This window comes from Magnolia sinica, chromosome 8 (assembly GCF_029962835.1).
Source record: "Magnolia sinica isolate HGM2019 chromosome 8, MsV1, whole genome shotgun sequence".
Taxonomy (NCBI): Eukaryota; Viridiplantae; Streptophyta; class Magnoliopsida; order Magnoliales; family Magnoliaceae; genus Magnolia; species Magnolia sinica.
In genome coordinates this window covers 37,159,019-37,303,197 of record NC_080580.1, presented here as the reverse complement: position 1 = coordinate 37,303,197, position 144,179 = coordinate 37,159,019, and the positions used below count along the sequence as shown (strand labels likewise).

The 144,179-nt window shown below is 39.1% G+C and overlaps 2 protein-coding genes and 1 long non-coding RNA gene across 11 annotated transcripts in view; 2 read left to right on the top strand and 1 right to left on the bottom strand.

Moving 5' to 3' along the window:
* The first annotated feature begins 55,821 nt into the window (after nucleotides 1–55,821).
* LOC131253250 (uncharacterized) lies at nucleotides 55,822–113,799 on the top strand. Of its 9 annotated transcripts, XM_058254181.1 has the most exons (9): nucleotides 55,907–56,048; nucleotides 56,219–56,356; nucleotides 57,186–57,633; nucleotides 58,746–58,863; nucleotides 83,646–83,764; nucleotides 112,389–112,474; nucleotides 112,880–112,989; nucleotides 113,083–113,112; nucleotides 113,404–113,799. In XM_058254181.1, exons 2-9 carry the CDS (start codon nucleotides 56,260–56,262, stop codon nucleotides 113,458–113,460), a joined length of 1,065 nt encoding a protein of 354 aa, XP_058110164.1. In that variant the 5' UTR covers nucleotides 55,907–56,048; nucleotides 56,219–56,259; the 3' UTR covers nucleotides 113,461–113,799. The 9 variants fall into 9 exon arrangements, 8 of the variants coding, with proteins under 8 accessions (XP_058110168.1, XP_058110170.1, XP_058110169.1 ...); XM_058254180.1 differs by lacking the exon at nucleotides 56,219–56,356 and having other exon boundaries at nucleotides 55,843–56,048; nucleotides 57,144–57,633; XM_058254182.1 differs by lacking the exon at nucleotides 56,219–56,356 and having other exon boundaries at nucleotides 55,847–56,048.
* LOC131253251 (uncharacterized) lies at nucleotides 80,991–82,775 on the top strand. The gene is made up of 2 exons (XR_009175059.1): nucleotides 80,991–81,852; nucleotides 82,254–82,775. It is a non-coding gene; the product is annotated as an uncharacterized LOC131253251 (long non-coding RNA).
* Nucleotides 113,800–134,914: 21,115 nt separating the features above from the next.
* LOC131253248 (nuclear transcription factor Y subunit B-like) overlaps nucleotides 134,915–144,179 on the bottom strand; it is a 16,591-nt gene continuing 7,326 nt past the window's right edge. Inside the window, exon 7 of the mRNA XM_058254179.1 lies at nucleotides 134,915–135,322. Within this exon, the coding sequence (XP_058110162.1) occupies nucleotides 135,278–135,322 (45 nt within the window). The 3' untranslated portion in view covers nucleotides 134,915–135,277. The remainder of the gene's footprint in view (nucleotides 135,323–144,179) is intronic.

Below are 144,179 nucleotides of genomic sequence, written 5' to 3'. Positions count from 1 at the left end.
GATAGATCATTCTACTCTAAGAGTTCAATATAAAAATACAAGACAAAAAGAGAGTAGAGAACGTAGTGGCTGACTATCTCTCTAGGCTTGATCTTCCTGATTCCCTTGAACTGACACTGATAAATGACATGTTCCCTGACGAATAATTGTTTAAACTCTCCCAACTACCTTGGTTCGCTGACATTGTAAATTATCTTGTCACGGGTTTCATGCCAACATATTAGAATGCGCAAGATAAAAAGAAATTCTTCGCCGAAGTACGTAAGTTTTTCTAGGATGATCCTTATTCGTTTAAATATTACCCAGACCAAATTCTAAGAAGATGTGTGCCAGACAATGAACATTAAAGTGTCATCTCCTTCTGTCACTCTCAGGCCTGTGGTGGTCACTTTTCTACTAAAAAGATCACGACCAAAATTCTGCAGTGCGGCTTTTATTGGCCCACAATGTTCAAAGATACTCATGAGTTTTGCAAAACTTGTGAGTGTTGTCCGAAATTAAGAGGATTGTCCCATCAAAATATGATGTCACTAAACTCAATTCTTATCATTGAAGCATTTGATTGTTGGGGCATTGATTTCATGGGGTCATTCCCTCAATTCTTTGGAAACATGTACATATTGTTGGCAGTAGACTATGTCACTAAGTGGGTCGAATTGATTCCGGTCCAGAATAATGATCTTAGAATGGTCATTAGATTCTTAAAAGAAAAGATCCTTTCCTGGTTCGGTACACCTTGAGCCATCATTAGTAATGGAGGTTCACACTTTTGCGATGGGCCATTCAAGAAGTTAATGAAAAAATATGGCATTTGTCATAAGGTGAGCATCCATACCACCCACAGACTAGCGGGCAAGCTGAGATTTTCAATAGGAAAATTAAGTAAATTCTAGAAAAAAAATGTTAACCCCGACCATAAGGATTGGTTAATTGGCTTGACTGATGTTATACGGGCTTACCTTACAACTTTTAAGACCTCATTGGAATGTCTCCCTTTAGACTCATCTATGGGAAAGCTTATCACTTTCTTGTGGAGTTGGAGCATAGAACCTACTAGGCTATCAAAATTTTGAATTTTAACTTGGACAACGCTGGCTCGCTACACAAACTTCAATTAAATAAACTCGAAGAAATCCGAAACGACACTTATGAGAACTCAAGAATTTACAAGGATAGGATGAAAGTGTTCTATAACCAGAACATCCTTCGGAAATCATTCATAACCGGTTAAAAAGTCCTTATGTACAATTCTTGGTTACATCTTTTCCCAGGTAAGCTTCGATGTCGTTGGACTGGACCCTTCACTGTTACGAATGTTTATCCTCATGGGGCCATCGAGATAAAGAATCTGCGATCTCATTGGACTGGACCCTTCATTATTACGAATGTTTATTCTCATGGGGCCGTCGAGATAAAGATCTGACAAATGGCAATGTTTTCAAGGTTAACGGACATTGTTTCAAGCCATTTGTTGAGAAGTTCGATTCAGAGGATATGTTCATGCCTCTGATTGATCCTGTGTATCAGGATTGACCTCCTAGTCTGATGGAGGAGTAGTTAGGTTTGTTGCTTTCATAGGATTTAGGATTAGGATAATTTCCTTTCAGTTTGTTTATTTTTCGTGCATTTGATGTTGAGAACTTTGGAAAAGTTTCAATTCTCCTTATTCAGGTACTACCTTTTCATCACATCTCCTTTCTTTTCGTTGCCTCATGTGCAATGCATGCTCATATCTTTTACATTGAAGACAATGTAAATTTTAGGTTGGGGGGTGTGGATTAGGTAAACTAATAAGTATTTTCTTAGTCTTTGAGCAAAATTTTTCAATTTTCAAATTAGTAACTTGTTTGGAAGGCGATAGTTTGTGCACTTAAGAATGCCTTAAGTATAATGATAAGATAGAGATTGAATTTTTGAATTGTTGGAGTTTCATCAACTAAGTAGAATATCACCTAAGTTCTCTCATCTATTTGATTAAGAGAAAGTTTGAATATCATGTTGACTTAAATTACAAGACACATTCAATTTTTTTGTGAATAATGCTAGAATTTTTTATTGTTAATATGTGAATCATTGATAAATATTGAGAATTAAGTCTAGAGAATTTTATCTACCTTAAAAGGATGAAAAGAACCAGTTGAAAAAATAGAGAGATCGACAAAAAGGTCATGTATGATGAAAAGACTGGAAAATAATGAAAAGAATAAAAAGTCTAAAAAGAATGAAGATGAAAGAACAAAAAGAATGAAAAAATAGAAGTGACTGTCGATATATTAAAAAATTTTCAAAAAGAAGAAAAAGGGCATAAGTTCGGAACCAGTACTTGATTATTCAATCAATCTTAAGGTGATGAGCATGGCTAACATTATGAAACAATAGTATTTTTATGGAAAGTAAGTTGGAATTCACTGAGCACATTAGAAAAACTTGATATATGAACTTATGCTTCTAAGTGATTGATAAAGAACCTATTTGATTGATTGCTCATATGATTCGGCTCTAGGTTTTCAGATTTTCACTCTTACTTCTTTGAATTATGCTTATTCACTCTTGTTTGCACAAAAGATTATTTTCTAAAGGTGATTTGAACATTGAGAATTGAAGATTATGTCAAGCATGTTTTACTCGAGACTAGCAAAATGCTAGTTCGGGATGTGTTAAGTGTTAAATGTTGCATATTTATCTTTGTTTATATCTTGGTTTTATGAACATGATAATGCTTAGTGGGTATATTTTATACATGTTTGTATTGCAAGGTAAATCTGAGAACTTGGATTGAAAAGAATGTTAAAAGCATGGAATTGATGCTCGAGAATCACTGAGGCAATGGATGGATCTTAAGAGACCAAGATTGAAAATTTCAAGACCCCAAGATTCAAGGAAACCAAGTGGAGAAGGAATGAAGTCGAAAGTGCAAACTGCAAAAATTCACAGAATCTGAACTTCACTATCTATGTCATCGATCGGCATTGAAGCCAGTGTTCGATGACATCGACCACTAGTCGATGACATCAAAGAATTACATAAAAATCAAGTTGGTTGCTAGACAAATTGGATGCAGTACTCGATGACATCAAAGCCCTATTCAATTGCTCGTTGACATCGAAGGCAGTTCGATGACATCGAAATTTTTTATGAATTTCTGGACCAACTTGGTGGAACACTCTAGACACATTCTCGATTACTCAAACACCCTTCGATGACATTGAAGACTGTTCGATGACATGAAGAGTTACGCAATGTGAAAGGCATTACGCTGTGTGAAATGGCGCGACTTCCGGATTCAAGTCATGTTCGATGACATCGAATGCGTTACACAGAGTGTATAAATTTAAGGCAGTTTTCAAGGACGTTCGGATAAAAGCTATAAATATGGGTTCTTTGAGGATTTTTAAACATGATTTAGGTTTTTATAAGCAGAGCCAAAGGGTGGAGTAGCCTCCCAAGAGTTTTTCTTCCTTCCTTATTTATTTTTAATGCTTTCTTTTAGGGTTGTAGAGCCAATCATTGAAACGGCCTAGCTATATGTCCTAAGAGGGGGTGAATAGGACTATGCCAAATTATAATTATAACAGTAAAATAAAATAAAGAGATAGCCAAATAAAATAAATCAATTCACAATGCTGAAATAAAATCAACCTCAATAACCAAATATTGAGAGGTTGATTGGAATTCAGTTCTAAGGATAACCTTACACCATAAAAACCAAGGGTTTATAGCAGGACAACCTTATTTCTATAACGTCCTTTATATCAAAAACTCAATCTGAAGAGAAATAAATAAATAGCAAGGAATTGAAATAAATTGCAGGAATTTAATCCAAAATTATTACAACATTCCACACACTTGCTTGAAATGTAAATTTTACAACATTCACATCCACACATACATCCCACAAACTTGAATGATAAAAGATATAAAACTTAAGCAAGCATTAAAACCACAAGACAAAGAATTATAGTGGTTCACCTGTGTATACACCAACTGTTTCACAACAGCCACACAGAATGCTACTCCACTCCTAATATCCTCACACAGGGGATATTAGCGTTCACTAACAAAATAGGTTTCATAGGTTCACCTAAAACCTTCACAATTGTGTCTTTTTAACTTGGGCTTACACAATCCAAAAACCCACACTTTCTGAGTTTTCTGGCTCTCCTCAGATAACCACACAATGAGATTTTTCTAGCGAATCTCAAACAAAAATCAAAAGAATGAAAATTTTACATAAATGTAAAATACCTGGATTCTCCTTTCGTAGCAGCCCGGAAGAACCAATCGAAGTAGAAGTTCGAATCAATGTTTAATGTCCAATACTCACTTAAAATGGTTCTAAGTTCTAATTGATTTTAAATTAAATCAAATGGGCTAGCTCTATTTGATTTTGATTCCAAGAAGAAGGAATTACAGAATTTTTCCTTTTCTAATCAGATTGGAATGTAGATCAAAATCAAATAAAAATAAGCTAACAAAAGGAAATATTAATTATGCACGAAGTAGCTTAAAATGAACACTAACTTATCTCAAAGTGGAGCTTTGAATTTCTTTGAATTGAGTTATGAAACTCTGAGATTCGTGCTCAATTTATAGAAGCAGAAATCACGTCTACGACTGGTCTTAGGGAAACTTCGACTGGTCGGAGCTTCAACGGCATTTTGAATTTTTAAGCGTGATCTTTGAAAACCGTTCTACGGCTGGTCGTGGGGTGTCTACGACTGGTCGTGGACCACCTACGACCGGTCGTAGATGACCCAGGACTGGTCGTAGGCAGCATGAGTTGGTCACTGTAGTTTGAGTCGAGGACCCACGACTGGTCGAAGTTCGAGTCGTGAACACACTTACGACCAGTCGAAGGACCTCTAGGACTAGTCGTGGGCTAACTAAAAAATTTCAAAAATCTTCAAGAACTTAAGACTAATCGTGGAATTTCTTGAACGGGTTGAACCAGTGCTAGGACTAGTCGAGCAAGGTCCAGGACTAATCTTAGAACAGACTAAATTCATGTATATACATACAGTTTGAATTATGTATCCGAAATGACCTAACCTAAGGTCAATCTAAGATCAATCATACCTGGGACATGAAGTATGGACATTGAAACTCTATTCTATCAAATGATTGTTAACCTTTGAACTTTACAAAGTTTGAGATCTCTACTTGATGTAGCTTGATCTTGAGATCTTCGATAGCTTGACATCAAACTTCAACTTGAGTTGCTCTTAAGTCTTGAAATGTACTTGAGTCTTGTACTCTTTATTGATGTAGCTCTGAACATTGATGTTTACAGTACATGGCTTGACTTGGCTTGAAGTCGATCATTGTACTTAACTTGAAGCACTTGTAAAACAGTGTCTGGAACATATATAACAACATACAAACACAAGACACAAATAGAGTTTTGGCACAACAAAATTTGACAACCAAAGAAGCATGAGACCATAGCACTTACAATCTCCCCATTTGTCAAATTTGTGACAAAACACTCTCGAAGAGATTAAGAGAAGCACAACATGTTTAACAAAGAATCATACACCAGTTATCATAAACTAGCACACACATTCATTTAGAGGCAAGTCTCCTCTATACTCCTCTATACTTAGTACTCCTCCTAAGTAGCACACATAGATATTCAAATAAAAAAATGTTACTTAATCCTTAATCCATAACCAATTAGCTTCAAAAAGTCTTCTCTCCCTTTTTGTCACAAAATGACAAAGGAAGAACAAAAGGATAAGAATGATAATTAGGAGAGCAAAGTAAGCAAGAGATGAAATAAAGTCTATATATCCAAATATCAAAAACCAGTCACGTCCAAAGACAAATAAAAACAGTCATACAAACTAAGATAAAGCAAAATAGTATATGAGTTATTACAGACCAGCAAATAAAAACATTCAGTCAGATCCTGAAGAAGGAGCAGGAATAGATGGATCAATTTTGTGCAAACCCTTAGTAACGCGCCGCATATACTTGCGCATATAAGCAAATTGAGAAGTTTAGGTTACACGTATTTCAGTCACCTGTTCCTCAAGAGAACGCAATCTCTCATCAAAGCCAGATGACATAAAGTCAAGATCATTTCCAGAATCAGATTCTATTTCATCAAATATATCATCCATATTAACATCGTCTGGAGGAAGATTATCACCCTCATCTTCATTCACACCTGCTGCTCCACCTTCTCCAACATCCACTTGGCCCTCAGCCAATCACAGCTTCATTTTGTTTAAGTTGGAGTTGTTGAAAATGAGGTGTTGGATAGGAGCCTCTCCAACTGGCATAACGACTAGCATATGAGTAGCTAACACAGTCATTAAGTAAGCAAAAGGAAGATCACTATGACATGGATGGATACGAAACTGAATGATGGAATGACATATCAAAGAGGGCAGACAAACATTTGCACCAGTGATGATAGAATACAAGATACGAACCATGAATATAGTCAGTTCTGTTTTGTTACCAGAATGAGGATACAGATTAGAAGTAAAGATACGATGCAAAACTCTGTATCTGGGTAACAAATATTTGGTTGCGAGGGCCTTCCCGTTCTGAGTCCATTGAGCATCCATGTTACAAAGTGCTCTAGTATAAATATGTTTTTCAGATTCAGAAACTTTCTCAGCTAGAGTGCTAGGTGGAATACCATCATCATTAACAGGTATATCCATAAGGCCTGAAATTAAATGACGATCAATAAGAAAAGGCCCTTCTCTAGTAGCAATAGAGAAAGTTAATTGTTTAGTAGAAAATTTAGATATGCATGCAAACATGCTCTGCGCAATGGATTGGTATTTCGCCTCGCCCCAACGTAGGATGTTATCCCAACCTACAGATTAGAGAAGTGGAAAGACCGAAATGAGTGATGTGATCTAAATCAACGGCTTTTTCCACAATGGCATTACGTAAATGCAAATAATGCACATAAGATGGATCATCTTCGAGAGACCGAAGATGGCGTCTTGTAATAGGAGTTGATCTGGATGACGAGGGACCTCTAGTATTTTTCTTTTTCCCTCTAGAGTCCATATTCTTGAATAAAAATAAGAAATCTCAAAGAAGTATAGATGGATTTTTTTAGATTAGCAAATGGAAAAGAAAACCCCAAAAAGCTCAAGGCAAACTTGAAATCAACTACTCCAATGAAGAAATTGAAGAAAATAAACCATGAATCTGTAAGAAAGACAAGAAAAAATGCTCTGACCTGGTTGAATCGAACACTAGGGTTCGACTAGTCATAGCTCGACTTAATGGAGAGAAAAGTGAAAATGAGGAAGAAGAGAGATTTTCCCAAATTATAGAGGTCAGCGCGCTCCACGACCAGTCTTGAGAAATACACGATCGGTCATACCACGACTAGTCATGTATGACCACGACTGGTCGAGTACCGGCCAAAAATTAAATTTTTCAATGAATTTAAAATTATGTTACAATTATGCAAGAATATTCAATAAAAAATACATATGCAAGAATATTCAATAAAAATTGCACATACCGAGGTCAAAGTTTAATTTATTGAACCTGCTTTTATCAAGTGGTTTAGTAAATATATCAGCAAGTTGAGTCTCGGTTGGAATGTATTCCATAGATATTGTTTTTTCTTTCACTAATTCACGAATATAATGATACCTAATGTCAATGCGCTTGGTACGTGAATGCTGGATTGGATTTTTAGAAATATTTATTACACTGAAATTATCACAATATAAAACCATTGAGTCCTATGCAATTCCATAATTGCTTAACATACATTTCATCCAAACAAGCTGAGTACATGCATTTCCTGCTACGATGTATTTAGCCTCAGCGGTGGAAAGTGATATAGAACTTTGCTTCTTGCTAAACCAAGAAACCAAGTAATTTCCAATATAAAAACAACCATCACTGGTTGATTTTCTGTCATCGATATTACCAGCCCAATCAGCATCTGAGTACCCAGCCAAGTAAACACTAATATCATATGGATACCAAAGATCCAAATTAGCAGAGCTTGCGATGTATCGCATAATTCACTTAACAGCAGTTAAATGAGATTCTTTAGGATTAGACTGATATCTAGCGCAAATACCAACACTAAAAGCAGTATCAGGTCTACTAGCAGTTAAATAAAGCAAACTACCAATCATGCTACGATACAAATTAGGATCTACATCTTTACCTGTAAAGTCATTTGAGAGTCTTAAAGTTGTACTCATGGGAGTATCAAAATTCTTAACATTCTCAAATCCGAACCTTTTAATTAAGTTCAAAGCATACTTGGTTTGAAAAATAAAAATTCCATCAGGTTGTTGTTTTACTTGCAACCCTAGGAAATAAGTTAATTCTCCAACCATGCTCATTTCGAAGTTAGATTTCATTAAATCTGCAAACTCAATGTCATGTTAGTACAAGTTAATCCATAAATAATATCATCAACGTAGATCTGAACCATTAAAATATCATTGTTGTGTTTCTTAACAAAAAGCGTCTTATCGACACTACCTATTTGAAAATTATGACTGAGTAAAAACTTAGTCAATTTCTCATACCAAGCCCTTGGAGCTTGTTTTAGACCATAGAGAGCCTTTTTAAGACGATATACATGACTAGTTAACTTAGGGTCTTCAAACCCTGTAGGTTGTTCAAGATATACCTCTTCATGTAAATCGCCATTCAAAAAGGCACTCTTTACATCCATTTGATAAATCTTAAATTTTCTATAGTATGCAATGGATATAAAAAGTCTGATTGATTTAAGGCGAGCAACTGGGGCAAAGGTTTCATCATAATTCATGCCTTCAATTTGAGTGTACTCTTGTACAACCAGTCTTGCCTTGTTTCGAATTATATTTCCAAGTTCATCAGACTTATTTTTAAAAATCCACTTTATTTCGATAATGTGTTTATCTTTAGGTCTAGGAACGAGATACCAGACATCATTAGAAATAAATTGATTAAGTTCTTCCTGTATGGCAACTATCCAGTTTTCGTGAGAAAGAGCTTCTTTTATGTTAACCGGTTCAATTTGGGATGTAAAGCATACATAATTACATATATCTTCTAATTGTTTACGAGTGCATACACCAGTGAGAGGGTTTATAAGAATCTGAGTAGTTCGATGATCTTTAACAGTCCTTAATTCAGAATTAACTTGATTTGATGAATTTTCTGGTTTGTCAATTAAAAGAACTTCATCATTATCTAAACTAAAGGCAGGTGTATTCAATTAATCATCAATGACCACACTAATGGACTCTTGAATCACACCAGTCCTGTTGTTTAGTACACGATATGCACAACTGTTTAAAGAGTATCCTAAAAAGATCCCTTCATCACTCTTAGTGTCAAACTTTTTCAAATTTTCATAGTCACGTAAAATATAGCACTTGCTGCCAAAAACTCGAAAGTGTTTGACAGTGGGTTTCTTATCAAACCAAAGTTCATAAGCAGTTTTATTATCAGACTTACATGTATACACTCGGTTGATAATATAGCATGCAGTATTTACGGCTTCAGCCTAAAGATTTCTAGGGAGCTTCATACTATCCAACATTACGTTTCCCATTTCTTGAAGCACTCTATTTTTCCTTTCCACAATCCCATTTTGTTGTGGTGTTTTGGGTGCAGAAAATTCATGTGATATTCCCTGATCGATAGAGAATTTCTCAAAACTACTATTCTCGAATTCAGATCCATGATCACTACGGATCTTACAAACTTGTGAGCCTTTTTCAGTTTGGATCCGTTTGAGAATCTTTTTTACTTCATCAAGGGTTTCTGATTTATCCCTTAAGAAGCCTACCTAAGTGAATCTAGTAAAATCATCCACGATTACCAGTATATATTTTTTGCCTCCTCGACTGTCCATCCTGGTACGTCCTATAAGGTCCATATGGAGAAGCTCGAGTGGTCTTAATGTAGCATTGGAGTTCACCTTTTTGTGAGAGCTCCTTGTTTGTTTGCCAATCTGGCATTCGCCACATATTTTGTCTACTTTCTGTATTTTAGGTAGACCTCTTATTAGTTCTCTTTTGCTCAATTTATATGGATTACGGTAGTGTACATGTCCAAGGTGTTTATGCCATAATTCAGTCTCATCGGTATGGAACATGTAGCACGATTGATTAGATGAGCTACCATCGCTTACAATATAGCAGTTTTCAGAAGTTCTGCGACCAGTTAATATAACAGAACCCTTTTTTGTTTATTATTTCACAACCTTCACACAATGGTTGTTATCGCATATTTGAGATATGCTTAACAGGTTGTGTTTTAGCCCCTCAACATATAAAACATTCTTAAATACGGGGAGGTTAAAGAGTTGAACCGTACCTTGGCCAATAATCTTGCAGTTGCTACCATCACCAAATGTGACTAATCCATTAGTGATATCTTTTAGATTGGTGAATAAAGTCTTGTTGCTTGTCATATGCCTGGAACATCCACTATCAAGGTACCACTTCGAATGACTTGTAGCTTTAAAAGCAGTGTGGGCAACCAAGCAGGCAACTTTAGGAACCCATTTCAGAACTGTTTTGGGTTTAGGAGTATAGTTGGTCTTCTTCTTTCTGTTGTTGTAAGAATGACCTACTGAGTTAGATTTTAAGAGCTCCTTGAGTAAATCAACTATCTTTTCAGCAAGTGGATTTCGGTTCTGATTTTTAAAGTTGACATAGCTGCTTTTAGGTTTTTGAAAAGTTTTTGAATTTTTAGAAAAACCTTGATAAGTACTTTTCCCTTTTAAGTTTGAGGTCTCTCCTTTCACAAACTTAGGAGAAGTATTCTTTTGTTTAGGAGGTATATTCTTATCATAGCCCAACCCGAATCGATCGCCACATTTTCTTGATCCGGATAATAGTTTTTCTAATGTTGGATCACCTTGGGCATATCTCCATGTGTCCTTTAAACTCAGAAGAGAAGTTACTTCAGATTTAAGTTTCTCATTTTCAGATTGTAGATTTTCAATCAAGGAAGTTTTGAAATCCAAATCGCATTTTGATTTTTCAAAACTATCTGAAAAGAGGGATTTTTCTAAAACAAGAGAATCGAAATTTTCCTTAAGCTTCAAAAACTTTTCTTTCTGAAGTTTTAATTGTACTGCAATTTCACAACTTTCCTTGTATAGGGCATTGTAAGCATCTTGAAGATCTTCTTCATTGTCATGATCACTATTCAGATTTTCTTCACTAGTTGAATCATCATTATTTAAAAAAGTGAACTTGGCTAGAGTCATAAGAGCCTTATCATTGGCTGACTCGATTTCAGAATCTTCTGATTCAGAAGTAGCTTCAGATTCAGAAGATTCATCCCAAGTAGCCAACATTCCTTTCCTTTTAGGTTTGTCCTTTTTAGGACACTTGTTTGTTAAATGCCCATATTCTTGGCAATTGTAACATTGACTATCTTTTAATGATTTTCGAGGCTTAGATTTCAATCTCTTATCATTAGATTTTTGAAAATCAACCCTCTTTTTACTTTTGAAAATCTTGTAAAACTTTTTAGCAAGAAGAGCCATATCAACTTCAGAATTTTCTAAATCAGAATCTTGAGAAATACATTTAGAAGATTTAAGGGCAATAGATTTGCCTTTAGGAGCTTTAAAGTTTAACTCATAGGTTTGTAAAGAACTAACTAGTTCTTCTACCCTCATATTGTCCGAATCACGAAGTTTCTGGATCGCGGTTACCGTAGAGTTAAACCGTTCAGGAAGTGAGCGTAGAATCTTTGCATACACTTTACTTTCTGGGATTTTATCGTCAAGACCCCACATAGAGTTTACAATGTCATTTAATCTTGTATAAAAGTCCATAAACATTTCATTCTCCTCCAGATGAATTTCTTCAAATTTGGTTGTGAGGAGTTGGACTTTAGATTTCTTGACACTTGAAGTACCCTCATGTGTCATATCTAAAATATCCCAAGCTTACTTTGCAGTATAACGGGATATGATTCTTTTGAACTCATCCGGTGATAGTGCGCAAGTGATTGCATTTAGTGCTTTTGCATTGGCACTACTCTCATTTTTCTAAAGGATGGTCCAAGAGAAATAAGGAGTTACCCTCATACATTTTGAACCATCGATTCCAGTCACTTCAGTGGTAGGTGGGTTCCATTCAGTCAATGTGGCTTGCCACACACTCTCATCCATTGATTTGAGGAAGATCCTCATCCTGGCTTTCCAATAAGCATAGTTAGAGCCATCAAATGGTGGAGGCCTAGTGACTGATAGGCTATCAAAATTTGACATCTTTTATATAGCTTAGATCGTTAGCTCAGGAAATAAATCCAAATAAAAAGCAATAAGAGCGAGCTATTAGGCTCTGATACCACTTGAAATGGCCTAGCTATATGTCTTAGAGGGGGGGTGAATAGGACTATGCCAAATTATAATTATAACAGTGGAATAAAATAAAGAGATAACCAAATAAAATAAATCAATTCACAATGCTGAAATAAAATCAACCTTAATAACCAAGTATTGAGAGGTTGATACAAATTCAGTTCTAAGGACAGCCTTCCACCATAAAAACTAAGGGTTTATGGTAGGACAACCTTATTTTTAGACGTCCTTTGTATCAAAAACTCAATCTGAAGAGAAATAAATAAATAGCAAGGAATTGAAATAAATTGGAGGAATTTAAATCTAAATTATTATAACATTCCACACACTTGCTTGAAATGTAAATTTTACAACTTTCACATCCACACATACATCCCACAAACTTGAATGATAAAAGATATAAAACTTAAGCAAACATTCAAACCACAAGACAAAGAATTATAATGGTTCACCTGTGTTTACACCAACTATTTCACAACAGCCACACAGAATGCTACTCCACTCCTAATATCCTCACACAGGGGATATTAGCGTTCACTAACAAAATAGGTTTCACAAGTTCACCTAAAACCTTCACAATTGTGTCTTTTTAACTTGGGCTTACACAATCCAAAAACGCACACTTTCTGAGTTTTCTAGCTCTCCTCAAATAACTACACAATAAGATTTTTCTAGCAAATCTCAAACAAAAACCAAAAGAATGGAAATTTTACATAAACGTAAAATACCTGGATTTCTCCTTTCATAGCAGCCCAAAAGAACCAATCGGAGTAGAAGTTTGAATCAACGTTCAATATCCATTACTCACTTAAAATGGTTTTAAGTTCTAATTGATTTTAAATTAAATCAAATGGGCTAGCTCTATTTGATTTTGATTCCAAGAAGAAGGAATTACAGAATTTCCCCTTTTCTAATCAGATTGGAACGTAGATCAAAATCAAATAAAAATAAGCTAACAAAAGGAAATATTAATTATGCACAAAGTAGCTTAAAATGAACACTAACTTATCTCAGAGTGGAGCCTTGAATTTCTTTGAATTGAGTTATGAAACTCTGAGATTCGTGCTCAATTTATAGAAGCAGAAATCACGTCTATGACTGGTCTTAGGGAAACTTCGACTGGTCGTAGCTTCAACGGCATTTTGAATTTTTAAGCGCGATCTTTGAAAATCGTTCTACGAATGGTCGTGGGGTGTCTATGACTGGTCGTGGACCACCTACGACTAGTCGTAGATGACCCAGGACTGGTCATAGGCAGCATGAGTTGGTCACTGTAGTTTAAGTCGAGGACCCACGACTAGTCGAAGTTCTAGTTGTGAACACACCTATGGCCGGTCGAAGGACCTCCAGGACTGGTCGTGGGCTAACCAAAATATTCTGAAAATCTTCAACAACTTAGGACTGATTGTGGAATTTCTTGAACTAGTCGAACCAGTGCTAGGACTAGTCGAAGAAGGTCCAGGACTAGTCTTAGAACAGACCAAATTCATATATATACATACAGTTTGAATTATATATCTGAAATGACCTACCCTAAGGTCAATCTAAGGTCAATCATACCTGGGACATGAAGTATGGACATTGAAACTTCATTTTATCAAATGATTGTTGACCTTTGAACTTTACAAAGCTTGAGATCTCTACTTGATGTAGCTTGATCTTGAGATCTTTGATAGCTTGACATCAAACTTCAACTTGAGTTGCTCTTGAGTCTTGAAATGTACTTGAGTCTTGTACTCTTTATTGATGTAGCTCTGAACATTGATGTTTACAGTACATGGCTTGACTTGGCTTGAAGTCGATCATTATACTTAACTTGAAGCACTTATGAAGCAATGTCTGGAACATATATAACAACATACAAACACAAGACACAAATAGAGTTTTGGCACAATAAAATTTGACAAACAAAGGAGCATGAGACCATAGCACTTACAATCATGTCTATAATTGGCTAAACATCTTAGCTAGGGCTAAGAGGTGAAGCTTGTAGTATGTTGAAATGATTTTCTTTATTTGATTCTTATTTTTCCTGAACCTTATTGATTTCTAGTTTGAATTTAAGGAATATTTTTAGTTTTCTATGATTTATTGTGACTCAAATTACAATAGATGTTGTGATGGCTTTGAATATCTTCTTTTCCTATTTTGAGATTATGAGATTGGTAAATTGTATTGTTCACCATCATCTCCTGGGCATGGTAGGATGATGGAATCCCTTCTAATCATGACAATACTCCTTCATGTGTGGCTAGGTCAATGAAAAGTTCAAATTTGGTTTAATTGCTTCATCTTCCAATTGGATAGGATAGGACTTCAATTTCAATTGTGTCTCTTGAATCAAAGTGAGGTAGCATCCTGATAGATATAAGTGGACCCTTGGCACCCTAGTTCCCACCTTTCAATTGATAGTTTTAATCGATATTATTCGCAATTAGACGCTTTTATTCCAGATTTAGATTTAAATCTTTTTCTAGTTCTAGTTCTATTTATTTTCAAAATATGTACAAGTTTAGTCCCTGTGGATTCGACCTCAGTCTCACCAAGTCATTACTACATCGCGACCCTACATTTGGGGTTGTAAACAATTTCCCTATTCGATATTTCATCTTGGCCACTCGTTTGTGGCTGATAAGGGGTGCTCTCTTATGCGAAATAACATATTTCTTCATTAATGTTTTAAATGGTCTATTGCAGAAGTGAGATCCTCCATCACTAATGATGGCTTGAGGCATTCCAAACCTAGATAAAATATTTTCTTGCAGAAACTTAATGATCATGTGATGGCCATTATTTTGACATGGAATTGCCTCAACCAATTTGGAAACATGGTCAATGGTGAGGAGAATATAAAGATTTCCAAAAGATGGGGGTAATGGTCCCATGAAATCGATGCCTCAATAATTGAATGCTTCTATGATTAAGATGGGATTCAAAAGCATCATATTTTGATGGGATATTCCTCCCAATTTCTGACATCTCTCTCATGCTTTATCAAACTCATTTGTGTCCTCACTACACCAAAATCATAAATTTGGAATGGCTAGGATTTAGTTTAACAACGGCTGAAGTCCGTACCAAATTTAGAACGATTTTCAGTTATTTCAAATCTGAAAAAAAAAGGCATTTATTACCTCATTTCTTATGCACTCTCTCAGCCGATACCTAATTTTGACACCCGCGCCCCATCTTCCTCTCTCTCTCTCTCTCTCTCTCTCTCTCTCTCTCTCTCTCTCTCTCTCTCTCTCTCTCTCTCTCTCTCTCTCGATCTGTGTAGCACCCCATACTTTTTAGTACTCGGGTGTTACCATAAAAACCTAATTTAGTAAACACAAACTCGATTTGCGTGAACGTTCACGCACTGTAGCCTAAATCGAACCGTTGTTAGTGATTTAGGACCATGAATCAATGCATCTATCTGTCAACTATCAAGATGGACCATTATACCACCAAATAAATCTACTCTTATGGTTTCAAATACCCTAATGGACAAATCAAACTGTCCATTGTCAATATCAAACGCTAGATCCTCAAATCCATCGTTCATCAGGCCATGGGACCAAGAACTTTTAATCCAGGTTGATCATAACTTAAACACATAAGAAACTACCATGTTTCTTCTAAATGTGGTAGGGAATGCTAGGGACCACTGATCATCAGGTTTAGATTCGATCTAACCATTGAATGGATGGGAGTCATAGTTTGAACCCAAAAGCAAACCTTGTGTGACCCATCTGGTTAAAATAACATCAATTTAAAATAAATAATGGCCATGGGTGCTAAATAGTTAGATAAACGGTTTGATCGCATGATTGGACCAAAGAACGCCATTGGATTGATGGTGATTAACACTCACAGGCCATATTTTAGTTGAGATGGCCCACCTGAGCTATGGAGCCACCTCATTCTCTGGGTTGGGCCCTAATTTGATCTGACAAGACAAATGAGCGGAGTCGATTTTGTCAGGACATCTCTGTGGGCCCAACCTTTGATGCGTGTGCACGAACCACATGTGCACTCGCTGCGCACTTGACCAAGAGACCCAGTCAACAAGGTCTGACCCGACCTTCTTTTGAAAAATTGTCTTGCCTGCGAACGTTTAAAATGGACAGTGTCTGTTTGGCAACATTGTGGCCCACCTTGATCATCCGACTGGATGATCCGAACCGTCCATCTCGTTGGTCAGTATAACACAACCAAAACTAGGGTAGATCCACCCATTGGATTGCATAAGCGTGCACACAAGCTCAAGCACAAACTGAGTGCATAAGGCTGAATTTTTCCAAAAAATGAAAATTTCTCATTTTCTTTCTCTTTCCATGCTAGCAACCCACGTGCGTTGCCTCCTGACCATCCCAGCCATCCATTGTAGTCCATCTCAGCCCTTCAAAGTAGGGTTTCCCTCGGCTATGCTTAAGTCTCTCTCCCGCCGCCACCGTAAGATGAAAACGAAACCATTAAGTGAAAACACCAATGACCGTCCATCTGGTGGATCCCGTGTTTAGAGGCCCAATCCAAACCCTCCAGACACCTTAGAGTAGAAGGTGACCCACCCGATCAAAATCCACCATGATTTTGGCCATCATCCTCTCCGTCGGCTGGAAAAACCCACCACCTGTACATGGGTCCCACTAGTTTATCTAAACCATCCATTAGGTGGACCATGAGCCCAGAAGATCACTCCTGGCATCAGATAGGAACCATGTGAGCCATTCATGGTAGCCTGAATCGAATCAGCGAGTTTTACTCGCATTACGTTAAGGACTAAAACTGGCTTAGTTTAACTAATCAGTGATTAGTTGTGATTAAAATTTCGGGGAGGGGATTAACATGGTTTATAAATGCAACCCTTTTAGGGTTTCCTTTCAAAAATAAAAGGAAAGAAAGAAAATGAGAAAGGCATCACTTCTTGTTATCGCACCGAGTTTCGCTGGGTTATCGAGCAAGTCCACTCAAGCCTAGTCTAGAGAAGAGGAGACAGAGGTAAAAAAAGGAGAGACACGAGGGTGAAGATAGAGAGAGATTGAAAAGGCCTAGCTATGAGTCCTGGAGGGGGGATGAATAGGACTATGCCAAATTAAAATGATAATAGCAGAATTTAAATGAATAAAGGAAAGATAACACTCTAAGAAATTCACAATACAGAAATGTAAAGCAACCTCAAAATTCAAGTCTTGAGAGGTTGATACAAATGTTGTTCTAAGGACAACCTTATACCATAAAAGCCAAGGGTTTATGGCAGGACAACCTTACTAGAACGGTTTAAGTATCAATATCTCAAATTGAAGAGGAATGAAAGGAAATAGCAAGAAATAGAAAGTCTAAACTATTACAACATTCCCCACAATGCTTGAAATGTAAATATTACAACATTCACATTCACACATACATCCCATAAACTTGAATGATTAAAGATATAGAAAATAAATCACACATCCACAAAACACAAAGAGTTATACTGGGTCACCTATGTGTACACCAACTGTTAAACAACAGCCACATAGCTTGCTACTCCACTCCTAAATCCTCACACAAGGGATATTAGCATTCACTATGAAAATAGGTTTTTCTCAGGTTCACCTAAAACCCTCACAATTGTGTCTTTCAAATGGGCTTACACAATTCAAAAACCCCACACTCTGAGTTTTTTGGCTCTCCTCAGATAACCAACACTTAGAGATTTTTCTAGCTTAATCTCAAAGAAACCAAAAACATAAAAGATTTACACATATGTAAAATACCTGGATTTCTCCTTTTGTAGCAGCCTAGAAGAACCAAATCAGAGTAAAAGTTCGAATAGAGAAGTTCAATGTCCAATACTCACTTTGAAATGGTTCTAAGTTCTAATTGATTTTAAATTAAATCAAGTTGGGCTAGCTCTATTTGATTTTGATTCCAAGAAGTAGAATATTACAATTCCTCTTTCAAATTCGATTGGAATGCAGAAACAAAATCAAATATAAAAAGCTAACAAAAGATAATATTAAATATGCACAATGTAGCTTAAAAAGAACACAAACTTATCTCTTAGAGTGATGCCTTGATTTTACTTAAATTGAAAATCAAACTTTGAAAATCGTGCTCTATTTATAATTGCAGAAATCGCATCTTCAACTGGTCCTATGGACACTACGACTGGTCGTGGGACCAACAACATTTTAAAATTTTGAGGGCGATTAGATAAAACCATTCCACAACTGGTCGTGAGTCCTCCACGACTGGTCGTGACCTACCCACGACTGGTCATGAGGAGCCAGGAATAGTTGCTGGAGTTTGAGTCGTAGCTGCTGGACTGGTCATGAATGAGTCGTGCATTGTTCACACGACCGGTCAAGCAGACTCTAGGACTGGTCGTAGCTCAACTAAAAAATTCTGAAAATTTGCAACAACTTAGGATTGGTCTTGGAATTTCTTGGACTGGTCGAGCCAGTTCTAAGACTAGTCGAATAGCGTCCAGGACTAGTCTAAGAACAGACCAAACACTTATAAAATGATTCAATTTGAATTATGTATACAAAATGACCTACCCTGAGGTCAATCGAAGGTCATTCATACCTGAAATGTGAAGTATGGACATTGAACCTTCATTTCTTCAGATGATGAATGATCTTTAAAGTTCATGAGACTTGAGATCTCGACACATGATGAAGCTTGAACTTGAGATCTTTGAAACCTTAAACTTGTAGTTCTTGAGTTGTATTTCATCTTAAGTCTTGAACAAGATCTCTAGCTTTAAAACTCTGAAGCTTTAGAGAAGAGAACAATGTACTTGACCTTTCATTACTTGAAGTAGATCATTGTTCTTGACTTGAAGCATTATCCTTGTACATGTGATGCATTACCTTAAACAGATATATCAATGTGCTACACAAGACACATATTGTGGTTTTGGCACTACAAAATTTGACAATCAAGGTAACAAATAACCATTGCACTTACAATCTCCTCTTTTGTCAAATTTGAGACAAAACACACTCCATTAAGAATAAGAGTAAGAGTAGCATCACATGCTCAATAAAGAACCATGCACTTATAAAAGAAAACCAATTATAGCCTGATTAAAGAATCATGCACCAGTTATCATCAACTAGCACACATCATCATGAAGTAGGCAAAACTCCTCCTTACTCCCTACTACCCCACATCCATATCCATAAAAAATCAATCCAAAGAAATATTCTCCCCCTTTTTGTCACAATATGACAAGGGAAGTAAAGAAGAAATGGAAGAGGAAGACTTAACAAGAGAGTAATAAAGGAGTTAATTAAGCAAGATATGAAAGATATATAAGCAAATTTAAAGTTCACATATCATTAACCATCATATACCAAAGTCAACCAAAGTAAGTCTTGCAAACTGAAAGAAAGAAAAGTAGTATAAGGGTTATTATAGACCATAGGATAAAAACACCTAATCAGATCCTGAAGAAGGTGCAGGTATGGTAGGATCAAGTTGATGAAGGCCTTTGTTTAAGCGCCTAAGATACTTGCGCATATATTTAAATTGTAAATCATGGGCAACATTCATGTTCTCTACCTTCTCCTTAAGTGCACGAAGATGAGCATCAAAATTGGATAGCTCATAGTTAGGATAATTTGTAGAGTCTGATTGAATTTCATCAAAAATGTCATCCATATTTATATCATCAGGAAGAAGATCGCCACCTTCTTCTACATTCCCTGCTTCAGCTCTACCACCAACCACATCCACTTGGCCAGGAGCCAGTTCCAATTTCATCTTATTTATATTTGAATTGTTGAAAATAAGATGATGACTAGGAGCCTCTCAACAGGCATAGCAACTAGCATATGAGTAACTAACACAGTCATAAGATATGCAAATGGAATATCACTATGTCTAGGATGGAGACAAAATTGAATGATAGAATGACAGATCAAAGAAGGAAGATAAACTTTAGTACCAGAGATGAAGGAATGCAAAATCCGAACCATGAAAGAGGTGAATTTGGTTTTGTTACCTGAACGCGGATACAGATTTGAAATAAAGATTTTGTAAAAAACCCTGTATCTGGGTAACAAGTACTTGGAAGCAAGCGCATTCCCCTTATGAGTCCATTACACATCTATGTTGCAAATGCTCTAGTGAGCATGCATTTTTTCGATTCCGAAGGTTTCTCAACTAGAGTGTGAATAGGAATACCCTTGTCAATAACAGGTATGTCCATTAGAGCCGAAATCAGATAACGGTCAATTTCAAATGGACCTTCTCTAGTCGCTATTGTAAACGTTAAATTCTCAGTCGAAAAATCAAAAATGCAAGCAAACATAGCCTGTTCAATAGACTGGTATGCTGGCCCACCCCAATGTAGGATGTTATCCCAACCTACAGATTGGAGAAGTAGAAGGAGACCAAAAGGAGCAATGTGTTCAATATGCACAGGTCGCTCAACAATAACATTGCGTAATCGTAAATCTCGCACATGTGATGGATCATCTTCGGGTGACTAAAGATTGCGCCTTGTTAAAGGAGCCGATCTAGATGAGGAAGCACCATGGGAAGTTTTCTTTTTCCCTCTAGCATCATTTGCAATAAGAAAATCAAAGAAGTAAGTTGTAAAAGATGTGGAATGGGTTTCTTAAAAATAGATTTGGGTGAAGAAAACTCCAAAATCTTCAAAGAAACTTGAAATCAAGCACTACAAGGAAGAAAATGAAGTGATATGCATTTAAATCTAGAAGGAAAATGAAAATAATGGACTAACCTTGAAGAATCAACAAGTTGGGTACAACTAGTCGTGCTATGGCCCGTTGGAGAAGAAGGAGGAAATGAGGAAGACAAGGTTTTTCCCTAAATAAAAAAATGTCCAGTACACTACACGACATGTCGTGGGTCATCCTCGACCAATCGTGCCACGACTTGTCGAGTACGTCCTCGACTGGTCGTGCAAAGACAAAAACATGCATTTTTCTTATAATTTTAAAATTTAATCAAATAAATTAACAAATATATAGACTATAATACAGAAATGCATGATTAATCAATTTAAATTGCACATACCAAGATCAAATTTCAATTTATTAAACCTGCTTTTGTTGAGCGGTTTATTGCAAATGTCAGCAAGTTGAGTCTCGGTCGGAATGTACTCCAAAGAGATTGTCTTTTCTTCCACTAATTCACGAATGTAGTGATATCTAATGTCAATGTGCTTGGTTCGTGAATGCTGGATTGGATTTTTAGATATATTTATTGCACTAAAATTATCACAATATAAAACCATTGAATCTTGTGCAATCCCGTAATTGCTTAGCATTCTATTCATCCATACAAGCTGAGTACATGCATTTCTAGTTGCGATATATTTAGCCTTAGCAGTTGAGAGTGATACAGAACTTTGCTTCTCGCTAAACTAAGAAACTAAACAATTTCTGATATAGAAACAACCATCACAGGTTGATTTCCTATCATCGATATTTTCAACCCAATCAACATCAGTGTACCCTGCTAACTGAACACTAGTATCATATGGATACCAGAGATCGCATAATCCGCTTAACATCAGTTGGATGAGACTCTTTAGGGTCAGATTGATTCTAGCACAAATACTAATAGTAAAAGCAATATCAAGTCTACTTGCAGTTAAATAAAGTAAACTGTCAATCATACTACGATATAATTTAGGATCCACATTTTTACCTGTAGAGTCTTTTGAGAGTCTTAAAGTTGTACTCATAGGAGTATCAAAATTTTTTCCATTCTCAAATCCAAACTTTTTAATTAAGTTTAGAGTATATTTGGTTTGAAAAATAAAAATACCATCAAGTTTTTGTTTTACTTGCAACCCTAGGAAATAATTCAATTCCCCAACCATGCTCATTTCGAACTTAGATTTCATTAAATCTGCAAACTCAATAGTCAATTAGTACAGGTAGATCCATAAATAATATCATTAACATAGATCTGCACTATTAAGATATGATCATTATGTTTCTTAACAAAAAGAGTCTTATTAACACTTCCCATTAGAAAATTATGACTTAGTAGAAACTTAGTCAATTTTTCGTACCATGCCATGGGAGCTTATTTCAAACTGTAGAGAGCCTTTTTTAGGCGATAGACATGATCAGCATTCTTAGGGTCTTCAAAACCCGTTGGTTGTTCAACATAAACTTCTTCATGCAGATCGTCATTTAAGAAGGCACTCTTTACATTCATTTGATAAATTTTAAATTTTCTAAAGCAAGTAATGGATATAAATAGTCTGATTGATTCAAGACGAGCTACTGGGCCAAAGGTTTCATCATAATCGATGCCTTCAATTTGAGTGTACCCTTGTACAACTAGTCTAGCCATGTTTCGAATTATATTACCAAGTTCATCAGACTTATTTTTGAAAATCCACTTAGTTCCAAGAATATGTTTATCTTTAGGTCTAAGAACAAGATACCAAACATCATTTCTCAGAAATTGGTTAAGCTCTTCTTGCATCACTAATGTCCAGTTTTTGTCAATAAGAGCTTCTTTTACGTTAGCCGATTCTATCTGGGATATAAAGCACACGTAATTATATATATCTTCTAATTGTCTACGAGTGTGCATACCAGTGAGAGGGTTTCCAAGAATCTAAGTAGTTGGATGATCTTTGACAGTCCTCAGTTCAGAGTTATTTTGACTTGATGAAGTATCTGGTTTGTCAATTAAAAGAACTTCATCATTATCTGAACTTGTGGTAGGTGTATTCAAGTGATCATCAATGACCACATTAATGGACTCTTAAATAACACCGGTCCTCTAATTTAGTACTCGATATGCTCGACTGTTTAAAGAATATCTTAAAAAGATCCCTTCATCACTTTTAGTCTCAAACTTGCCCTGATTTTCATGGTCACGTAAAATATAGCACTTGCTGCCAAAAACTCGAAAGATTTGACAGTAGGCTTCTTATCGAACCACATTTCATAAGCCATTTTATTATAAGTTTTACTTGTATAAACCCTATTGATTATATAGCATGCAGTATTTACAGCTTTAGCCCAAAGATTTTTAGGGAGTTTCAGACTATTCAACATTACATTTGTCATTTCTTGAAGCACTCTATTTTTTCTTTTAACAATTCCATTTTGTTGTGGAGTTTTGGGTGCAGAGAATTCATGTGATATTCCCTGATCACAACAGAATTTTTCAAAACTGCAATTCTCAAATTTTGATCCATGATTACTACGGATCTTACAGACTTAAGAACCTTTTTCCGTTTGGATTCGTTTGATAACTCTTTTCACTTCATCAAGGGTTTCTGATTTATCCCTTAAGAAGGTTACCCAAGTGAATCTAGTAAAGTCATCCATGATTACCAATATATATTTTTTGCCACCTCAACTCTCCGTTCTGGTTGGTCCTATAAGATCCATATGGAGAAGCTCGAGCAGTTTTGATGTGGCATTGGAGTTCACCTTTTTGTGAGTACTCCTAGTTTGTTTGCCAATCTGTCATTCGCCACATATTTTGTCTACTTTCTGTAATTTCGGTAGACCTCTTATCAATTCTCTTTTGCTTAATCTATATAGATTGCAGTAGTGTACATGTCCAAGACGTTTATGCCATAACTTAGTCTCATCGGTATGGACAATGTAACACGATTGATTAGATGAGCTAGAATCACTAACAATATAGCAGTTTTCAGAAGTTCTACGACCAGTTAATATTACAGACCCTTTTTGTTTAAAATTTCACAACCTTGGTTAGTAAATTTTACGCTATGATTTTTATCGCATATTTGAGAAATGCTTAACAAGTTATGTTTTAAACCTTCTACATATAAAATATTCTCAAATAAAGGAAGGTTAAAGAGTTGAACCGTACCTTGGCCAATAATCCTGCAGTTGCTACCATCGCCAAATGTGACTGAACCATCAGCCATGTCTTTAAGATCAGTGAATAGACCTTTATCACCAGTCATATGCCTTGAGCATCCACTGTCTAAGTACCACTTTGAGTGACTTGTAGCTTTGAAAGCCATGTGGGCAACCAAGCAAGTAACCTTAGGAACTCATTTCATAACTGTTTTGGGTTTAGGAGTATAGTTGGTCTTCTTATGTTTGTAGTTGTTATAAGCATGACCTACTGAGTTAGATTTTAAGTGCTCCTTAAGCAAATCAACTATTTTTTCAGCTAAAGGGTTTCGGTTCTGATTATTATAGTTGATATGGTTACTTTTAGGTTTAAAACATTGAAATGTTTTGGTATTTTTAAAAAACTTTTGATTAGAACTTTTCTCTTTTGAGTTTGAGGACTCTCCTTTTACAAACTTAGGAGGAGTATCGCTATCGTAGCCCAAACTGGATCGGTCGCTACATTTTCTTGATCCAGATAAAAGTTTTTTTTTTAATTTTGGATCACCTTGGGCATACTTCCATGTATCCTTTAAACTCAAAAGTGAAGAAACTTCAAGTTTAAGTTTTTCATTTACAGATTTCAGATTTTCAATCTGGGAGGTTTTGAATTCTAAATCGCATTTGCATTTTTCAAAACAATCTGAAAAATGGGATTTTTCTAAAATAAGAGAATCAAAATTTTCTTTAATCTTTGAAAACTTTTCTTTTTGAAGTTTTAATTTAACAACAATTTTACAACTTTCCTTGTAAAGGGCATTATAAGCATCTTGAAGATCTTCTTCATTTTCATTATCACTATTTAAATTTTCTTCACTAGTTAAATCATCGTTATCTGAAAAAGTGAACTTGGCTAGAGTCAAAAGGGCTTTAACTTCATTGCCCGACTCGGTTTCAAAATCTTCTGATTCAGAAGAAGCTTAAGAACAGTAAGATTCATCCCAAGTAGCCAACATACTCTTCTTTTTGGGTTTGTCCTTAATAGGACACTTGTTTGCCAAATGCCCATATTCTTGGCAGTTGTAACATTGACTGTCTTTAATGATTTCCAAGTTTTAGACTTAGATCTTTTCTTCTTATTAGCTTTTTAAAATCAATCCTCTTTTTACTTTTGAAAATTTTGTAAAACTTTTTCGCTAGAAGGACCATATCATCTTCTGAGTTTTCTAAATCAGAATTGCTATTGTTTTCTTGAGAAACATTTTTAGAAGATTTAAGGGCAATCGATTTACCTTTAGCAGCTTTAAAAGATAACTCATAAGTCTGTAAAGAACCAACTAATTCTTCTACCCTCATATTGTCCAGATCACGAAGTTCCTGGATCGCGGCTACCTTAGGATTGAACCGTTCAGGAAGCGAGCGCAGTATCTTTGCACATACTTTACTTTCAGGGATTTTGTAACCAAGACCCCACATAGAGTTTACAATGTCATTTAATCTAGTATAGAGGTCCATAAACATTTCATTTTCTTCCATATGTATTTCCTCAAATTTAGTTGTGAGGATTTGGACTTTAGATTTCTTGACAATTGATGTTCCCTCGTGTGTCATTTTTAAAATATCCCAGGCTTGCTTTGCAGAATCACAGGATATAATTCTTTTAAATTCATCCGATGATAGTCACAAGTGATTGCATTTAGTGCTTTTGCATTTGCACTACTCTCACTTTTTTGAAGTGTGGTCCAAGAAAAATAAGGTGTTACTCTCATTCATTTTGATCCATCGATACCAGTTACTTCAGTGGTAGGAGGGGCCCATTCAGTCACTGTGGCTTACCACACACTCTCATCCATGGATTTTAAGAAAATTCTCATCCTGGCTTTCCAATTGGCATAATTAGAGTCATCAAATCGAGGAGGCCTAATGACTGAAAGGCTATCAAAATTTGACATCTTATAAATAGCTTAGATCGATTAGCTTAGGAAATAAATCCAAAAAATATAATAATTAAGGTGAGCTATTAGGCTCTGATACCACTTGAAAAGGCCTAGCTATGAGTCCTAGAGGGGGGTGAATCGGACTATGCCAAATTAAAATGATAATAGCGAAATTTAAATGAATAAAGGAAAGATACAAATGTAAAGCAACCTCAAAATTCAAGTCTTGAGAGGTTGATACAAATGTTGTTCTAAGGACAACCTTACACCATAAAAACCAAGGGTTTATGGTAGGACAACCTTACTAGAACGGTTTAAGTATCAATATCTCAAACTGAAGAGGAATGAAAGGAAATAGCAAGAAATAGAAAGTCTAAACTATTACAACATTCCCCATAATGCTTAAAATGTAAATATTACAACATTCACATTCACACATACATCCCACAACTTGAATGATTAAAGATATAGAAAATAAATCACACATCCACAAAACACAAAGAGTTATAGTGGTTCGCCTGTGTGTACACCAACTATTAAACAATAGCCACACAGCTTGCTACTCCACTCCTAATATCCTCACACAAGGGATATTAGCGTTCACTATGAAAATAAGTTTTTCTCAAGTTCACCTAAAACCCTCAGAATTGTGTCTTTCAAATGGGCTTACACAATTCAAAAACCCCACACTCTGAGTTTTCTAGCTCTCCTCAGATAACCAACACTTATATATTTTTCTGGCTTAATCTCAAAGAAACCAAAAACATAGAAGATTTACACAAATGTAAAATACTTATATTTCTCCTTTTGTAGCAGCCCGAAAGAACCAAATCCGAGTAGAAGTTCGAATAGAGAAGTTCAATGTCTAATACTCACTTTGAAACGGTTCTAAGTTCTAATTGATTTTAAATTAAATCAAGTTGGGCTAGCTCTATTTGATTGGAATATTACAATTCCTCTTTCAAATTCGATTGGAATGGAGAAACAAAATCAAATATAAAAAGCTAACGAAAGAGAATATTAAATATGTACAATGTAGCTTAAAAAGAACACAAACTTATCTCTTAAAGTGATGCCTTGATTTTACTTAAATTGAATATCAAACTCTAAAAATTGTGCTCTATTTATAGTTACAGAAATCACATCTTCGACTGGTTCTGTGGACACTACGACTGGTCGTAGGACCAACAGCATTTTGAAATTTTGAGCATGATCGGATAAAACCGTTCCACGACTGGTCGTAGGCACTTCACGACTGGTCGTGAGTCCTCCAAGATTGGTCGTGACCTGCCCACCACTGGTCGTGAGGAGCCAAGAATAGTTACTGGAGTTTGAGTCATATCTGCTGGACTGGTCATGAATGAGTCGTGCACTGTTCACACGACTGGTCAAGCAGACTCCAGGACTGGTCGAGCCAGTTTTAGGACTAGTCGAACAGAGTCCAGGACTAGTCTAAGAATAGACCAAACACTTATAAAATTATTCAATTTGAATTATGTATACAAAATGACCTACCCTAAGGTCAATCTAAGGTCAATCTAAGGTCATTCATACCTGAAATGTAAAATATGGACATTGAACCTTCATTTCTTTAAATGATGGATGATCTTTGAAGTTCATGAGACTTAAGATCTCGACACATGATGAAGCTTAAACTTGAGATCTTTGAAACCTTGAACTTGTAGTTCTTGAGTTGTATTTCACCTTGAGTCTTGAACAAGATCTCGTAGCTTTAAAACTCTAAAGCTTTAGAGAAGAAAACAATGTACTTGACCTTGCATTACTTGAAGTAGATCATTGTTCTTAACTTAAAGCATTGTCCTTGTACATGTGATGCATTACCTTGAACAGATATATCAATGTGCTACACAAGACACAGATTGTGGTTTTGGCACTATAAAATTTGACAATCAAGGTAACAAATAACCATTGCACTTACAAAGATGGAGGAGTGGTGCTACACTAGGCTGATGCCCGAGCCGCAACCCACTGACTCACTGGTGCGAGCTGGTATCGAGTTGGTTTGTCCAAACCACTACTGCTCATTGCAGTAGAAGAAAAGAAAAGAAAGCAGAATAAGAGAAAGAAAGGAGAAGAAAGAAGGAAAGGAGGGAGAGAAAGAGACAAAGTGGGGTAGACTCACTGCCAGTCGAGTCTAGACCAAGTCCAAACCAAGTTGGGTGCAGGTCTGGTCTAGTCCAGACACCATCTGGTCCAGCTGCCGAGGAAGAAAAGAGAAAGGAGAAGGAAGGAAAGGAAAGATGAAGAAGTAGGAGTGATTAGTTTGCTGCTTCAAAGGTATTGAGCCGCATTTGACTCAATGTTGAGTCATGGTGCTGAGTCGTTGAATCGGACCAACTTGTTATTGAGTCAGGGAAGGTAGGGCAAGTCTAGTTCAGACCTAAGGTTGCTAGATGCCCCATCACTACGAGAGAAAAGAAAATGAAGGGAGAAAGTGAGAAAGAAAGAAAGTGAGTTGAGTCGGTACGTTGGTACTGCACCAACCTGTCTCGGTTGAGTTACTGATCGAGTTGTAACTTGATCTTGGTCTAGCAACCTTGCTCGACAAATCAAAAGAAAAGAGGAGTCGCTGAGTCGACTTAATTTAAAACCAAGCCAAGTGCGAACTAAGCTTATAAGGTAAGATCCCCTCTCAAACCTTTTTAAAAGTAGAACCTAAGTTTATGTATTTGTGCTTCTAAATTAGATGCAAGGATCTTGTTCTCCCAACCTTTCCATTTGAATCCGCGCTTCATCGAGTTGAATCCACTCTTAGTCGATCTAGGTCTAATCATGCAACTTTAAGCTAGGAGGTTAGTACGTTATATGTCTTTGTAGAATTCATATTCGGTTGCATAACTAGAGGTACCTCATGAAACTTAAATTTCCAAACCTTAACCCTAGGATCGCGGCTGTGAAGTTAACTACATAAGTGTTCACAATTAAAACTCTAAGGATGATTCTAACTATTCATTGGTGATGATTTTGGTTAGGACTTATGTCTAGAGTATAAAAAAGTTCATTCTAAGGACCTGAGAAGCGAACCCAGGTTTATAAGGTGAGGACTCACCCTTTGAACTTCCCACTTAAGTTCATCAATTTGGACATAGATGATGATATGATTTCTCTCATTAAGTTACTTACCTCAGTATTGAATATGTTAATTTGTTGCGCAACTATTTCATATGTTTAATTATAACAAGCATAAATGGTTTGAAGATAACAAGCTATCTTTAGTTGTACACTTGTTAATTAATTATATGTTTGCCGCTTACGATTAAGTAATGAGATGAATGGAACCTGTCATGTACTTACCACCTTGTGGTCCATATTTGACATATGCGGCTTAGATCGCATATTGCCTTACATGGCTTGGATCACTTATTTGTCCTTCGTGGCTTTGATGGATATTGGCGCCCCTTGTGGCATTGATGGTTATATTTGTATAAACTCATTAATTTTCGGGTCATTATGTGGATTTTGATATGATTTTCGAGTAGAGCTGAAGTTCGTTTGTCGATTTGCTAGCCATCTTGTGGAGTTTATACGATTTCCGAATGATGCCGAAGTTCTTATGTTGATTCTCTCTTCATCTTGCGACATTCATTCGTATGGCAATTTCCAGGTGGAGCTGAAGTTCACTTATCGATTTTTTAGTCATCTTACGAAGTTCACATATGATATGATTTTCGAGTGAAGTAGAGGTTTGTATGTTGGTTTTCTAACCATCTTGTGGTGTTCAGTCGTACCATAATTTTTGGGTGAAGCTGAAGTTCGCTTATCAATTTTCTAGCCATCTTATGGAGTTCACGTACAATATGATTTTTGGTGGTCTAGAGTTTGTATGTTGATTGTCTCTTCATCTTACGGAGTTCAGTCGTACTATAATTTTCGGGTGGAGCTGAAGTTCGCTTATCGATTTTCTATCCATCTCGCGGAGTTCACATATGATATGATTTCTGAGTGAAGTAGATGTTTATGTGTTGATTCCCATTATATAGAGTTTGTTATGATTTTTGGGTGGAGCAGGAGTTCGCTTATCAATTTTCTAACCATCTTGCGGAGTTCATATGATTTTCTGATAATGTTTGAATGCCCTTGTTGATTCTCTATTCATCTTGTGGTGTTCAGTCGTACCATGATTTTCTGGTGGAGCAGGAATTCACTTATCGATTTTCTAGCCATCTTACAAAGTTCACGTACGATATGATTTTCGGGTGAAGTAGAGGTTTAAAGGTTGATTTTCTATTCACCTTGCAGAGTTCACTTGTACCGTGATTTTCGGGTGGAGCGGGAGTTTGCTTATCGATTTTCTAGCCATCTTGCGGAGTTCACGTACAATGTAATTTTTGGGTGCAATAGAAAGCTATATGATTGATTATTGGACTATCTGAACACATACACTTACATTGCGATTGCTATTATATTTTACTAATGATGGGATTATGTTGATTGACTTGATTTTTAAGTATATGATCATGATTTTGAATTGCGCTATTTAATATGTCCATTCTCATGACTTGCGATCTATCCTAGGTTGTGAATGATGAGTGTGTAATCTTAGAGGGTACTCCTCACTACGATAGCCATTGATACTATCAAACCATATTAGTTGGTGCAGGTGTAGAGCAAGCCAATGTTGTTCACTAGGTTGCTAGAGTAAATCGGGTACCTGAGGAGCTAGATGGGGTCTCTGCAGCCCATATTGAGCTCCATCATTAGATGATAGATTTCTATTTTTATTTAATGAACTTTATTATATTTAAATTTGGACCGAATTTGAAAGGCTAACACTTGGGTTTTTGAAAAACGAGTCATATACTCGGGTTTCAAAAACCGTGGCATTACAATATGCCTCTCCCTCTCCCTCTCTTGATTTGCCTCTCCCTCTCCCTCTCCCTCTTAATCTCCCTCTCCCTCTCAATCTCTCTCTTGATTTGCCTCGCCCTCTCCCTCTCTCTCTCTCTCTCTCTCTCTCTCTCTCTCTCTCTCTCTCTCTCTCTCTCTCTCTCTCTCTCTCTATTTTGCAATTTTTTAGGTTATACTTTAATTGGTGCTTCTTGGTGAAAGGGTTGAAGGCCTGATTTCTCCTATAGGGAACCAGCATCTCTATAATGTGTGTTTTTTTTCTCTTCTCTTTTTCTTTTTCTACACAATCACTTTCAGGTTTTATACATGTTTGTTTGGTAGGATATAAAAAAAAATAAAAAATAAAGAGAGAGAGAGAGAGAGAGAGAGAATATAGTATGTCTTTGCAAGGTGTATTGCCTGATATTCATGCTATTCAGATCTTTATGTGTGCAGTTTAATGCTTTGCATCTGCCTTTTGTATATGCATCTTCATAGTTCCATGCTGATATCGTTTTTGGGTAGTTTTTCATAGGCTATGGAAATGAATATTTACTGATATGTTTTTGGTTAAATTTTTGAAATGCTTTGAATGCAAGGAGATAAAATGACTGTGTATTTATTCCAATACATGGATTCAAGTCTCCTAGGGTGCCTTGAAGGTATCTTATGTAAGGCCGCTAGGTCTGCAAACACCATTGATGCTGAGGTTTTCTTTATAAGGTAGGGCATCAGATAATTAGCATGTGAAAATTACCATGCTTCTCTACAATTAGGAAGTCTAGAATGTGATTGATTGACAATCAGTGGTTCGCTCTTCTTTTGGGTCTCCTTCACATGTTTAAGTTATGACCTTATTGACTATACTAATGCTTCAAGAATATGTAAATCATGAGACAAATGTTGTGGTAGATGATCTTGGTTCTTGTCACTTTCATACCTCTCTTTCTCTCATTCAAAGGAATGTTCAGGTGAGTGAAAACCACTAAAGAGAGACCGTAAGATTATTATTTTTTTGTAAAGGAGCATAACCACAAGTGTACCTAAGTCGTAAAACATCATCACAACATATCCACTAATATAATCTTTGAGTACAATGCTAAAAGGAAAATACATGATATAACAAAACTCTAAAAGATCGGCCACATGCTCCTACCTCAATGCTGCTGTGGTCTAGCATAACCTACACATAAAGAACGTGCATAAGCTTACTACGAAGCTTAGAGAGTGCGTGCATGTGTGCACAATGCATGTGCCAAGCATACAGATGTTAGAGTAAGCGAAAATGATGGAAGGCTAAACTGGCAATTCCATAATTGATGTTAACCATACCAAGGCTATGCAGTGCAAGGCCTAGATGGTTGAATGCCATATGCTAGAGATGCAACATAAGTATGTTAATCCTTAACTAGTCCATATATCAGTACGGTTCGTCACTGGAAACATCACCGGGGTCTAGTACACTCCAACACTAGTTGTCGCCCCATCGCGCGTATGACCAAGTGAGTGGAAGAGACATCACTATCCGCCTTGCTAGTGGTATGCCAATGCCAAATCGGCTTGTCGATAGCAAACCCATTTATAAGCTGGTCAAACTCAACCTAGCTTAAAGCCTCCTACCCTTGAGGGAATAAGAGCACACTCCTTTTTAACTGACCACGACACAGTGGGAGATGCGGCGTACTGGTATTCGGCACTCAGGCGCTCATGTTATCCACTCAGTTTCAACGTTGAAGCATCCTACTGGTACCACAAGTGTTTAGGGACTTTCACCTAAGGACATCTATAGCGCCCTAATGCTAGAACAGATATTTTCGGTATCCAATCTAACCATCCACGATATACCTGTGGAGGCCATAGCCCTAATGTCGCTAGGGCATAACGTGATCATGATATACTGTCAAGATGTGAAATGCATGAGTTATAACATCCAAGTCATGCATCGAACATGCGTGTACCGCGCGATCATGTGGGGCAATCCTATCTCATATGGGGGTCCCCTAAGTATGTTAGCCCAATGGCATATGCTATGATCAATCGCCACCCACAACATGTATATAAATGATGCGTATGGGCATATGTCTGGGCATAATGTCATTATACTAAGCATGTTCTTTGTGTGTCCTACCAGGTCAAGTACACTAACATGTTATCAGACATATCAGATAACAATTGGCACATCATATATAGATAGTGGGAACTGAACGACATGCCCCACTAGAAATATAGAAGTCTATGTGGTGTGGCCCACGTTAGACTAACATCAGCTCCTCATGAAGCTTGCAAGGCATGAATAAAATATATATAACAAGGCGAGGTCCACTAGGAGTGACCCGGATGGACACCCGCATGTATAACACGTGTGTCACTAGGCTACCAATCCATTTGGGCACATGGCCCACTAATGATGTCCTAAAATGATCAGATTATCAATGACATCACTATAATTACTTTAGTAGACTAATTTCCACCATCTGATCATTGCTAACGTAAATCGACAGTTACAGATCATTGGTTAGTCATTAAGATGTGATCCTATGCTTATAGCTCATCTGAGTCTTGGGATTTCATCAGTTCAGGTAAAGTATATGCTTAAATGGATTTAATAAAACCATAGTTTCAACATTCACAAACCAACTAATTTATGGATTTGAATCCAAGATGTCAAACATAACCAAAGACCTAAGGGATCTCGATTACAGGGATTCCCAGGTCCAAGGGATCCCAAAACTAGGGATTTTCAAGTCTAAGGGATCCCAAAAACTAAAAAATCTCAAGTCGAAGAGGTTTCTACCCCCACATTACCCTATGGTGTGGCCTACTTTTAATCTGGATCAGCCTTACTTTTGGGCCCATGGCCCAACATGATCTGACAAGACGGATGAACGGAGTGGATAGGATACATACATCATGTAGGGTCCTACATGTGGGGTAGCCCAAGGAGACTTTCGCCCTCACGTCACTTATAAAACCGCCCAGTAACACCTTTCTTTTTCTTTGTTTCTCTTTTTTTTATACACTATCAGTGTGGGCCCCATGTGGATCTTCTACTCCATTCACCGCGTAGTCCATCTCGAGCAGGTCAAATGGGCTTTGATTTGGGTTGATTTGGACGAACAGGGACTCCACAGTGGGCCTTGGAAGATTTCAACAGCAATGGTTCGTTTCCCTCATTGCGGCCCACTTGAGACCCGAATCTGTCTCATCTTTCGGCCCATGGCTTAAAATGATCTTGAGAAATCAGTGGATGGTGTGGATTCAATATAAACATCAGAACAGGGTCCCACTTGTGAGAGAGACCCAAAATTGGCCAAGAATGGGTTACCACCCACGTGTATGGCATTCATATATTTTTTTTTATATTATTATTATATTCATTATATGTTTTGCATATACTATTAAGGTGAGCCCCAAGTGGATGATTTAATCCCTTCATCGTCTTGACTACCTCGAATGAGGTCAAATAAACTCTGACTAGGACTAGTTTGGATGATCAGGGACTACATCGCAGGCCTTAAAAGGTTTCAACAGATAGGCATTGTTCTCCTTAGTACGGACCACTCGAGACTCAGATCTGCCTCAAATTTTGGCCCATGACCTGAAATTGTCTAAAGTAGATGGTGGATGATGTGGATTAAACATATTCATCATGGTGGGGTCCACATGTTGGGCAGCCCAACGAGGCTTTTGCCCTCACCGTCACTGGACAATAATGCTCAGCGACATCCTTTTTGTTTCTTTTTGTTTCTTTATTTTTTTCTAGCATGTGGGGTCCACAAGTGGATAATCCATTCCATTCATTATATCAGCCAGCTCTCTATGGACCAAAGGAGTCCAATAATGGGTAAGTCCACCACCTACACACACAACAGTCGGCCTAAGAAAGTTCCAATAGTGGGACTTTGTTTCCCTCGGTGCTGTCTATTAAGAACTCGAATTTATCTCAATCTTTGCCTTATAGCCTAAAATGACATGGAGAAGGTGGTGGATGGCATGGATTAAACAAATACATCAAGGTGGGGTCCATGGTTGGGATGCCCCCACCCCATGTTTACATGACTGGCATGAGGGGGTGCTCCCACTCCCACCATCGGTTGTGGTGTGGTCCACCTGATGGTTGGATTGGCTAGATTTTTGGGTTTTACGGCTAAAATGAGCCAGCAGATGGATGGATAGTATAGATTTAAGAAATACATCAATATGGGTCCCACGAGTGAAAACTCACTCCAAACCTTCCATGCAATGTAAGAAATGACGTTGGGTAACCTAACCCTTAGTATTTGTGGTATGGCCCACCTTGGATTCAGATTAGCTTCATTTTTTAGCTCAATGCCTAAAATGAGAGGGGAAATAGGATGAACGGTGTGGATGATACACACACACACACACACACACACACACACATCATGATGAGGCCCACGAGAGAAGCCCACATGGTAGCTTTGGAAGGTGAATGGTGCCAGAGACATGTCTCTGGATATTATTGTGTTCAGCGATGACGGTGCCACTACCCCTCTCCCTCTCTTATGTTTTAAGGGTGAGGTAGGGCCCACCTAGGAAATCCACTCCATTCATTTGAATGTCTAACTCATGGTGGGGCCAAGAAGCTTTGGTTCACATCCATTTTTGGTGTATTTTCACCATACAAGTGTGTTTACACAATCAACTGGTTTAAATAGAAATTAAACATCATGGTGTGCCACACAAGGTGGTTCATGCTATGTAGCGTGCGGGACATGCTCTTCAATACTGTGGCCCACTTGTGGTCTCATAACACCATGAGAATAAGAAAAGAAATGGAAAGGAAGGAAAATAGATCCAGCCATCGGGGTGGCCCCCCGCCACTATTGGGTCCACCACATACTTAATACATGATCAAGGTAAGTGTCACCTTTATGGGCCCACCAAAATAGAGAAATCACAAAGAAGGGGAGGATTTTGACCCTCCATGCACTCACTTAGAAGGATGGACGGTTGGATCGGCTTGAATCAGCAATTGAACGGTCCACCAAGCTCCTCTCCACCCCTAACCTCCTCTAATCACTCTTTTCTCTTTTCTCTTACTCTTACTCTCTTGATGTTTCCTAATCCTCTCATAAGCTCTCTCTCTTTTCTCTTAATCTCTCCCTAATCATTCTTTCTTTTCTCTCTTTCTCTCTTAATCTTTCCTTAATATTTTTAATATTTTTGTCTCTCTCTTAATCCCTCTCTACTCTTGTTAGAAAATGGTAGAAATGAGAGGGAGTTAGAGAGTTTTTGTGGTAGAGATTTTAGGATAGAGAGGGAACAAGGGGAAGATAGAGGGGTAAACTTAGGAGAAAATGAAGAAAAGAATGATGGCTAGCATAAGTAGGGGTATGGGTTGCATGAGAATGGCATAAGTTTGTTTAACTAATGAGGAGAGAGTGATGTGAGTGATGGATGACTTGATTAATGGATTGACTGATTTGACAACATGGAGATTTTTGCAAGCGGGGCCTGCGTGCATTGCGCAGCCCACTTCAGATTGTACTAAAATTGTAACTTCTAATCTAAGGATCAAAATGGGGCGTACTGCACGGCATTGGAATCATAACGCCCGCGTAGTCACTAGGGTACAAGTCTTGAGGTATCGCGGTACAAAAGTAGGGTAATGATCAAAACTCGTTGATCTGGACCACTAGGAACATGTCGTTATTTAAGTAGAAGTGTATGAAAGGTCTTGCGAGGTTATGGGTCTTACATGGACTGCGCAAGATAAAAAGAAGTTCTTCACTAAGGTTTGCAAGTTTATTTGGGATGATTAATATTTATTTAAATATTACCCAGATCAAATCCCTGGGAGATGTGTTCCTGATAATGAACAACATATTGCCATCTCCTTTTGCTATTCTCACGCATGTGGTGGCCACTTCTCGACTAAAAAGATTATAACAAAAATTCTACAATATAGCTTTAACTAACCCACTATGTTCAAGAATACATACGAATTTTACAAAGCATATGAGCATTGTCAAAAATTGAGAGGATTGTCATGTAAAAATATGATGTCGTTGAACCCCATTATTATCATTGAAGCATTTGATTATTGGGGCATAAATTTCATGAGACCATTCCCCCAATCCTTTAAAAATATATATGTTTTACTTGAGGTAGATTGTCTCTAAATGGATCGAGGCAATTCTGTGTTGGAATAATGACTATCACACGATCATTAGGTTCTTAAAGGAAAATATTTTATCCTGGTTCAGAACTCCTCGAGTCATCATAAGTGATGAAGGATCTTACTTTTGTAATAAACCATTCGAAGTATTAATGAAGAAATACGGTATTTCTCATGAACTGAGCACCCCCTATCATCCTCAAATAAGCGGCCAAGATAAATTTTTAAATAGGGAAATCAAAAATTCTTGAGAAAATGGTTGACCCGAATTGTAAAGATTGGTCAATTCGATTGATTAATACATTCTGAGCGTACCATACCACATACAAAACCCCTATTGGGATGTCTCCCTTTAGACTTATCTTTGGGAAAGCTTACCACTTGCATGTTGAATTGGAGCATAAAGCATATTGGGCGATAAAGAATTTTAATTTCAATCTTAGCAATGTCAGCTCGCTGCGTAAACTATAATCGAACGAACTTGAAGAAATTTAGAATGATGCATATGAGAACTCTAGAATATACAAGGATAGAATGAAGGTGTTTCATGACAGGAACCTTCTTCAGAAATCTTTTATGCCAAATCAAAAGTCCTTTTGTATAACTCTAGACTTCATCTTTTTTCTGGTAAATTGAGATCTCGTTGGACCTGTCCCTTTAAAGTTAAAATGGTCTATCCTCATGGGGCTATCGAGATAAAAAAAACTTGATAAATGGTAACATTTTTAAAGTGAACGATCATCATCTCAAACCATTCATTGAGAAATTTGAATCAAAGGATATGTCCATAACTCTTATTGATCTTGACTATTAGGATTAACCTTCTAGTCTGATGGAGGTCCATTTATCCATTTATTGTTTTCTTAGGTTTAGAACTAGATTAGTTAATTTTGCTTTTACTAATCCCTTTAGATGATGAAAACTTCATACCATTTCACTTATCTTCCTCAAGTATTATCCTTCTTATTCACTCCTCTTTTACTTTCGTTATCTCATGTTGATTTGATTGCATATTTTTTACATTGAGGACTTGTAGATTTTAGGTTTGGGGTGAGATTAAATATATCTAATCAATATTTTCTGTGTTGAACAAAAAAAAAATTATTAAAAATTTCCAATATTTCCAGTTTCAAAACTCTTTTTGAAGATTAATAGTCTGTGTAATTGAATACAATTGACTTTGTGATAAGATATAGAATAAACTTTTAAAAATCTAAAGTCTAATTAATTAGTAAAGTTTTTAATAAGTTCTTCTTAATGAATTGATTAATAGAAAGTTCAAACATCAATTGAATCTAGCCCACAATTCCATTCTAACTCATGTTCTGTGAAGTTTACTTGAACTTAAATTTTTGCTTGATGATTACTTAAAAGTGTTTTGAGCCAAGTTTGTAGATTCTTATCTACCATAAGTATAAAAAGAAGAAGAAAATGGCTAGCTAAAAAATAGTGAGATTGAAAATGGCTACCTATTAGATGTGTTTCAATAAAAAAAAATTAAAAAAAAGAAGAAGAAGAAAGAAAAGAATGAAAATAGTGTGAAAGTCGTCGATATAAAACTGAAAAGCTGAAAAATTAAGTGAAAGGAGATAGGTTTGGAATTAATAACTTATGTTGATATGCCACTTTGAAGTAATGATTATAGCTAAAATGAAAGAAAGTTAACTCCTATGGATTATTAGTTGGATTTCACTAAGCACACTAGGAAATTTATGTCTGGATGCATTCTATTGATTAATTGATGAAAGAGAACTTAGTTCAATTGTTTACTAGTGATGTCAGATTATAAGATATTGATATTTCATTCTTATATCTTTGAATATATATAAGATTGAACATAATATTATTTTCTGAGAAATGTTTGAGATTTGGAAATTTGGAAGATTAGTTTCTCCATGTTGTGCTCGGAAGTAACAAAATTCTAGTTGAGGGGTGTATTGAGTGTGAAATATTGTATATTTTTCCCTTATTCTGCATTGGATTTATGAACATGGATATGCATAATTGATCTAATAACTCATGTTTTCTCTTGCAATGTGATTTTGAGAGCTAAGGAGAAAGGATGCTTAAAGTATGTATTTAATGCTTAAAGAATTACCAAGTGGAATATTGGATCTTTGGAGGTCAAGATTGAAGAATTCAAGGGTCCAAGATCCAAAGAAACTATTCACAACCCTAAGTGTAGGGTTGCGATGTAGTAATAACTCGGTGAGAACGAGGTTAAATCCATAGGGAATGGGGAACATGATCTAGAACGAATCTAAGTCTAACTTAGTTGGTCTGAGTTTTTAATCCAACAATTTAGAAAAAGGTTTTGAAATAATAAAGATAAAAGACTAAAGATTCAGGAATCCACCTATAGCAATCTCAATATTCAATAAACTTGATTCAATGATAACTCAATTAGAATCAAAGTTCTATCCTATCCAATCGGATGATAGAGCAGTTAAAACAAAATCTGAATTTTCATTAGATTAGTTCACACATGAAGATCCATTGCATTGATTGGAAGGGATTCCATCATCTTACCATGCCCAGGAGACGATGGTGAAAAACAGGATTTACTAATCTTCACAATTCCAAATAAATTAAGAAGATATCAAAAGCCTCCACAGAATCTACTATAATTGAAGTCACAATAAATCTTAGAAGACTGGAAATATTCCTCAAATCAAACTAGAAATCAATGAAGTTCAACATAAACTTGAATCAAAGTAAGATAAACATCAAAATAAACTACAGGTTTCATCACTTATACTTAGCTTAAGAGATTAGCCTGAGAAGACTAACATCCTACAAGAAAAATAAAAAGATCAACTAGAACCCATGAAGAAATCAAAGTAGAAGAACATTGCCGGCGCTCCACCTAGGCCTCCTATCCCTTTTCAAACCCTAGAAGATGATTTAGAACATCTTAAGGACTCCTATTTATAGTTGTGAAACTCTAACTTTCGCACTGAGTTGGAAAAATATACAAATCACCTCAAATTTACGCACTCCACGTAGGCTCTGCATAACACCTTCAACATCATTGAATGTAAGTCAAATTCGGAAGTCCATCCTTTTCGCACTGCATAACTTTTCATGTCATCGAACCTTCCTTCGATATCATCGAACAATCCTTCGATATCATCAAAGGGTATTCGATCAATCGAGAATGTCTCTGGAGTGTTCCAACGAGTTGCTCCAGAAATCTTCAAAACTCTCGATGTCATCAAAATCCCTTAGATGTCATCAAACTGGTCTTCAAGCAATCAAACAAGGCTTCGATATCATCGAGAAATGCATCCAATTTGTCCAGCAACCAAACTCGATTTTCATGTAATGCTTCGATGTTATCGACCAGTGGTCGATGACATAGACAGTGAAGTTCAGTTCTCTAAATTTTTGCACTTTCGACTTCCTTCCTTCTCCACTTGGTTTCTTTGACTATCGAGGTCTTGAAATCTTCAATCTTAGTCTCTTAAAATCCATCCCTTGTCTTGGTGATTCTTGAGCATTAAATCCATGCTTTTAACATTCTTTTCATTCCAAGCTCTTAGATTCACCATACAAGGCAAACATGCATAAATATACTAATTAAGCGTTATCATGTTTATAAAAAATAATATTTAAACATGAGAAACTATGCAATATTTGACACTCAACAGAAACCAAGCATGGAATAAAGAAAACTTAGGAATCAAAGTTGAAAAAAAATCAGAAGTATAGAAATCGACCCCTCGATGCCATCGATGACATCTTTGATGTCATTGAAGTAAGTGTCAATGCCACCGAAGCCACCTCGATCCCATCGTAAAAATCCAGAAAAATCCGATTTTGTTATTAGACGTATTGGTGCATTCTTCAATGCCATCAAAGGCATGTTTAATGCATGGAAACCAAGTTCGATCCCATTAAAGGAGGTTCGATAATATCAAAAATATATGCAACTTCAAAAGTTCGTTGCTCAGCAGTTTTCCAATTTCACTCGGACTCTTTGATGGGATCTCAATACCATCGAATGTGTCATCGAAGCTGCGATAACTACATAAAATCAAGTCGGTGCAAATCAAGCCTATATAAATAGAGGTTTTAGGAGTTTCTAAACACGAATTAGGGTAAAAGAGTAAATCAAGGGATCGTGAACTTTCAAGGAGTCCTCCATCCTCTTCAATCCTTTAGTTCTAGTTATTTTTTATATTTTTCTATTTGAGTTTTTGTCACGCCCCAAACTCAGAAACTGGGCTCACAGAATTCCCGATTGTCGAATCCTATACCGACAGCCTCCGTAGTACCCCATTCTCGACTCCCAGCGCCCATCGCTAGATTTTGATCGTGAGATCTTAAAAGGAGGATTTTCCAACATACATTTATCTCATAAGAAGCATAACCACAAGTTTACCCAAATCACAAAGGCAACATCATCATCACATATCCACTAATATAAACAGTTGATTACAATGCTGAAAGAAAAATACATATATCGAAAATCAAAGCTCCAAAAGATAGCTACATGCTCCAAGCTCAACACTACTACAACCTAACACCACCTGCACGCATCTATCGTGCATAAGCTTATAGAAAGCTTAGAGGGTGGTGTAAGTGTGTGCATAAGGTAAGTGTCAAGTATGCAATATCAAAGCAATGAGGAAACATGCTTGTAAGTCCATAAATACCATCAACCTTATCCAAGCTATGCGATGTAGAAATATGGTAAACCAAACGCTATGTGCTAAGGATGCAATGTAATATGTGGTACGAATGAAATGACCAAGCAGGAGTGTGAAGTCGGGATGATAGTACGTAATATCATAGGCTATGTGGTCCATCAAAAGGGACTTCTATCCAAACCAGTCACATACCTAAATTTGGATAGCTAGACTCAATGTGGTAAACTTCTGATCTCAGGTTGGTCACGCACCCCAACTGAAATCCTAGCCATTGTAAAGGTACATATAATAATTAGTTGTACACCACCAACCTGAGTGGATAGTGAATGAATGAATAAATGAGTATACAACTCCTGCTCAATAAGTCCACATATCAGTACCGTACATCTCTGAGATCATCACAGGGGTCTAGTACACTCTACGCCAGCTTGCCGCCCCTATCCGAGTATACAACTAGGTAAGTGGAAGAAACCTCACTATCCGTTTACTAATATAAGGCCCAGCTCGTCGATAGCAGACCCATTCCTCAAGCTGGTAAAACTCAACTTAGATATTGCCCCCTCACTCAGGCGGGTAAGGTTACACCCCCTTATAACCAACTACGACACAGTGGGAGACGTGACCTACTAATATACGGCCCTCATGCGCTCATGTATATCTAGTCCGTCTAGACGTTGGAGCGTCCCCTAGCCTTGGAGGTTTAGGAATTTTCACCCACGGACATCTATGGCGCCTGTATGATAGAACCAAATATTTTCGATGTCCCATCTAGCCATCCATGAGATGTCTGTGGAGGCCACGACCCTAATATCGTTAGGGCGTACGATGGTCATATCACAAAATGTGAGATGCATGAGTCATACCATCTAGTCAGGGAGTCCCATAATAATCTGCCTTATGGCATGTGCAATGGTCAACCACATCTCATAAAAAACATGCAGATGATGCGTATGGGCATGTATCATGATGTTATGCTGTCACATACTCATCATTGGTATCGATAACCGGCACCGATAATCGGCATCGATAATCGGCATCAATAATCGACCTTGATAATTGGCCTATATGCAAGGCGGGGTCTGTAGATGAATAGTTGATTTAAGTCATAATATAAGGATCAGCCCTTGGCCATAGATATGCTAAATCCGGTAGCACGGAGCCATCCGTCTACGGCGATGATGGACCATGCAACATTAATGGGGCTGAATGTTTTGGGTTAACCCACTAAGAGAATGATGAGAATGGGCCTAACAAGGTCTAAAGGAAGGTCACAATGTGGACATTTAACCATCATTGCCTATCAATGTGGACATTTAACTAACATTGCTCCTAAGGAGTGGATCACATAGAGCCTAACATATAGTGGGCCCATGACCTCACATAAGGGCCCAATACACATCCCATTGGGCCATATCACATGGGCCTCAAATACATCAGAATGGACCGCTTCACATGGGCCTCATACAAGGACCTCGTATACATTGCATTGGGCCACAGTCATGGGCCTTATATACGTCGCAATGGGCCACAACAATGGGCCTCTCATGCATCACATCGGGCCTCATCATATGGGCCACTATACATCACATTGGGCCTGATATATGGGCCTCAAATACATCACAATGGGCCTCTCACCTGGGCTTCAAATACATCTCAATGGGCCTCATGCCTGGGCCCCAATTACATCACATCGAGCCTCATCAAATGAGTCGCACATACAACTCATCAATGTGGGTCCTGCACATTCCAAATGGGCCCCATCAGATGGACAGCTTGTATAAAATATATACATCGCTTAGGGCCCACGTCCCATGTGGATGGTGTGGATATACATCATATGGGCCTCACGGATGCATAGTGTGGATGTACAATACATTCATCAAAGGTGGCCCCAAAATAGTATCGTCCAGGGATGGGCGGACTGGATATACAACACATACATGTGGTGGGTCCATACATCACGGTCAGACCCACACGGTCGGCCCCACACACACGGCCGTAAACAGATGGATGGCATGGTTGCAAAGCACATACAACATGGTGCATCCCACAGTACATTGTCCAAATGGACAGTGTGAATATAAAATATATATAGCAAGGTGAGTCCTAGGTCCCACAAATGGAGGACGGCTGGGATATCCAGCACATGCATCAATGGTCACCCCACATGGCACCGTTCGGATATGGACAGTGTGGATAAAGAATACATACATTAAGGTGGGCCCCACCCCCACACGTGCAGCACGTGTGGGGTGGGCCCCACACGCTGCAATGGAGGACGGCATGGAGAAACATATACATTAAGGTGAGTTCCCATCGTCCCACGTCCAAGGATGGACGGTGGGGATAAAACCCATACATCTCGTGGGGTCCACATGTCCCACATGGACAGACGGTCTAGATAGACCACAAACATCAAGGTAGCCCCACGTGAATGGTGTAGATACATCACGTACCTCGTGATGAGGCCCACAAAACTTGCTGATATTAATACAACAACTATATAGCTAGTGTAGGCATACACCAGCCAATCCTCTTCAACAACAGGTGGGTCCCATGTGTGTGGCCCACCAGAGATTTGATGTGTATAAAACACATGCACCGGGGTGGTGGGGTCCACGTCCCCAAACAGACGAACGGCCTGGATTCAACACCTGCTGACTGTGGGGCCCACAGAATTTGCTGGCATCAACAACAGCGTCCAGCTACTAGACTACTAGGCTGTTAAACTGTTGGGCTGCTAGCCCAGTGTCTAGCAGATGGACTGCTAAGATGCCTCCACTGAGGTAGGTCCACACGTGTGGGGCCCACCAGTCTTGAAAAGTTGATATCTATGTTTTCTCTTCAAACAAGGCCCACCCAATAGGGCAGCAAGGTGGACAACGAGGTGGCTGTCATTGATGAACGGTGTGGATCTAATCTATTCATCAAGGTGAGCCACAATAAATAAATAAATAAATAGAGAGAGAGAGAGAAAGAGAGATTGGCGTAGTGGAGGGACCTCGCCACTATGGGCCCCTCTTTTTTTTTTAAACACATACATCAAAATGGGTCCCATCACAAGTGGGTCCTCAATTGAAAATCAACGGTGAATCACCCACCAATTTCACTCTTTCTTGGTCCCATGGCTTCCTTAGCTCCTCGGCTTCCTTTTTTATGGTGGGAGATGAAGATTGAAGGGTGGAGATAAGAGATGAGAGGGGCAAGAAGTGAGCCACACTTAGCTTCTCCTTGGGAAGCTTGGACGTCCACTCTCTCTTGGTGCTTGGGATGGAGTGAGAAATGAGAGAGAGAGGAGTGGTGATGTAAGGAGAGAGGGATGGGTGATGGATAGAGTGATGGGTGATGGGTGGTATGGGTTGTGCTAACTTTTAGGTGAGAGAGGGATGGGTGTATTGGGATATGTACTTGACTTGTACATTGATTGATTAATTGATATTTGGCAGAGATTCTCTTGGGTTTTACAAATGCGCGGCGTTTTCTTTAAAATATGCTCGAGCCCACAACTCTTGGCCTGGGTATCGCATCGACGCGCAAGACGCTGCGTTAGAACCGCGACGATGACGCGGTTGCTAGGGTATAAGTCTCAGGTCGAGTCGACTCAAATATATGGGATGCGACACAGGGTCACACACAAATGCTATCTACGCGTCGCGGGTCACCGAAATTCGATGGGGAGGATCGTGAGAGTCTACGGAACAGTACAGACTAGGATACGTGTCTTACAGTTTTAGTTCAATCCTGTCTATAGTTGGCTAATCTCTTAGTTAAAGCTAAGAGGTGAAGCTTGTAGTTCTTTGTAATGCTTATTTTACTTTGATTCAATTTATTTGGTTTTCAAGTTGAACAATTCATCGATATTTAGTTTGAATGAAGAAGGATTTTCAGTTTACTTTGATCAATTGTTGACTCCGAGCACATTGATGCTTATGAAGACTATAAATATTTTATTACATATTTTGCAATCGTTTGATTTATAAAATCCATTGATCTATCATTGACTTCGAGCATGATAAATGCTTTGAATTCCTTGTGATCAATACATTGATGCTTTATGAGGGAACCAATTCAATGAAAGTTCTGATCTGTTTGATGAATGAATGATGTTTTAACTGCTCCATTATCCGACTAGATAGGATAGGACTTCGATTCTAGTTGTGTTATCCAACTGAATCAAGTAAAGTAACATTAATGAAGCTGGATCCTTGGTACTCTAATGCTTTATCTCTGATAGTTTCTTTCATCAGTACTCTTTTTTCAGAATTTAGTAATTAGTTTAAATTCTAGTTCTAGTTCTAATCTATTTCAAAAATTGTACAAATGGCAAGTCCTTGTGGGTATGACCTCGGTCTCACTGAGTTATTACTACATCACAGCCCTACTCTTGGGGTTGTCATTACAATTATCAACCTATCATTGTAAACTTCTAAGGGCTTACTGTAATGTTTATTTGTCAACCAACCTATTCACGGGGCCCATTGTGTACCCCACTATGGAGTATGTGTTTATTCAGGTGTCTCAAGTGCCTCCCACCATGATGTATATATGTGTCTTATCCATGTCATCCAGGAGGTGGGCTAGTGGTGGGTCTCACCTTGTAATATTTGTTTTATATTCATGACGTTCATCAATTTTAATAGCTCATTTTAGAGCATGGACTCAAAAGCAAGCAAATCCTTGGCCCAGGTGGACCTTATGTTGCATAGTGGGACCTATCTCATGTTGTTCAATGTGTGGGCCCCACTTTAAGGTATTTGTTGGTGCCCGCCCTAGCTCATAGCCTTGATGTATATAGTTTATCCATGTCACACATCTATATGTTAAATCATTTTAGTATACGGACCATATGAGGGGCCAATTCATGTCTAAAATGGGCCATGCCACATGGACTTTTATATTGGTAGTGGGACCACTGTTTGGGTCCAATTTCTCTATATATCGGGCCATTTAATGTTGATTTTTGCATGATATGTTTGATAACATGCTAATGTACTTAGTTTGATAGGTTGATACTGATAATATACTTAGTGTAATAGATACCATGCCATTCATCTGTTCATACGCATCATGTGTATGCCTGACGATAGATGATAACTAATCATAGCATATGTTTTTGGCTTGAGATACTTAGGAACCCATATGAGATAGGGTCACCCCGCATAATCGCGTGGTACGCATAGGTTTGATGCATGACTTAGATAGTGTGATTCATGCATTGTGCATTATGTATGTCACGTTACATCTACTACCTAACAACACCAAGGAGATAGTCCCATAGCCTTATAGTAGCTGGCGAATGAGATTTTGGACACCAAAAATCTATTGTAGTAACTAGGTACATAGAATGTCCTTGGGTGAAAGTCCTTAAACCCTATGGTATCAGTAGGATGCTCAAACATTAAGACCGAGTGCATAACATGAGTACTCGAGTGCTAAATACCAGTCGGCCGCATCTCCCACTATGTTTGGATCGGTTGAAGGGGGTGTAACCTTATCCGCCCAGGTGAAGGGGGCATAAGGTAGGTCAAGTTTGACCAACTTGTGAATTGGGTCCACTATTAATGAGCTAGGCGAGCATTGGCATACCACTTATGAGGAGAATAGTGAGGTCTCTTCTGCTCACTTAGTCATGCATGCAATGAGTGGCAACCAATGATGAATTATGCTGGACCCCGATGATATTCTAGTATGAGAATTGTTATGATGCATGGATTAGTAGAGTATTGGCATGCTTGCATTACATCTCTAACATATAACACTCAGTCATGTAGGCCCTTGCATTGCATAGCCTCAGTATGGCTGATAGCATTCATGGACTTAGATAGCTTAGACCTCCATCATTGTTCACTTACTTTGATATTGATATATTTGTCATATGCCTTGCGCACGCATGCACACACTTTACTAAGCTTCGTAGGAAGCTTATGCGCATTTATTTACACTGCAGGATATGCCAAAGTATATCATTTATGTTGAGGCTGGAGCATGAGTCTAATCTTTTGGACTTTTGTTGTATCTTATTTTTCCATTTTCAACACTGTACTCAAATAGATTATATAGTAGATATATAATAATGGTTTTTTTGTACATTAGTGTGTATGCTCATTTACAATAAAAAAATTCATCCTAAAAATCCTCCTTATGGGATCCTAAGATCGAAACTTGGTATAGGGAGCTAAGGGCCAAATTTGGGGTATTACGGAGGTTATCACTGTCAGAATTTAAAGCTCAGGAATTCCATGAGCATGTTCATCAAGTTTTGGGCATGACATCGACCATGAGCCAAGCCCATTATTAAGGTTGGGCTTGGTCAAGTAGCCTCCGATCAGTCATTGTTAGGGCCTGAGTGTTAGTAACTCATCCCTGGCATACTTTACCAAGCGCTTCTACCATCTTATCACCTGTTGGGATAGGTAGGGTCTTAGTTTGTCAGCAGTTGTCATGTTGCTCATTGGGAGATTGGTGGGCACTCCTCCTTTTCATTATTGGCACCGGTCCTAGGCATCTTGACAAAATTGGAACGTCTCGCTACAAACTGACTCCGTTAGTCTAAAGGTGTTAGCCACTGTCTAGGCTTTCCTTGAGTTAGGAAGGTCTTCGGCTTGCGCTGCACTGGGTCCCAACCCTGTCTCTGTTGCTAGAACATCTTCTTTCGACACATGCAACAAATGAAAGTCTGAGGTTCATCCTCAGATATTTGAGACTTCGAACTCTTAAAGTCTTAACACAACATTATAGCGTTTCCTTTGTCATTTACAATCATTTCCACTTTTGATATCCTTGGCTTATGGTTTCTGATGTACTAGAAATTTGTTGAACTTACTATAGAGCAAGGTATCGAATATCTCCTCAGCCTTAGAAATGTTGAATGTATATATCCGTGCAGCCTCAAGTGTGCCCTTTTTTGGGTTTGCCACTCCTGATGTCATGCACTTGACCCTCTTTAAGGCCGGACATTCGCACGGCTGTGTTCTAAAGATTTCGACCATGGCCACCTCAAAAGAGGTATCATAGTCCTTACCCCGGTCATGTAGATTCTATTTCTGCTACAACCAGCTCATAGTTTAGGTCATAGTAAAATGTTCCTTTGGACTCGCTCATCCACTGTTGTTCCTCCCAGATGATTAATTCATATCTGGTGGCTCTGGTCGACAATTCGAACAGGTTACCAAAGTACATGGCTTCAAACTTCTTATGAAGCTTGAAACCTATGCCTTCTAGAGCTAACCTGGCAAACTCGGCCTTGGGGAGGATCACCGAGCAACAGTTTCCCGTGCCCTTGAATTGGTTAATGAATTATTTGGCCGACTCCTTCGGTAGTTGTCTTAGCCTATATAGGTTGACCATGGATACTTCCAACTTAGTGCGATGGAACTGCATATGAAAATTTTCTTCCATCTCGGCCTATTCTCAACCAAGTTAGTCTGTAGGTTGATGTACAAGATAAAGGCAGATCTCATTAGAGTATTCCTGAATAACCTGAGCTTTCAAAAGTTGTTATGAGACGTCTCACCGCATTGCATGGTGAAACAGCCGATATGTTCTACGGTAGAGGTTTCATCATACCTTGAAAATAGTGTGAACTCTATGAACTTGAAACTTCTGGGGAGTTCATAATTTTGGTCGATCCACTCAAGGTGTGGTTTCCTATAAGTCGGTCGAACAATTCGTTGGCCATTTGGTTACACACCTTACTCATGGATGAGTCCAATGATATCATCTCGGAAGAGCGGCCTTTGCAGGCCTGGCGGATCTTCTTAGTCGGGAACTTTGTGCAGTCATCCCACATTTGAGTTTACAACCGCTAGGTAAGTTTAGATCTATACACAAACCAAGTTAGCTCTGTTAACTCCCTCGAATTCACTCAAAAAAGCTCAATTTGACTTGAATCGAAATTGAGTTCAAGTCGAGTCAAATTGATTTTTGGAGCTCAAATTTTTTTTTGAGCCGAGTCCAATCTTGTTCAAGCTCGAATTGAATGTCAACTCGAATCAAACTCGGATTGAAGTAGTTCGGTGACTCAGTTGTTTTGATATTGATGTTGCTCACCAAGTGTTTGATGAAATGACTCAACGAAGTGTCAGCTGGTGGAGAGGAAGATATGGATATGAAATAAATACCCTTGCATCTAGATTTTGATGCTGCCTACTGAGTGTTGGATGAAATATCTGTAAACTGCTGCTACTGTTTTACATACCATGAGAAATTGAAGGTGCACTCCATGTGTTTGAGAAAATGTCATACAGGCTCGAACTTGGCTCAAACTGGCCCAAACTGCTGACCGAACTAAGACGAGCTAGCTAGTTAGGCTCAAGGACCAAGGTGAGCCGAATCGAGCTATGTCAAACTCAACTTGGTTTGACTCTTGTATAACTCCAGGTAAGTTGCTACCGGGAGTTACCCACGAGCGTTTCTACCAATTGGTAGCCATTATGGGAAAGAGGCACGGTCAATGGTTGCCCCTCGAGCACCTCCATCCTGGGTTGTCCTTAATAGGATGGAGTCATGATTGGAGGTTGCCCCCGAGTGGCTCAGCCCTTTGGTAGCTATTGTGGTATGGATGCGCGATTGAAGGTTACCCCCGGATGCGTCCATCCTCTGATATGCTACCAATGCTACTTGGGATTGCCCCCTTTGGTAATCAACCGACTGGGGTTGCATAGTAATTGGTCAGGTGGCAGAGATTGGATCCCAAGTGGCTCGACTGCATTACTATATAATGATGGTTGTGTAGTTAATCCCCCCCCCCCCCCTGAGTTACTTCGATTAGTCGGGTATTAACTCCTGAAAGTATAATAACTCTGTTGATCAGGATAATCCGACTGACTATATAAATGACCATCTTGGTTGTTCTTCATCACCAATGGAGGAGCTAACAGATGACATTGTAGTTCGATCTAACTGGCTTTGGTTGGGGGCTCAATAGGTTGTTCCTCCTCGTGTCCAACAGGATGGAGTAAAGGAGAACGCCTATCCATGGCTTTGAGTCTTGCGATGAGACTCTGGGCCAATTTCTCACTTATCTTAAGCGGTGATATGCACAATTGGTAACATGTTGCATACATCCCGTGAATTATTTAAAGAATGTAACAAAGTCACCATAAATCTGTTGAGCTTCAACCTTGGTTATGAGCTCCTGTGGCTCCACATCTTGTTGTTCTTCCACAACATCAACCACAAAACAAACATTTTTTTTATTTGGTAGACATCTTATTCTAATGAGAAATATAATGAACTTTACTAGGTCCCACCAGGCGTGACAGAAATAGTGCTATCACAAATTCAATCAAACCAGATCACTCATGTGATTGAGGGTCTAAATTAGGTTTTCATGTGTGGGTAAAATGCAAAGGCATACCAAAGTCTACTCGACTCAATGTTTGACTAAACTACTGGTATACCCCCGTGTTGAGCTGAATAGATTGGAGACTAGGATCACAGATCCAGGGTCCTCTCGCCCACCAATATTTGTACTTCCATTTAGGCGATTTATGAAAGGGTAGAGGTTAGCCCTTTTGAATGAGTTCTTTTTGATTGGTTACATTAGACATGAGTCTATGGACTTAAGGGCTTGTTCTTTCACCAACACTTTAAGTTCAAAGCACTTCTTAAAGTAATGAACATACACATACAATTAAAGAAGGCGAATTATTGCCGATTTCATTAATATTTGGAAATGATGCTTATTATAATCGATAAGTTGTGAGATAACCAAATGAATAAACAAAAGGAAAAGGATAAATACCTAATGTATCCATCAGAACTGACAATCGAGGTAGGTGTGATCAAATAAATTGGAACTTAGATGATCACAATCCTACAATTTATTGTTGTAAAATGATTACTTCTACTCTTAAGGTACTATAACGGGAACCACTAGGTAGTAGCTATGTAAAAATAGGCTAGGTTATGCAGAGAATAATAAAGGAAAGATAAAATAAAAGATAGGTTGATGTGTTTGGCGTAGGGCCTTAAGCTCTTCTTCTATTACTCCTTTTATAGATTCTCGAGGCGGTGAAACCCTAATGTTTGGCATAGGGCCTCGAGCTCTTCTTCTATTACTCCTTTTATAGATTCTCGAGGCGGTGAAACCCTTGCTAGGGTTTCCTTATTGCTTATAGATCCTTTGTTCTCACATCATTATTTTGGATATGGGAATCTCTTTGATTGCTCTGGAACTAGCGACTTGGATTGGGAAAAAGGACTCCAGTCAGATCCGTATTCCCTGGCTTCTTAAATCTTCCTCTAGTAATCAATCCATCACGGGAGTGTCTATGGTCCATCAAAGACTAGGCCTAGATATGTCAAGATTTCTTTGATCCAAATGGATAGGTCGATGGCTAAACCTTGATGAATATCAACCACTCAATGTCTCTAGTGATGGTTGTTATGACAACCTCAAGTGTAAGGTTACGATGTAGTAATAACTCAGTGAGACCGTGGTCATACCCACAGGGACTTGCTATTGTGTGACTTTTAGACTACGTTAGAATTAGAACTAGAATCTAAACAACTACTAAATTCTAGTTTAAAATAGTAATTGTGAAAGAAACTATCAAGAATAGAACACTAAAGTGCCAAGCATCTACTAATAGCTTCATTAATGTTAATTTACTTGATTCAATTAGATCACACAAATAGAATCAAACTTTTATCATATCCAGCCGGATAATAGAGCAGTTAAATCATCATTCAAATACTTTAAAACATATTAAACTTTCATTGAATTGGTTCCCTCATAAAGCATCAACGTATTGATTGCAAGAAATTCAAAGCATATATCATGCCCGAAGTCAATGATAGATAAATGGATTTTACAGATCAAACTATTACAAAACATGTAGGAAAATATTAAAAGTCTTCCTAAGCATCTAAAGTACCTCGAGTCGACAATGGATCAAATTCAAGTAGAAGTACTTAATTCAAACCAAATATCAATGAATTATTTAACATAAAAACCTAAATAACTTGAATCAAAGTAAAATAAACATTAAGAAAAACTATAAGCTTCACCTCTTAGATCTAGCTAAGAGATTAGCCAACCATAGACATGATTGAAGTAAAACTCAAATAGAAAAGCATAAAAACTAACTAGAATTAAAGGTTTGGAGAAGAGGGAGGACTCCTTGAAGCTCTATAACTCTTTGCTCTACTCCTTCTACCCTGATTCGTCATTAGAAGATCTTAAAAAATCCCTTTATATAAGCTTGATTCGCACCAATTTTAAAACTGACTTGATTTTATGTAGCTGTTGTAGCTTCGATGGCATCTTCGATGGTATCGAACTCCCATTGAAGAGTCCAACTGAAATAAGGAAACTATCCAGTAACGAAATTTCAAATTATTGGATTTTCTCGATGTCATTGAACTTCATTCAATGGGATCGAACTTGGCTTTGATGGCATCGAACATGCCTTCGATGACATCAAAGAGTGCATGAATATGTCCAGCAACAAAATCAGAAATTTGTGATTTTTACAATGGGATTGAGGTTAGCTTATATGGCATCGAAGTTGTTATCAATGTCATCGAAGGGTCAATTTCTGCACTTTCTGATTTCTTCACTTCAAGTCTTTGATTTTCCTCCTTCCTCACTTTGTTTCATTGGATCTTGGACTCTTGAATTCTTCAATCCCAGCCTCCATAGATCCAATCCTCTACTTAGTTATCCTTTAAGCATAAAATCCACTCTTTAAGCATCATTTTCTCCTTAGCTCTTAAATTTATCTCGCAAGAGAAAACATGTGTAATTAGATCAATTAAGCACATTCATGTTCATAAAACTAAAGCACAACAAAGGAAAAAATATATAATATTTCACACTCAACAATGGCTAGCTGTATGGATTAGGCCTAGGACCACCAAAGTTTATATGGATTTGGCCACTAAATAAGATCCAGGAACCCTCATGGGCTAATCAAGATGTCAGATTGACCATGGGTATGCTCATGGTCGCCCAGTTCCTTCACTTCAAGGTGTTAAATGACTTGGATCAAACCCCCTCATGCATTTAACTAGGGCTGAAAGTCAGGCGGCTTGGGTTGGGTTGGTACTCAACCCTAACCCAACCCAAGGTTCCTATACCTCAACCCTAACCCAACCCAACCCAATCTCAGGTTGGGAATTCTCCACCCAAGCCCAACCCATGCGGGCTCGGTCAGGTCGATCGGGTTGGTCGGGTGTATACGTGCTAATATTTTCCCTATTACGTTAGTTTATTATATTTCAATATAGGACTTATTTTTTGTATCTATGATTTTATTAATTATATATGTGATTATCCATCATAAAGAATTTGATTTTTTTTCTTTAAAAAAACAAGCTAAAATATAGGACAACTACTCATTTAAAAGTCATGTTGCATAGCACGCAATCTATTTAGGAGAGAGAAATCCAGCATGTCTTGTTAGCTTGAGTCCTTGGAAATGACGTGGACAAATGAGACCCGACATCACTAGTGTGCCTTCGACACAAACGATCCACACTCAATTATAATTTATAAGTAACTTATATATTGATCGGGTTTGGGTTGGGTCGCAACCCGAGACCTCAACCCGAGCCCAACCCAAGTTTTATCGGGTTGGTGTTTGTATAGCCCAAGCTTGAGATTGGACCCGACATATCATGACCGAGCTTAATCCAATGTCGGGTCGGTCGGGTTGAACCCACCCAACTTTCAACCCTACATTTAACCATCCTATATGTGATGGTTTCGAGTGATAGAGAGATTTGATACTTGGTATAGTTGCGTCATCGATGCAGATCTGATCTAGTTCCCCCATTTTCTCAATTTCGATTAATGTACGGAATGGGGAACCTGACTTGGCTGATGTGTCTCTCTCCGGATGTGGGTTTGGTTCACTTGGATGTTGGTCTGATCTTAGGATATTTGGAATCTTTTTGAATGCTATAGCCACTCTGAATGTGTCTGGGGAGATCTCCCATTTTAGAAGGACAGCAAGAGACAACCTCATCAAGAATATTATGACCAGATTTGTGATAGATTTGTTCTCTTGGCGGGTCTCTTATAGGCGTGGTGGACACATTGTCTCATTAACGGACATGATAAACGTGCCTACGTATCATGATTCATTCTCCTAAAGATGAGCATAAGGGGACGTGCCTTCGCATTTATAACAAAATATATATTGTCGAAGAAAACATGAACGATGATACTCTCGGATGAGAGTATGTTTTATGCCAATTGCGGTCACATGGTGTTGACACGTGACAACCTTTGACTAACCCATGTTAGGGCACCGAAAATAGGTGTAAATAGTGTGCCATCCTCACCTTTCCATGTGGTGTGGCCCATTGAGTTTTCGAAAGGCTTTATTAGTTTCGGTTTCAAGTTTAAACATGAACCAGGGCAAATGATCGATGGGGACAATGTCACACACACATCACAATAGGCCCCATGGAGCATCTTGGTGCACCGCTTCCCAAGGTAACAACTTAGTCGGTGAGTCCCGACTATGGGACCACCTTGATGTATGTATTGTATATTAACCCGGTGGATTAGCTATTCCATATCATTTTAGGCTATAGTCCCAAAAATGAAGCGGATCCGAATCTCAAGTGACCAAACTAAAGATACCGTGCATTCATGCTTTTTGTAATGTTTATTTTCCATTCAACTTCTAGATAAAATTATGCAGACTTCACAAAGAAAAAACACAAATATCAACTTGATCCAGAATTTTTATGGCCTATAAAAAAGTTTTTAATAGTCAATGTCCACTGTTTCTTGTGAATTGATGCATTTTAGATTTAGATCTGCTTCGATTGTGCCCCTAAAATGAGCCAGAACAACTTATGGATGTAGTGAATATACAACGCATACAACGATCTCGGCCCCAAGGTCGGGGGCTCACCCACTAATGGTGCCCTAAAATGAGCCGGAACAATTTATGGATGTAGTGGATGTACAACGCATACAACGATTTCGGCCCCAAGGTCGGGGGCTCACCCACTAATGGTAGTGGGTATTCAATCACTACTGTTTCCTGTGGTGTGTTACCACTGGGCTCTGGATATGCTTCGATTTTTTTCGTCCATGCCTTAAAAAGAGCTGACAGAACGGATGGACAGTGTGGATGTAAGGTACATACATCACGGTGGGTCGCAGAGTCAAGGATTCACCGACTTCGGTGGCCGTTCCCCCGACCACGAGTCGGAAAATGTACTCCCACTCCCCATGGAACGAAAGAAGGCACCCTTCTTCCACCAGCAGGCAGGCAGAGAAAAGTGTACAAGTAAAAAGATAGAAAATGGGGAGTAGCAGGTTCCTGGTCGTCAATGGCGTCCCCTGTCTGACTCAAGACACCCCTTCCATCTCTACCTTCCTCCAATCCCATTCTGGTACTTCCATCTTCCCATCGTCACGTATGGCCTACATACACTCTGTTCATGCCTATTTAATTTCACCATCTTATTCCAAAAATCAGGCCGATTCAAAACACAGGTTAGTCAAACCTTAAGGAACGGTTGTTATGGGGTCAGCCACCATTTATACCTTCCAGATTGTGTAGGTCCCACCGTGTTGATGCGCCTCACATGATGGACGGAGCGGATGTGTAGTTGTAGAGTAAGCTTATTCTACAAACGTTGCAGAGGAACCGGCCCTCATCTATATGTCACAGTAAAAATAAAGGCTCGTTTGTTAGCAGGTAATTGGAGGGATTTGGATTTGATTTGGATTTGAGAGAAATCCAAATCCACGCTCCCAAATGAGCCCATGACGTTTGGACACCTGTAAATTGGGTTAGCTGTAAATGAAATACAGATGAATGATTTACAGGCGGTGTTTGGATGCTGAAAAATGTCTGTAAATCATTTAGGGGTGGTTTGGATGCCTGTAAATGGTTTAAGTGGTAAAGGATTTACGGGTGTAAACCATTTTCAGCCTGTCTTGTTTGGCTGTAAGCTGTAAATGATTTACAGGTAAATGATTATTTGTGTTTGGATAGCCTGTAAATTTTTAAGTCTTGTAAATGGAGAGCCAATATTTGAAAATATAGCCATTAGGCTGTTAATGAAATCCCACATTTTTGCCTATATATGAGATAGGGTTAAATGCTGTAAATCATTTACAGCCTGTAAATGATTTACAAGCAAAAATGGTTATCCAAACACAGAGTGTAAATGATTTCCTTGAAAATTATTTACAACTTGCCCCATTTACAAGCATCCAAACGACCCCTTACAGGCTCTAAAGCATTTAGCTGCAAATGAAATCCCTTTGAAAAACTGTGATTTCATTTACCTGCAAATCATTTACAGCCTAACGGCTATAATTTTGAACTTATAGTTGCAAATGAAATCCCTCGAAACAGTTTGCAGGCTATCCAAACATAGACAACTATTTACCAGTAAATAGATTAGAGCTTAAAGCCAACAAGACAGACTGTAAATGATTTACACCTGCAAATCATTTATCACTTACAAAATTTACAGGCATCCCAAGGAGCCTTAATCACCCTTCTCCCATCTCATCAGGTGCTTACACGACCTCTCGCACAAACTTCAATGCATCGTCCTTGTTGTTTTGGGAAAGACATCTGCTCAGGCTCGCCGACTCCACCCGAGTTCTTGCCGAATCCTGTCCTGATTTGTTCATTTCCCAAAGGACTAGAACTACATTGTTATCATCATCCTCGTCGTCATGTTGGGATTTTGTACTCCGGCCTTTGGTTACTGACTCTTTACGGGCTGGGTTCCGGTCTGTGTTGATAGAACAGCAGGATGGCGGCAGATCTGATGGTGAAGAATTGGCAGTCACAACGCTCATCTGTGGGAATGGGGGCCCTCCTATGGGTCTGGATGTGTATGTGCATTTTGGGATTTATGTCCCGCCTGTGTTTGGTGGGACAGAGAACAGTGCACATTTAGCTGTTGTTGGCTGCGGAAGGGATGTTGCGAGAGCCAAGTGGTCAGAGTGGGTCAGGTTTGTGTAGGAAAATTTTCTTTTAGCATGCTCGACCTAAAGCAGCTGGGCCCCCACCTTTCTGTGACCTCAGCCTTTCATCTGGCAAGCCCTTCCGGGACATGGGTTGGCAGTGGACTTAGAGTTTCTCTGTAGAATGATTCAACCATGCGGAAGGTTTTTTCCCATTGCACATGGACCGTCCACTGTATTTTAAACATCTATCTGCTGGGTGATTACAATTGGATGGCTGGGATCGTCTGTCATCTCCCATCATGGTGGGGCCCACTGGATAAATTCTTTGGATCATTGAGAAGAGTGCTCAAGCAGTACTGACTGCTAGCACAAACAAAAACTGCCGTTAGTTGGGTCATAGAATTATATATACGTAATGATGATAAGGCTTAGACGACAATGTCGTCACGATGATATATATCTGTGTGTGTGTGTGTGTGGGGCTTTTAAATGGTACACAGGGTGACCTGTTGTTGTTATGAACCATTCATTCATGCATGCAACTAGGAGCAAGCCATGGTGCAAGAATCACTCCGATTGATGGTCCTAATCTTTTGAATGTGGCCAATTTGTTACAACCGTCTGTTGTCCACAAGCCATAAATCACACGGTTAGAATCATTAGATCAAAGTGCTACTCTAGAATCATAAGAAATAAAGGTGGGATCTATCTATTAGATGTTTAGATGTTTCAATATGATGATTGGACCTATTTTATTTCTCTGGTCATTCTTGACCATCCATTTCCATCCTATTGATCGGAAGCTAAGGATCACCCGATTGGCATGATTTTTGCACCATGGCTTGCTTCTAATTGTATGAGTGAATGAATGGTTTGAATAAAAAATCGGTCACCTCGTGTGCCATTCAAAAGGATTGGATATGTTGCCAACCCCCCTCCCTCTCTCCAATCAAAAGCCCCCTGTGCCCACTAGACGAGTCACGTCATGAAACCCCTAGGGCCCAAAAGTCAATGTGATCCAATAATCAGGTGAGCTATAGCAAAGTGGGAAGGGATTTTCACTAGACTCAGGTATGTGTGTGTGTGTGTGTGTGTGTGTTTCCATTTGTTTAAACATCCCTCTTACAGTTAATTCTTTCCTTTTCTTTTCGTGTTAGGACAAGGAAGTGCTTGGAGAAGTTGAGGCCGCCTCTAGCAACGGAGCTCTTGTTGTCGAATGATGGGGATAGGATACTTGAAGGCAGCATAACAAACTTCTTTGTGGTTTGTCACAGGGTGAGTAGTTCAAACCTGGCATTCTTGGAAAGTTATGAAGATGGTTTGAATTACATGATTTCATTTTCATAAGGAAATATTTATTTTAGTGTCATTTGTCTAATTTGCAAGTTGGGGTGATTATTTATATGTTTCTTGCATAAATTGGGTTCATTTACGTACGTATTTAATCTCTCGTAGTCAATGCAAGACATGTGCTTTTGGATTTACATCTAAAAAAGAAGAAGAAGCAACAGAAGAAGTAAAGAAAACAAAAGAAAAGAAAGTGGATGTTTTGCTCGCATTTTGAAAACCCTTTTTTCTTTAATTGGATAAGTTTTATGGTTGATGTATGTCTTCTTTCGTAATGTATTTCGATAGTTTCAGAGTCAAATCCCACAATCTTACAATAGGATGTATGTTGGCACCCTCAATTATGTTCACAAGATTAATTTGTCTTTTCCTTTTTCACAAATTTTCCCCTTAGGAGTTATGATTATCCAATGCCCTTTTGTTTTATCTTCAAATTATTTTCTTTCTAATTGTCATACCTCTCTGATGTTTATGGTAAAGCTTGTATCCTCTCTCTCTCTCTCTCTCCTTCTCTCTCTCTCTCTCTCTCTCTCTCTCTCTCTCTCTCTCTCTAAACCTAAGCTGCAAGGGTAGATACAAGAAAGACCCAAATAATTAAGATTTGCGATGGAATAAATTCAAATACCTTACAAAATAACAAGATAAAAGTTTTAATAAACTCATTTAACCTGCACTTATGTCTAAGAATGCAAAACTAGAACTCATGTGTAAGAATGCAAATTGCCAAACAGTTCATTAACGTCGGAAATGAATTTCCACACCAGGACATTATGGGAAAGCATTCATAATTGCTAAGACGCTTCCAGAGTAAAGTTAAAAGCTTCACAATTTCTCAAATAAAACAGGGGAAGACTCCATTCCTTCTCTCAACATAAAACCCTAAAATATCTTCTGTTTGAGGCATCGATTTAATCTTATTCCTAATCACTATGGGGGCATTTGACATCTCTACAAATGAGAGCTTATTTGCTTATTTCTATATATATAACGAAAAAAAAAAAAGTTTTTAGACTTTTTGGTAAAAGTCTTATCAGAGTGTTTATTTGTTTAGAAAGTAGCAAATAAGCTCTGATTTTATAAATTAGGGAAGGGTTACTTTTTTGAAATGGAGCTTATTTGGCTTAAGTGGGTAGACATTTTGGACTAATTTTTGGACAAGTTTGTCCTTAAACTTTTCAAGTAATTCTCATCTTACCCTCTTCTCTTCTCTTTACAATCTCTTCGAGGTAGGCCCACATGATGAACAACCCATATTGAAGGTGGGCCTCACACGATGAATGGTCCACATCAAAGGTGGCCCCATATAATGCACAGTCACATCAAAGGTGAGCCCCACATGATGGATGCCCTACATCAAAGTGTGGCCCCACATGATGGCAATTCACATCAAGCAGGCCCTTCCTGAGGGATGGTCCACATCAAAGGTGGGACCCACATGATGGATGGTGAACATTGAATGTGTGACCACATGATGGAAGGTTGACATTAAAGGTGGGCCCACATGATGAATGACCCATATTGAAGGTTGGGCCTCACATGATGGATGGTCCACAACAAAGGTGGGACTGTGATGGATGGTGAACATCAAAGGTGGGTCCCACATGATGGACTATCCACATCAAGTGGGCCCCACATGATAGATAGTCCACAACAAAGGTGGGACCCACATGATGGATGGTGGACATCAAAGTTAGGCCCCTCGTGATGAATGACTATATTGAATGTGGGGCCCCACATCAAGGTGGGCCTATGTAATGAACAATTCACATCAAAGGTAGGCCCCACATGATGGATGACCCGCATCAAAGTGTGGCCTAGCATGACGGAACATGCACATCAAGTGAGTCCCATTTGATGGGCAGTCCACATCAAAGGTGGGACCCACATGATGGATGATGGTCATTTAAGGTGGGCCCACATGATGAATGACCCATATTGAAGGTGGGACCCCACACAATGAATGGTCCACATCAAGGTGAGCCCACATAATGGATGGAGTGGGCTTCACATGATGGATGGCCCACATCAAAGTGTAGCCCCTCATAATGGATGGCCCACATCAAGTGAGCCCCATCTAATGGACGATCAACATCCAAGGTCTCACATGATGGATGACCCATATCCAAAGTGGGCGACATGATGGATGATCCACATAGAAAGTGTGCCCCACATGATGAATGGTGGATATCAAAAGTGGGCCCCACATGATGGACAATCCACTTTGAAGGTAGGGCCCACACCATGGACACATCAAATGTGGATTCGATGTTATGAGTGATGGGTGGTGGACATTGAGGGGCCCCACATAGAGGACAATTAGCATTGATGGTGTGATGTAGGATGATGGAAACTACCCTAGGATGCAAGATGAGAGATCAATTACATATTAATTTCAGCAATCAACACGTAAAAATCAAACATATCCACATAATTGATTTGGAAATTCAGATTTATAACACAAAGGTCCTAGGTTATCACATATGCGGTGCACGTAACTATAAAATAATTCAAGAGTGGTCCGCTTGGAAGTAGGGACTTCCAATCTAGTGTGGGTAGTGCAACAACCACGTGGATGGATAATGATGTAAGCAAAATTCTGATTTGGAGAAAATTTCCTATTTTCATTAGGGTTTTGGATTCATGTATGGAGATTTGAGGAATTGGGTTTCTAGGGATTTAAAAGATCTAGGGATTAAGTAGGTTTGGAGGGAAAACACCAAAGGGGGCCCCACACGTGGTTGCCCGTACGGACGCATGTGTGCATGTGCGGGTCCACGCATGGATAGAAGAGAGAGAGAGAGAGAGAGAGAGAGAGAGAGAGTTGATTTGGTTTGAGTTTTGATGGATTGAGAAGGTTGTAAGGGAAGGAGGAGGAAGAAATGAGAGGAAGAAGAATACCTTGCTGGAGAAGAGAGAGGAAAAATGTACCTTGAGGAATCTACCACCAAACAAGCCTCTACCCTTCCACAATTGAATTGGAAGGGATGGTTTCTCACAAACCCTAAAAGCAAAGAGGAAAAATACCTTTACACAAGAGAGCTTCTCTTCTTTCTTTTTTTTTTCCTTTTCTTCTCAACCTCCTTCACTAGGGTTGGACATCCACCCCCCGTGCTTTTATAATGAAATATCAACATAATTATGATTATGCCACTCAAGTGAAATGTCTCATCATCCAAAATTAGGAAATTAAAACACTTATCAATCTCAACCATCAAATAAATCCTAAAAATAACTAAAAACATAAAGGAAGCAAGATCAGAGTCTAAGGGGCCTAGATCTGGAAGATTTGGCGGCTCAATGGCCTGATCGACAAGATCCAATGGTCGAATTGACATGAAATAAAATTCTTATGACTAAAATGGTCTCCTAAGTAGCCCACATGCATCATCCCAAATTAGGTTCTTCCTGATGCACGTCCAATGCATGTGGGGTCTTCAAAATGGCCCTTCGGGCCCCACCTGAAACTCGTCTCCTATCCACAAAGAAAGTTGCGCTGATGTAGGTGGTCGCCTCCATCTCTGGTACACCCAAGTAGGTCCTTTGATGTCCCCATCAATTCTCCTTAGCAGAGAAGAATTCACCTCGGCTGAGTATAATTCACCACTGGCGAAATAAATATGTGATAACGCTCGAGGAGTTCAGGATCAATGTGCTGAAACTTTGCCTCGGTAATCCAGGTGTTGTCCGACTCCTGCCTATTCTTCCACTTCACGAGGTGTTTGTGATATCCTCCACGGCGAGTAGAGACCGCTTGGTGGTCCAGCACATCCTCAATCTCTTCTTTCTGATCATGTAGTGATGGAAGAGAAGGCAATGAGTGGGAAGTAAAATCTGGTTAAGGCCATGGGCTGGGGAAGGGGTCAGTGACACCATCATCTGGGATAAGAGAAAGGATTGCAAGAGGGCTAGAAGATGATGTGTGGGTTCGTCACAAGGCACAAGGTTCGCCACATTGAATGTTGCACTTATACCCACGTTAGATTGAAGATCCACTACATATGCATTAGGGCCCACTCTTGTCAAAATTTTATTTAGACTTGCATTATGGGCATGCAATTTCCTCACAGTTTCCTGTGGAAATTGTTTGGGCCTAATGCGGACCATGACGTAGTCACCCACCTGAAACTCCTTAAACCTACGATGTGAAAATGCAGAGATTTTATAATATTGATTACTAGCATTAATGCGCTTCTTGATCTCACTATGCAAGTCATGATATGTCGTGCAAATGCTTCTGCGGATTCATATGGCCTATGTGAAACAGACATGGGTATGAAATCTGTAGGCATTCTAGGCTTCTACCCAAATACCATCTCAAATGGACTCAATTCCTGTGGTCCTATTGATGAAATTGTTGTATGCAAATTCAGCTATGGGCAAAATTACATCATAGGTTCTAATATGGTCTCCCACCAGACATCGTTGCAAATTCCCTAAGCTTCGATTGACAACTTCCGTCTGACCATTAGTCTGAGGATGATATGCTTAAGAGAACGGCAACTTAGTTCCCATCATGTGCCATAGAGTTTTCTAAAAATAACTCATAAACCGCACATATCGATTTGACACAATGTTCTTCAACAAACTATGCAGACGAACTACATCCCCAAAGAATATCTTGGCCATGTTAATGGCATTAGACGTTTTAGAACATGGGAGAAAGTGAGCCATTTTTGAAAAAACGGTCCACAACTACAAAAATGGAGTTGTGCTTTTTAATCATCTTGGGCAGCCCAAGCACAAAATTCATGCTAATATCAACCCATGGTGCATGGGGGACTGGCAAATGTGTATATAGACCGGTGTTCTGCTTCCTCTGCTTTGCCAGTTGTTAATTCCTACATTGCCCTATAATGTTAGCCACGTTTTGCTTGAGATTTCACCAATAAAAATGCTCATCTACAAGGGCAATAGTCTTGTCATGCCCAAAATGACTAGCTATCCCTCCAGAATAAAGCTTCCAGACAAGAAAGTCATGGATAGACATATGGGGTATATACAAGGTGTCCCGTATCGGTATCGGTTGGCGTAACGGTGCCCTCCGAAACCGATACGGATACGGGGGCGTAACGGCGATACGGGGCCGTAACGGCGCAATTTTTTTTTTTTGCCAAAAAAATATGAAAAAATATGGATTAAATCCAGAATATTCTAAGCATTCCAAATATGCATTCATTTATAAATTGGAACATGTTTATGGTGGTGTAACGGTCCACTCTTTGGTGAGAAGTTGTATCGGACTGTCTGATTAATTTTTTAACCAGGTAACTTGAATTTGACTACAAAATTCATATATTTAATTTTTTAAATATGTAATTTATATACTTAACATCTTGATATCATTTCTCCCAATAGTTCTTTAAAAAAATTAAATTAAATTCAGGTAGATGGCGTTGCCAATTTGGGGCTGACTTGGAGGACCAATTTATTCTCCAAATCAGCCTCAAATTCATGCCATTTATTGTCATTATCCCACTTATAAATTGGTGGACATTTATTGGATAGTGAATCATAAAAATAAAATAAAATCAAAAGGCCCTATTTTAAAAAATAAAAGTTTACAAATTAACAATTAAAACTATTCAAATAATTTGATTTTGGCATTGTGAGTTAGCAATAGCAATCCATAATTTAATTGTCAAATTTCAAGTTAATATATGTCTCTTGTACAATTTTTTAAGGTTTGAATTAGGAGGGACTCGGATGTAAAGTGCAACACACGTGTCAAAGTTTTTTGGGCCTCACCCGTGATGAATGTGTTATATCTACACCATTCATCCATTTTGCCAAATAATTTTAGGGCATGAGCCCAAAAATGAGGCACATCCAAAGCTCGGGTGGATTGCACCGTAAGAAACAATAATAATTAAACGTTCACCATTAAAAATTTATTGAGGGCTAGAAAAGTTTTAGATCAAGCTGACATGGGTGTTTTCCTTTCATCCACGTCAATGTGACCCAATTAACAGGTTAGATTGAAAATAAACATTACAGTGGACTTTAGGAAATTTTTACATTCTATAACCACTATTTCCTATGGTGTGGTCCACCTGAGATTTGGATATTACTAATTTTTTGAATCCTGACTTAAAATGACGTTGCAAAATGGATGGACGATATGGATAAAATATATACATTATGGTGAGGCCCACTTGGGTCTGATATGATTGGATGGAAAATAAACGTTACGTGCGCCCTAAATTATTTAACCATGAAAATCATTATCCCTGCTGCTATTTTTGGTGTGGTCCAGATGATCTCTGGATATAATTCATTTTTTGGCTGGTGCTCTAAAATGATCTCTGAAAATAGGTGAACGGTGTAGATGTAATAAATACATCACCGTGGAGCCCATATAACTTTGATCTCCTTTGAACCGTTCGTACAACTCGGAGCTCGAGGAGTGTCAGCGCTCGTCTTTGCGTGACACGTACCGCAGTCAGCCGCGGCAAATTAAAAAAAAAAAACGGAGAGGGAAACGAAAAGAAAAAAAGAGGGAAAGAAAGAAAAGAAAAAAAGAGGGAAACGGGAAAGAAGAGATTGGGAGAGAGACAGAGAGAGAGTGAGAGACAGAGAGAGAGTGAGAGAGAGAGGAAGAAGAAGAAGAAGAAAGGAAGCAGCCGCAGCCGCAGCTGCTCGAGAAGAAGAAGAAGAAGAAGAAGAAAGAGAAGAAGAAGAAGAAAAGAAAGGAAAAAAAAAGGTAAGGTTTTTTTTTTTGTTTTTTGTTTTTTTTTTTTTTTCAGGGCCCGTAACAGCCGTTACGGGTCTGTAACGGCCGTTACGGTCACAGAATTCCATAACGGCCGTTTCGACCCCGTATCGCGTAACGGGTCCCACCGTTACCGTTACGTATCGGCCGTTACGGCCGAAACGTAACCGATTTCGGATACCCTGGATATATATAATCTATCACCTCTAAACAAAAACTTACTGACTAGGACACTCACTACTACTCTTAAACTGACCATCTAACAATGATATGTACACCTCTTCAAAATCTGGGCAACTAGGATAATCTTCCTTCAAATGCTTAAACCCAGTTACTTGGACGCTCATGGAGTGGAGTAACGCAACCCTACGATTCAATGCATCAGCAAGTTTATTCTCAACCTTGGCCTTGTGCTTCAACACAAAAGTATACTCTTGGAGAAATTTGGATCCACTTGGCATGCTTTGGGTTCAACTTCTTTTGCTAGTTGAGATAGCGCAAAGCCTCATGGTCAAAGAATAAGATAAACTCGTACAGTAATTGATAATGTCGCCAATGGCTCAAGTACTGCACCACCGCATATGATTCCTTATCATAGGTAGAGTACTTTTGCTTTGCTTCATTCATTTTTTCACTAAAAAAAGCCACAGTGTGCCCTTCCTAACTAAGCACTTCACCTATACCTATACCAGATGTATCACAAACAACCTCAAAAGCCTTGGAAAAATCCGGAAGTCGCATGACAAGAGCTTCAATAATCTTGACCTTAATCTCCTTAAACGCCTTAGAGGTGGCTTTAATCCATTGGAACACCCCTTTTTTATGCAATCGGTAAAGGGAGCCATGATGGAATTAAACCCTCTAATGAACCGTTTATAAAAGGTGGCTAAGTTGTGGAAACTCGAACCTCATAAATATTACGCGGCTCAGGCCAACTGACTATGGCCTTGACTTTCTCAAAATTTGCAAACATGCTCTCAGATGACATGATAAAACCTAAGCAGATGACACTACTAGACAAAAACGAACACTTCTTGAGGTTGGCATGTAACTTCTCTGCCCTAAGGATCTGCACGTTTGCCTCAGATGGTGGAGGTTTTGTTCCTTAGTCATACTATAAATAAGGATGGCGTCAAAGTACACGACTAAGAACTTCCTCATGAAGGGTCTCACACCTGGGTCATCACCCGCATAAATATAATTGGGGTGTTGGTCAGCCCAGAAGGCATGACTGGCCACTCGTGCAACCCATCCTTCATCTTGAAGGCCATTTTCTACTCATCACCTGAGTGAATATAGATCTGGTGATACCCACTCTTGAGGTCTATTTTGGAGAAAATTGTGGCATTGGCTATCATGTCAAACACATTGTCAAGACGCGGTATAGGAAACCGGTACTTAACGGTAATCTTGTTGATAACCCTTCTATCCACACACATACGCCATGTGTCATCCTTCTTGGGCGTCAGAAGGGCGGGCACGACACATGGATTCAAGATCTCCTGAATGAACTCTTTCCTAGGAAGCTCATCAACTTGCTTCTTGAGTTCTGCATGCTCCGCAGGATTCATTCTGTAACGAGGTAGGTTTGGGAGAGTCGACCTAGGGACAATATTAATGGTGTGTTGGATGTCCCTTATAGTTAGAAGCTCATCTGGGAGATCATCAGGAAAGACATCATTGAATTCATCCATCACTGAAATCGCCTCACTAGGCAACTCTACACCAACCTAGGGGTAACCTCCCTAGTCACGAGGGCATACACCTTTAAATTCTCCTAAGTTTCTCCTTCAAATTCTTTTGCATTAATAATATGAAGAGACTTAGGTTTGGACTTCCTTGAGAGTTCCAGGACCACCCTTCTTGGTGATCTTTTTTTTTTTTTTTTTCGGTATGCTCTTGGGTGGAATAGGACTCAATCTAATTTTTTTGGCCTCAAACATGAATGTACAAATATTCGAGCGACCAAATATTGTAAAATCCAAGTCAAATAACCAGGGCCTACCCAAGGTGATGTGGCCGACATCCATGGGAACCGCATTGCACCACAAAAAATCTTTATACGACCCAAACTGGATGGGGATACAACATCGTTGTAAGATTGGAATGGATGACTCATCAACCCACGACACTCTGTAGGGCTGAGGGTGAGACTCGGCTTTCAAGCCCAGTCGATTATGGTGCTGGTAGAGACCACGTTGGTACAACTGCTACTATCCATGATCACTTTACAATTCTTTTCTCTACACTTGGTATAAGTGTAAAAGATTGTGTTCACGTGCCAATCATCATTTTCTTTAGCTTGGGCAAAGGCGCATCTGACTACTGCGAGAGTGTGGGTTTCTCGCTCATCAAACTCCTCATCACTAGCATCAATATCAGGCTCATGTTCCTCTACAGTGCAATTATCCTCGTCATCCTCATCTGCCCCATCTATCATAATGGCCTGTATGGGAGCGTGGATTTGGAACCCCCAGGATTAGAAATCCCCTGGATTTGCAATCCTCCCAATGTGTTTGGCACCCTAGAGTGTGAATCAACTTTAATCCAAAAGTACCTATCCATGGTATATTTACAGGGGTTTAAATTTAATTACTAAATCAACTTTAATATCTCTAATTAGTGAGATATGTAATTTTTGACACAATGGTTGTGATAAGCCCGCTGAAATATATGCTTTGCCCGAAAATGATGAAATTCCAAGTCTCAGATGGGCCACAAGCACAAGATCATGTCTGAGTGACTAGCCAACGATTTTTAGTTGTTGATTTACATGGACAATGTTTGGACGGTGCTGATTTACATGGAAAATGTTTGGACGGTGCTGATCATCATTAGTGGGCCATGTGCCCAATAGAATGATAGTGTATAGTGACACACATGTTACACCTGCAACTATTGAAATGATTTTAAGTGTAATCCAAGCTCTCGCTGTGGATTACAAACCCCCTCAAAGAGGGGATTGGAAACCCCCTGGATTTAAAACCCCCAGTTACTTTATGCTGCCAAACAACCAGGCGATTTGAAACCAACTCAAATCCCCTCCAATCCCCTCCAATACACGGTGCCAAACGACCCCTAAGAGCTTTACCCCTTTCTTTATTTGGGCATTCTTTTGCGAGGTGACCATAACCATTGCAACGGAAACATTGCACGTGATCACTTCCCTTCAAACTAGTGCTAACTAGGCCCTTACCTTTAACATCTCTATTATAGGTGGGAGCATCAGTTGGGGCTTTGGTCTGGCTCCCAAGGTTAGGTTTGGCTCCCCGAGGAGCAACCCTGCTACTGGAACCATGAGACCCAAACCATCTCATAGTTAGTGTTCTTAATATCGATACTATCGGTCAATATATCGGCCAATATTATCGTTATCGCTACCCATCAAGACGAAACCCATCCGATACCCTCGGAAATTTTATTTTTTAAAAAAACCAAAATTCCTTTTATCGTGCGATATATCGCGTAATATTGCACAATTTTTGTTGCGAAATCGCTGATATTAGCGATATTATCGTGTTGTATCCGCAAATTTATCGAAAAATCAGAAAAAAAAAAAAAAAAAAAGAGGGAAAATCTTTCATAAGAGGGGATTTCGGTACCTGAGTGATTGGAACCATGGGGCCACTCAGTCAAGAGCTAGCGGTCTGCCAAAACTTTGGGGATTTGGGAGATTTTTTTAGAAAAGTTTTAGAATTTCAGGGTTCCGGGATGATCGGAACCCTATCTCTGTTGAGGATGCCATCTTCGGAAGCTGGGAACGAGCTACAACTTTGAGGAAGGGGATTGGCTGGTGTACCACACACCAGCTATATAGCTGGGGTATTGACGTCAGCAAGTTCTGCAGGTTTGATTATGAGGTATGTGTTATATCCTAACCGTCCATCTATTTGGTGAGCTCGTCTTAAGGCTTGAGCCGAAAAATAATACAGATCTAAAGATCAGTTGGACCACACTGCAAAAAGATGGGGGTGATTGAACATCTACCATTGAAACCCTTTTGGGGGTCACAGAAGTTTCGTATCGATATGAAATTTGTTTTTCCTCTTCATCCATGTATTTGTGACCTTATTAGTGACCTTAATAACAGATTGGATGGAAAATAAACGTTATGGTGGGCCTTACAAATTTTTTAACGGTGAAAATCATTATCCTCGCTGCTATTTTTAGTGTGGTCCATTTGAGCTTTGGATATGATTCATTTTTTGTGTAATGCTCTAAAATGATCTCTAAAAATGTATGAACGGTGTGGATATAATAAATACATCATTGTGGGGCCATGTAACTTTGATCTCCTTTGAACCGTTCGTACAACTCGGAGCTTGAGGAGCGTTGGCGCTCGTCTTCGCACGACATGTATCTACACCAACTATATAGCCGATGTGTGGTACAGCAGCCAATCCGCTTCCCAGCTTTGAGCGGCCACGTGATTTATGGGTCTTATCCACATCTTCCATCCATTTTTTTCATATCATTTTAGGATATAAACCCAAAAATAGGCAGATCCAAGATCAAGTGGACTACACAATGGGGATTAAACTCTTACCGTTGAAAACTTCTTGGGGCCACAAAAGTTTTGGATGGAGCTGATATTTGTGTTTTCTATTCATCCAGATCTACATAACTTTATGAATAGGTTGGATGGAAAATAAACATCACGGTGGGCCCTAGAAAAGTTTCAACGGTGAGAATCATTTTCACCGCTGCTTCGTGTGGTGTGGTCCACTTGGGCCTTGGATCTTCCTCATTTTTGGGCTTATACCCTAAAATGATGCCAAAAAGTGGATGGATTGTGTGGATAAGACTCATACATCACGATGGCCAATCAAAGCTGCTACTCATTCGAAGCTGGAGATGGGTTGTGTAGGACACAATTTGGATACTTTTTTAATGGATGCGCAGAGACGAACAAACGTCTGTCATGGGCTCTGTTGGGTCCACATTGATGTTTATGTTTTATCCAGGCCGTCCATCCACTTTTCATATAATTTAAGGACGTTACACGAAAAACTAAACAGGTGGACCACACCAGAAAAACTGGTGAATGACCATTAAAAGTATTTTATAGGCCACAAAAGATTTGGTTTACACTAATCTTTATATATTTCCTTCATTCAGCTTTGATTGACCTTATCAACCGTTTGGATGACAAATAAACATTGAGGATCTATTTAAAGTAGGCCTTGATATATTTTTAATGGTGAACGTTCAATAATCACTGTTTCATGTGATGGCTTACTAGTGCTCTATACCAGTAGCCAATAATGTATGTGTTTTATCTGCGCCATCCATCCATTTTTTCAAATCATTTTAGGGCATTGCCCAAAAATGAGGTTGATCAAAATCTCATGTGGACCACACTAAAAGAAACAGTGGTGATTGAATGTTTCATGGTGAGCCCTAGGAAGGTTTCAACGGTGGGTCCTAGGAAGGTTTCAACAGTGGGTGTCACTGTCCCCACTGTTTTTTGTGGTGGGGTCCACTTAGTTGTGTTTTTGTACATGTTTTGATTCATTTATAAATGTTAATACATTATATTTGAATATAGTTGACTTAGTTCAATCAGACAGCGCATGGCTTGTGACCTTATATAAAGGAAACCTATTGTTTGCACCTTTTTTTTTTTTAAAAAAAGATGTTATGATTTAAAAGTGTGTATTAAAGTCTTTTTTAACCATCTCTGAAGTTTTATTGAAAAATTCAACCATTTTCCCAATGTTTTCCCATGTTTCCCAAAAAGTGCGATAAATTATGCGATGCAAACAATATATCCCGTGCGATAACCGATATGTATTTGTATCCCAAGGGTGCAATACATTGTGCGATACTGATATTTCGAACACTGCTCATAGTCACTTTTACTAGGTATCGTTCAAACTCCTCTACCTTAAGGTAGGCCTCCTCTAGTGTACCAACATCATGAGGGATGAGCTCACGCCTAATCTCAGGGTGTAGGCCCATCCTAAAACGAGACAGGATCGCAGTAGGAGATTCATCGACATCAATCGCATCATATACTCCTCGAATCTCTCGATATAATCCGATACAGGCATCGACCCTTGCCTCAAGGATTGCCACTGATCTAAAAGGCAATCATGGTAGGAGAGCGGGATGTATTTTTCTTTAAGAAGTTCTTTCATATCAACCCATGATGTAATGGGTTCATCTCCACGCTGCTCTACCTTCCGCTCTATATTGATCTAGAACAACTTGGCTTGACCTGTCAACTTCATCTTAGCGAATCTCACTCGACGGTAATCTGACATATCATGCCACTCGAAGAAGTGATCCATGCCTGCTATCCAGTCAATGAAATGCTTTGTGTCAAGCGACCATCAAAATTGGGAGCATCGACTTTGACACTCTTCATAACCTATTCCTCATGGTCGTAATGATACCACAACTCTGTACGGGACACGTGGGCACGCGGTCCTACATGACCTACTCCTCGACTAAGGTTCCTATTACGACCCCTAATGGGTTCTACTGGGATCGGGCCCCGCTCAATTGGGTCCTCATCCGATTGTTTTCCTGCCCGAGATTAGTGGTCTTCATAAGTGACGGGGGTATCGTGAGAGGTAGCCTCTAGCCGCATGATACGCTGGTTGCTGGTAGTTAAGTGTGCGGCAGTAGTTCGATTGTGTCTCTTTGGCCGTCAAACGGTGGTTAATCTTTTCGAGAGCCTCGACAATCTAATCTAAGTTCATGGTAGGGAATAGACCAAAACCACGATATGTTCGCGTTTGCATGCACCAAACGACCCTAATTAGAGACAACCTAGCTGTATGTGTACTATATGATGAATGCAATACAAAAATCAGATTTGATGACGCTCAATGTGATACTATATGATGCACATGTATCTTATGTATGATGACCCTTCGCTCCTTAAACCCTATGGACAACCCTAGAATGATTTTAATAAGGTTAAAACTAAGAATTCAGCAACTAGGTGTCTTAAAGTCACTAAATCTGAAAATTCCAGCACCATAGGACTTTGAAAATATCTATGCAGAAAATTTAGCAAGCTAGATCAGAAAATTCAGTAAGCTATATGCGATATATATGTTTTACTATGGGTATAGGAATTTTGTCAAACACTTATCCTATGCTAGACCTATGCTTTGATACCAAATTTGATGTAGGATGATGGAAACTATCCTAAGATGCAAGATGAGAGATCAATTACACATTAATTTCAGCAATCACCATGTAAAAATCAAACTTATTCATGTAAGTGATTTGGAAATTCAGATTTATAACACGAAGGTCCTAGGTTATCACATACGCAGTGCATGTAACTATAAAATAATTCAAGAGTGGCCCACTTGGAAGTAGGGACTTCCAATCTAGCGTGTGTAGTGCAACAACCACGTGGATAGACAATGATGCAAGCAAATTTCTGATTTGAAAGAAGTTTCACAAAAATTTCAATTTCATTAGGGTTTTGGATTCATGTATGGAGATTTGAGGAATTGGGTTTCTAGGGATTTAAAAAATCTAGGGATTAATTAGGTTTGGAGGGAAATCAAAGAGGAAAAACACCAAACGGGAGTCCACACATGGCTGCCCATATGGACGCACATATGCACGTGTGGGTCCATGCATGGGGAGGGAGGGAGGGAGGGAGAGAGAGAGAGAGAGAGAGAGAGAGAGAGAGAGGTATATTTGGTTGGGTTTTGATGGGTTCAGAAGGTTGCAAGGGAAAGGGAATGATGAAGAAAATAGAGGAAGAAGAATACCTTGTTGGAGAAGAGAAAGAGGAAAAATGTACCCTGGGGAATCCACCACTAAACAAGCCTGTACCCTTACACAATTTAATTGGAAGGGAAGCTTTCTGACAAACCCTAAAAACAAAAAGGAAAAATACGTTCACACAAGAGAGCTTCTCTTTTTTTCTTTTCTTCTCAATCTCCTTCACTAGGGTTGGATCCCCCCCCCCGCCCCCGTTGCTTTTATAATGAAATATCAACATAATTACGATTATGCCACTTAAGTGAAATGGCCCACCATCCAAAATAAGGAAACTAAAACACTTATTATCAATCTCAACCATTAAATAAATCCTAAAAACAATAAAAACATAAAGAAAGCAAGATCAGAGTTTAAGGGGCCCAGATTTGAAAGATCTGGCGGCCCAATGGCCTGATCGACAAGATCCAACAATCGAATCGACACAAAATAAAATTCCTATGACTAAAATGGTCTCTTAAGCAGCCCACATGCATCATCCCAAAGTGGAGTCTTCCTTATGCATGTCCAATGCATATAGGGTCTTCAAAATGGCCCGGTGGGCCCCATCCGGAACTCGTCTCCCATTCACAAAAAAAGTAGGGCTGATGTAGGTGGTCGCCTCTGTCTCTGGTACACCCGAGTAGGTCCTCTGATGTCCCCATCATGGTGGGCCCCACATGATGGATGACCTACATCAAGGTGGGCCCCCCTAATGATGAATGATCCACATCTAAGACAGGCCTTGTATGATGGATGGCCCACTTTGAAGGTTTGGCTCACATAATGGACCATCCACATTAAAGGTGGGCTGCATCTGATGGTTGATCCACATCTAATGTATGAGATAATTGATGGTCCAAATGTCTTAAAATATGGAGATTCTAGTAATCCATTCTTTTGTCATTTGGGGCGTGGTTCATCTATGGTGAGATCCACCATAACCACCATTTGGATTGGTCTTATAATAGAGTTGTTGTAATCTTTAAAAATTACATCAACTACCCCTGAAAAAAGCTCTTATTTGAAGATTTTATCAAATGTGCTTATTTCAAATAATAGATTTTTTTGGACTTGAAAACGTGATTTCACCGAACGAGCTTATTTAAAACAAGAGCCAGAGCAAAAAGAGCTTATTGAAGTAGCTCTTATTGAATTAGAGTAGAGATGCCAAACGACCCCTAAAACTCTTTCCTTAGTAACTAATTTTCTAATTAAAAAAAATCTGCAACTTTCTCCTTAAGCTACTGTTTGGAATGTTACAGGAATGCTGGTGGACCTGTGCATTGACTGCTTCAAATATGAACATGATGCTTGCAGCTCTGACCTGTTATTCTCGCATTCATGTCTTGAGGCATTTTCTTTAGATGGAATCATGGGAGCGTTTAACACATTCTGGAACAAACAATCCACGTTGGCAACTTGGTTTCTAGCTAATGTGGAACAAAACATCCTTCCACAAAAGCTAGAAACGAAGTGAAAGGAGGTTTTTCTTTAACATTGCTAATATTTTGAGGCAACCTTGTACATTTATGTCAAATATCCTTATGTATGCAACATTTTACAGTTAAAAATCACAACATTGTACCACTTGAAAACTATGTTTATGCTTTGTGCACATTTTTGCTTGGGTTCCATGTGGAGTATAGTTCTACGAATGGAAATGACATCTTGTCAAAAACATGTTAAGAAGCTATTAGTTTACTTGTGGAGGTATCAATGCATTTATAGCCCCTGCGATAATACATAACAAAATGAACACACTTTTTCACTTTGGGGGTGAATTTGTTAGGATAAATGGAAGTCATGTTGGGGTACAAAGCAAAACCAGAAGCCTGTAATCAGGCTGACTCTCGAAGAGTAGCTCATAGAGTGACCATTTTTAGAACTGGAGTAGGCAAAGGATAGGTTGGATATACTAACATAGAGAATGATTCAAACCTATTATGTTGGGAATCATGCTCCAACAGATACATTTCAATCCAGGCTCTGTAAAATATCTGTATGTCCGCTCAGAGATCCCATTTTGCTGAGCATGCAAGGACATGGGAACTGTTGATTAATGTGATTATCGTCAATAAAGTTGAAAATTGTTTTAGAAAGAAACTTTCTCCAAAGATTTTAATTTTTGTACTGAACACCTTCTCAACTAGGGTGGCAAATGGGTTAGGCCGGACCTGGATTGAGCAAAATCAAACTCTTTTAAGGCTTGTTCTTTTCATCAATCTATCAGCCACCCCATTACTTTCCCTGTAGACAAGATATGAGGAAATTCACCAATACGAAGAAAGCCTAGGAGGAGAAGCATTGGAAACTAAACCATCTATCCCCATCTTGCAATCACTTTCAATTCCCAGACTTAGGCACTATCACAAGCCATCCAAGATTGCCTTTTAGCCACCACCTTTGAAATTGCTTCATAGTGATGGTGATAAGTGAAAATCAACCTCTCCCAATGGTCCCTACAGCATCCACTGCTTCCACCCAAACCTAGGTTTCCTCTAGGGAACCATCTGCATTCACATTAACCCGACCAACCTTCGGTTTCAACCATTTACTCAGAATTACCTTCTTTTTTGTCTTTGGTTTTTTGCCCCTGATTGACAACAATGCCTAAGAAAGATAAAGCAATAAATTCCTAAAAGTGACGATCCTTAGTTGTAGAGCTGGAGCTTCTCACCTCAATTAACCACTTTTCTTTACTTTGTTAATGATTCAAATCAAGTTTACCTTCCTTCCCTGGAACCAACAACCATTCCTTTCTAAGCACATTTCCAAAAGAATGAAGCATTGAACAAGCCCACAATATATATATTTTTAATGCTTATTTTCCCGCACTGAGTTCAACCATTGATCAACGTGTTGTTACAAAGATTGGAGAATCTATTAACCAGCTCGACGAGAAAAGCTTCTCAGGTAGAAAGCTGAAAGGTCAGAAAGCGAAGCATGGGCCAGCAGTCATTAATCAAATGAAATAGCACAAGCAAAGAAGGTCAGAGCAGGAAATGAGAAGGAAGAGGCAAATGCAGACATTGAAAGAGGGGATGGTGAAATCAGTCCATCCATCAAAATCTTATGGGATGCTGTGACAAAGTAGGCACATCCACAAAGGCTACGGCAGAGAAGAAGACTGACTCACTTCTTCCAGACGATTGGGGATGTGTGGAAGGAGTCGGGGAGGTCTGTTTAGTGAAGGTTCACCCTAATGTTATCCAGAACTCATGGAAGACTTTTTATAATGGGCAGACATTAAAGGGGATGTCTCCTGTAAAAGAGCTGGGGACTGGCTTAAGGAAAGATGTGGGATTACATCAGAAGATGTTATTTTTCCCTAAGCTCTGCTGCTATGTGGATTTCTCTCCATCCAGAGGATCTGGATCAATCATCTTCGCTGCCACCATCCTTTGGTGGGGGGGGAGGGATGGGATGTTCGGTTCGAAGAGTTTAGGATACAGAATTTGGATCTTCCTTTTGAGCTTTGAATACAGGATGTGTTTATACTGATTGGCTTCTGTTCTGGGGAGCTCACAGAGATTGATCCGTATGAATGCAAAGAGCCGAGAGCGATATGAACACCTGAGAAGATCGAGAGTAGGGTTGGAGATGTAGCGACTTTGGTGAGGATATAGCAAGAAAGACCAGAGGGGAGTATCAAGTAGAAGTTTGCTACGGAGGATTGCGAGCACCAAGCGCCTCTTTGAAAGGAGACAGATGGATGCTACAACAGAGGGGAGGGTGATGGAGCAGAAAATTCTGTCCCACAGACCACCCTCAAGGATGGGCTGATTGAGAGTGTGCATGGGTCTGGGCTTAGCCCAAGCCCATTTTTTGTGGTAGTGGGCTTGAGAAGGTTTTAAATCCGGAAAGGGTCGGTGGCATTGGAAGTGGAGATGTTGACATCCTTGCTGGCAAGCAAACACAGGGGTGGCTTAGATGAAGAAATGGCAGGAGGGATACATATGATGGGACAGATGGTAGTAGATTTTGGTGAGATAGCTTTCACTCCAATGGGAGTTGGGTAGATGTATGCAAAGATGAACACATACTAGGAGGTGGCTTCCTTAGAGAGATGTAACTCGGAAATGGAAGAAGGGGAGATGACAATTTTGAATTCAGTCCTTGTAGGCTCTGTGTCTAGATCTAGATGGTAAGGAGCAACTTCTTGGGGAGATTAGACGAGAAGAGATGGGTTGGGGAGAGGGAGGCTAAGAAGGTGCTCATATCAATACAGAATCCGATTCCTGAGCTGCTGAATAATAAGGAGGCAGAGGAATCTACGGTAAGGAGAGATCTGCTGAGGCTGGGAAAGCAATTAGGGGCAGATACCTGAGCACAAACAAAAATTTCTGGTGATTCTGAGAGAGATGGATGTTAAAAGAAAGAAGGCTAAGGTGTATCCATTCTCGGTGTCAATTTAGAAAGCCAAAGGGGTTAGGGAATAGATCCTCCATTAACTATGGCGATAGGCAGATAAAGACATCAGCAATAGGGAGTAAGGGGTTTTTCTCTGTTATAAATGAATATTGTGTTGTGGAATATTAGAGGTTTGCGTGGGGATGAAAAAAGGGTAGAGATTCAGAAATTTTATCTGATCTTCAAAAGCAAAGGTGATCTCGTTACTAGAAACTAAAAGGGAGGCATTAGATGGTGATTTTGTAAAGAGTTTGTGGGGAAACTTGAACTGCTGGTGGGCCCTATCTAAATGCTGTGGGGAGATTGGGCACGATTCTTATTATATGGGGCTCAAGGGAGCTGAGTAAGGTTGCTATGATTGAAGGGCTCGGTAAGTGGCTCCTTCCTCCTTCCCTCCTGTTCTCCCTGAACCAGTTGGATTCTGCAACTGTTCATGATGTAGTGAGAATCGACTAGAATCATCTCTCTCTCTCTCTCTCTCTCTCTCTCTCTCTCTCTCTCTCTCTCTACCAATGCAGTCCATTGGATTGATGCATGGATGTGGTAAAAATCTGCCTTGACTGGAACCAGAAATCAGCATGTTGATGTTGGATTTATTTATTAGCATATGGACACCATTTTTTTTTGAGAGATACAACAATTTATTATAAAGCTCACAAAACATGAGAAACAATACATCCCAAAAACAAAAAATGAAGAAGACGCAAAGAAAGGGACAACCAAAGCTACCTTTACATTTAAATAAATAAATAAATAAATAAAATGCCTATTCCTCCAAGCATAGACAGAAACAACTTTAGATGTGGGGCCCACTAAAGATTTAGATACATACTCTCAATAGGAAGAGGACGATTGCCAAGTATTGAGTTGGCTCTTCCACAACATGGAAGATAATGTCTATATCACAATGTGATGTATAGTGACTATGGGAAAGAGATACGGGACTCCCTTAAGCAACTTTTCTCCAATGAGAGGAATATCCAATGTTTGAATGACATTTTTAGAAAATTTCAAACCATGAGGCGAGGTGACAACGTTCATGATCACTGCGCCAATTTCTAGAACTATTCAATGAATGGAAAGTCCAGCATCAATTCACAATTGAATTGCTCAACAACAATATCAACATAAAGAAATTGGAGTCACCCTTTTCCTCACCACCATTCGCTCATATCTTGATCCTGTAAAAGGCATAGCTCCTTGGAAGTGAATGTGTATATGTAATGTGGACATCAGTGGTGCACCCTTTAGAGTGTACTAGAGGAGGAGGCGTCGCCGACAAAGTACTGGAGCAGATGAGTTGATGTGGATGGACGCCAGGTCCATCGGACCCATTTTCTGACGCGTTACGAGTGCAGAAGCGGCATAATTGCACTATGACCGCAGGCCCATTGGGCGAATTTCACATCCTATCGCGCAAGTGTTTAAGTTTTAGGCATCTTTTTATTTTTTTCCTTGTTTTCAGGGGCGTTAGTACACTTTTTAGTTTTAGACGTCTTTTTGTTCTTTTCTTTGTTTTCAGGGGGCTTTAGTGCACTTTTTGTTTTTTTTTTTTTCCGTAGCTTATATCTACATTGTAAGAAACCCTATTTTAAAATAGAATGAATGAAAATTTATATGTTTTCTTTATCTTTTACCAAAGATATTAGGGTTTCAGGATTGACTCTTGGGTGTTAAGGATTCCACCTTGGTTTCAGATTTTCCTTCTTCCTAGATTTTCGAGGTGTAAGAAAAGGTACGAATCAGTCGTCTTCTTTTTCTTCGATGCCCTAGAATCCATACTCTCTTTCATCTCGAGCCCATCTCTTCTTCATATCTTTCGTTCATCTCTGGATATTCCCTTTTGGTTTGAACGGAAAAGAGGGATGGCTAGTCAGGAGAATTGGATCTAAACTTGACTGTGGACTGACTTATGCCAGATCTAAGATATCCTCATATCCGTAGGTCTTCCATTTTTATTGTTCGCGTGATTTTATGCTAAGGGGCATGATCCTGACGAAATGATTTCATCTTTGTATTGAGATTTTCTTAATCCCTTAATTGAAAACAGTTGATTAATTTTATTATTTGAATCTCTTCAACTTGATTATATATGCATCTAGGGTTAGGCCATCATATTTGCCTGCATCAATCTGCTCTATTTAAGGTTTTTGCCCATATGTTGAGGTTATTGCCTCCCTCATCTATGTTGCCATCATCCAATGAAAATACCACCCTCACTTCTCATAGTGGGGCCAGCAACACTCAGGGTGGTCATACTGGAGGACGTGGGGAGTGGCAACACTAGTGGTTAGTAGTGCTTTTGAGTCTACTGTAAGAAGACAAATCACATGGTCAATAAATGTTGGGATCTACTTAGGAAAACCAACAGTCACTCATCTCTGCATGCTAGCCCAGCCATGAACACAAGAGACTCTTCTACGGATGATGGAACTTCTTCCAACTCAAGTGACTCTGTGGTGATATCTTGCACTGACCTTGAGAAGCTTCTTAGTAGAAACACAGTTATAGAATCTCCTGTTCATTCTTCTACATCTCTTGGAGACCCAGGTAATGCACTGGCTAGATCCTCTAGTTCATCACCTTGGGTGATTGATTCCGGGGCCATCAACCACATGACAGGTGACGTGTCTCTGTTACTCAAATTAACACTACAATCCCTTACCCTCCTGTATCATTGGCTGACGAGTCTCTCTTAATGTAAAGGGACTGTTTCACCCAATCACACGTTGGTTTTCCCTCTACTCTGTTCTAAACTTTCCCCTCAGTTTAACTATCCATTAGCAAATTAACCGAAACTTTAAATTTCTCAATCAGCTTTTATCCTTCTCATAATTGCGTGTTTCAAGACCTTAAGACCAAGAAGAGGGTTGGTGGAGGGTGTGAGTTGTGCAGTCTCCACTACTTCGAGGAAGCAACATCACAACTCTCAACGTTCGTGAAAGCAAGAATATCACTTTGTTACAATGGCACGCCTGGTTTGGATATCCATCTCTAGCTTCCCTCCAGAAACTTGCCCCCACCCCCCAGTTTTTTTTTTTTTTTTTTTTTGAAAGATAAACTTGTTCCTTCTTTGTCAATGTAAACTCAATAAATTGTGAGGCTTATCAGTTAACAAAACATTGTTGTTCTACCTTCTCAGAGAGACCTATTTATCACAGTCATGCTCCTTTTTCATTATTACATTCTGATGTGTGGGGACCCATTCGTGCGTGCAGTTTAAATAAATTTCGGTACTTTTTTATGTTCAATGATGATTTCTCTCACAAGAAATGGGTGTTTATGATGTATGATAGATCTGAAGTGCTTACTATGTTTAAATCTTTTCATGTTGCAGTTAGAATTGGATTTAAACTAAAATTCAATGTTTCTGTTCTGATAATGCCTTAAAAGTATTTGTCTAACTCCTTTCACGAGTATCATACCTCAGCTAGTATTACACGTCAAACATCATGTGTCTACACACCTGAATAAAGGAAAAAAAGTCACCTCCTCAAGGTGGCGAGGTCTCTTTTGACCTACATGAATGCTCCCAAATGTTTCTAGAGCCATACTATTCTTACTGCGTGCATCTCATTAACCGGCAACCATCTACTATCCTCGATGGCAAAATTCCATTTTTTGTGCTATTTCCAAATGAATCTCCATTTCCTCTGCCGGTTCGAGTTTTTGGTTGCCCTTCCTTTGTCAAGAAACATGGCTCTCATTAGATAAGCTAGATATTCGTGCAACCAAGTCTGTCTTCCTGGGATATTCTCAAATGCAAAAAAGTTACAACTGTTTCGATCCTGTAACAAACCGTTGACACATTGGAACTGATGGAACCTTTTTCGAATCAACTCTCTACTTTCCTACTTGTCGGGAGGGGGAGTTGGGATTTTGCCTTTTCTGGTGCAACACCTCTGCCATTGGATTCCACAATTTCATACCCTATATTACAGCTCCAATGGTCCATGGTGATTGTCTAAGACCATCCAGCTCATTCTCTCCCCCCTTACCTTTGAGTGAGGCCCCTGCTTCATAACCGTCGCCAGACATGGACCTGCCCATAGCCCTTCGAAAAGGTACCCGTTCTTGCACATTGCATTCTATTTCCAACTTTGTATCATATCATCATCTCAGCCGTACCTTGTACGCTTATGCTTTAGCTCTATCCAAGGAGGTGGTCCCCACATCTCACCTAGATGCGCTAGCTCACTATGGGTAGCGAAGAGCCATGGAAGAGGAAATTGCAGCTATGCACCGCAGTGGCACTTGGACCTTGTCTCTTTGCCTCTTGGAAATCGAATAGTTCGATGAGTTTACACAATTAAATACCAACTAGATTGCCCAATTGAACACTTGAAGGCAAAGAATACATAAATGGCTAGGTTGGATTATGAAAAAACTCTCTCCAATTGCCAAACTAAATTCGGTGCGAGCGTTGATTTCTGTGGAAGCTAACAGATCATGTCTCTTGTACCAGCTGAATGTCAAGAATGCCTTGCTCAATGGGGACTAGACTGAAGAAGTTTATATGGAGCAACCTCTTGGATTTGTTGCTCAAGAGGAGAATGAGAGAGTGCGCAAGCTTCAGAAGGCAGGCTATGGACTGAAGCAATCCCTCAGAGCATAGTTTGAAAGATTCAGTCATGTGTTGATAGATTTTGGATTCCACAAATGCCATGTGGATCACTTTGTGGTTAAGCAAAGCTCCAAAGTATGGTGATGCTAATCGTTTATGTAAATGATATAATTATCACTGGAATCGATGAAGGAGGTATATTAGAAACCAAGAATAATATCAAGGATCATTTTCAGATCAAGCACCTTGGCTCTCTTAAGGTATTTCTTAGTGATTGAACTAGCCTGATCCTCAGCTGGGATCAACTTATCTCGAAGGAAATGCATACTAGACTGATTGGAAGAAATAATCTTCGTGTTGGTATAAAGATTGAAAAAGAGAAGAAAGAAATAGAAAATAGGAGAGAAAAGAAAAGAAAAAGAAGAAGAAAGGAATGGGTTCGAGTTTCGCGTCCCCACCCCCTTCTCTTTTATTAAAGTAATTAAAAGCAAATATGACAAAAATATCCCTATACAATAAAATTTATGTCCGGAAAATCCCAAGACTAAAAACACTAGGAAACTTGTAGTTCTATTTCTGTTTCCATTAATAAATTCCTACCCTTCTTTAAAAAAGAAGAAGAAGAAGACATTATCATGTACTTAGCAAGTAGTAAATTAACCTGACTTCCTCTCGGGAGATGGAAGGGTTGAAATTTTCCATTTAACATCAAATTACTCAATTCTCTAGTAAGCACTTCCTTTGTTAGGAATAAGATCAATAGACTTGGAGAAAAGAGGTCTCCTTGCTTAAGGCTCCATGAGGATTTAAAGTGCCCTAAATGTTAATTGATTGAAATTTGTCTCTTCTATGAACTTAAAACGCGCATCAAACACGTGGGTCCTATCGGATGGGCCATTGGACCCATATTTTGTGCCTTTCAGACAGACCCACATTTGATCACCTTGCATTAGGGGTGACAGGAAAACTTCCACCCAACACTTTGGAAGCATTGGTATATGGGTTGGTTATATGTGTGCTTCACTCATGTGCATCTTGGCTAGCTACACTTCTTCCCACATCTCAAGAGTTGTGTTTCTAAATATTAAAACATTAAGGGTGCCTCTTTATGTTTATGATTTCCATTTCTAAATAAAGGAAGCCAACTCGCCATTTTTCAATTTGAACATTTTGTGCTTGAACCAAACCTGTGTATTGATAATTTCTGTCTTGCTTATGTAGTTTTTGTTTCCTATCATAATTTGTATTTCTATTTCTGAAATCAAAATCATAATCTTAAATAGACATATCTAGGAGATGGATTCAGCCACTGGTGACCCATATGATTGCAAAAGCAGACATTCTTTTGAAGTACAAACAGCTCCTATAAGTGATGGCATTCTTCCTGGTGTTGTTCGGCAACTAGTTATTGAGTGAGCCTTTATTTCTTATGCAACAGTCTTCTCCTATGCGTTATCTAAAAGAAGTGTTTTTAAGCCTTTATTTCTTATGCAACAGTCTTCTCCTATGCGTTATCTAAAAGAAGTGTTTTTAAGCCTTTATTTCTTATGCAACAATGTGCTCCTATGCATTATCTACAAGAAGTGTTTTACTTGCTTTCTCAATCAGTATGATATTTTTATGTTCATTTGCTAAAAATGGGAGTACTTTGTAGCAAATGCATTGTTACTGTAAGAACTGTTGGAGGACCATCAAAATAAATAGATATAGGTTTATCGAGCACAAGGCATAAATGTTACTTCATTTTTGTTTAAATGGAACAGTTTGCAGTTTGGAAAGTGTCTCCTGTGTTTGACAAACAGAGCCTTTACATTCTTGCTATTAGCCTCATATAAAGGAGGTATGGGAATGGGAAAGTGTTTTATATATGTGCCCTTCTGAAGAAACTTTTCTTTTATAGACTCAATGACACTATAGCTGACAGGGTGTGTAGCACCAACTGCAGTGGAGGTGCAGACTTGCATGCCTGTGCCTGCATGTGTGGACTGCAGGGAGTGACGGTGTTTTGAGGTGCCCTTGGCGCTTTGGACATAAGCATCATCCCGAGTTGCTTTGAGTTGCCTTAAACTTTTTGCTCAGTTAGTCAACCAATGCTCAATCCCATACTGAGTTAAACTGTTGGTTTGACCAGATTACCTAGTTCCTCCTAAGGATTGAACTTGGACTTGAGAAATGACCATTAGAAGGGATTTATCTGGTGTCTGTTGGGGCTATGACTTTGAAGACAATCACCTTAAAGGATTCTAGTACTCATCGTGGAGTCACACTAAGGCGTATTTGAGGAGCACTTAACAGGACATTTTTTATTTTTTTTATTTTTTTTTATGCTTGAGCATTTGAATTTCTCCAAAATCAAAGTTCTCTCTCCCCTCTCTTCCTTTTATTTGTTATTTTTCTTTTACACCAATACTTCCTGTTTCCTGTTTTTTGTTACTGCAGAAACAGAACACAGAACTTGTTCTTCCAGGAATCTTTGAAAGCTTTTAGGTATCTATCTGGGGGTTAACTGCTGTATTATGAAATGTCAGTTTAAAAACCAAAATCTCTGATCAATGTACTTTAGAGGAACTCTGTAGATACACAACCACAAAACACTAGATATGCGGTGGGGGCAACTGTCTCCTTGAAAGAGAAAAATATGCACAATGCGACGACTCAGTGATCCTATTCCATGTTTTGTTTTCTTAATTCTCTCATTGCCCTCTTAAGAAAGGAGAATTTCTGCATACGATGGCTGAGCCTTTCTCTAAGATGATGAATCAAGGCCTTGTTTTCTTAGAGTGCAATGGTTTAAACTTCACATTTTGGCATCAGAAAGTTCACTACTAGTTTCATGAAAGGCAGAGATATATCCTAACGGTGGAAAGATTGAAAGATTACTGTTGATGGGGATAATGATGAGTGGTGTTCGAGCCATGGTGAGGGAGGTGCCCTCTTGTTCAAATCCTTTTATGCACTGATTCCTGGAGCCAATATCAGATGTCTGGAGGCTCTGACAGCATTCATTTGGAGATCTCAGGGCCTGCCATGGGTGGGCCTTTTTGGGCAGCTGGTGGGGAGGGACAAGATCCTTACCATCAACCATCTTATAAGTGAAAATGTTTTTATTCCAAATGTGTGTCCTTTGTCTTCAGGTGGCAAACATGTTGTGCCACTTAATTTATCCAATGCGGATCAAAATTGGAGATATGGTGTAGGGTTCTCTCTTTTTGGGATGAGTTGGGTGTTGCCAATGAGTATTCAAGGTGAATTTCAAGCTTGTAGGGGGATCCTCTGGAAAGGAGAATTCTATGGCTTTTCCTTTCTTATGGGCCTATGGTTGATATGGAAAGAGTGCAATACTAGAGCTTTCTGTTAGTAGAGAACAGATTTTCATATTTCACATCTTCAGTTTGCCAATATTACCATTCTATTTTGTGATGCAAATGCAAGCTAGGTGGATTAACTTGAGGAAAGTCGTTAGGTGCTTTGAAGTGGTGTCCAGGCTGAAGGTGGATATTCCAAAGAGCAAGATGTTAGAGGTGTTTGGTTGTCGAGCTGGATCTTTTCCTTCTTTGTATCTTGGGTTTCCCTTATGCATAGGTGATGGCTAAGCATATTTGGGACATGGAAATTCAAAAAGTTGAAAGGAAATTATCTAGATAGAAGAATAGGCATTTATATTTAGGAGGAAGACCAATGTTAATTAAAGCAGCTATGTCGAACTTGCCTCTTGATTTTATGTCTCTTTTTAGGTGTTCAAAGACGGTATTGGATAGGTTAGAGAAGGCGTGATTTCTTGGGGCAAGGCACATTAGGAAAAAAAAAGGGAAAAAAAGAAAAAGAAGTTTCATCTATTGAAGTGGAATGAGGTGTCCTCCGTATGGAGAAGCGTTGCTAAGCAAGTGGTTGTGGGGTTTGGTACGGAAGAAGACAGTTTGTGGAGAGAAGTGATAGCCACAAAGTACAATGTTAAGGAAGGGGAATATAAAGCATTAGGGACTTGGAAGGCGATAGCTAGATTGGGGGCTAAGTTCAAGGAAGGGATTGGGTTCTCCATGGGGGACGGTAAAAGGATATGTTTCTAGGGGGATATCTAGATTGGAGAGAGGATGCTTAAAGAAGAATATCTGAGATTAGTTAGGATATCTATGGAGGAGAATATTTCCATCATTCAATGCTTCTCTAGAGCTGGTGATTGAGTGGTTTGAGCTCCTCTTTGTTGAGCTCCTCCTTGTTGAAGAAACTTGTTGAATGAGGACGTGGTAGACTTCATTCCGTTATTGGATTGGCTTCAAAGCCTTCGCCCCTCAACTTGAGAGAGCGATCATCTGGTTTGGAAAGAGGAAAGTTTGGGTCATTTTTCTGTTTGGTCATTGTACAAATTGGCATATGGGTCAGCATCCAAGGAAGATAGTTTGTGGAGAGAAATAAAGTTCTAACTATTGACAATCTTCGAAAGCAAAAAATGATGATTCCTAATATTTGCTTGTTATGCATGCCGAATGTGGAGTCAGTCGATTATCTCTTCATCCTTTGCTCCTTTGCTATAAAGGTGTGGGAGAATATATATATATATATATATATATATATATATATATATATATATATATATATATATATATATATATATATATATATATATATATATATATAACCGAATGCTCAGCTGCGCACCAGTTCGCACGATACTTGTGCAAACTTTTTTGAGAACTCATCATAGGTGATGTGACTCCAAAATCTGAACGGTCCATGTGAAGAATCACCTCATGAAACCCCTTAGGCCCAATTTTTACTCGATCCAAAACTTTGGTGGGCCATGAAAATGAAAACAGTTTCCTCCCTTGATTTGCATCTCTTTTCTATGGCCCACCAGAATTTTAGATCAGGATGAAAATTTGCCCCTTGGGGTTTCATGGGATTCTGCATCACATGGACCGTTCGGAATAGACGCCCATGACACCATAAAACGTATGCAAAGGTGCGCTGGCGCGCAAGTGAGCATGACTCTCTCTCTCTCTCTCTCTCTCTCTCTCTCTCTCTCTCTCTCTCTCTATATATATATATATATATATATATATTCTCCTTTAGAGTTTAGAGTGATGTAGGTGATGCCAGGAACTATTGAAGGTTTTCTCCTAGCGTGGCATATGGGGGCAAAGTAGGTAAAAAAAGGGAAGGTGAATTGATGCTTTTGGCATCAAAGTGGCTTGGTGTTGGAAGTGTGTAGAAGGGCTAAGTTGGATGTCATGGGTTGGACCTCGTGCTTAGAATCCTTTGAAGATTGTATTCTTTCCCTCTTTGTATGGGGCTTCTCTCTTGTAATTTGCAATAAAAATAGAGAGAGAGAGAGAGAGAGAGAGAGAGAGAGAGCTTTTAATTTGAACCAATCGAGATGGTTTTTTTTTTTAAAGTAAAGGATAGGATTGTTATGGCTCAAGTTGTAAGGCATTAGTTGAAGGTCAACTCTAATAGAGTAGATGGAAGGCAACATGGGTGGAGGTAGTAAGAAACAACTCCATAACCTGCCATGTAACTGAAGTTACAGCCTTTGTAGATTAGAATGGTGGGACAAGATTCATGTAGCCAACCCCGAATTAATTGGTATAAGCAGTGTTGTCAAAATCCTACCTTTTACAATTCACGATTTACGATTTGAGTTGAATCTTAAGAAAAATGATTTGAATCCCACCTTTGAATCCCTTTTTATATGAATCCTATGATTTACGATTCAAAACCCAATTTACAATTCAAATTGTAATTGTTTTCTTCTATTTTAAGCTTCACTTTGCTTTCATTTTATTTTTTTAAATTAGTGGGGGCTATAAGAAGCATCAACAATTACCTTTCAATATATATATATATATATATAGGTAAATTATTTAATTCTATTCTTTATAAGAGATTAAATGATATATACTCTCTTCAATGTTAAATCATAGTGCTTTATTTATTTATTTATAATTTCTTACTTCTTAACTGGTCGAAATACCAAATTGATGTATGACTTATCTAAAATATTTTTATGCATGGTTATGATCATGTTGACTTGTATGTATTGTGGAATGATGGTTAGAAATCAAAATATCTTTTTTCATTGGTCTAAGGAATCAAATGCTGCTTTTCCAATGTGATTCTACATTTAAGAAAGGTAACAAGAACACATATTATTAAAGAATCCTTGTATGTTTTTTAAGAAAATTTCTTGAAAGACAAGAAAAAACTGAAAGATAAAAATCAGTTAATTTTTAAGTAATACCATGTCGTGATAGTGTTAAAGTTTTAAATTTTTTCTAACTTATTCATATTTTTCATATTTTTAAGAAAATCATAAAAAAAAATCTTACGAGTTACGATACAATTCAACCCCTATTACAATTTGCGATACAATCATTGTTCGGAATATCGGTATCGCATCCTTGGGATACGGATACGTATTGGTTATTACACAGGATATATCGTTTGTATTAGGTAATTTATCACACTTTTTGGGAAACATGGGGAAACATTGGGAAAATGGTTGAATTTTTCAATGAAACTTCAGGGATTGTTAAAAAAGACCTCAATACACACTTTTAAATCATAACATCTCAAAAAAGAAGTGTACATAATAGGTTTCCTTTGTATAGGGTCTTAAGCTATGCGTTGTCTGACTGAACTAACGCAACTATATTCAAATTGAATGCATAACATTTAGAGTGTATGTGATAATCATTTCACCAAACAACTCCTAAATACTGAGATATTAGTCTCAATTGATAGCTGGTAGAAGGGAAATTTAAAAAAATATATATTTTAATATTTTTATTAATTTTTAATTAAAAGTGATTTTTATTTTTCGAAAATTGACAAGGACTTAACAAATCAGTACATCAGCCCACATACGTGCTTGATTTCATGTTTGGAGTGCAACATTGCAAGCAATTTGGGAGAAATTGGGGAAATTTCAATTTTTTTTTCCAATTTTCCCAAATCGGACCACTTGCACTCAAATTTCGAAATTAGAGTGTATGTGATGATCATTTCATCAAATGCTTCGAAATTAGTCTCAATTGACCGTTGGTTTTTTTTTTTTTTTTAATAAATGGAGAACATGAAGAACCAATAGATATTGAAATCATAGCTCCAACTTCATGATTTTTCATGCAAAATATGAAGAACCAATGTATTTATAACCATTTGACACCGATTTAATATAATTTCAAAAAACAAAAAAGGTTCAAAAATTGAAAATGCTCACCAGATCAAACATGTGGGATATATCGGCCGTTATCTTCGATATTTAAAACATTGAAGAACAGGAAGAACCAATGGATATCGAAATCATAGCTTTAACTCCATGATTTTTCATGCAAAACGTGAAGACCCAATGTATTTATAACCATTTGAAACTGATTTAACACAATTTCAACAAAAAAAAAAAAAGATCAAAATTTGAAAATGCTCACTAGATCAAACATGTGGGATATATCGGCACTACTTGTGCGTTTCGTATCACACAGGTGGGATATATCAGTTGATATCGTCGATATTTAAAACATTGGATACAATACCGATTTTGACAACATTGGGTATAAGGCTTTACGAAAAAGAGGTATGATCATTCCGAATGTATGCCTGTTGTGTTATAAGGCTGAAGAGTTGGTGAGCCATCTTTTCATCCACTGAGTTCACAAAACAGGTGCGGAAGGGTTTTATTGTTCAGTTTGGTATTCGGTGGATTATGCTAGTTTCAATGAAATATTTCTTTTTGTCTTGGCATGGAGGGAGAAAATGGAAGAAAGGCAAGGAAATATGGCGTCTTTGTGTTCTGGCTAGAATTTGGGTTATATAGATGATGGGGACATCACGCACACACGCATGCCCCCTACACATGTATGTAAGGAGGAGGGTCCCACCATCAATCTGGATCGATGACTACGCCTAGGGAGGGCCTCCTAGTTAGAGGACTGCGTTTTGGTTCGTTGGAGTGGGCCCGATAGTTAGGTAAAGCCCACTATGGGTTCTCATGATCGTAGCCCACTATTCTAATTAATCTAGTACTTTGGGTTTTGCTTATCATTGTTATTAGGAATATCATAGATGGTTTAGATTTTTTGATTAGTTGTTATTTTTTATTACTTCGTCTCCAAGTAATAGGTTGCGCACATGGCGTGAGTTTTGGGGTATAGGGTTTTATTATAAATAGGCACCCCTTGTAGTCTTTTTGATTCATTGAAGATTAATAAAATTTCTGCATTTGTTTTTCTGCTTCTCTGAGTTTCTGAGTTATGAAAATTCAATTGGGTGTGAAACCCTCCCTTCCTCGAAGGGCTGCCTACCATTGTGCGACGCCACACGTCCCGATTCGCCCCACCCTTCTACCATTCATATTTCTCCTCTCCTACAACCATCTCCCCTGCAAATCCATCAATGTTTTGCAGACTTTTCTTTTCTACAGCAGATTTATGGAATCTGGCCTTGCGGGAGAGCTGAAACTTCGGCGGAGCACCACGCATAGACCGATCGTCGGATTGTCGTGAAACTTGGGGGTTTTGTGGTCCATCCCTGACTGACCAGGGCCAAGCTGGCCATTTTCTAATTTGTGGACCCCACACGTGCAGGACACCACTAACGCATGTGCGTCACTGCTGTCCACGGGTGTAGTGCTTCTCTGGTTCGTCTCTCTCCTCTCTTTCACTCCTCTTTCACCCCAAATCCCTAACCCTAACCCTAAATTACTCAAATTCCTAATTTTATGCCCTTTTTTTAACTTTAGGGTTCCCTGAATTGAAATTTGTGAATCCCTTGGATTGGGGAATTATTTTTGTGCATGTGTGGATGAATTTACCTTAATTGAGTGCTTGAACTTTTGTGTGGGATGTGAAATTTTGTGTAACCGTTTCTAAATTAGTGTGATCTAAAACCTGAAAATCTTGCACATCAGACTTGAATTTCATGTCTTGCATCAAATTTGGTATCAGAGCCTAGGGTTCTTGTAGGGGAATGCATTCCGTGTTTAGGGTTTAGTTTATTTGTGTCCATTATGCATCAAGTATCATCATATAGAGTTGTTTAGAGGTCTATAATTCCTAATATAAGCTGCTGAATTTTCTGTTGACAGATTCTTTGGGCAGATAGGTTGCTGGAAATTTAGTATTGTGTCATTTTCCCCATATAGAGTCTCATAGGAGCATTTAGTCCTATCTAGGCGCATATAGTCATAGTAGAAGGTCCTTAGATTGAGTTAGTAGTTGTATGCCCACACGTACGGGTTATGGTTTTGGCTTGCACCTTACACTAAACTTGGAGCAATTGCAAGAGTCAATGAACAAACTGACCTAGCAGTTTGAGTCTTTGGATAAGCGCTTGGAACAATGTATGGACCAACGCTTTGAGCAGTTTAATGTGCGCGTTACCTAACTAGAGACATCCGCCCGGGCAAACCCCACCATTGGGGAAGATCCCCAATCTCTGGCAGGTGATTAGGAGATTAAACTAAGGAATGGAGGTAGTCAAGGAATTGGTCATGGGCGCACACCCGTGCAGCCACCCTGCGAGGGACATCATGATTAATATGACTCAGATGCGCAACTCCTCAAGGGAGTTAAGAGTAGATGCCTCTACGTTTGATGGCCACTTGGACCCTAAAGCCTTTGTAGACTAGTTGACAGATATGGACCACTATTTTGAGTGGTATGACATGTCAGATGCTTGTCGAGTCCGATTCGCAAAGATGAAGCTTGTAGGCCAAGCAAAGAGGTTTTGGGCTACGGTAGAGCGAAAGAAAAAAAGAGCGAGGGAGCTTCCAATAGTCCATTGGGGAGAAATGAAAGAAACTCTTAAAGAGAAGTACCTCCATTTCTCTTATCGCTTACGGTTGATTGAAGAATGGCAGTCTCTTCGACAGGGTTCCATGAGTGTTGCTGAATACATTGGGAAGTTCGAAGAGTACTTGACCCGTTGTGAGGTTGATGAGGACCCTGTACTCACCCTTGCTAGATTTAAAACGGGAATCCGTTCTTACATTAGGAGAAAATTACTCGCCAAAAGCATAGACACTATTGAACAATTGTATCAAGTTGTGTAGGAGGTTGAGTAATACCTCAAAAGCATCTGTGGGAAGGCAGTTTGACTTTCGCTATTCTAGTGCTAAGGCCAACCCTTCTGGGGCTAAACCTAATACTGGATACCAAAACAAACATTCCAACAGTTCTCAGTCCAGGCCCAAGGATGATAAGGATAAAGAGATTGTCGGGTCTAGCTCGCGTAGAAGTGGAGCAACTAGGTGTTTTAGGTGTCAGGGGTTTGGTTACTTTGCCCACCAGTGTGGCACGAGAGACAGCACCAAGGTGCTCCTCATTATTGATGGGCAAATAGAAGTAGTGCCCCCAAAGAGTGACGGTGAGGAGGAAGAATATGAGCTAGTAGAAATCCCTAGTGATGAGGAAGAGGGAGCGCAAGAGTCTGCGACCATCGTAGTTGTGCGTTGTGCCTTTGCTCAAGCTAAGAACATTGACGATTGGTGCCGCAACACGATCTTCTACACTTATGCAAAATGTGGGGAAAAGAGCTATAAGATGATCATGGATAGTAGTAGTTGTACCAACGTGGCATCGACTAACAGTGTGAGCCGTTTGGGCTTGAAGCTTGAAGCCCATCCTCAACCCTATAGAGTGTCCTGGGTTGATGAAACTTTCATTCCAGTCTCGCACCGTTGTCTTGTTCCTATACAGTTAGGATCATATAAATACACACTTTGGTGTGATGTTGTTCCCATGGATGTCGGCTATATCATTCTGGGTAGACCATGGCTCTATGACAGAGATGTTACCATATTTGGTCGTTCAAATGTGTGTACATTCTGTTTTGAGGGTAAGAAGGTCAAGTTAAATCCACTGCCACCCAAGAACACAACTGAAAAGGAGTCCACCACACAGTGCTGTGAGCGGCTCAAAAGAATTGAAGAAGTCGAAGTCCAAGTCAAAACCTCTTCATATTCTAAATGCCAAAGACTTTGAGCGAGTAACGGAGGCGGACTCGATGGTATACACCCTTGTGACTAGGGAAAGTGTACCAGAGGCTAGTGTAGAGTTACCCACTGAGGCCATTCAGCTAGTGTATGAGTTTCGTGATATCTTTCCTGATGATCTACCGAATGAGCTTCCCCCTATGAGGGATATACAGCATGCCATTGATCTAGTCTTTAGGACGACTCTACCAAACCTCCCTCATTACAGAATGAACCTAAAGGAGCATGTAGAGTTGAAGAGACAGATTGACGAGCTCCTAGAAAAGGGTTTTATTCGAGAGAGCATGGGCCGGTGTGCTGTGCCCACTTTTCTTACACCTAAGAAGGATGACACATGGAGGATATGTGTTGATAGTAGGGCCATCAACAAAATCACTGTCAAGTATCGATTTTTCATACCGCGTCTTGATGACATATTAGATATGATGGCCAGTGCTACTATCTTCTCAAAAATTGACCTCAAAAGTGGTTATCACCAAATCCATGTACTCTCTGGTGATGAGTGGAAGACGGCCTTCAAGACGAAGGATGGGCTATACGAGCGGTTAGTTAAGTCTTTTGGGCTAAGTAATGCCCCAAGCGCTTTCATGCATGTGATGACCCAAGTGTTGAGGCCCTTCATGGGGAAGTTTCTGGTCGCATACTTTGATGATATCTTGACTTATAGCATGACTAAGGAACAACACCTCAACCATTTGAGGTAGGTTTGTCGGATCCTTAGAGCCAAGAAATTGTATGCCAACTTAAAGAAGTATGTGTTTTTATCTAGTATTGTTATCTTCTTAGGTTTTGTTGTGTCATCTGAGGGCGTATCGGAAGATCCTGAGAAGGTCAAGGCCATCGTCAATTGGCCTGAACCCCGCAATATTCATGAGGTGCGCAGCTTTCATGGCTTAGCCACATTCTATAGGCGTTTCATTCGAGGCTTCAGTTCCATTATGGCTCCCATCACGGATTGCATAAAAAAGTGAGAGTTTCAATGGACAAAGGCAGCCTCGAAGGCCTTCATGGAGATAAAGGTCAAGATGACTGAAGCTCCAGTCACGCGACTTCTGGATTTTTCAAAAGCTTTTAAAGTCGCATGTGACGCATTAGGAGTCGACATAGGAGGAGTACTTAGTCAGGAATGGCACCCTGTCGCCTTTTTTAGTGAGAAACTGAATGATGCGAAACAAAAATATTCCACCTATGACAAAGAGTTCTAGTGGTAGTGCAATCACTGTGCCATTGGTGTCATTATCTACTGCCACAAGAATTCGTCTTATTCTTATATCACGAGGCCTTAAGATATCTGAACTCTCAGAAGAAACTAAACCCTAGGCACGCTAAGTGGGTTCAATTCCTTCAAGAGTACACTTCTATGCTTAAGCATAAGACCAGTATAGAGAATAAGCATGCCGATGCGTTGAGTTGTTGAGTTGCGTTACTCAATTTTATGAGTTTCGAAGTCACAGGCCTCGAACGCCTCAAAGAAGATTATTCTGAGTGTCCAGATTTTAGAGTTGTGTACGCATCGTTGTTAGAGAGTCTGTCAAGAGCTAGTAGAGAGTACTTGATTTTAGACGGATATTTGTTTAGGAGTGACCGCTTGTGCATACCTCGTACTTCCCTCCGCGATTTTTTTTGTCTAGGAATTACATTCAGGAGGGTTGCGGGTCATTTCGGTCGAGACAAGACCAATGCCCTAGTGAAGGATAGGTTTCATTGGCCAAGCCTCAAGCGAGACATGGCCAAAATTATAAGGCAATGTCATACTTGTCAACTGACAAAGTAGAAAAAGCAAAATACAGGATTATACACACCTTTGCCAGTTCCATTCATCCTTTAGTAGGACATCAGTATAAACTTCGTGCTTAGACTCCCCAAAACTATTCAGAAACACAATTCCATATTTATTGTCGTGGACTGTTTTTCTAAAATGGCTCACTTCATTCCTTGTTCTATGACCTCCGGCGTATCTCATGTTGCCAAGTTGTTCTTTAATAAGGTCGTCAAACTGCATGGGTTACCAAAAACCATAGTGTGTGACCGTGATATGCGATTCATGAGTTACTTTTGGAAGACACCATGACACATGATGAATACTAGGCTCTAATTTTCTTCTACCTACCACCCTAAGACCGATGGTCAGACTAAGGTGGTCAATAGGAGCCTAGGGAGTTTGCTCAGATGTTTAGTGAGGGAGCACACCAGGACGTGGGACACCGTACTACCTATAGCCGAGTTTGCATTCAATAGTTCTGTCAATAGGTCCACAAGTCTAAGTCTTTTTGAAGTTGTTACTGGTTATAAGCCTAGGAAGCCTATTGATCTTGTCCCTATGTCACTGTCTCATAGGCCATCAGAGTCTACAGAGTCCTTTGCGCATCTCATTCATTCATTGCATCAAGAAATCAGGCAAAAGATCACTACTAGTAATGAACATCACAAATTTTCTACAGACCAGCATAAACGTTTCAAGGAATTCAATGTAGGGGACTAGGGGTGCACATGGTTCGGTTTGGTCCAGTTTTGGGGTGAAACCGGAACCGAACCGTTCGCTACGGTTCTAGGATTTTTGGAACCGGATCCGGACCGTTAGCACCCTAGAACCGAACCGGAACCGGACCGTGAAAACCGGTTCGGTTCCACGGTTCTGGCCTTTTTAAAGCCCAGCCAAAAATGGAATGAAAGAAAGAGAAATAAAAAACTAAAAGAAGAAGAAGCTCCCATCACCAATTTGTGTCAGCCCAATCTACAATACAAATGTGGCCTCTCACAGGGATCAAAACCATTCATCTACCGGGAACCACCTGCGTAAGTCGGACGAAACCTATCTGTCCAGACAAACACGGAAAGCCATTCTCATTCAAAAGCAGGGCCCACCAGATGAACAACTCCCATCACCGAACACAGGCTACGTGCTTTTCTTGAAAAGGACGAGAAATAAAGAAAGAAGGGATAAACCTGGGAGAGAATATCCATGGCTCTCTCTCTCTCTCTGATCCGGTTCGCGTAGGTCGAATTTCGGTTTCTCTTTCAAATCCATTTTCTTTTGCTTGTGTGAAAGAGAGATTGGGAACGACGACAGAGAGACTGGAAGAACGCGTGGGTCTATATATGCAAATGGGGCATTGATTGATACTCTAGCTGCCTGTGACGCTTGATACGCAGGCCCTTAGAGATGGCACGTGTGGCATACATAAACTCCAATCCAACCGAATAAATTCTGGAATTAAGTGTAGGTAAGATGGATTGGAACATCCTAGCCTCTGATTTGGGCAAACTTGTTTGTAGAAGTAAGGCCATTAGATATTTTTCATTTTTAACCGTCCAATATATGTTAATCATTCTGATACGAAAATGGTCAAATGAGAGTAGTTCTTGGATTTATTTAACATCTTAACTAACAGGTATAATTTGAACGATTTACTTTTATGAAAGTTTTCTAATTTTTAAATGACTGTGTATCATTCATCATACTCTTCCAGAGTATCACATTTTTTCTCATGTAAATTCATCTTCCATACGTGCGAATGTACGGTTCGGATCGGTTCCACAGGACCCTAAACCGGAACCGAACCGTAATCAACAGTTTTTGGATTTTTGGAACCGGAACCGGACCGTTAGCATCCTGGAACCGGACCAAACCGGACCGTTCCATCGGTTTCGGTCCGGTTACACGGATCCAACGGTTCGATGTGCACCCCTATAGGGGACTTTGTGATGGTCCACATTAGGCCTGATTGGTATCCTCAGAGGGCAGTTCGTAAATTACACGCGTGTAGCACTGGACCCTTCAAAATTATAAAACGAAACGATTTCAATGCGTATGTGGCAGATCTTCCATCTTCCACGGGATTTAGTTTCACATTCAATGTGGAAGATCTAGTAACTTTTCAAGGGACCACTGATACTTTGTTCGGCCCTTTGCCCACCCATCCTGATTCCCCAGACCTATCCTTTGATCCATGTCCTCTTCCCGACCCTTCTTTCCAGCCTCTACCTCCTATACCTACCATTCCCACACCCAGAGAGGAAATAAAGGATATTCTGGACCATCAGATAGTATCAACGTCGGACAGCGGGTTTCAGAAGTATCTGGTTAAGTAGAAGTCACGCCCAGCTTCAGACAATATGCGGCTCACTGATGAGGAGCTTTAGAGACTTGATCCTGATATCTTGGAGCGGTTCAGGAGTTTTGTTTTGCCAGTGACAAAATCTTCACAGCCGGGGAGAGTTGATGGGGACATCACGCGCACACACATGCCCCCTTTACGCACGTACGCAAGGAGGAGGAGGGCCCCACCATCGATCTGGATCGATGACGACCTCAAGGGAGGGCCTTCCAGTTAGAGGACTGCGTTTTGGTTCGTTGGAGTAGACCCGATAGTCATGTAAAGCTTACCATGGGTTCTCATGATCGTGGCCCACTACTCTAATTAATCTAGTACTTTGAGTTTTGCTTATTATTGTTATTAGGAATATCATGGACGGTTTAGATTGTTTTGATTAGTTATTATTTTTTATTACTTCGTCTCCAAATAATAGGTTGCACACATGGTAAAATTTTGGGGTATAGGGTTTTATTATAAATAGGCACCCCTTGTAGTCTTTTTGATTCATTGAAGACTAATAAAATTTCTGCATTTGTTTTTCTGCTTCTCTGAGTTTCTGAGTTGTGGAAATCCAATTGGGTGTGAAACCGTCCATTCTTCGAAGGGCTGACTACCGTGGTGCGAAACCACACTCGTCCCGATTCGCCCCACCCTTCTACTATTCATATTTCTCCTCTCCTACAGCCGTCTCCCCTGCAAATTCATCAATATTTTGTAGACTTTTCTTTTCTACAGCAGATTTCTGGAATCTGGCCCTACAAGAGGGCTAAAACTTCGGCGGAGTACTACGTACAGACCGATCGTCGGATCATCACGAAACTTGGAAGTTTTGTGGTTCACCCCTGGCCGATCAGGGCCAAGCTAGCTGTTTTCTGATTCATGGGCCCCACACACGTGTAGGACACCACTAGCGCACGTCCGTCTGGGCCTTCACTGTCGTCCATGCGTGTGGTGCTTCTCTGGTTTGTCTCTCTTCTCTCTTTCACTTCTCTTTCACCCCAAATCCCTACCCTACCCAAAATTATTCAAATCCCCAATTTTATGCCCTTTCTTCAACTTTAGGATTTCCTAAATTGAAATCTGTGAATCCCTTGGATTGGGGAATTATTTCTATGCATGTGTGGATGAATTTACCCTCCTTTGAGATCTATGCCCGCATTAAGATTTATGGAAATCAAACCGAACCTACTTGATCTGGTTTATAGAGATGAAAAGTATATGAATTAGAATGGATTCCATCATCTAACCATGCCCGGAGACAAAGCAAACAATAGGATTAAACTAATTACCAACCAATCAACAATGTATGAGGCTCGGAAGGGTACTGTCATCCTACCATGCCCATGAAGCAATGATGAACAACAGGGCTTCGACTTCATAAACATAAAAATAGAGAAAAGAAATATTCAAAGCCATTGCAAACCCATTGTAATTTCAGCACAAGAGACCATTAAAGACTGAGAAAAGATTCCTTTAATAATCAACTTAAAATCAAGTTCAATTAGAAATTTAAATTAAATGTATGAAATAGTGTCTCCCATCTCGCTACGAGCTTCACCTCTTAGCCCTAGCTAAGAGGTTTAGCCACACATGATAATTAAACAAAACAAGTGATAATAGAGAAAAGAAAGAAAAGAACAAGAGGGAAAAAAACCAGAGCTTAAAAACTTCACGTCCTCTTTTCCTGTCTTCTCTATTTCTTCTCTGTTTCTTCTCTCAAACCCAACTCTTGCTCACGTCCCACCTGCCTCCCTTTGCTACCAAGCTTCCTCTTCTCTTTATAACCATGAAGAAACGGACGCCTGATCGGTGAGAACCCCGTCCGCTGCTTCTTCCGCTGCGTATAAGAGATGTCGCAGCGCAACTAGGTGAAGTTTTTAATAAACTGACCCTCCAAGAGTGAGATCTGAGCCGTTCAGGCTCCTTGGCGATGATCAGCCAGCCTGGGAGACTGATTTGGGTAGCTAGGATCGACCGTCCGATCCTAGCCAAGCTCGCATTCCATCCCGGATCGTCCGGATCCTTTTCCGGATGCACAGTCCTGCATAAATCATCTTCCGCTGATTCTCGGTGGACCCTATTCTTGATGCCAAAGGAGAAATCCACACCGTCAGCCAACATCCTCTCGAGATTCCAGTTAGAACAGTATATTTTTGGCTGTCAGTTGATTTGGCCCATGGGGTCTTTCTTTCTTCCGTCCGTTGTCTTTCAAAGGGTTGGAAATCACCCTATTGTCTTCCTTTGAAATTCTTCCGCCTAGGCCGTGATTCGTGGGTTCCTTCAAACCTGATGGACGGTCTGGATCACTCAAAATGTTAATGATCGTGACCCACTACCTCCTGCAAATCACGGATTCGACCGGATGCGTAAACAGAGCCTGGGCATGCTGGCTCGCTGTCGAAGTTGGTGGGGCCCACATAGATTTTGTTTTGGGAAATCCACTCCGTCCACTGTATTCTGCTCGAAAAACCAGCCGGAAATCACTGTTTTTGGATCCAAATCGGTGTGGTCCATGGAAGAAATCAGCTGCAATAGTTGTAGGGCAGTCCATTTGTGACCATTGAAACCAACACGTGTGCGTGCATGAGTGCATAAAGTCAACATGGGTGTGGCTAAATCGAGCCCCTCTGCATGATGGACGGCTTGGATTGAGCATTTGGACCATGATGATGGCCCACTGAGATCATCGGCAGTCTCTGTTTCATTACAGAAACAGAGTTCTCTTCACGTCCCTGTATTGCCATGCATTCTTAGTGTAAAAAGTGTACTATGTACACTGTATGATTATTATGAGAAATCCACACCAACCATCTTGTTCCTCATTTCATTTGAGCCGTGGGGGCCGAAGTTAAAGCGTATCTGGACAGCGGGTGGGCCCCAAATCAGGATTTTATGGACTGATCTGTTAGTTCAGCCACTTTCACGAGGATCCAATGGCTGAAATTTGACGTGTACGGTTAGTTTTTGGTCCTCGAGCCATGTATAAAGTTTCGAGCCAAACAGATGATGGAAACCCAGTGATCTTGCATTCGGGACTTTCGTGCCACTTGAGCTTCAATTTCTCAATTTTCGCGGATCCCTGGCGTGTAATTCCGTCGCTCTTGGTCTCCTGAGTCCGTTCCTTGCCTTGGTGCTTCCGGAGCGTCAAATTCATGCATTTACCACCCTTTTTCATCCCATGCTTGAAACACACCCTGCATTACAAACACGATTAAATCGGCCATTAAACGGTATTATGTTTGTAGATCTAGGTAACAATGGGTCCGATATGCAATATTTGACCCTCAACACAACCCCAACCAACATTTGCTAATTCGAGCAAAGTATGCGAAAAAATAAGTTGAGAATTACAGGACAATCTTTATGAACTCAAGTGATTTTTTTTTTTTTTTTAAAAAAACAATTTAGATTCGAAAATTCTAAGATGCATGAATGTTGGACATTACTTCCTCCTGGAATCAAGTGCACAATAAATTTCATAATCAACTTTAAAGTATTTATGCATTAATTAGAACAATTCTAAACAATGAGTATCATGAGTGTATAATGAAATCTCGGCTTATCATCATTAAGAAATCCAATAGATAATTTCTGTGATAACATTGATAATCAAAACAGTATTTAGGACACTCAAAACCTAAACCAGAATTTGCCTTACAATTCTTCTTTTTTATTCTTCCCACTTTTGATTTTTTCCATCGAGGGAAAGGAGAATCGAATCCGCACCTATAGGGAGCAAACCTATGGTGAAGATTATTCGCCTAACCTTTTCCAAAGGTATCTCTTTTTTTTTTTTTTTTTAATTGATCATGACGGACAAATTTTCCAAGCTGGTTCCTTACATGCTTAGTGATTACTAAGTTAACCCTTTAATATCAAACTGAAATCTTAATGTGAAAGCGAGATGTGACATGTGAAATCATAACTCAATTAATGTTTAAAACTTCTAATTATAAATTAACACTTCAAACTTAACTGTGAAATTTAATAGATAACTGAATCCAGGAGTCATAAAGTACCAACATCACGCATCTTGAAATTCTAAGTGCCCGAGATGGCCGTCAAAATCACTTCGAATTCATTAGAAATTCTAAAAAAATTTAAAAATTTTCACAACTTTTGCTCAAGACCAAGAAAACACTGATTAGGAAACCTAATCTTCCACCCCCAATCAAAAATCTACATTGTCCTCAATGTAAAAAGAATTAGACATGCAATGCACATGAGACAACGGAAAAATAGGAGTGATGGAAAGATAGTACCTGGACGAAAGAATCAAGAGGCTTTCCAAAGATATCTACGTAAGAGCGGGTCAGCACAAGAGAGAAACCAATAAAAAATAAAACAAAAATGAAATCCTACCCACACCACTTTCGTAGGTGCTCTCGATTGCATTTAGCGTATGCAACAAGCCTTTAAACCCCTAGGTTACCCCTAGTGGACGAGTTGTAGTCTCGTGAGGGTTTGCAGTAATGTTACCCACAAACATTGAACTAACTAATGATAAAAACGACATGAAATGAAGAACCGGGATTGCCTCCCGGGAGCGCTAAGTTTACCGTCTTCACCAGACAAATAAAGCAACTACCCTAGTCCTATGAAAGCGGAAACTTACCTATACCTCCATCGACTAGGAGATCATCTCGGTAAACAGGATCAATCGGATGCATGGACATGTCCTCGAATCAAATTTCTCGACAAATGGTTTTAATCGATGTCCATTGACTTTAAACTCATTGCCCTTGTCGGGATCTCTTATCTCAACAGCCCCATGACGAAAAACAGTGACAACAATGTAAGGGCCGGTCCAACGAGATCGAAGCTTACCCAGAAAGAGATGTAATCGAGAATTGTACAAAAGGACCTTCTGACCGGGCGTGAATGATTTTCGCAAAATGTGATTGTCATAAAATGCTTTCATCTTGTCCTTATAAATTCTCGAATTATCGTATGCATCATTCCGGATTTCCTCAAGTTCATTCAATTGAAGTTTGCGTAGCGAGCCAGCGTTGTCCAGATTGAAATTAAGATTTTTGATCGCCCAGTACGCTTTATGTTCCAGCTCCACAGGCAAGTGACAAGCCTTCCCATAGACAAGTCTAAAGGGAGACATTCCAATAGGGGTTTTAAATGCAGTACGGTATGCCCATAAGGCATTGGTCAATCGAATTGACCAATCCTTACGATCAATGTTGACCGTCTTCTCCAAAATGTGTTTAATTTTCCCTATTAGAAATCTCAGCTTGTCCACTTGTCTGTGGGTGGTATGGGGTGCTCACCTTATGAGAGATACCGTATTTCTTCATTAAGCTCTCGAATGGTCTATTACAAAAGTGTGAGCCCCCATCACTAATGATGGCTCGAGGCGTTCCGAATCGAGAAAGGATGTTTTCTTTTAGGAATTTAATGACCGTGCGATGGTCATTCATTCGACATGGAATTGCTTCGACCCATTTAGTGACATAATCCATGGCGAGCAAAATATCTGATTTCCAAACGATTGGGGAATGGTCCCATGAAATCGATGCCCCAGAATCAAATGCTTTAATGATAAGGATGAGATTTAAAGGCATCATATTTCGACGGACAATGCTCCCAATTTCGACAACGCTCACAAGCTTTGCAAAACTCATGAGTGTCCCTAAACATAGTGGGCCAATAAAAGCCACATTGTAGAATCTTGGCTGTGGCCTTTTTAGCAGAAAAGTGACCACCATAGGCCTATGAGTGAAGAAGGAGATGACACTTTGATGCTCATCGTCTGACACACATCTCCTTAATATTTGGTCTGGGCAATATTTAAACAAATATGGATCATCTTAAAAAAAGTTGCGCACTTCAGTGAAAAATTTCTTCTTATCTTATGTAGTCCAATGTGTCGGTATCTGTAGCAAGATAATTAGCAATATCGGAACCAAGGTGAATGGGAGACTCGAAACAGTTATTCGTCCGGGAACATATCATTGATATGGGTCGCCTCAAGGGAATCGGAGGTATTAAGGCGAGAAAGGTGATCGGCCACTACATTCTCTACTCCCTTTTTATCTTTAATTTCCAAATCAAATTCTTGTAGTAGAAGGATCCATCGTATCGCGGGGCTTAGAATCATTCTTAGAAAGAAAATACTTGATGCCGCATGATCTGTATAGATAATGATCTTGGATCCGATCAGTAGGACCTAAATTTATCCAAGGCGAACACTACGGCTAAGAGTTCCTTTTCGTAGTCGAGTAGTTCACTTGGGCGGATTTAGAGTCCTACTTGCGTAATGAATGACGTAGGGCCTCTTATCTTTTCTCGGCCTAGGACCGCCCCAAGAGCATAATCGAAGCGTCGCACATAAGCTCAAAAGGAAGGCTCGGTCGGGTGGCTGCATGATAGGTGCGGTGGTTAACGTGCCCTTAAGCTTGGTGAAAGCTTCCTGGCATTGCTCAGTCCACTTGTACAGAGCATCCTTTTGAAGAAGATTACATAAAGGGCGAGAGAGGAGACTAAAGTCCTTTATGAATCGCTGTAAAATCCTGCGTGTCCTAAGAAGGATCGCACGTCTCTCGATGTTCTTGGGTGGAGGTAGGTTAGAGATAAGATCGATTTTTGCCTTATCTACCTCGATTCCTTTGGACGAGATGATATGCCCAAGGACAATTCCCTTCGAACCATGAAATGGCACTTCTCCCAATTAAGTACCAAGTTCTTTTCTTCACATCTTTTCAACAGCACACATTTAAGACTTTCCAAGCATTTGCTGTTGAAAGATGGACCATAAACAGAAAAGTCGTCCATAAAGACCTCTAGATATTGCCCCACCATGTCGGAAAAATACTAAGCATACATCTCTGGAAGTGGCGGGGGCATTACATAATCCGAATGGCATCCTTCGGTAGGCAAAGGTGCCGTAGGGACATGTAAATGTGGTCTTTTCCTGGTCTTCAGGAGCTATCTCTATCTGGTTGTAGCCTGAATACCCGTCAAGGAAACTATAATAGGAATGACCAGCTAACCTTTCCAGGATCTGATCAATGAATGGTAAAGGAAAGTGGTCTTTCCTCGTGACGGTATTCAACTTCCTGTAGTCAATGCACATTCTCCAACCAGTAGTGACTCTAGTTGGCACGAGTTCATTATTAGCATTGGCTACGATGGTGATTCCGGACTTCTTAGGGACCACTTGAGTTGGACTCACCCATTGACTATCAGATATAGGGTATATAATACCCACGTCCAATAGTTTAAGAACCTCGGCCTTAACCACTTCTTTCATGTTTGGATTTAGTCTACGTTGTGGTTGCCGAGCGGTTTTTGCATTATCCTCAAGATATATGCGGTGAGTACAAATCGAGGGATCGATTCCCTTGAGGTCCGCTATCGTCCATCCCAGGGCTCCTTTATGCTCAATGAGAGTAGATATGAGTATACTCTCCTGTTCTTTCTCCAGGTGGGTAGAGATCACCACCGGGTATGTCTCATCTTGACCTAAATAGACATATTTCAATTCAGAGGGCAAAGGTTTTAGGTCAAGCTTCGGCGGCTTGAGGTTAGACGGTAGAGGCACTATATCAATTTGTAGCAATTCTTTGAATTGTGGCCTCCATCAGTTAACTTCAAGTACCGGTGCAGTATCAAGCAAGGCACACATTGTCATCATCAAAATCATGAGAGTGGGCCAGACACGTCTCTAGATGGTCGGAGGATAAGGTTAGAGGTGTCGTATCTTCCACGAAAGAGTCAATCATGTTAATGTCGTGGAAATCGTCATCATCCTCTGAGTTGCTGCCGTTATTGAAAAAAATGTTTGACTCCAATGTCAAATTTTCAAAAGACATAGTCATAACACCATTCCTGCAATTGATAATTGCATTTGACGTGGCAAGGAATGGGCGACCAAGAATGACGGGAATCTGAGTGCTCATGTTATTGATGGGTTCGGTGTCCAGGATGATAAAATCTACAGGGTAGTAAAATCTATCGACCTGGACTAACACATCCTCAATTATCCCTCTTGGTACACGAACAGAGCGATCGGAGTTGTAGTGTGGTTAGGGTGGGTTTTAATTCACCCAAACCTAACTGTTTGTATACGAGTAGGGAATCGATTGACGCTCGCTCCTAAGTCAAGAAGTGCGTGATCAATTCGATGGTTCCCGATTACACATGATATGGTTGGGCTACCGGGATCCTTGAATTTCTGCGGCACGTCTTGCTTCAGGATGGCACTCACTTTCTCAGTCAAGAAGATTTTCTTTTGAATAATTTTTCGTCTTTTGGTCGTGCATAAGTCTTTTAGGAATTTGGCATATGAAGGTATCTGTTTAACGACATCAAGTAGAGGAATGTTGACTTTCACCTGTTTCAACACCTCTAGGATATCCCGAGAGTTAGAGAGAGGTTTTGGTGCAATCAACCGTTGGGGGAATGGAGCAACTGGCTTCTCTAGAAGTTCCGGTTCTAGTTTTTGTGGGGCATCACTGGATCCATCATTGTTGTCCTCTTGGTTCTTGAGGCTTTTCGGGCCTAACCGGAAGAGTTTTATCAATGATCTTCCCACTCTTAAGAGTGGTGATGGATTTAGCATGCCCCATCCGATTTGAAGAGCTGGGATCATATCTCGTATCGCGGTTTAGGATTGGGGAGAGGTTGTGCGGGAAGCATTCCCTTTTCTATAACCGTCATACGAGAATCTATCTTTGGCATAAAATCTGACCCTGGATAGGCCGAGCCGAGCTCTTGTATGGAATTTTGAACCGGTTCCTCTTGAGGTTTCACTTGATTTGGATTTTGATTGAAGAAACCTGGAGGTGAAGCCGTTTGTCCATTCCTCCAACTAAAGTTTGGATGATTTTTCCAGCCAGGGTTGTATGTATTGGAGTTAGGTCCAGTAAAAGGTCTTTGATAATTATTTACAGCATTGGCTTGTTCATTCAACACTCCTCGAAAGGCAGGTATTGTAGGACAGTTTTCAGTTGTGTGAATGTTGCAATCACAGATGCCGCAAACAATTTCATTAACCTTATCCTTCTTTCCTTCCATGGCCACAACTTTCCTTATGAGCGTAGTCACTTTACACTTGAGATCATCCTCTTCTTTCAAGAGATATAATCCACCTTTCTCCTTTAATTGAGTCGGCTTAGACGTGGTGTTCGCCATTGGGTAATAGTCCTAAGATTGTGTTTTTTCAGAGAGACTATCGAGGTAATCCCATACCTCGTCAACATCTTTATTAATGAACTCTCCATTACACATTGTCTCGACCATTTGGCGCATGGAAGATGTCGATCCATCATAGAAAAATTTGTAATGCGCCACGTTTCAAATCCATGTTGTGGGCATGAATGACCAAATCTTTGAACCTTTCCCAACATTGGTAAGAATGTTTCATCTTCCTTTTGGGCAAAGTTCATGATTGCTTTTCGAGGGTAATCGTTTTATGATGTGGGAAGAATTTTTTATGAATTCCCTCTTGCATATCATTCCATGTGTCAATGGATCAGGACGCAGTGAATGTAACCACGTCTTAGCTTTCTCTTTTAAGGAAAAAGGAAAGAGTTTCACTAATTGTATCCTCGGATACATTAGGAAAACATAATGTATCTATAACCTCATCGACCACTTTCAAATTTAAATATGGACTCTCTGATTCCAGGCCAGGGAATTTGGGAAGGAGTTGGATAACGCCTGGCTTGATGTCCATTTGTCCTGTGATTTCACGACAAATCATTCATGAGGGCATACTCACTCCCGCCGGTTGCAGATAATCTCGTAAAGTACGAGGCGGGGTGCTGTTGCACCTCGTTCTCATCTTGGGTATCCTCCACCCGGGTGGAAGTAGAGGAGGTTGGTCTTGTAAGACCCGTATTCTAACTCCGGGGATTTCGAGCGGTGTCTAGTCTGCGATGGATAGTCAACCCCTCAACCAATCCTCCTTCGGTCGAGAGACGTCGAGTGTCGTCACGGGCCCACTTGGGCATGAAAACACTCACAACCCTCAATTAAAAACCTAATCCTAAGAAAGGGAAAGAAAATCTAAAAAGAAAGAGAGAGTTGGAAAGAAATTACCAAATTGGAGTCCTAAGTTAAAAATCGAATTAGAAATTTCTATCTTAAAGGCCTACAAAATAGGAAGGTTAGTTTCTAAACAAAATTTCTAAAAATAAATTAGGAAACAAATTAGATTCTAAAAGAGTTAAAATTAGAAAGTTACTAAAATAAGAATAGAAAGTTAATTTCTAAAAAGGGAAAGAAATAACCCTAATTCTAAAAATAGAAAAAGTAGAGGAATTAGAAAAGGATTACCAATTTAGAAGTTTATGTCGGGGTCCTACAAAACAGGAAACAAGTTAGTTCTAAAAATCAAATAGAAATAAGAATCTAAAACTAAAGTTAGTAAAATCCTAATCTCAAACTAATTCTAAAACTAATTGATTTCAAAGAATCGTAACCTTCGGTCCCCGGCGCCAAAAACTTGTTCACACCCCAAGTGCAGGGTTGTGATGTAGTAATAAACTCGGTAAGACCGAGGTCGAATCCACAGGGACTGAAACTTGTACGTTTCCTGAAACTAGATAGAAATAGAACTAGACTAAGATGTGATTTAAACCAAATAGAGTTTAAGGAATAATTGTGGAATAATTATCTAAAACTTTAAGGAATTCAGAGGAAGGAAACTAGGGTTTCAGAGGATCCACTTATAGGGATCAGGGAGATCTTATGCCTGCATTAAGATTTATGGAAATCAAACTGAACCTACTTGATCTGGTTTTTAAGAGATGAAAAGTATATGAATTAGAATGGATTCCATCATCTAACCATGCCCCGGAGACAAAGCAAACAATAGGATTAAACTAATTACCAACCAATCAACAATGTATGAGGCTCAGGAAGGGTACTGTCATCCTACCATGCCCATGAAGCAATGATGAACAACAGGGCTTCCTGACTTCATAAACATAAAAATAGAGAAAAAGAAATATTCAAAGCCATTGCAAACCCATTGTAATTTCAGTCACAACAGACCATTAAAGACTGAGAAAAGATTCCTTTAATAATCAACTGAAAACCAAGTTCAATTCATAAAAAAATAGGAAATAGTGTCTCCCATCTCGCTACAGCTTCACCTCTTAGCCCTAGCTAAGAGGTTTAGCCACACATGAATGGGCTAAATTCCAATTAAAAAGAAGAAAAGAAAGAAAAGAACAAGAGGGAAAGGAAAAAAACCAGCTTAAAAACTTCACGTCCTCCTTTCCTGTCTTCTCTATTTCTTCTCTGTTTCTTCTCTCAAACCCAACTCTTGCTCATGTCCACCTGCCCCTTTGCTACCAAGCTTCCTCTTCTCTTTATAACCATGAAGAAACGGACGCTGGATCGGTGAGAACCCCGTCCGCTGCTTCTTCCGCTGCGTATAAGAGATGTCGCAGCGCAACTAGGTGAAGTTTTTAATAAACTGACCCTCCAAGAGTGAGATCTGAGCCGTTCAGGCTCCTTGGCGATGATCAGCCAGCCTGGGAGACTGATTTGGGTAGCTAGGATCGACCGTCCGATCCTAGCCAAGCTCGCATTCCATCCCGGATCGTCCGGATCCTTTTCCGGATGCACAGTCCTGCGTAAATCATCTTCCGCTGATTCTCGGTGGACCCTATTCTTGATGCCAAAGGAGAAATCCACACCGTCAGCCAACATCCTCTCGAGATTCCAGTTAGAACAGTATATTTTTGGCTGTCAGTTGATTTGGCCCATGGGGTCTTTCTTTCTTCCGTCCGTTGTCTTTCAAAGGGTTGGAAATCACCCTATTGTCTTCCTTTGAAATTCTTCCGCCTAGGCCGTGATTCGTGGGTTCCTTCAAGCCTGATGGACGGTATGGATCACTTAAATTATTGATGACCGTGGCCCACTATCCCCCGCAAATCCCGGACTCAACCGGACACGGAAACAGGGCCTGCGCACGCTGGCTCGCTGTCGAAGTTGGTGGGGCCCACATAGATTTTGTTTTGGGAAATCCACTCCGTCCACTGTATTCTGCTCGAAAAACCAGCCGGAAATCACTGTTTTTGGATCCAAATCGGTGTGGTCCATGGAAGAAATCAGCTGCAATAGTTGTAGGGCAGTCCATTTGTGATCATTGAAACCAACACGTGTGCGTGCATGAGTGCATAAAGTCAACATGGGTGTGGCTAAATCGAGCCCCTCTGCATGATGAACGTCTCGGATTGAGCATTTGGACCATGATGATGGCCCACTGAGATCATCGGCAGTCTCTGTTTCATACCAAAAACAGAGTGTCCCTGTGTTGCTATGCACTCTTAGTGCAAAAAGTGTACTATGTACACTGTATGATTATTATGAGAAATCCACACCAACCATCTTGTTCCTCATTTCATTTGAGCCGTGGGGACCGAAGTTAAAGCGTATCTGGACAGCGGGTGGGCCCCAAATCAGGATTTTATGGACTGATTTGTCAGTTCAGCCACTTTCACGAGGATCCAATGGCTGAAATTTGACATGTACGGTTAGTTTTTGGTCCTCGAGCCATGTATAAAGTTTCGAGCCAAACAGATGATGGAAACCCAGTGATCTTGCATTCTGGCTGACTTTCAGGCCGCTTGAGCTTCAGTTTCTCAATTTTCGCGGATCACGGCGTGTAATTCCGTCGCTCTTGGTCTCCTAGAGTCCGTTCCTTGCCTTGGTGCTTCGGAGCGTCAAGTTTTGTGGTTCACCCCTGGCCGATCAGGGCCAAGCTAGCTGTTTTCTGATTCATGGGCCCCACACACGTGTAGGACACCACTAGCGCACGTCCGTCTGGGCCTTCACTGTCGTCCATGCGTGTGGTGCTTCTCTGGTTTGTCTCTCTTCTCTCTTTCATTTCTCTTTCACCCCAAATCCCTACCCTACCCAAAATTATTCAAATCCCCAATTTTATGCCCTTTCTTCAACTTTAGGATTTCCTAAATTGAAATCTGTGAATCCCTTGGATTGGGGAATTATTTCTATGCATGTGTGGATGAATTTACCCTCCTTTGATTATTGTTTGGTCTATAATTTTGATTGATCTAGCCCTAGCATGTGTAGGCCTGGATCCGCATAAGATTCCCCTTGATTGAGTGCTTGAACTTTTGTGTGGGATGTGGAATTTTGTGTAACTGTTTCTGAATTAGTGTGTTCTAAAACCTAAAAATCTTGCACATCATCCTTGAATTTCATGTCCTGCATCAATAGATGGAAAGGAATAACTGTTGTTTTAGGAATAAAAAAAGATCTTCGATGGAGACTTTTCTCATGGCTAAGGGAATGGTTATGGAATGGGTGATTGAAGCAAAGGCAATCGTGGCAGATCAGTTTACTGATAGTTGGGCATGATAGTTTTTTATTCTTTTCTGTTTTTTGTAATTCTTTGGGCCTTTGGCATTTGGCAATAAAATTACCACAGTTTCAAAAAAAAAAGAAAGATGATGATGATGAGGATGAAAGGATAGGATTGTTAAATGGCTCTAGGCAATAATGTTTTTGTGGGCTGCATTAGAGATTATGTTGTAGAATGCTGGGAGGGTTTTCTCAGAAGTGCTTTCTGAAGATGATTTCGTCTATTTCTTGTATAGCCTTGCTGTCTTCTCAGTAAAATTTCATGGCTGCCAAAACAAACTAACAAATAGATAAACTTTACAGAGTTTGAAAATTCAATATCTATTCCTTTTTCACCCTCGAAACAAGAGAGTGGAAGAATGATAGTCCATAGTTTCCGTCAATTCCTTTTTATTGTCCCATACTAGATTTGTTATGTTTGTCCAAACTCTATTGGTTTGGGAAATAGCTAGACAGAAATCAACCAACAAAATAGAAATTGACACAACGATCATACTTTAATGATTACCCAACTGGAACGGTGACATACCTTGCAGTGAATTCGAGTAACCAAAATGGCTTGTGAAACAAGTTTCTTAAGGATTGGTACCACACTGTATATTGCACTATTGGTATACAGAAATATTGTGCGAAACATAGGAAAATATCGCATGTATCACAACCTAAGGGAAACATTAAAAAAATGGGGGAATTTTTCAGTAAAACTTCAGCTGTTAAAAAAGACATGATTACATAGAACTCCATGCATTACAAAAAAGAAGAAGAAGAATATGCATACGAAAGCTATATGTTTTTTTTACCATAAGTGATGCAATTATATACAAAATGAGCTCATCTCATTCTATTGTCATACAATACAAGCAATAAAACATAAAAAATACAACCAAAAACTAAACGAATAAGAAGTGTACCTAGTCTCAGATATAGATGGGGCTATGGGTCAGCTTGAAGTTGTCAACCTTATCCATACCAGGTTGGCTATAATACTTCTGCTCCACATAATTGCAGTATTGTGCCCTAGATGAGGTTATGATACCATGCCATCCATGTACTCTCTACGATATTAATAGTTCTGATCCTCAAGAAAGTGCACGATATGCCCATCGGTGGATAATGAGCAATCACAGTAATTGTCACCGTGTTTTGATATGAAAAAACTTGAGGGGAGTTGTTAAAACATACCAAGAAACATAATCCCCAAAAAAATGCACAATTTTTTTTTTCTTAATTTTTATGGATTTGTTTTTTCTGATTTCCCCTCAAATATCGCCAGTTAGTTTCATCAATCGATTCTTGCAAAATATCACTTAATTCCAATCAATATATTGTATTTGCAACACCACTCTTGCTGATATATCACAATATCTCTATATACCAGCTGATTATCGTTGATACTAGTTATTTTTGTATTCCCCCAGAGTTTGTATTGCTGACCAGCGATACCAAAAATATTGGCTGATATAACAACCGATGCTTGTGATACATAGAACACTGAAAATTTGTTTGTGACTGATGCAAATCATATGCCTGCATATGTTTCAATGGGCAAAAGTGGTTACAATCTGTTTAAAAGCTGATATACTTGACATGTTTCTGCAGGATATGCTCAAGCAAGGGAATCCCATTTCGAGAGGTCGCGCCATCATGGTCAAGTAGAAAAAGTTGGAAAGAGGCCTTCATTACAAGTACGTTTTATTGATCTGACTTGTAGGTAATCATAGATACTTGGAATGATAAAAGTTATAGCAGAAAAAAAAAAAAAAAAAATAGCAAAGAGAGGAAAAAAAACTGTTCTCTTTGCTCTCCAACTGCATCTCCAATTTTCCTCTCTTTTGGACTTGAAATTTGCCCTACCCTCTAGACAGGGATTAGTGACTAATAGCTCACAAAATGGAGCAGATGACATGTAATGATGAGTGATCTTCTAAAAAAAAAAAAGGTGATGTTTCTAGGTTCAGGATATAGTATAAGAATAATGAAATATTTCTTTATGAAGACAGTTTTGAATTGCTTACCAGTTCTGAATTCTTGTACATGCACAAGCGCAAACGTTGATCAGAGCGTTAATCATGAGCATACATTTGTTGCAGATAGCTTGAGACTTGTGCAGCATGTGGAGACAATTCTAGTTCCCAATTCATGGAAACATTTGCAATCGAAAATGTGGAACGAGGTATCATGGGAGGAGAAGAAATTTGAGGTGTGTTGACTTCTCCTATCTTAGTTAACAGAGGGCTCTGAGCTGCTTATGAAACTATTCTCATTTTTCCTCTTTGAATGAAATGAAAATCAGGGTCCAGGGCTCATCACCACAGAAATACAGGTAATGAATTAGCTGCTGTATGTCATATGTTTCATACCAATATATTGCTTCCTCTGAAGAAACCTGATTCTATAAAATAAACTCGTATCTGTTGTGTTGTTTGTGCTTTGAAGTCACTTCTGGTTTTAACAATAATACATTATCCTTTTAGAATTACTAACATGTTTTCTTACATTTTTTTTTGAAAGAAACCAAAAACTTCTGATCTGTAGAATCACTAATTGATGCCTTATTCCTTTCAAGTTTTATGTTAACCTTATTTGGTATGTTATTATGCTGTACCATTTACAGAAACAAATAATGGAGAGAGCTGGCATTGAAGGATACCCATTGAGTCATTTTCTTTGATGAATCACGTTGCCAATAAGTTGCCTGTCTGGCTCATTGTTGTAGCTGGGAGGCTTGGATTTTCACTGGACATTTTGTATCTTCTTGATTGGGAGGCATGCAGTTCCATTGATGTTATCTAGAAGCCAATTAGTTGTTATTTATGCTAAATAATTAAGTGGGAAAATTTTGATACATCATCATGCATAGAGTATGCTTAACTATTGATAGAGGATGGAATTTTTAAAAGATTTTCTTATTACGCCTTTGTCTCACCTGTTATATGTGTGTTCTTCTTATAACTTTGATCCAAACCCATTTAGCTGTGTTGTTATAAGTGGAAGTTTGGGTTTTTCCTTCCCCTCTGTGGGTTGATCTGTGTGCATCTATTATTACTTTAAAACATGCATGATTGTGAGTTACATCGCACAAGCCCATGTTAGTCTCTATACATCACCGTTCAAACAAGCGGGTCACGCATCTTTCAAGCTTTTGTCGAGCACATTGTCATGGTCATTCTGCTTAATGTTGCATTGAAAGCCTATGGCATGTGTCACGGGTTTGATAAAGGCATCCCTGTTGGCCCTAAGAAACACAATGTACATTTCTCATGTTTCTAAGAGTACCGTTGACTGAATATGATTCTTAGGGTACTTCGAGTGCATACACTCGTAAAGTGGTACAAAAGCAGAACTTGGTGGTATCAATTGAGTTTGTTCTTCCCTTGGATTCTTTCTCATTGTCCCCATTTCATCTCATTGCCTTTCTAGCATTTTGGTCCTATCCTGTTATGATTAAAGCTTCTCTCCCATTTATTCTAGTTTGCTTCTTTATTTTGTTTCACCAGGACTTACCTGTATTCTTTTTCTTTTGTTTTTTTCTTCCCCCCTGCGCATGGGTATTTTTTGTCCTTCTAGCATTGTATTAGTTGAAAGAGATTAGTCAACCACCAGGGTTGAATACTATGTTTTAGCCCAAATTGTCTCTTCTTTTCTTCTGTTTTCACCTGTTTCTCTTCTTTTCTCTACATCGTTTTAGCACTTCACACATAGATCATGCTTTCCTCTTAAATCATTCTAGAAATGGGGAAGGAGATCTGATCCAAAGCTTTTGTTCATGGCATCAAGAACTCCAAACCATGATGATTTGTTTTATATATCAATATCACGTTATGTATCCCAATTCCCAACCTTGGGGATATATAGAAACATTGTGGGAAACATTAGGTAGGTATTGCACAATGTATATTAGTTTGAGGGAATCATTTGAGGAACTTTTGGAAATGTTGGATTATTTTTTTTTATGGCTATTTGGATGCCCATAAAATCCGTTGGTTGTAAAGGGTTTACAAGTAATTTTTGGATGGGAAAATGTGGGTGTAAAAGCGTATACAAGGTAAATATCCCGTCTTTCAGACTACATGTAGAGGGACTACACCTGCAATGACATGATACATGTCAGAGCGCAATGGTTGATACACGTATTATTTGTGGGAGCCACCATGATGTGGATGGTGTATCAAATCCGTCCATCATGTGCTTCCCTTGATGCTCTCCTAGGGCAAAAAAAGGCCAATTGATTCATCAGGTGGGTCACATGACAGGAACAGTTGGGGTGGGATGCTCACCATTAAAAACATTTCAGATTGTGTGTGGGGTCCACTGTGATGGGTGCAGGACTTCCAATCCATCCATCATGTGTATATGTTGATGCTCTCTTAGGACTCTAAAAGATCAAACCCTTCTCATGTGATTTGAATATTTTGGTAGAATTTATCACTCCAAGCTGTGTGGTGTGAATACCGTGCCTCCATTTTACATTGTGAACACTGAACACTTGCAAGATATCCAAACACAAAACTGTTTACTCGTAAACACTTAACCATCTAAAAGCCAAACGTGACAAAATGTAAACTGTTTTACCTGTGAAATACATTATAGGTGTAAAGTGTTTACAACTAAAAATTCTACAAGCACCAAACAGCCCCCTAGTGAAACTTCAATAGATGTTAAAAGGTACATGATTACAAAGAAAAGCTCAAAAGGAAGAAAAAAAAATGAGGATGAAGCAAGAAAGAAATGCATGATAGTTTTCTATTTTTTAACAACTATGCATTTTTGTGTTGTTGCCCATAAGTGATGCAATTGTATACAAAATGAGTTTATATCGGTCAAATGTCATGCAATACAATCAACAACAAAATATAACCAAAAACTAAAATGAATTTTAAAAAAATATGCATCCATCGTCCGCATGGAATTGTGAGGTGGCTCAAAGTCACCGTCCACATTGTTGCCTCACATAACTGTAGTATCGTGTGAAGTTCATACATTGTTACCAGGTAGTGTACTCTCTAACATACTGTTAGTACTTGTCCTCAACAAAGTGCACTGGTATGCCCATCGTTGAAGATTAAGCTGTTACAGTAATTGTCATCTTAGTTTCTGGTGGCACCAGTTAATTGTGATTGCAGTTGTGATTGTGACTAGAGACGTTCATACCCATATCCATATGCTGAAACATTTGTCCATATCCATATCCATGTTCGTATCTGCAGGCATACCCCTAGCCATAGCCAATACTGGATGACTGCAAATGGGTGTTATTGCTTCTGGAGAAGCTCATCCTATAGCTATACAATCCATACCCAAAATATGGTATGTAATTTCTCCTACCGATCAACCATCATTGACATCTACAGACTCAATGCTTCATAAAGTAGCCTCATCTTCATGTGTTGAATATCTCCTATGATGTGAGATATGCTAACTCGGCTCAAAAGTTCATAATAAGGCCATATTAGCACAATGGCTTTCATTGGTGGCATGGTCTCCCTCTCCATAGTGAATGGGCGAAGAGGCCTTTATCTTGGACTCTCTCTACGAACATGTCACCCCTGACGTTGCCACTGTCATCATGATTGCTTGTGAAGGACCCTGAGGAGATCTATTAATAATTAGTTCAGTAGTGTATAGCTGTCCCGTAATATGGACTCTAATCATGTGGCCATATGACCGGAAAAATCAAAATTTAGGAGTTGCCACCAATTCATTCCATACAAGGACTGTTTGAGGGGAATTGGAAACCAGAGAGAGAGAGAGAGAGAGAAATATATACTCTAATGGTTTGTAAACCAAAGATTTATGATTTTTGCACCTAATTTGTCAATCAAGCAAGTCCTTGTGCCATGTAGTCAGTTGAACCCTTTGACACTGAATACTGAAGACGCAGGTGGAGGTGGAGCATCAAGGAGAAAAAAAATAGGTATATGAGGTGCCTTGGTTAACCTAACCCGTGACCTAAAACAACCTAAACCTCTAGATGATCTTAACACTAATAGATAAACCTTTTATTGATCATCCCTTAAGCCATAAGAGCCTTAATTTATCATCCTTAAATTGGCATTAGAGGACCTAAGTTGCTGAAAAATCTACACAATTTCAACAACCTTCAGTTCGAGCGAAATCGACTAAAATGGGACAGTGTGTTGTGGAAGAATTCCAGGTAATTCAGCTGCAACCAAATGCTATGTTCAGTCGCATTAATGACCATGTTTGGTGCAATCGAAGACCACTTTTAGTTGGATTGAAAGTTCTCAAGTCTGTGTAGCAGCTGTCCTATCCAATTCGGTGCAACCGAAACCTTATTCGGTGCAGCCGAAGATTAGCCGTTTCTATTGATTTTATGACTGTTGGAACTCGATTTCTTTATATAAAAGATCCAGTCTTTGGGCATTTAGATGAGTTCTTAGTGCAATAAAAGCTTAGGCGAATTCATGATCATATCCCTCATCCGAAGCCTCTAAATCAATGAGTTCTAAGTCATCTTCCTTGAGATTAATACTCTAATGAGGATTTTAACCTCCACCTTTAAAATGTGCTTGAACTCTACCATTTTCAAGAGTTTAGACCTAATCTCTATAGGTATATCCTCATTTAAATCCTCTAGAAGACCCATCAGGGCGAATCCCTTAGGATTACAACCTTCCATAGTTGTAAGAAATTCACCCAACCTCCCATCACCTTGGTCACCAAAAGGAGTAGCTTATACAAGGTGTTTGATCTTAGAGTTGAAGCATTGGCGACGCATCATGATCGAGAGACCAAAGGGGGCTAATTAAAGTACGGGAGAGCATATGTCACACCCCAAAACTCAGAAACCGAGCCCACAAAATTTCTGATCGCTGAATCCAGTACCGACAGCCTCTGTAGTACCCTATTCTTGGCTTTCATCACCCATACACCAGATTCCGATCCTAGGATCCTACAAGAAAAATTTTCAGTGTGGTTTTTTTTAAGGAGCATGTCCACAAGTGTACCCAAATCACAAAGGCAACATCATCATCACATATCCACTAATATGAACATTTGATTACATGCTGAAAAGGGAAATACAAGAATAACAAAATCTTTACGAGCTCAATGTACGCTCCTGCCTTAATGCTGCTGCAACCTAACATTACCTGCACGCAACGGTCGTGCATAAGCTTACAAAGAAGCTTAGAGGGTAGTGTATGTATGTGCGTAAAGCATTTGTCAAGCATATAATATCAACGTAAGCGAAATACTGACAAGTCTATAAGTCATACAATATCAGAGTATGTGATATAGATCGGCTATGCAATGCGGAGTCATAGTAAGCCAAATATCAAATGCCGAGGATGCAATGCAATATGCAATTCCTAACGAGCCACGAATACAACAGCCTCATCTAGGCCATATAAATGCAGAAACATAGCAACCCAAATGTTATATGCCGCGAATGTAATGTAATATGTAGATGCTGGCGAGTCCATAATACCATCAACCTTATTCAGGGTATACAATATAGAAACATAGCAAACCAAATGTTATGTACTGAGGATGAATGCAATATGCGGTGCGAATGAAATGACCAAGCTGGAGTGTATAATCGAGATGATAGTATTACATAGTATCGTAAGTTGTGGGGTCCCTCATAAAGGACTTCTATCCAAACCAGTCCTATACCTAAATTTGGATAGCTAGACTCAATGTGGTAAACTCCTGATCTCAGGTTGGTCGCGTGCCCAACAGAAATTCTAGATATTGTGAAGGTACACATAATGAATTAGTTGCGTACCACCAACCCAAGTGGATAGTAAATGAATGAATGAATCAATCAAATACTGAGTACGTAACTCCTATTCAGTAAGCCCACATATCAGTACCGTACATCTCTGGGATCATCACCGGGGTCTAGTACACTCTATGCTAGCTTGCCGCCCCTATCCAAGTGCGCAGAGACCTCGCTATCCGCCTACCAACATCAGGCCCAGCTTATCGATAGCGGACCCATTCCTCAAGCTGGTCAAACTCAACCTAGACATTGCCCCCTCACTTAAGCGGGTAAGGTCACACCCCTTTCCAACCGACCACAGCACAGTGGGAGAGGAGGCCTAATGGTATACGGCCCTTGTGCGCTCATGTATCCACTCGGTCTACATGTTGGAGTGTCCCTAATACCAAGGGGTTTAGGGACTTTCACCCATGAACATATTAGATGCCCATATGCTAGAACCAAGTATTTTCAGTATCCAATCTTGACATCCACGATATGCTTGTAGAGGTCATAATCCTAATGTTGCTAGGGTACACAGTAACCATATCACACAATGTAAGATGCATGAGTCATACAATCCAGTCATGCATTAATCCTGCACGTACCGCGCGCTCATGTGGGGTTACTCCATCTCACAAGAAGTCCCATAATAAACCAACCCAACGACACATGCTATAATCAATCATTTCTCATAACAAGCATACATATGATGCGTATGGGCATGGATCATGATGTAATAAAGTACACAGGCATGATTATCTGATAAGGCAGACAATAATAATCCACAATCGACTTTCACCGGCATGTCGCATACCAAGAGTATAAACTAAACATCATGCTCCTTCTACAACTATAGGAGTCCATGCAGCATCTCTCATGTTATACTAACATTAGCCTTTCAAGGTACTGATATATCATATATTCCAAGATGAGGTCCACTAGAAGGACGGCGGATCTTGTCCATACATCGAGATAGGCTCTATATAGTAGATATACCAAACCTGATACCATGTATTCTTCCATCTACGACAAGGGGGATAATGATGATGTACTAATGTCAAGGATGAGCCTCACACTCATCCTAAGAAGGTAGATGGACGATGTGGTTGATACATACATAACACGAAGTCCTAAGAATCGATTACAAGGTTGGATACATCTCACGGGGTGAGTCAAGCAAGTCTACAACAAGTGGGCTTCCTCACTCTCTTTATTATGAACAACTAGGCTTTCTTATGAGGGCCCGATATGAATACGATGTATGTCTTGGTAGGGTCCACACATCTAGGACTATATAACCCTACGAACGGTCCTACTCATTATCTAAGTGGGCCTCGAGTTTGGGTCACTAAGCTTGAGCAAACACATATATCTAGGTGGACCATATTTGTTATGGAAGGCCTGGTGAGAACACAAGGAGGCTCCAAGGTTCGGGTAGTTCTATAGGGTGTGGTGGAGAGCATCATTATCAATGGGGCCCAATGTTTTGGGGTAGCCCGACTATACATAAGATATGCATGGGCAAGAATTGTAAGGTTATACTAAACATGATCTATGGTAATGATATACTCTCACATATATATATATATATATATATATATATATATATATATTGGAGTAGCGGCCTAAATGCCATACTACATCAATGATGAACCTCATGGGATGAATCATTCCGCAGTGGGAGTTAAGATGATGACCCTAAGTATATTAAGTGGGCTTTCTCACCCACTCTATTATATGGTAAGTTGGCCTTTCTATGGAACCCGATACAAACAAGGTGAGTCTACAAGTTATGGTGATTCCTACAAGGGTGGTGGAGGGTACTAGTATGAATGAGGGCCCAATGGTTTGGGTTAGCCCTCTAAGGTAAGATGGGTAACACTTATGAGGACCCAATGATTTGGGATAGCCCAATAAAGTAGGATGGTCATGGGCTTAACAACAGGCCCTAGGGAGATGTACAACGGGGACATTTAACCACTGTTTACAATGTAGACATTTAACCACCATTGCCCCCAAGGTATGGCCCATTAGAATCTATCTTATAATGGGGTCCATGGTCCTAATACTTGCTAGGAATGGATGATCATCATAAATGTTATCACTTACATCATGGTGGAATCACACATCACAGTTGGGCCTCATCACATAGGCCTCATATGCACCACAATGGGCCTCGCACAAGGGCCTTATGTACATCACATTGGGCCTCAACCAAGGGCCACATATATACATCATATTGGGCCTCACCACGTGGGTCTCTTATACATCACAATGGGCCTCATTATAAGGGCCTCATATACGTCTCATTGGACCTCACATGCATCACATTGGGCGTCATACAAGGGCCTTACATGTACATCACATTGGGCCACATCCCATGGGCCTCAATACATCACAATGGGCCTCATACTTGGGCCGCATATACATCACAATGGGCCCCATCTCATGGGCCGCATATACATGGCAATGGGCCTCATTACATGAGCTGCATATACATCACAATGTGCCTCATTACATGGGTTGCATATACATCACATTAGGCCTCATTCATGGGCCTCATATACATCATATTGGGCCACATACCATGGGCCTCAAATACATCCTTTTGGGCCTCTACTTGGGCCTTAATTACATCACAATGGGCCTCATCATCTGGGCCTCCAATACATCGCAATGGGCCTCAAATACATTAGGTGGGCCCTGTGTACAGCAGGTGGCCCTGCGTGTATAGCGACGGACAGACGGCGTGGATTTAAAACACATACATCGCAGTGGTTCCCACCGTCCAAACCACTGGACGGTGCGAATTTACAATACATACATCGAGTGTGGGCCCCACGTCCACGTGTGGACGGTGTGGGTGACGCACATACATCACGTGCGGCACCACAAATGATGTTATGGATACAGCACATGAGGTGGGTCCCACCTTCTGGACGAAGGGCGTAGATAAAACACTACATCACGGTGGGCCCCACATAATCTAGACGACCTAGATTTCAGGTACGTGCATCACATGTGTGTCCCACTATCCCTGCTGGACGGTGCTGGACTCCACATGTGCCAAGTGGTTCCCACCGTCCAATCAAGTAGACGGTGTGGATTTAAAATATATATATCATGGTGGTCCCACGTGGTGGGCCACCCGAATTGGATAAAGCTAATATCTGTGATTTCTCTCGTCCAGGCCCACCGTTTGGACGGTCCGGATGAAGCATGCCTGTTAGGTGGATCCCACGTGAGGCCCACCAGCTATACATAAATTATATTATATTTTATTATATATATATTGCAAACTGCCAGTGTCCAGGCCTATTGGATGGTCTAGACGGCAACCATCCAGCAGCTCCTGGCCCATCTAGCCGTCGAGTTTAGACAGTGTGGATGCACCACACACATACAACGAGGTGGGGTCCACATCAATGTGGCCCACTAGCTGTTAGATCAAGCATATATTTGTGTTTTCCCTTCGTTCTGCCCAAAAATGGGCAGCGAGGTGGACCCCAGTTTGGACAGCGTAGATAAAATTCATGCATCATGATGGTGGGCCATCAATAGGGAAAGAGAGAGAGAGAGAGAGAGAGAGAGAGAGAGAGAGAGAGAGCATGCGATGGAAGGCTCCGCCACTATGAGCCTTCCCTTCCATGCATTATAAAACATACATCAAGTGGGTCCCAATACATGTGAGCCCATCAATAAGAATCAACAGTGGAGATCCCTTCCCACCAAAAGATACAAGGTCTAGATGACCTTTCCATAAATGAGAAAAAAATAAACATTATGATGGGGTCCATGGAGAATGACCCCATCATGGGATGAACGTTGAATCATGGTGGGCCATCGGCCACACCTAGGGTCCAAAGTAGGATCCATACCATCAATCGGTAGGCCCCACTTGGCCCATCATCAAAATTATAATCTAATCCTACAAAACACCCACCGATTATTAATCTTCTTGGTTCCTTAGAATGTTAAGCTCCTTGGCTTCTCCTTTAATGGAAGACAATGAGAATTAAAGGGTTAGGATGGGAGATTAGGAGGGTAGGAAGGTGGGTTTTGATCTTAGGTTCTTTCTCTTTTCTCACCTTAGTCTTTTTCTCTCTTAGTTGCTAGGAAAAATGGTAGAGAATGGAATGAGATAAAGTGAAGGATGAGAGATGTAAGGAGAGAGAGATAGTTGTGTAAGAAGAATGACATGAGAGGTATGGGTTGTGTTGACTTTTGGGTGAGAGAGGGATTGGTGTTATGCCTTGTTGGTAAGAGAGGAAAGGACTAGGTATGGGTTGTGATGAGATATGTACTTGATTGATTAATGTGATAGGTGGGTAAAGATTCTCTCGGGATTCGTACGCGCGGTGTTTTTTTCAAAATAAACGCGGGCCCACAACTCATGGCCTAGGTATCGCATTGGTGCGTAGGTCGCAGTGTTGGAACTGCGGCGACGGCGTGGTCGTAATAGTACAAGTCTCGGGTTAAGTTGACTCAGATATATGGGATGCGACTTAAGGTCTCACCCAAATGCCGATTACAAGTTGGGGATTGCCGGAATTTGACGGGGAGGATCGTGAGAGTCTAAGGAACGGTACGGACTAGGATACGGGCCTTACAACATCAATCAAGCAACCCGAGAAGGTACTATAAAAGGAACTCAATCTAATAAGTAAGTTATCATTTATACGAGTTCATGTACACTCCTTCCTTTTGTAGGACTGAGTGTAGAGTTTGAATTAACAAACTCAATTACGTTCTTGTATAAGACCTTAGTTCTTGTGTATGACCTAAATTAAAGTCTTTGTGTAGGCTATCGGACACGAGTGTATACATGTTAGTCTTCGAGGGAGCTTCCGGTAGGAGTAAACATAGGTCCTTAAACTAGAACCGAAGTTCGTGGCGAGCCTATAGAAAACCACGTAAGTCTTTAAGGAAGTCGATCCTTGTATAGGATTGTAAATGCTAGAGGTGAACCTGATTTAAAATATCTGATAGTAAAATCTGGTACACTCATGGCTTGAGTGCATCTGCTAGGAGTAGAGTAAGGAAACCATCACTACACATGATTGTGTTTGGGATTGTTATTTAGACACTTGTTTAATTATGCTTATGTGATTGTTTAGATGAATATGTATGCACGATTAGATAAATGCTAACTGTTGATAGTTAGCACATCCCACACACACATATATATTATTAAGTTTATAAACTAGCTGCTTAATTGTTAAATCTTTTGTAATCTATGTGATTAGACCATGTAAGTGCCTATAATTAAAGTACATATTAGTTTGTCAAATTTCATAGTCTAGTTACGATCGCAAGCTCGACTAAATACAAGCTATCAACTCGATCAAGTACCTGGAAAGAAGATTCAACATCTCAATGCAAGATCATTCATGATTCGCAGTTCAACACACTTCGTATGAGTCAACCTACAGGTAGTATAAACCTAGTTGGACCATAGGTTAAGTGTATTTCACTTATGCATATTTTGAATCACATTTATGTTAAATACACACTAGTTAGGCCAGCCTGACATCTGGTTCGGCCAGCCTAACTACTTAGACCAACCATGCAAAATTCGTACAAAATTCAGATCACATAAGATCCTCTTTTGCGATAAGTTCGGCTAGCCAAACCTAACTTCAGCCAGCCCAAGGAGGTTTGGTCAAGTTTCTAGCAATGGAACAATTTCAAAATCCAGGCCAATTAGGCCAGCCAAACCTGGCTTAAGCTAGCCGAAGATTTGAAAGATTTATCCTGTGATTTTTAGATTCTGATTGGAACATAATATTTGAAGTTCAGCTAGCCGAACTGAATCTTGGGCTAGCCGAATTACACAGATCTTTGGCTATAAATATAGGCTTTCACTTACATTCTAAATCACGAAAATTCATATTATTTTATTGTGTTGTAGAGAAAGATCCTTCAAGCATTCTTAAGCTATTTGTGTTGTAATTCATATTTTATTATTAGCTTATTCTATTCTCCTTTTCAAAGTTAGATTAAATTGTTTTGATAATAGTAATCCATACTCTACTTTGAGAAGAATGAGAATTGAATCGGCAGTAATAAGGTTTTATTCATTACATTGAAAATCTATTAGATCCCTTTGCATCTTTTTGGGTTGAACTCATACATCAGCTTCATCAATATCCCAAGAAGAAGATCGCTGCACTCAAGCTACAACTATGACTTCGACTCGTCAAATCAAAGATAAGTACTGTTTGTTTTAATTACTTCAGTTTGGGTTTTTTTGAGATAGTTCGGAAATCTCAATGGATTTGTTTGTGGTGACCCCGTAAAATCACAAAGTGGGTTTGATTGTGATAGCCCGTAAAAATCGCAATAACTATATAAGGTTCTTAAGGTGACCATGGAAAACCTTGAAATAGTGAAAGCTAAAATTGCAAGAGTAGTAATTTTGGGAGTGGAGTAAGTTGCATTGAGGCACCAAACCACTTAACTCTTTTGTGCATTGTGGTGATTGGATATTATTATTTGCGTTATTATGCTTTTCTTATTCTTTATATTAGTTTGAGTTGTTAATTTCAAAGACGTCATGACATAAGGTTGTCCTACCTAAATATTTTAGGTGAAAGGTTATCCTACGAACTATTTGGTATAACTCGTCATGACATAAGGTTGTCCTACCTAAAATTGCGAGAGTAGTAATTTTGGGAGTGGAGTAGGTTGCATTGAGGTACCAAACCACTTAACTCTTTTGTGCATTGTGGTGATTGGATATTATTATTTGTGCTATTATGCTTTTCTTATTCTTTATATTAGTTTGACTTGTTGATTTCAAAGACGTCATGACATTAGGTTGTCCTACCTAAATATTTTAGGTGAAAGGTTGTCCTATGAACTATTTGGTATAACTCGTCCTTTCAAGTGGTATCAGAGCGACGTTGCTCTTTTTGGGATTAATTTTCTAGATTTAGATCCAGATCTACTGGAATGTCAAATTTCGATAGTCTATCCATTTCCAGGCCACCACCCTTTGATGGTTCGAACTATTCCTACTGGAAAGTTAGAATGAGGATCTTCCTCAAATCTATTGATGATCGTATGTGGCAAGCAACCATGACCTAATGGGTCCCTTCAATGTTGGAAGTAGTGAGTGTAGATGGAACCAAGTCCATGAAAATACAAGTTTATAATTTTTGAACTTCATGTCAGAAAAGCGAAAGTAGTGCTGATGCAAAAGCACTTAATGCTATCACTTATGCTTTATCACTAGACGAGTTCAAAAGAATCATCCCGTGTGATACAACAAAACAAGCGTGGGATATACTTGAAATGACACACGAAGGAACTAACATTGTCGAGAAATCTAAGATTCAAATCCTTACAACAAGGTTTGAAAAAATCCATATGAAAGAAAATGAATCATTCATGGATTTCTTCACCAAACTAAATGACATAGTTAATTCTACGTGGGGTCTTGAAAAAAAAGTTCCTACAAGCAAAGTGTGTGCAAAAATCTAACGATCACTTCCTGATAGGTTTAATTCTAAAGTCACTGCTATACAAGAATTGAGGGACACTGATACAATGAAGGTAGAAGAATTAGTGGGATCTCTACAAACCTATGAGTTGAATTTCAAATTTTCCAAAAGTAAATCTATAGCCCTAAAATCCTCAAAATCCAAATCAAAAGATTCAGATAATGATGAAACTGAGGATGACATGGCTATGCTTGCTAAAAAGTTTTATAGGATTTTTAAAAATAAAAATAGATCTGATTTTCAAAAACTAATTAACAAAAGAAAAGGAAATTGAAAATCTAAATCTAAAGACTCAATGTTTCAATTGTTCTGAATCTATGCATCTAGCTGCAAAATGTCCTAAGAATGATAAATCTAAAAAAAGAGGCATGATCGCCACATAGGATGAATCGTCTGAATCTGAATCTGATTCGGAAACTGATGAATTAGTCATGAAACTGAAAATGATCAAAAGGCGTTTATGACCATAGCTAGACTTACTTCCTCAAATGAAGATGAAACATCTTATTATGAAATACCAGGAAGTGATGTTGAAAATGAAGATCTTTAAGCAGCTTATGATGCCTTATATAAATAAAGTTGTAAGATTGCAACAAAATTAAAAATTCAAAAGGATAAATTTACAGATTTAAAATTAGAATTTGAAAAATCTATTTTGGAGAAATCATAGTTTTTTGATTGTTTTGAGAAAACCAAACTTAAACTCAATATAAAAAATTCTAAAATTGAAGATTTCGTAACTGAAAATAAAAATTTACGATTAGAAATTACTTCTCTAAAAAATTCTAAAGAGACCTGGATATATACCCATGGTGACCCGAGACTTGAAAAGCTATTATTTACATCTCGTCGAAGTAACAACAAATCTAGTTTCGGTTATATCAAGAGTCGTTTAGAAAATTCTAAAAATGCTACTCCTATATTTGTTAAAGATGAATCTTCAAAATCTAAAGAAAAAACTACAAAGGAAAAAAAAAAAAAAACTTGTCAAAAACCTTTTTACCCAAAAACTAAGTCCAATTATCAAAAGAAAAATTATAATCCTTCTCTTGCAGATAAGATAGTGGACTTACCTAAGAAGCTTTAGAAATCCAACTCTAGAACTATAAGAGTAAGTGAGAATAAGAAAAATTATTGCTCTCAAACTAATCATATGATCAAAGATCCTCCTAAACCCAAAACCATATTGAAATGGGTTCCAAAAAATAAGTGTCCTATCATCCATACAGATTTCAAAGCTAGTATGCATTCAAGATGGTACTTGAACAGTGGATGCTCTAGACACATGACAGGTGATAAGGCGATACTTTTATACATCAATCACATTGATGGAGGCTCAGTAACATTTGGAGATGACAATAATTGCAAAATCAGCAGAAGAGGTAATATAAAACTTCTCAATCTTTCTATTTTTAAATATGTTTTATATGTTGAAGGTTTGAAACACAATCTGCTAAACATATCTCAAATCTGTGATACTAATAATAGTGTTAAATTTTCTGATCATGGATGTAAAATACTTAATAATCAAAGTTATATAATATTAAATAGTCGAAGAACCTCTAAAAATTGTTATATTATTGATGAATGATGTTCTACAAGTCACTCTTGCTATATGGTCCAAACAGACGAAACTGAATTGTGGCATCAACGTCTTGGACATGTGAACTTTAGATATTTATACAAACTTAGCAAGAGATATCATCTTCAAGGCTTACCCAAGTTGAGAAAGTTGGAAAAGAAAGTATGTGATGCCTGTCAAATAGGCAAATAAATCAAGAATAGTCACAAAAAGGTAAACTCCTTAACCACATCTACACTCCTTGAATTACTCCATATGGACCTTGTTGGACCAATCCGAACAGAGAGTAGAGGAGGTAAAAAATACTTTCTACTTGTAGTTGATGACTACACTAGATATTCATGGGTAACCTTCTTAAGAGAAAAGTTGGATGTTTTTTAGGAAGTCAAAAAATTATTTAAACGCATCCTGACAATAAAAGAACTGCCTGTGAAGAAGATAAGAAGTGATCATGAAACAGAATTTCAAAATAGCAATTTTGAGAAGTTTTGTAATAATCATAGAATATTACATGAATTTTCTGCCCCTAAAACTCCTGAACAAAATGGTATAGCTGAAAGGAAAAACAGAGTTCTATAAGAAATGGGGATTGTTATGCTTAATAATAAAAAATTAGTAAAAAATTCATGGGCTGAATCTGTCAACACTGCTTGTTATATTATTAATCGAGTATATGTAAGAGCAAGAATAAATAAAACGACTTATGAACTCTGGTTTAAGAGAAAATTTTCAATAAAATATTTTCGTACTTTCGGAAGCAAATGCTTCATTCTACAAGATTGAGAACATTTGTGAAATTTTAAAGCAAAAATTGATGAGGGAATATTTTTAGGATATGCTCTAAACAGTTGAACATATCGTGTCCTAAATAAAAGAACTGGGGTGATACAAGAATCAATAAATGTTGTAATTAATTATCAACTGATCAATCTCATTCATTGCTAAGATGATGATGATGATGATATTATTATAATGAATCAAAGTGAACCATCATCCAAAGCATATTCTATTGAGTCAAGGTTGGTAAAAGACCATCCAATGAATCAAATACTTGACAACCCTCGTTCTTATGTTCAAACCAGAAGACAATTGAAAAATGTTTGCAATTACGTTTGCTTTAGTTCCCAAATAGAATCGGCCAACGTAAATGACGCACTAGCTTATCAAAGTTGGACTTTGGCTAAGCAAGAGCCTAAAAACCATTGATCATAAGATTCATACTTCATTTGAATAATTTGTAATTATTTAAGTTTTTAACATGTTTACTTGATATTACTTAGATATTTGTTTAAATACTCTTGGTCTGTAATAACTTAAGATATATTTTTACTTTTGCTGACATACATCTAGATATAACACTATGCTATACTTATTTTATGCTATTAAATCCTTATGTGCTCCTTATATCTATTGTGCTTCATTGATTGCTTCTTCCTTTGTCAACTTTTGACAAAAAGGGGAGAAATATGTTATATTTTTGTGATATCATCATTTCTCTCGTTTATAAGCACACACATATTTGCATGCACTCTATGAACTATATTTTTGTAGATATGACTAAGTGCTCAGGGGGAGTGATACAAATGTATGATTTCAGGGGGAGTAACAAGATTAATAGTGTCGACTCAAAAGATTTCTGATGTTTGAGATGTTGTAAAATGTTATGTTGAATTATATTATTGTTTTGTCACGAAATTGACAAATGAGGAGATTGTAAGTGCTTATAATTAAAGCACATATTAGTTTGTCATATTTCGTAGTCCAGTTACAATCGCAAGCTCGATTGAAGACAAGCTATCAACTCGATCAAATACCTAGAAAGAAGATTCTACATCTCAAATCATTCATGATTCGAAGTTCAGCACATTTTGTATGAGTCAATAACAGGTGGTATAAACTAATTGGACCATAGGTTAGGTGTATTTCACTCATGCATATTTTGAATCACATTTTATGTTAAATACACACTACTTAGGCCAGCCCGACGTTCGGTTCGGCCAGCCTAACTACTTAAACCAACCATATAAAATTCAGACAAAATTCAAATCACATAAGATCTTCTTTTGCGGTAGGTTTGACTAGCCCAAGGTGGGGTTCGTCCAGCCGAACCTAACTTCGGCCAGCCCAAGGAGGTTCGGTCAAGTTTCCATTAATGGAACGATTTAAGAATCTAAGCCAGTTAGGCCAGCCGAACTTGAGCTTAGCCTGGGCTTAGGCTAGCCGAAGATTTGAAAGAGTTTAACCCGCAATTTTCAAATTCTAATTGAAACGTAATCTTTGAAGTTTGGCCAGCCGAATTGAATCTTGGGCCAGCCAAATTACACAGATCCTTAGCTATAAATATAGGCTTTCTCTTACATTCTAAATTACGAAAAATCGTATTCTTTTATTGTGTTGTAGAGAAAGATCCTTCAAGCTTTCTTAAGCTATTTGTGTTGTAATTCATATTTTATTATTAGATTATTATATTCTCCTTTTCAAAGTTAGATTAAATCATTTTGATTAGAGTAATCCATGCTCTACTTTGAGAAGAATGAGAATTGAATTTGTAGCAATAGGGTTTCATTCATTACATTGAAAATTTATTAGATCCCTTTTCATCTTTTTGAGTTGAACTCATATATTGGCTTCATCAATATCCCAAGAAGAAGATCGCTGCACTCAAGTTACAACTACGACTTCGACTCGCCAAATCGAAGATAAGTATTGTTTGTTTTAATTACTTCAGTTTGGATTTTTCTAAGATAACCGGAAATCTCAACGGGTTTGTTTATGGTGACCCCGTAAAATCACAAAGTGGGTTTGATTGTGATAGCCCGTGAAAATTGCAATAACTATATAAGGTTGTTAAGGTGATCTAGGAAAACTTTGAAATAGTGAAAGCCAAAATTGCGATGATAGTAATTTTGAGAGTGGAGTAGGTTGCATTGAGGCACCGAATCACTTAACTCTTATGTGCATTATGGTGATTGGATATTATTATTTGTGCTATTATGCTTTTCTTATTCTTTGCATTAATTTGAGTTTTTGATTTCAAAGATATCGTAATATAAGTTTGTCCTACCTAAATATTTTAGGTGAAAGGTGGTCCTACGAGCTATTTAGTATCAAGGATTTAATACTTTACAATATTGTATTTAATTGATTCATTATGCCGTATTATATCAAATTATTTGGCATTGTCTTAAATACAGTCCTAGACTCAGATCGTAATAGGACAGCTAATCTTATACCAGGTTACGTTTTATACAATGATCAAAATCAAGAGAATGGGAGATCCGATCTGTCTCAATGACAGATTAGTATTAGGGGTTAAATCCCCCCAACACTCCATATTATCACCGTAGAGATAGTTAAATGTAAGAGGTGGTTTGATCCGGGCCATCAAACACCTCAAAGTGGACAAGGTAGGCCACCAAGAAGTAATGAGTGGCCACGTTTGATAGAGATTAGTCCTTGAGTTCTGCGAACATTGGCCTAGCTATCTTCATCAGAGGAATTTTAGCGGTCTTAGGAATATCTTTTAGTGGGCCACGAACATCTCCGCGAAGGATCAACTACGTAAGAAGATTCAAGAAACTAGCGAGTTCATAGTCTTTTCTTTCCAAGGCAAATCCCGATTTGATAAGGAAGAGATCACGTAATCAAAAAGCCCGCACAAAAGATCTAAAAGTCCAACGAAGCTCGAGGCCCCAAGACGAACACATCTATCTACTTTTACACTTATACTATTTTCTTGTCTTACTTTTTCTAGTCTAGTTCGTTACTGCCAATGGCTTCTGCTACAGTACATTTATCTCCGGAGTAGACTAAATATCTACGACCTTAAGTTTCCAAATCACCATGTTCATTTGAGTTCCAATGCAGTTGTTCATACCTTGATCATATCTTGCTAACCACCTGCCGTGATCATATGTTTCGATGGGCGCATCAAATACTTATTTTGTTTTTCGCTTTTATTTATATATGGTTGTAAAGCACAATGATTGTAATAGGGCCATGTTATTAATAAAATCGAGCCTGCTTGTGGAGGTCGGTCTCTTGAGTGATCATATATTCCCTTTTTGTGCAATTTTTTCATTCTGATTGAGAAATGCCACACCAAAGTGCTAGTGTAATAAAAAGTCCTTAAGCCGGTTGATCCTGCATTTGTTGACATAATGCAAGAAGAACTCGTTCGTGAGGGCTAACCCCTACCCTTGCACAAATCGCTTGAGTATGAAGTGCATTAATCGGTGATCGAGAGGACCCCAGATCATGATCTAGTCTCCAATATATCCATCTTGGCACGAGAGCACTAACAATTCAGTCAAGCAAAGAAAACCTTGAGTCAGGCATACTTTGACAGGCTTGCACAATCATACATGCACACATACAACCAATTTAAGCCATCGGTCACATAAGCGCCCAGACTGGCTAAATTGTGGGCAACACCTATAATCTGAAATATAGTTCAGTTTTTTTTTTTTTTTTTTTTTTTTTAAATTATTTTATTTTATTTTAAACCCTGGTTTAATATTATAGCTAGTTTAACTGTAATGTGTTTACATCATGTAAAAGTCTCTACAGGCAAATATAGACAAATAGCGCTGCAATGCAATTTGATTACCTGTACTTAAAAAAAGGATTTTACAGGCAACCAAACGACCCCTTTGGGATTTATTTGAAACTTTGGCTGCTCTTGATACCGCGACGCTTAGAAATGGTACACATGGTGCACATTATCTAAATTTAATTGATTAAATTGTCGAACCACTGTAGTCGGATTTCTTTATAAATTTATTTTGGTTGAACTCCTGAACTCTGATCTGTGGGAATTTGTTTTTTGAAATAAGATCATTAGATATTTTTATTTCTAGCCATTCAATAAATTTCAAGAAAAATCTAACATTCTATTGCCAAATAAGAGCAAATTTTGGTTGACGATTCATCTACAGTGGTTCCCATCATTTGGACCGTTTAGTTTGAATTATCTATATGCAAAGTACGCAATTTCTGAGTAATTTCTAACATTCGGCGTGCCACCCATCTCTCTGCAAGAGTATCCAAGTATTCTTTTTCATAGCTTTCAAAATTTTTCTACACTAACGTGGCCTTACACAATTAGTTAAACATTGAGGGCGTACTGATGTAGGATAGCCTTTGGATTTGGGAGACGATCCAAACCGTTAGCATGATGGGCCTATACTTGGATGAGGAACAACCAACATGACAAAAGCTCTTGGATTAGACTCTTTCCACCCTTTGATCATCTGACTCTTTTCCTTTTAATATGGGTGGCCTCCTTAAGACTTTGATTCAGTGAAAAGCGTTTATGTATATAAGTTTGAGGATTTCTCTTCGTCAATCTCCAACCGATGGTGAGTACCGTTTATTCAAATAAATGGTTTTGGATCATTGAACAGGCCCAATCCAAGGCTTGAACCGTGGCTCATTGGTCCAGTGTGTTTCAACATTGAGGTTTCTGGTTCCAGGCCAGCTATGCAAATAAAATTAAAAATTAAAAGTTATATATATATATATATATATATATATATATATATATATATATATATATATTTGAAGTACCCCAATCCAACAGCTAAAGAGGACGTATTGTTTGGTAACGCACAACTGGAATCTATTACACATCACCAAGATTTTAAAATCCCGCAATGATATCGGGAAAAATACACTAACTAATATTATCGTGATTTGATCTGAATCGCCCATTAGGTTCCTTGTACTGATGATGCGTGTGACCATGAAAATAAATGGTGATAGGATGCAAACCTTCCAAACATTGACCTCCTTTCATAACCATCCATCAGCTTGCCAACCCATGTATGAAATGGCCATAGTCATCCGGTCAAAGTGGTTCCTGAAGACCTGTTAGCAAAACTCAACCACCACATCCAATCCAGACCGCCCATTTTGTATGCCATTGACCAGATGAAGAAGATCCTGTATCGGTATGAATTTTCATGGTGTCGGACAAAAGATTTGACCATCCACGCATCTGAAAGCGTGCACCAAATCTCCATGCACCTGTTGCCAAAGCAGGCCCGCTATTATCGGGTGACATCCAACCCATCCATCGGCCAGTAATTTTCGAATGGCAATCAACCCGTCGATCAGGTGCACCCCATGACTATCAGGGTTGCGAATTATGCAAAAACAATCACTAGGCGAGACACGTGAATTTGGTGGTTTTGGGTGTGTATTGTTTACTATGGTGTGTTCTAGACGGATGATTGAATCAGCCTTACTTTTTTGTTAGCATGATCATCTTCATACAATACACACTTCAGCACCACCCAAACAGGGTAAAATACAAAACAGAAAAAATAAATTAAAAAAATCCGGTCTCTCCAACATGAAGAAAAATATTACACAAGATTTGGAAAGGAAAATATGAGCCACATACTTCTCATGCAAATTCGTGTGTGTGTCTGTGTGTGGAGGGGTGTATATTGCAGGTGACCCAAAATAAGCATGGTTGGAGACTCACACCACCATACAAATACAGGCATGAAAATGTAGTAAATATGGTATATTACAGTCTACTTTAATACCATAATAAAATACCTTGGATGGGTGCCAGTTTGTGGAGTAGAATGGTACTCGCACCTTATCACGGTGACACAGCAAGCCCATTGGGGACCCCTTGAACGGCTTATGATCATATCTGATCAGGGAGATAGCAGACCATAGGGGGACCCCACTTATCCAATGGCCTAGATGATCATAGATGACCCACACTGGTTCCACAAACTTGCAACCATGAATACCATAACAAGGATAGTGCCCCACATGTTGTACAAAACGATGCCTACACTAATTGAAAATGGCCAAAAAGTGCTGTTCGGGAGGTTAAATGACCGAATCCCCCTCATCTTTTCTTTTCTTTTTTCCCCTAAAAAGTGCTCGAGTATTGTGGAGCGCAGTGTTTTTCACATCCAACTGGTGTTACCCACAATGATGTTCTGACAAACTAAAAATTAGGCTGATCAAGTCATTAACCGGGCCGCACATGATTCAGGAGGTTTTTGGTTGTAGATTTTTTTTTTTTTTTGGATCAGCCTGAATTTTAATTTGTCTGATCATCATGGTGGGTTGCAACTGTTTGACGGGTTATTTATACACACACCACGTGAGCCCTGCAATGCTCTTAACTTCACCTTCTGATAAATTACTTTCTGGGCATACCTGTTTGGTAAAATCATAAGTTACCGAGGATTTTCCAGTAAAAATCCCTTGACGAAAAGAACCATTGGTCCATTTTCTAACCACGAGTCAAGGACTTGGGCGCCTGAAATTTCAAAGTGGATTCAAGAGAATTTCAACCTTGTATTTGAAGAACCTATATTGCATTCAATTCATCATTCTATAGTCAGCTTCATAAAATGGAAAAAGTAAATCACACCGGTCTGGTATGTTATACATGGAGGGCAGAAATAACAAAGCTATAAATGTGATCCATGGTTTTCCAAGCCACTTCAAAGGATTCTTGCATAAAGGAAGAGAGATATACAAACCTAAAAAAAGGGGGCAAAAAAAAAAACAGATGAAGAATTTGCTCTCCAGTGATGAAAGCAACGAGGTCATAAGAAAGTCCCTTTGATATAAAAGGTGCTGATGCCAGATCTGCCATGGATTTCTATGACAGAAAGTGCCCTGAGAGGGCACCAAGCTAATCAGTTCCCTGCATGGGAACCATAAAATGCTGTGCCTGTGACTGCAACATTTTCAAGAGCCAATATAAGTAATCTGCTATTCGATATGAGATCAGAACATTTAGGGCCAGTTTGATTTTCCAAACCCTCTGCTAATACCCTGCAAATAAGTAATTATTACTCTTTCATCCTGTTTGAAAAAACGCTTGTATTTCTGCCTCGAAAATCAGTCCAAAGCGTCTGTTTAAATTTGTGGGCCCCCCTGTGATATATATGACGTCCACACTGTCCATCCTTTTTATCATAACATTTTGAGGCATGAACCAAAAATGAGGTAGATTCAACGCTCAAGTGGCCCACACTTATGGAAATAGCGACCCCAAGAAGTTTTTAATAGTAAGTGTTCGATACCCTTTTTCCTGTGCCGTGGTCCACTTGAGCTTTGGATCTGCCTCATTTTTTTGCTCATGCCCTAAATTTAGCTGACATAACGGATGGATGGTGTGGATAAGCCACATACATCACGGTGAGCCCCACATATGTTGTAGTGTCCCAAAAGTAGGCATCAAATCAAGCATCAATAAAGATGCAGTAATTACCAAAGGAAATTATTATTATCCATTTGCATTGCACTTACTACAGATTTGGAAAATCAAACAGTCCCTTTAGGAAATGGTGACAAACGATGCGGATAGAAAATGGACACATGAAATGACTAATTTAACCGATGAAGCTGGTACATGTATGTTTTTCTTGTATTAAAAGGTAGTATGATGCAACATCTAACACTACAATACTGATTGACCCAACAGGAGTCCAGAAAGACGAAATCTAATAAATAAGACAGTTACTTAACATTGTTGTGTTGTCACTAATCTTGTGTTTGAATGGAGGAAAATCAAACCATGGATATGAAAAACAAACAGGGAATTAGGTGGAAATGGGCAACCATGGATTCCAATAATAATTTTGCTGTTTGCTTTGAGTCCTTTTTTTTTTGTGGAAAACCTGAGAAAGAAACCAACACAATCAATTCACTTCCTTCTGCAGCCTTGCAATGTCAATTTAACACCTTTCTTTTGGGCAACATCTATTTCTACAATTTTCTTTGAAAACTTTGGAAATGTATTCCACCTGCTTTTTCACTAATGGAGGAATTCTACAGACATAATGTCCAAACGCCCTCAAATCTGAAACCAAATTTTATAGCTAGCAGCTTATAAACCTCCCTATACATGTGGGAAATGTGGCTCCTAAAATGAAAGCACACAGTTTCCAATGGGATACCATTTCCATGTTTCAGCCAACTACATTCAAAGCTTTGGCTTGTCCCTGATCATAACCTGATTCAGTTTCAACCACTCCAAAGAAACCATTGGATAAAGTCCGATTTTAGAGACATCTACCTGAACTAAACATAGATATGTAACCCGATCAGGAAACAGGCCGTTCTCTGATTCATGGATAATAGTTAGTTACAATACAAGATACAAGGAGAACTTGAATGCATGGTGTGCTGTAAAGGCTGTTACAGGACCGTAAAAGCTGCTACGTAAAGGTAACAGTGGCAACCATTACACCTTACGGGGTTGTAACAGCTATAATGGCCGTTACAGAAAAAATGACCCGTAAAGGCTATTACAGCCCCCGTAACAGCCCGTTACGCCCCCCGTAAAAGCCGTCATAGCCCCATAATGGTCCATTACGGGGCAATATAGGTTTTTCGGGTTGTTTTTTCAATTTTTTTTAAAGTGACTGTAAAGGCCGTTATGAGGGCCGTAACGGCCATTATAGCCCATATCGTAAAGGTAACGGTAGTGGCAGCGGTACCTGTTACAGAATACCTTGCTTGAATGGAAATACCAAGGAAGAGAAACTTTCAGCTCCTTTGTTGTCAGGTAAGAGCTTGTTCACATTATTCAGAAAACTACAATTACTGATTCCTCGACGAAGCCTGGGCTGCAGGGATGGATGAAAAATAGATGTTTACTTTGGTCAAAGGCGGGGGTATGTTCTTGGCTGAACAATATGGAGAAAGATGCCCTAGAAACAACAGCTGAAGACGATAATACTCCAATCTCAAATCTTTGGAAAGTATCCATCTACAATGTGTCCCATCAGATCAATAACACGGATCATTGAACTTTGATTCCACAACAATTGAGTATCACTGGATGCAAGCATGTTCATCTCAATGTCGAGAAGCAACCAGAGAGAGAACGTGAAGATGGAGTATTGAAGATAGGAAATGGAGTTATGGTGTGGATAAGGGAATGGGAGAAATAATAGGGTTTGCAGAAGACAGGAAGTAGCAGAGTTAGGGTTTCCATTATTTAATTAGACATGGAAGATAGGAAGTATGTATACCATGATTAATCATGAAAACACATTTCATTACTTGCTATATACTGTTTATTTAAAACAAAAACTGTAATTAAGTAATGGAGCCAGGCCATCCCAAGCTTGCGCCAGGCCTATGGGCTCCTAATTAGAGCTGTACACGAGTCGAGCCGAGCGAAGTATTGCCCAGCTCATGCTCGGCTCGCACTGCCCGAGTCCTACTCGTACTCGGCTCTGCTCGGGCATTGAGCATGGATTCCCTGCTCGTGCTCTACTCGTCCGAGTACGAGCCGAGTACGAGCAGAAATCGAGTCGAGTCAAGTCCGAGCTTTCGAGTCAAGTTTGAGTCCGAGTCCAAATTTCTATTATAACATATATTAGCTATATTAACATATATTAACAATTTTAACATATATTAGCTATATTAACATATATTAACAATTTTAACATATATTAGCTATATTAACAATTTCTGACATATATTAACATATTAATATTTTCTATATTAACATATATTAGCTATATTAACATATATTAATAATTTCTGACATATATAATTTATACAAAATAATAATAATAAAAAATCAACACCACACAATATTCCAAAAAAAATAATAAATCAATTTCTGACATATATTAACAATTTATACAAATAATAACAATAAATCAACACCACACATTACCGGGCGAGCTACGCCAAGAATGACCGGTACCATGCGTGCAGGGCAGGGATGACAGACGAGTGGCAGGGACGAGCTGCGGCACCGGATAGGGGCACCGGGCAGGCTGCAGGGACGAGCGGCAGGGACTAGCACCGCCGGACAGGGCTTCTAACTACCAACAAACTCCTAACTACTCATGATTAACATTACTTAATTATGACAATTAGTTAGTAATCACAACTCCAACAACCTAAAACTAACCCTAATAAACTGTAAACTCCCTAGCTAACAACTAATCAATACAAGAAGGAAATTACGAAGATGGCCTCCAAACTCCACGATTAAAATAAATAAATAAATAAAAGCCTCACTTGATCTCATTCATCTCATACATGCCTCACGGGCCTTGATCATGGGTAGTGCAATCCAAGCCGTCTGAGTAAGCCATGGCCATATGCCCATAGCATACAAGCACAGATAAAAGGTGGATCACATAGATTTGTTTTTAAAGGTCATATAAGGATCTTTGTAAGAACTACATATAGAAAAATTCAACTACACCAAGTTCTTCCCAAATGGGATATAGAGCATCCAAAAAGAACCACAACCCTTCATAATTGGAAAAGGCAAAAGGATGGCCACACAACAACAATCACCAAAAGATTAGCAATTAACAAAGCATGTGATGTCAAAATGATGTCACTTGGTGGGCCTCAAAAAAGATGTATACTATTTGCTTTTAAAAGCATTTCCCTTCACCCTTCTCTTTATCTAGTTCAAAAGTCAAACTTATATTACCTGCTTTACTTCTAGATTAAATCCTGTAACTCCCCTAGTCAACTCTTAAACTCTTTTTTTTTTTTTTTTTAAATGGTAACACTACCATAGATTGAACCCTGGACCACTCAGACACACTACACTCTCTACCAACTCATTTAACAAGCAGGAGACTAGGGCAAGTTGTTTGAGTGCTTTTGTGGCACTTGTATCTTGTGTCTTGACCAAGTCAAGGCCCAAATGACTTGCCTAAATCAAAATCTATTATAACAAGCCATCCTCCTCTTTCTTCTTTGGGTATTCTCCGGCTTTCAGTGCAAGTTGCTAAGTCCCGGCCTCCAAATATGTTGTAATAGAAATCTTCCAATTGATCTTATAATCCAACCCACTACAGACTTTTCCCCCAATTGATCTACCCATCTGTTGAGGCCATTTGAAATTGTGAGGTAGAACTCCTCTATTAAAGCTTTCATGTTCAAATCACCCTATAGGAAGAGGAACTTCTAATGAAGTTATTGCTTGTAAGTTATAACCTTCTGGCATACATGCTATATGCATTTCACTTTCACAAAAAAACGCAACGATTTTCTCATTAATTGAATTAGAAACTAATCATCACCATCATCATGCCTAGTCATAGCTTATATGGTGTCAGCTTTATGAATCCCATTTCACCAACCACACTTCAAGATTTGGAACATGAATTCTCATTTCTTCACAAAGTTTGACAAACAAATTCCTACTTAAAATCAACCCTCCCTTACCTATGCTTGGGACCAGCAAGCACACAGGAACTAAGAGGTTTTGAATCAAATGAAAAGTGGAAATCTCCTCAAAAACAAACAGAAAAGAAAAATAGCACTTTTACAAAGTACTTAAAAGAATGTAGATTTAGTTCCATTAGCTTCAAAGTTCAAGGTTCTTTAGTAGAGTTACAAACTACTCAAACTCATCTCAAAAATAAATAAATAAATTCACATAATGTTTCTTTTCATCATGTTAGGCCACAGGCAAATGAGTAGCAAAATCATTAGCTTGAGGAGGGGTTAACAACAACTCCCCCCTGCCGTTAGCCTATCATAGCGTTAGAAGACATAATCTAGAATAAGTTGAAAGACAAAAGCTATGTCACTCTTCTTCTTCTTTTTTAAATAGCGACTAATTTTTATTAGAGAAAAGCGAAAAAAAAAACAAAAACAAAAAAAAAAAACAAAAAACAAAAAACAAAACAACAACAACAGCTCCTAAGGCAGAAGAGATGATAAGCTATCATCCCCAAGGAGCAAGCATCAAGAAAAGAAAATACAAAGCCAACCCCCAAAAAATCTCCAAACCCAATTGGTGGGATCTAGGAAGAATTGAGGCAAATAAATGACCAATTGGCTATGAGGTCTGATATTGAAATTCCTCTAAAATCTGGAAAATGCATAATCCAACCCACAGCCAAAAAGTGAATCCTTCTAATGAGGCTCTCCACTTTTGCCACTCTGCCTTTCGAACATGAGGGTATTTCTTTCTTTCCAAATGCAGTACAACACAGGAATGGCACCAACTCCCGTAAAATAATTCTGCGAGGTGAGAACAGGCATCCCTCCCATACTGCAGTCAGATCCAAAATGGAGGCATTGAGGACTCATTTAACTCCAAAGAGATTAAAGAAGCTTTCCCAAACAGCTCTTGTAGCTTTGCAATGTGGAAAGAGGTGGTTTACAGATTCTTTGCTTCTTTACACATGAAGCACGTATTTGGAATTTCCATTCTTTTCTTGAGGTTTTCAACCATAAGATTTATTTTATTTTTTTGACAGATAAAGGGAATTTATTAAGAAGGCGCCAAAAAGTTGATAAGGACTACATCATTGTATGGCTTGACATTGAGGACTTTGTGTTACAAAGGCAAATATTAATAAGGGATAGGCAAATGCTTGGAGAATTTTGTAAATCTCTGAAATTAAATTTTAAAAAGAAAATAATGCTAATGTATTAGGAATAAAGTAAAATTTAAATTATGAAATGATAATCAAAGATAGTTATTAGACCATGACCCACAAATATCTGACTGGAAGATCATTGACACCAAGCTTGCAATTTTTTTTTTCAGTGGAGTGTGAGCACTCAATGGTTTTCCTTACAAAACTTGTGCACTTCTTGGCTATAATTTGAAGGACGGCCATCTGTAGGATTTTGGAATTGCCTTTTCATACATGAAGCACATATTTGGAATTACCATATTTCTTTTCTTGAGGTTGTCAACCATAATAATTTTATTTTCCATAGCAATCCACACCAATGTTTTAAATAGCGGTAGCGTGATGCGTAACGCTCAGCCTTCTATAGAGTGTAGCGTAAATACATAGTGTGTAGTGTAAGCTACACGATACTTCTATTTTTTAATTTAAAAATAGGACAAATATAATAAATAGTGAAAAAAAAGGAAAAAATATAAAAATTGCCTAAAAGATGATTCATTTTATTAATTATAAGCATGTTCAAAAAAGTTATTAGTTTATATAAGCCAAATCAAATAATTATCATATCAACAACTTTCTAAGCAAACCACTTTAATTAATAATGTCTAATTGAAACCACAAATAACAATTATGAAAAGAAATAAAAATCTCATAGGTTAAAAGTATCAAGTACAATACAAGTGTCGCATTCCTCAACATTAGAAACAAAGAAAACGTGAAAAAAATAATAAAAAAATAAAATAGTAAAAAAAATACATTGTAGCTTACGCTATGGACACTATGCGCTACGTAGCTGTAGTGTACGCTACGACCCCTGTAGCATACGCTACTAGGGATTTACGCTATTTGGGATGCTACGTAGCGCTACAGCCACGTTATGCTACGTAGCGTACGCTATCGCTACGCTATGGGCGCTATTTGAAACACTGATCCACACAAAAGCCACGTCACTCCAGGGAATGACATTGAGGATTTTCTCCATGTGATGAAGGCATATGTTACAGGGATGTGCAAATGTACACAGAATTTCGTTCATCCTGAAATAAAATTTTTAAAACATAATAACCCTAATATATTAGGAATCAAGTAAAATCTAAAATACAAAATGATAATAAAAGATGGTTATTAGACCATGACCCGCAGACATCTTAGATTGGAAGATCTAGCAACTTTTTCAGTTGAATTGGGCGCTCAATGTTTTTCCTTACAAAACTCGTGCATTTCTTGGCTATAATTTGAAAGGTCACTGTGGCCATCTGCACTTAGACGCAACGCACGAAGAGTTGAGAAAGCCACGCGATGGTCCCCACCTTTTAGAAATGAAAACCCGAGTAAGTGTGCACCATCTTGGGTTGAGGATCTTATAATTACTCATTAAGCACATCCCTGTCTTCCTATTTAGAAAGCAATAAATCTACAGGCCAAGGCTGCCCTTACTACAGAATCCACATATGAAGGGTTTTTGCTTCTTGAACACCTTACTCTACAAGACTACGTGTTAGCTAATTCTATTGTGTTTATTATAGTTCTGATAATGCCACACATATTTATAGCCATGCAACATACATGTGCCAATCTGGCACAATGCAGAACATCCTAGCAAGATACGGTGGGCCCTGCTATGAAGGTGACCTGGTAGAAAATTCAGACCATACCATTCATCAGTTGGGTCATAGCACATGAAACAAATGGATGGCTAGACCAAGTTTCATTATCCATCCATCTGTTTACTGCACTGTAGCCTGCCCATCTGATGTGTGAACCTGCATGAGTTTTTATAACACCACGTAGAAATGCAATATAGAAAAAGCAACTCAGGTGCCACCCATTGGTTTGACCAACGGCAACCTAAGAATGTACTAGGTGTACGCTACACAAATTTGAATCACTCGAATCAACAAAAAACCCACCCAAAGTAGTTTCCAAGAGAACGAGAGAAAGATTAGAAAAAGGGAGTTAGGGAAATTCAATGAGTTGGGATGTCCAAATGCTCCCAAGAGCCAACCAAGAAGACAAGGAAAGGGCTAGAACAAGCTCCTCTTTCAAATCGCACTTGATTTCCCAAAATCCAATTTGAAAAGCTCACTCATTGCCAAAAACCAAAAAAAAAAAAAAAAAAATAATTTCTATACTAGTAACCAACTAATCTTGGTGACTAGGGTTACGATCATAACTAACCCTCAATTAAGCAAAACCAACCTTCGCCACTTGAGCCATATGCAGGGGAACTCGCACGCGCGGTTCTTAGGGGGGAAAGCTTGTAGGAGCCATCCCATCCCAATAGCATATATTTGGCAAGGGATTGGGTTGAGGTTCCTGAAGTTCCTTGGTCCGGATGTTTGGGTCCTGCTAGCAGGTTAGGCATTCAACTAGCAACGGTCATGAGGTCATTAGGGCGAATAGGGAATGTAAGGAGCCGATGATAATATGCCAAGGGCTTAGCTCTAACAACGAACCAACCATTAGCTCAAAAAAGCAATTAAACATACTCTGAAAAGACCGACATACCCCTCACAACATGCCCAACATATAACCTTAACTTGCACCAAAAACACAGTCACTAGACATGGACACAGAAACTGCAACCGCTAACTTTTCCCTGCATCAAACTCCTTCAGTTGGAGACAACAACTCCTCAAGTTCTTGTTGTTTTCCTCACTTGCCTTCATGCTTTGCTGTGCCCAAGTGTTCAGATATGGCCCTTGGGACCATAACAAATGGCTCTGTCATCCAATGGGCCAAACACAATGCTTGAAAATCCACACCTGTAGTCATGATCAGTTTCTTGGACAAAAACTAGCTCTCCATCATACACACCTTGTACACCATTTCTTGCACGAGAGCGTGATCAAATTCTATATGATTCTAGAGACTGTTGAAGGGTTATGTTCAATCGAAAATTTCCATCATCCTCGTTGTCAACACAATAATTCAGTGGTTCGATATTGCGGCTACCGAATTTATGAAATTCTATCAATTTTCTGCAAAACGCCTTCCGTCATGATAAAAAAGCATCTTGCAAGTCCTGGATTGTCAACCTCGCACCATCTCAAAGTGCTCATTTGCCTCCTTTGTTGACACAAGAACTGACCAATCTTTATGGTCAGATCTAGACTTGAAGGCTGACCACAAGGCTGCACGTAGTTGAAAGGAAGAAACTCCTTGACTATT

What these genes read in the sequence shown, in the direction of transcription:
- LOC131253250 (XM_058254180.1), top strand. Translation starts at nt 55,958, where the DNA reads ATGGGGAGTAGCAGGTTCCTGGTCGTCAATGGCGTCCCCTGTCTGACT. An exon ending in CTTCCTCCAATCCCATTCTG is followed by an intron (nt 56,049 to 57,143) that starts GTACTTCCATCT and finishes CAAAATTTACAG; the next exon opens with GCATCCCAAGGAGCCTTAAT. An exon ending in AAGTGGTCAGAGTGGGTCAG is followed by an intron (nt 57,634 to 58,745) that starts GTTTGTGTAGGA and finishes TTTTCGTGTTAG; the next exon opens with GACAAGGAAGTGCTTGGAGA.